The sequence below is a fragment of the Arvicola amphibius genome, chromosome 10 (genome assembly GCF_903992535.2).
Source record: "Arvicola amphibius chromosome 10, mArvAmp1.2, whole genome shotgun sequence".
Taxonomy (NCBI): Eukaryota; Metazoa; Chordata; class Mammalia; order Rodentia; family Cricetidae; genus Arvicola; species Arvicola amphibius.
In genome coordinates, this window is record NC_052056.1 from 73,479,668 (window position 1) to 73,603,801 (window position 124,134).

The following is a 124,134-nucleotide window of genomic DNA, read 5'->3' on the forward strand; positions in this document are numbered from 1 at the left end:
AGAGCAGAATGTTTAAATTAGGCCTCTGTGTAGTTTTATGTATGCTGCCCTCTGTTGGTATGTTCTCAATGCTATCTAATCCTGGAAAATTGGTCTATATAATTATTGCTAATACAAGAATCTTACATATCTGGTGGTTCCCTTTGACACTTCAATGATGATGTTTGAACTGTTGGTAACAATTTTGATCACTTATGTTTTGAGGACCAAGGCCCTGTATTCATGTATAGGGCTCCATCTTTCTTAGATATGTCATTTACATATTTGTGAGTGCTTATGGCTTTCTTTGTCCTCTGAGCAGTGAAGGGGCAAGTACTATAAATGTAATTATTTAACATATCTAAGGAAGAGGGTCCTAGCTTCTCTTTCATTGTGGACGGTACGCTGGTTATCTTTTGCTCTATGTCTGGTATCCACTAATGAGTGAGTACATACTATATTTGTCTTTCTGGGTCTAGTGGGAGATCACTGACTCTAGACTGACAACTGAGGAACTGCTTAGGAACAAACTAGGGCCCCTGAATACATGTAACCATGGTGTGGCTTGGGCAGTATACTGGGCCCCTGATGGTGGGCCCAGGATCTAACTCTAATGCATGAACTGACTTTGTGGAGCCCAATTTCTATAGAGAGACACCTTGCTCAGGCTAGGCATGGTAGGGAGGGCCTTGGTCCCGCCTCAACAAGGTGATGGAACAGACTTAGTTGACTTCCCTTACCCTCTCTGAGGAGCAGATGGGAAGGGTAGGGGAAGGGAAAAGTGGGAGGAGAGTAGGGAAGGGGAACTTGGATTGGTATATATAAATAAATAAGTAAAAATATTTTTAAAAGGTAATGATTTTAAGCTATTTTCTTGATTTTTCACAAAATATTTATGTCACGAATACCTTAAGTTTGATAAAGAACAAACATTTCTGTTGTAATTTGGTTTCCTAAGACAAATTTCCTAGGCATTGAATGATAGAAACAAGACTATTTAACAAAAAAAAAAAAACTTGGACGACATTACAAAAAAAAGTAGTTCCTGCCACTTTTGCAATAAAAATCTGTGATGGATGGTTAATATCAAATTGACAGAATATGGAACCACCAAGAAGTAAGGTTCTAGGCACAGCTGTGAGTGACTAGTTTAGGTTAGCTTTTGCCCATGGCTGTGAGGTACTATCATGGTTAGGTTAATAGAAGTGGTAATATCCACCCCAAATTCTTAGCATCCACACCCTGGGCATGGGCCCTGGACTCCTAACAATTGAAGAAGTTACCTGAGTACAAACATTCATCTTCTTCTTTACTCAATGGGATCAGCTTCCTCAAGATCCCACCATGATGTCTCTGACATGACGGACTATCCTGAGACTATGCACCAAGTGCATCATTCTCTAGTTATTTTTACTTAATCAAAGAACTATGACAACAGTCTTTTAAAATGGTCACCAAGAGAGCCTATTAAAGGGGACTGAGTAAAGAATGCCAATAATGCTGAGACTGCCTTGAGTTGGAATTGTCAGCTATGACACATTGCAAACGACGGCTCTCCATAATGATGGAGCCCCCCTTTTGTAGATAGTTGGTCTTGTGTTGTCTTTCAAGGTACCTCTGTGATTCTCTACAAACTTGCTCGTGGGAGATAAACTCTAACAACTGAGACTTTAGAAAAACTGAAGTGAGCAGAAGACTGAAAGCAATGAGTTATCCTGCTTCTGGGACCACTCCCTCTCTCACACAAGGAAAGCTGGGCCATTACGCTGTGTCAACGGGAACAAATGATGACAGGACCCAACTGACACACATGTAAGTGACTCTGACTTGAGCTGCCAGGTGAGGCCATACTGTCAAACATTGCATCCTCCAAAGACCCAGTGTGAGTCAAGAACACATTTGAGACTGTAAAATCAAACTTTGGAGTGAAATCTATTATAAAATAAATAAATGTGCTATACAATATAAAATATAATAAATGTAAGATATGAAAAACTATAATATAATATGGTAAGATTGGAAAGACAGAAGATATGTTTTGTAATAATATTTTTCTAGAATATGGAAACAGGAAGGGTGCATTCAAATGAAACAAACTAGAACCTCAAAGGTGCTCACACAAGGCTCGAGTCAAATTGCTAGCCTAAAAGCAACACCTCAGATTCCTGTCTTGGTTCATAGTGGCTGTGTTCAATCTCTTGTTGAAGAATTCTCTTATTTCCCAACAAAATCAGAAAGCTGAAACAAAATTTGTTAAATTCTGTAAGTGGTTTTGGATAAAGGTTTTCAGTAGAATAATGGAGAAAATTAGGAAAGAGAAGCCAGACATAGTTCTGTGGATTCTGGTCTCCAGTTTCTGAGAAAATTATAGGCAGGAAAACTAGCTTGCCAAGTCCAGATATAGCTTCAGGCATCATCCTCCAGTAGTTGGTTATGTAGGACACTGTGATGCTTCATGGTATTTGGTCAGGAGGGTGTTCTGTACTCACTGCTGGATGAAACATAAATATGCCATCTTTATATAAACATTCTTAAATCATTTAGACTTAAAGTCAATAATGCTATTGTAGAAATAACTGCACGGTAATAATACAGCTCCTAGAAAGTGGAGCACGGCTTTGTCCTCCAGAGGCCTCAGTGTTAAGTCATTTTTTTAAATAATCCTAAGAAAGAAAGAAAAAAGAAGGAGGGAGGGAAGGAAGGGAGGAAGGAAGGAAGGGAGGGAGGGAGGGAGGAAGGAAGGAAGGAAGGAAGGAAGGGAAAAGGAAGGGAGGAAGAGAGAGAAGGAGTGAAGGAAGGAGGGAGGGAAGGAAGGGAGGAAGGAAGGGAGGGAGGGAGGGAGGGAGGGAGGGAGAGGAATGGAAGAAGAGAGGAAGGAAGCAAGAAAAAGCATGCAATCAAACATTTCTTATACTCCAGGTATCCTGTTTGTCTGACGGACTAGCGAGAAGAAAGAAAAAGAATAGGCAGTGTGCTGAGCTCCTCATACGGGCCTTACCTGGAGCACACTTTGTATACATGCATAGTTTCCCTTTACAGTGTTATCTGGCGTAATTCCCCTACAGTGTCATAACAGGATGTGTACTCTTGCTCTTTTGCTGGCATTGGCAACTTTGTAAAATTAGGGAACTGATGGCATTCTTCCTTTCCTTTCATGACAGTATAAACCTTCTCTTACCTAGCTCTTGTAAACCAGGCTGGCCTCAAACTCACAAAGATCCGCCTGCCTCTGCCTCCTGACTGTGCACCACCACCACCCAGGAGAAAATGTTTCTTATGACACCAGTAAGGCTTGCTGGAGTTCAGCCTTCACCAGGATGAAGAAGGCATCTTAAGATCAACGGACAGACAAGTAAATTAGAGATTTAAAACTGTCTTTAGGAATACAGTAATGTCTGTGTCCTTACTAATAACAAGCGCCTTGTCCAACCAGGACAATGCTGTGAGGCCTATGCTTCAATGTCAGGAACGGAAGAGGATCATGGGAGATTGAAGGAATTATCAGGAGGCACCAGTAAATAACACATATTTTATTCACTCTGACCTAAATCTGCTACATGAACTGTTTCTGTAACATGAGTGCCAGGCTTGTTGGGGTTTCTGTCCTGCCCGGTCCCCCAGACATTTAGTCCCAGAGAAAATCACACAGAGAGTCTACATTAGGTTTTAAACTGATTGGCCCATTAGCTCAGGCTATTTATTAGCTCTTGTAGCTTATATTAACCCATTATTCTTATCTATGTTAGCCACATGGCTCAGTATCTTTTTCAGCAGGGCAGGTTGCATCCTGCTTCTTTGGTGGATTTGGGCAGGACTCCGAAAGAGCTTCCTTCTTCCCAGAATACTCCTGTTCTCATTGCCCCACTCTACTTCCTGTCTGGTTTTCCCACCTATACTTCCTGCCTGGCCAATCAGTGTTTATTTAAAACATGATTGACAGAATACAGACAATTCTCCGGGGGCCGGGTGGTGGGACACAGCCCCGCTGCTTCACACTACAGATTGGCGCCCAACGTGGGGCTAAATCCACTTAAAAACCTTGCCCGCTTGGGATCGAAAAAAAAGTACTCTGAGACCATGCCAATGGCTCACTGCTCCCTGCCTACACCTGGGCAGATGGCGAAATCAGGCTTAGGCGAGCGGGACAACATTTGCGGATTCCTGCCGCCATAGAGAGAGAGATGTTTTCAGACTACACGGTGCTCTGCGCTTCAGATTCGGCTGTGACTTGGATTAAGAGAGTTTCTGTGCTGCACGCTCAGTATCAAAATTAAACTGCTGAGTGCAGCTCCAATGTGGACTGCTGTACACCTGGAACTTTGTACAGCTCAGGGGCACCAAATGACTGAGACAAGAGCGGATCTGGCTCTGCTCCGCCATGCTGAACTGTGCTGACCTCAGGCAAAAACTATCAAAATTACCATAATAACAGCGCAGTTAAGGTTTAGACTTGGCTGTAAACAGGCAGTACCATATTACCCCTGGCACAACTTAAGATTTTAAAAAATGGTTAACCTTTTAAGAGTGCTCCTGGATATTAAAAAATTACAGATTCACAACAGGACAGATTCAGACATAAAAGACTTTTAAATGAGTCACAATGTTGGATGACTGTACGTAGGCTTGAGAGAGAAAAAAAATAAATATATAAAAAATAAAGTTAATGCCTTAAAAAAGGGGTAAAGTCTTTAAAGAGACAAAATAAAGTAAAGTGATAGAGTGAAAATAAGCCACGTAAAAATGAAAAATTCACAGAGAGTCTGGATTATGTATTTTGTTGTGTTTTCTTTGATTTTTTTGACTGTAAAGGAGCTAAGTACAGAGAGACATTTCATTATATGGGCTGCCAGGCTAGACCAGAATGGACATCTTAACGGTATGACTTCAGGATTTGGATCTAAGAACATGATGCTTTGGAAAAGAGTTTCTTCTTTTGTTTTCACAGAGGACGAGACTCTGTGGATTGCTTCTATCCCAATATGGTATGATAGACCACGCCCTCCTAAAAGGTTGCTGTGAACATCTTCAAAAAATTACTTCACTCAACTGCCAACTGAGAGGAACCTAACACACAGGTTATACCATAAAAGACCTAAATAACAACGCCCCCACTCAGCAAAAAACAGTTTGGAGAAAAATAACTGCGCCCACATTCCCAAATATTGTTTATAAATGTTCTTTTACATTTAAAGGGGGATATGATATAGATATGAATAATTTGCATTGGTATGGATTTTAAGGTCAATTTGTCATATGTATATGTATTTCTGATTTTGATTAAGCTATTGTGATTGTAGTTCATTTTAAAAAATATAATGTATAATTAGAAAATATAGGTTGTTAATGGATAATCATCGATTAATAGTCAAGCTTGTAGTCATGTTAGTCATTTTCTAGATGTACATAGATATATTTCAGATAGGCATTCTTCATATCTTTCAAAGACTGCAGAATATGGCATTTAATGTTTTAATAACTTAGGGTTTTTCATGACAATGAGACACGTCTGCTCCTGGCAGCACCAATCTACTTCGAGAGGAAGATGGACATCGAAGAGGCTACTTATGGAGTTTGTTAGCCATTTGGGCAAGAAACTGCTCTTGCCTGGACTGTTGCATAGACTGGACACAAAAAACCCGCAGAGAAAGGACTGCTAAACTTGCCTAAAGGTGAGATGGTCTTCCGGGGTTCCTGATTCATAAAAGAGTCTTCGAGACATTCTGCAGGACACAGCAGAAAGTGACTAAACTGTCTTTAAAATTTTCTGCTTCATAAAAATGTCTGCTGGATACTTATGGGCCTGTAGGCTAAAGATAGATGCCCCAACAGTACAGAGGAACTTTGGGTGACTGTCCAGGCAGCGAGTTGTCTCTGTCATTTCTAGAGTTTTATAAGTTACTTATTTCTTGTTTACTTAGGTAACATTATATCCTTCTGGAGTCTTTGATGGAGTTAAAAAATAAATAGATAGTTATAGCTTTCCTTAGTTATGATAAAAGATAAAATAGATTTAAATATTGTAACTGTAATACTTGCTTGATAACTGTTTTGTTATATGTAATTTTGCTATGTTAAAGTTAAAGCCTTTCTTTTTTGTTTAAACAGAAAAAGGGGAAATGATGGAGGAGAGTTATCTGTCTATGTTTCTTTCATTGGTTAATTAATAAAAAAAAACTGCCTTGGCCCTTTAAGAACAGAAAATTAGGTAGGTGGAGTAGACAGAACAGAATTGTGGGAACAAGGAAGTAGAGTTAGGGAGAGACGCTTCAGGCAGTCGCGTGGTGAGTCTCCATGCTGCTCCTCTCCGAGATGGACGCAGGTTAAGATCTCTCCTGGTAAGCCACAACTCGTGGTGCTACCCAGATTACTAAATATGGGTTAAAGAAAGATGTGAGAATTAACTAATAAGAGGCTGAAACTATGGGCCAGGCAGTGTTTTAAAAGAATACAGTTTCCGTGTAATTATTTCGGGTGTAAAGCTAGCCGGGGGCCGGGTGGTGGGACACAGCCCCGCCGCTTCACACTACACACACACACATGCACACACACACAGAGGGGGAGAAAGGGAGAGATAGAGAGAAAGAGAAGGAGAGAAAGTGGCAGGTCCAGGCTTCTGACCTCAGGGTCCTATTTATACCTAACTACACAAAAGTGATACTTTGACAAAATTAGTTATATAGCCTCACACACCAATCACTGTTTACTCTGGAGTTCCCCTGGCATCCAGTGTCTGTCATTTTGTGGTGATTCATATAGGTCCTTGAATTTCAGGTGTCAGCCATATCCTAGCTGACTCACACTGCATAGCCATATCAATGCTTTGTTGTCTAAACAAAGATATCTAGTGGACTTTGAATAAAAATAGCCCCATAGGCCCATGGGGAGGGACGCTATGAGGAGATGTGGTCCCTACTCCACACCTTGTGGTACTGATGGAGGAAGCGTGTCACTGGGAATGGGTTTTGAGGTATCAGATGCTCAAGCCAAGCCCAGTTTCATGTGCTTTTCCTGCTGCTTGTTCATCCAGATGTAGAACTCTCAGTTTGTCTAGCACCACATCTGGCTGCATAGAACCATGCTTCCTGCTATGACAATGGAGTAAACCTCTGAAACTATAAGCCAGTCTCTGTTAAATGTTTTCCTTTATGGAGTTGCCGTGGTTGTGGTGTCTCTTCCCAGCAAAAGAAACCCTAACTAAGACAACGGCATACCTTTTTAGAATATTTATAGTCAGTGCAGTGCTGCAGGTGGCTCTCTGTGAGTTGAAGAGCAGCCTAGTCTACATAGTGAGCTTCAGGGCAACAAAAGCTATACAGTTAGTTCCTGACTTTAAAAAGGTGTATATATGTAGTGTGTGTGTGTATGTGTGCGTGTGTGTGTGTGTGTGTGTGTGTTTCTGAGTGTACCTATTACACCACATGTGTGCAGGAGTCCACAGAGGTCAGAAGAGAGCACCAGATCTCTTGGAGGTAGAAAAAGTTGTGAGTTGCCTTGTAGGTACTGGAAACTGAACTCAGTGTCTCTGCAAGAGCAGCAGGTGCTCTTTACTGCTGAGGCATCTCTCTAGTCTATGGCATACCTTTTAACTGACACAAAAATGTATACACACACTTGGCAAAGACTGTTTTTGAGGCAGAATCTTAATATGTAGCCCTGGCTGACCTGGCATGCACTCTGTAGACCAGATTGACCTCAGATTCACAGAGATCAGCCTGCATCTCACTCCTGAGTGCTGGGATTAAAGGCGTGTGCCACCACACCTGACTGTTTTAATATTTATTTATTTGTATTTTGTTATGTGTATGTGCCAGGATGTATGCATATACACCATGTGCAGAAAGGAGCCCTCAGAAGTCAAAGGAGGGCATCTGGTCCCCTAGAACTGGAGTCCCAGGGGCTTGTGAGATGTCACATGGATGCTGGGAACTAAACTTGGGTATTCTGCAAGAGCAGCAACTGTTTCTAACTAAAGAACCACCTCTTCATCCCCTTTAAAGAGAGTTTTAAATGTCTGCTGAGCAGACCCTTCTATTGTGCTTGTGGGAGTTTATGCTCTGCTGAGCTCACAAAATGAAACTGTATTTCAAGGTTTAAAAAGCTTGTGGCCAATTCTGACATCACAACTGGTGACTTATGACTGGAAGTGAATGGGGAGTGTCTACCTTGAGATTAACAAGTTCCTCGCTTTTCACAGGATGTGTTGAGAATTATCTAAATCTCATAAGGAGAAGCAATGTGACCTCTGGGGTGGCAGCTGTGGGCCATCTGAGGCAGCCACGTGGGTGGTTCCTGTTGTGTGGTAAGATGAGGCAATTTACTCTTTTGTGCCAATGAAGAGCACAGAATCATAGCCTGGGAAGACTCACAATGTACCTACCCCCAAAGGCCTCCTGATCCAAGGAGTGAGAATGCAGAGGGCAAAGTCTTACCACCAACCTGTGAGGATACAGTGCACCTGTCTCTACGGTGGTCTTTGTAATGCTGCTGATGACTGGACTTCCAAACACTGAGTGGAATGTTCCAGGGTGTGATGGCATAGGCTTTGAACTACAGGAGTTGGGAAGCCAAGACAGGCCGATCTCTACGAGTTTGAGGCCAAGCAGGGATACATAACAAGATCTTATTTCATGGCCTTTTCTGCTCTGTTAAAGCTTTAAATGCACTGTCTGAACCTGGAGCACTGGACAGGAACTAGGGCAAGGCAGGCAGGGGAGCAGTACTGGAAAATAGGAGCACATGTTAGTTATTACTGACATGTAACTGCAGGTGGAAAAATTCAAAGAGATGTGCTGTTTTAACTTGTCAGACAAGGCTCAGTTGAAAAAAACAAAACAGTTCATGAGATTGTCTGAGACATAATAAAGAAGGAGGCTTCTTTGGTACTGACCTGTTCTTTGTTACCTCCTGGGCCCCAAGTATTGCTGGCGTTGGGGAAAACATCCCAACCTCCCCATTCCTAGCACAACTCTCTGTTGTTCTATATGCTGTGCTCTCATGTTCACAGCCCTGTGCCCAAGATACCCATTGTGTTTACGGAGCTGAACAATTGTCTGGACGCTCAGGGGCAAGATGTTAATCCTATGTGAATAGGCAGCAGCTCCTATGGACTAATAACAGTGGGAATGATAGGGACACTGTATATTCTGTACTATTAGGGTTTGGGTGTCTTAGCATTTTTTACCACTGGAGAGCAGGCACGCATACTACGGCACACTTATGGAAGTCAGAAGACAGCTTCTGAGAATCCGTTTTCTCTTTCTAGCATGTGGGTCTCAGGGATCTGACTCAGGTCATTGGAACTGACACTCCCTAAGCCATCTCCCTGGCTCCATATTCTGTAAGAGTGCATTTTACTGACTTTTATAGAGAGGAACAGGAGTACTTTATAAGACCACACTTGGGATTGAGGAGATGATTCAGTGGGTAAGCGTGCAAGCTCTAAAAGCATGAGGCAGGGAGTTCAATCCCAAGCACCCATGTGGTGGACATGGCTGTGCACATCTGTAACCTCAGCATTGGTCAAAAGCCAGAAAGCAGGCAGGTCCTAAGAGCTCAGTGTGGAAGAGCCTTAACACATACACACTGCTATTTGCTCCAAGTTAACATTAACCTAGATATTCTCCAACTGGCACTGAGAAGGAATACAAGACTTGGTGGTGTGACCACTTCCCCCTATTGTACAGTGGGGGAGGGGGGAGGCTTTGATAATGGAGGAACACAATACCAAAGGGACAAGACTAAACTTTGAAGGCAGATTTTTGCCCTGTTTCCCAGATGGCGGATACTGAGTAAAACACACTGTAAACATATTTAATGTTCTTACTTAAAGTTTGATGGAGGAGTGTCTATGTGTTACTTTCATTAATAAAGAAACTGCCTTGGCAGAAAATTAGGTAGGCGGAGTAGACAGAACAGAATTGTGGGAGAAAGGAAGCAGAGTTGGGGAGACGCTTCAGGCAGTCGCCATAGTGAGTCGCTATGCTTCTCGTCTCCGAGATGGATGCAGGTTAAGATCTTTCCTGGTAAGCGATTCACCTCGTGGTACTACACGGATTACTAAATATGGGTTAATCAAGATGTAAGAGGCTGAAATTAATGGGCCAGACAGTATTTAAAAGAATTCAGCTTTTGTGTAATTATTTTGGGTAAAGCTAGCCAGGTGGCGGGACACAGCCCGCCGCTCCTTCTACAAAAGTTCTTGGATGGTCAGGATGGGATCTTTTCAAGTCCAGTGCTAGAGCATTGGGGAAGGCCATGTTTGCCACAGGTATCCCGGATGCTAGCGTCTCATGCTGCCCACACAAGCCTACATAGCCAGCCATGGCTTCTTTCCTAACTGTACACTGTAGGTATTCAGCACCCCTAGCTTGGCCTCTCCGCTGAGGTTTGATCTCTGCCTACAAGGCCATTTTCTCCCTGGGTGCCACTTGGCTATGCTGTCCCTGAAGGGAAGGGTTCCCTGGCTGCTGTCTCTCCTCCCTTACAGTCATTCTCTGACAGGAACCTCTGTGGCTTCTGTTGTGGTGTGGGTCATCTCGTCAGTGTCTGTTGAGGCACATTGACAGTTACAGTGGGCCCCATTGCAGTGCACCTCAGTACTGCTGGCCAAAGAAATGAGGTCACCTGAGGCAGAGGCCTCAGATCTACTCAAGTTCTTCATCTTTGGGGGCTGAAGAGATGGTTCAGTGTTTAAAAGCACTGAGTGCGCTTTCTGAGGACCTGGTTTGATTCCTAGCACCCACCTGGTGACTCACAGTTGTCTGTAACTCCAGTTCCAGACAACCTCTTGGCCTCCTCTGACACTACACACAAGTGGTACACACATGTGCAGGCAAAATGCTCGTACACATAAAACAAATAAAATTTCCATCTTTAAGCCGGGTGGTGGTGGTGCACGCCTTTAATCCTAGCACTTGGGAGGCAGAGGCAGGTGGATCTCTGTGAGTTTGAGACCAGCCTGGTCTACAAGAGCTAGTTCCAGGTCAGGCTCCAAAGCTACAGATAAACTCTGTCTCAAAAAACCGAAAAAAAAAAAAAAAAAGATTTACACTGTATTGCTGGTGGGAGGAATTCACATCACATGTATGGAGGTCAGAAGAGAATTTGTAAGACTTGGTTCTCTCCTTTCACCACACGGGGAACCTGGGGCTCAATTTCAAGCTACTAGGTTTGGCAGCAAGTGCCTTTACCATCCAAGTGCCATCTTGCCATTCCAGATTTCCCTGCCTTGCTTCTTAACCCTAGAAGTCAGCCCTTCCTCTCCACTCCTGTGCCAAGGCTCTAGAGCAGCCCCCACTCTCTCCAGCCCCAGACTATTTCTCCAGCTGGCACTGAAAATGTCACACTGCTCCATGTGACTAACAGAGTGCCAGAGACGCAAGTCATCCCTACTGTCACCTAGCCCTGCTCTGCTACCCTTCAACCCTTCTCTGACTCCTCCCCAGGATTAGCCTTCTTCCCTTGGACAGGTGAACCTAACCTCAGCCCTCCCCATTTATACCATCTGAGCTAACATTCCTCTCATCCAGCACACAAAATCTTGAGGGCACTCAACCCTAGCAAGAAGTAAGTTTGATGAACGAACAAGTAAAGGGGTCTGTGGAGGTAGCTTGGGGATACACAAAGTCCTGGGTTCAATCTCTAACACTGAAAACCATAATTTAAAAGATGTGTTGTGTGTGTGTGTGTGTGTGTGTGTGTGTGTTTTGACAGGGTCTTATGCAGCCTAGAGGGGCCTCGAACTTGCTTCTGATCCCTGTCTTCACCTTTCACGGGCTAATTATAGACAGGCACCCCTAATTCCCAGCTTTATCTTTTCTGTAAAACTATTTATTTTAAAATTTTAATTTAAAATGTTTTACAGGGCTGGAAAGATGGCTCTGTAGTTAAGAGCACTTGCCGTGGCAGAAGACCTGATTTAGTTCCCATCATCCACATGGTAGCTCATACCATCTGTAGGTTCAGTCTGGGGGATCAGACTCCCTCTTCTGGTCTCTGCACATGGTCTACATATATACATGTAGTCATACACATAAAATAAACACATATTTAAAATGTTTTATTGTATTTGATTGTTTATCTTGCCTTTGTATGTAGGAGCACACACCATAATTCACCCAGAGGTCACAGGACAATGTGGGGAAGTCAGTACTGCTTCCATAATGTGGATCCACAAGCTTGAACTCAAGACCCTGGGCTTGAGTTTACCTTGCCCTTACCCACTGGATCATCTCACAGGCCATGAAATGACCTAGAAGTTAGGTGCCCCAGCACTACACCTTCTTCCCCCCAACTCTCACCCAGATTGTAAACAATACTTTGCCTTCTGGAAGAAGGAAAGAAAAAAAGAAGGGAGGGTGGGAGGAAAGGAAAGAGGGAAGGAAGGAAGAAGAATGAAAGAAAGGAAGAAAGAAAGAAAGAAAGAAAGAAAGAAAGAAAGAAAGAAAGAAAGAAAGAAAGAGAAAAAGAAAAGAGAAAAAGGATTCCCTTTTCCCTGATGGGAAAGTATCTGGGATATATACAAAAGGTTCCTCCAGAAAAATGAATTTGTATGATTAAAGGGCCGTTCCTTCCCTGCTGTAAACAAACAAACAAAACAAACTCCTCCCCCCCCCCCAAAAAAACCCCACCCCATGCTCACCTGCCCCTGGTGTGTTGTGATTTCTTCCTTTTGACTTAAATAACCCTACCCTAGCCCTGCTGTGGTGGTGGTGGTGCATGCCTTTAATCCCAGCCGAAGCAGAGGCAGGGATCTCTATGAATTTGAGGTCACCCTGGTCTACAGAGCAAGTTCCAGGACAGCCAGAAACCCTGCCTAAATACAAACAAACAAACAAACAAACAACAAAAACAAAAAACCCTACCCTGCCCTTCTTCCATACCAAGAGTCTCTGAGGCTTTCTGAGTCTCAATAAGCCTGCTAGTCAAAGGACACACTATATCTTTAATTGGCTTGGTAAGAGAGGTGGTCTGCAGCTTTCTCACGTGGATTATTTCATAACTACTAACCTTCTGCCGGGCTGACTAACCCAGGGCCCAGCTCTCAGTCCCCAAAGTCAGTTTGCTCTGGGTGAGGATAGATAGATACTTGCGGGGTCCCCATGAATGCACCTTTGGCAAAAGGCTTTCCGAGCTCCAGGCTTAACTTTGGTCAATATGGGGCCATAGTCAGGCTTGAGCTGTTAAACTGGCAGTGGTATACCACTTCGGTAAAACTTCTAGCTAATGAACTTAGGGAGATGAGCTGACCAACTGACCGGGGCGTGGCGGTCCTCTGAGACCTTCCAAGTTCTGCCAGAACTTCCGTGTAACTAACCCAGCTTGTATGGTTGACTGCAGATCTGATCCACTGAAAAAGCTTTTCCAGGGCAGCTGGGTGTTGTCTCTGTTAAACTCATCTTCAGCCCGAAATACAGCACGAAAGCACAGCAAGGAAAGGAGTTTGGGGGTTTTAGAACCCAGGGAGAGGCTAATTGGAAGCTAATGGCAGCTCTTAACGAAATCTGGATTGGTTGTCACACACTTAAACCAGAACAGTATAAGGCAAATGGTGATTAACGGGCTGACTCAAATGTGTTTTTCGGGAAACATGGCCCAAGTCTTTCCTACAAAACCCTCCCTGTTGCCCTCCCCCCAATTCCACCCTAGGTGATTGCGGCGTCCCCTGGCACAGGTTAGCTCTGTTCCGCAACCCCAACAGAGTTCGCTGCACCTGCCACCTGCTCCCAGCTGCAGACAGCGTGACAGCAAGGAACTGCCTCCCTCTGCAAAACCCAGGTCTGATTTATGAGGTCACATTCGGGAATGTTACGGATTAACCACCCAAAGCCGCAGGCAGTTTAAGGCTGCCCGGAGGCCGTCCTTACCGGGCGCCCGGCTGCGCGGAGGCAGTGGGCGGGCGGGCGCGCGCAGCGCGGGCGTGTGGCCGAGCGGCATGGCGTGGCCCTGCATCAGTCGGCTGTGCTGCTTGGCCCGGCGCTGGAACCAGCTGGACCGCTCGGACGTAGCGGTGCCGCTGACTCTGCACGGCTACTCGGACCCCGGGAGCGAGGGGCCGGCCGCGGACTGCACCGCCTCGCGTGGGAGCCCGTCTGTCGCAGGCGCGCGGGAGCCCAGTCGCGCCGTGCCGCTCACCCAGTACCAGCGCGACTTCGGCGTGCGGACCGCGCGCGCGGGGACCCGGGATGAGCGCGTGCCCGGGTCGGGCGGCCGCAGGGGCCAGTCTTCGGCGACCCCCGCCCGGGCGGTCTACGTACTACCCGTCGGGGACGCGGACGCAGCTGCTGTAGCGACCACGTCTTATAGGTGCGTATCTGGCTGTGACAGGGAAACGCTTAGAATCTCGACCCGTGTGGTGGGAGGAAACTGAGTCCCAAAGTGGGGTGGAGGAAGGGATGACATGGTGCCTGGATACCTACCACAGGATCTAAAGCGTGGCAGGGGAGCCTCTTGGTCATCTCTTTGGTCTTCTGACACTGCCGACATGGCCTTGCCTTCTCAGCTGCTCCCTACCCTGGGATCCAAGGTGAATGGCACCTTAAAAGGGAGTCCCACCCCCATCCCCCACTCCACCCCTGTTGATCCTCCTTCCCTCTCAGATTGCTGCCCTTTAACTTGGGTGGGATGAGCGCAGAGGGCTGCACACAGGTCAACCCCACAGAGCCCAAGGCCAGTGCACACTCCACACAGGTCCTTTGCTCCCTTAGCAGCTGGGCTTTGGATAACTAAGGACTTCCTGCATCCTCTTTCTACTCATGCTCATAGAGGGAAAATTAGAAATGACAAAAATAATAGATACCGCCCTTAACACCCTTACGCCACCCCTCCCAAACAGATGGATCTTTTCGAATTCTTAATATACAAATGCATATACACTTGTTTTCTTCCATGGTGCCATTCTTACTGGCACTTTGTTCAAAAGTCTTTGATATATGTTGGTGTGTATGTGTGTGTGTGTGTGTGTGTGTGTGTGAGAGAGAGAGAGAGAGAGAGAGAGAGAGAGAGAGAGAGAGAGAGAGACTCTGTAGAGATGGAGGCAGAGACAAAGAGCAGATCAGAGGACAACTGTAAGATTCCAGGGATCCAACTTGGATATCAGGTTGTGCCTTCATCATCTGAGCCATCTCTGGCACACATTACTGTTTTTTTTTTTAACCAGGTATGATATTTGACCATAAAAAGATATTCTGAATGTTAATAACTGTGCTGTATATGTTAGCCTTTTCTTAGGTATGCTATATATTTCAATTTTTTTTACTCATTTGGTATCCCTAGTTTAGGACTAAACATTATAGTTACAGGTGTTTAAATACTTTAAGGAATTTTGATATTTACATTCTTTAAAAGTGGGCTGGAAACTTGGGACTAAAAAGTACATGGGGGCTGGAGAGGTCTCTCACTTATTAAGAGAGCACACTGCTCTTACAGAGGATGGGGGTTCAGTTCCAACACTCCAGCCAGGCATCCTGCAATGGCCTGTAACTCCAGCTTCAAGGAGTACCAACACCTAGGGCATCCACACTCACGGCACACACCCACACATAGATGCATGCACATACGCATACATAACAAATTTTACAACAGAATGCAAATGGCATGTGGGGAAGCACTAGTTATGGGACTGCCATAGGATGGGATCCAGTGAAGCTCTCCAAGTACAGATCCTAAATGTGTACATGCCAAAGAAGCAGAGCTAAGGACAGGCTCCCCATAAAGGCTGCGCTCTTTAAGGTACTTAATGCGCATGTGTGGTGCAGGGCAGGCCTCGTGCTCTCCGACTCAAGCTGAGCTGTTAGAAATTGGATGGCACCGCTAGAGGCAAAGCAGACAGGGCCTTATGCTGTCAGCCCTAGCTGGAGTCTCCGACTGCTGAATCCACAGAGGAGAGGTCTCACTGGCTCATGGTTCTTCCAGTGGTCCTGAGTATGCAGTACCTTGCAATGACTTGAAATTCTAGTGGTCAAACAATTGGTGGGGCTTGCAGAGAAAGAAAGGAAACCATCCTTTAATACCATTGAGAAGCTTGGAAATACTGGTGCAAGCCCCTCTTCGTGGGGAATATTCCAGGAAAGGATGGTTAGGAGAAGCTGTCTAATCCACATGGAGGGCATGTGAGGCCTGAATGTCTTGCAGGCCTCTAAGCTCTGTTGATGGCAAGGTGTTGTTCTCTTAGCATACATGGCTACACTCTCTGAGGCCTCTGTTACTGCTGTCCCTCTACAAATGAGGAATTGAGCTGGGATGCAAGACTGTGTGACTCTGAATGGCGTGGAAAGGCGTGAGACTCAGGCACCAATTCTGTAGGCCCCTCAGGCTCTCATTCTTTAACATGGTTTAGACAGCTGGTCTTGGGCCACCTCCTCGGAGCCAGTTTCTCAAAGCCCGCAGTGGAAAAGCACTGACAGATGGGGGCTGGCCTTACCAAATGTAAATTCTGTCTTTGGAACCCTTTCTTCCCCTGGAGTCGTGGAATAGCAAGATCCTGGCTACCAGTCCTCACTCCTTACAAAGCCCAGGAGCACTACTGGCTTTCCCTAGCACCAAATCATCTGGCCTCTGGGACTGCCAAAGGTAGTCTCTAAGACCAGGCTGGAGTAACCACATCCTATATTCCATCCTGTAAGATGTATTTCATTCAAGCAAATTGCTATAGGCACCCAGAAAACACATCCAGGAATCCTAAAAATACCAGAACAGGTCTGTGGTCACTCCTGACCATAAATGCCATGGACCCTCTAGGCCTCCATCTCTCCCTGCTAACAGGTCCTGTTTCACTTGGCTGTTGGTCTCCCTGGAAGGACTGATCTGCCTTGTTTTTCTGGCTAGATGGGCATAGAAGTCATATACAGGCAGCTTGGGGCTCTCAACCTTGCTAGTTCCTCCCAGAGTTTGGACCTTGCGTCCATAGCTTCTTCTAGGTTGGTCATGTCCAGGAAAGATGTGGGGAGGGGGAAAGACCTGCGTGTGGTGGCATATGCTTTTAAACCCAGGACTTGGGAGGCAGAAGCAGGTGGATCTCTGTGAGGTCAAGGCCAGCTCTGGCTGCATAGCAAGTTCTAGGCCAGCCATTGCTACGTATTGAAGCTTCGTTTTAAAAAAGAAACAAAAACAAAAATGTGGCTGATGCTTTAAGGAGCATAGTGCAGTTTGTATTTTTTTTCTTAATTTTGGTGTAAGCCATAGTGCATCTTTCTCCTCCATGAGTAGCTCAGTTCTGATGAGTCCCCTTCTGCCTCTGCTCTATTATGTCACAAGCACTCTGTGGAAGCACCTCCTGCCACCACCACAGGGACTGCTTTAGGTCTTCCTGCTTTGAGCCCCCTGCTGCCACCCCAGGGCAGCTGACAGGCTGCCTGGCACAGAACTCAGAGATAGTTGGGGACATTAGGGCATGCTCGGGGGAGGTCCTGCCTTCCCAGGAGAAAGAGAACAGCATATGCTCTTAGACAGCTGGTCTTTGGAGCCTTGATGCTTCAGAACCAAAACTTATCTGACAGGCTCTGGCTCAGCTCTTCCTTATACCCAAGACTCTTCAGTGTTGGCTTCCCTTGCCCATGCCATCTGCCTGCCCAGCGAGGCGAGGTTCTGATGCTGCCAAGAAAAGACTCCTTTGTTGACTTCAGAGCAATAGCTGGGCCAGCGTAGGGGGAGGACCTAGCACAGCCAGGCACTGGCCCTGGCTGGGTGAGCCCTATGACTATGGTCAGAGGGTGTGTGTGGGGAGGGGAGACTGCCTTCCTGAGTTTATCGTTTAGTAGAGACACTGACAAAATTAAGAGGTCTGGATGACTCCAGGACTAAAGGAATTGAGGCTCTTCAGTGAGAGGTATGGAGCTAGATTAGCCAGTCCTTTCCCTCCAGGGAAATGGCTCATGGGAGTTCACACTACAGGCCAGCCTGGAGGTTTTTGTTTGTTTAAGTTGTTACTGTAATTCTATTAAAAAGCACATTTTGAGATTTTTGTTTACTCTGAAAAATCATATATTTGTGTCTGTGCAAGTGTCTGTCTGGCCAGAAGAAGTGCGACAGGTCACCTGGAGCTTCAGTGCCTGGTGGTTGTGAGACTCCCGATGTGGGTGCTGGGCACTGAGCTACCATCCTTTGCCAGAGGAGCATGTACATAACTACGTCATTCATCCAGCCCCATGATTTACCTTCATTTTTTACATTTGTTGTGTGTGTGTATATATACATAAGTGGAAGTCAGAAGACCTGTGGGAGACAGTTCTTTACTTCCACCATGTGGGTCCTGGGAATTGAACTCAGGTCGTCAGATATGGTTGAGCCTTTTCCTCCAATTTGTAAGCGGATGTACCTTTATTGGGCCGGGCACTGTCTAAGATGGCATTTCTTTTGTAACTAAGTGGGCATGAAGGAGGTGATAGCCTTTACTGGTTCTGGGCCCCCTCAATGGCCTGGCATCCAGGACAGGCTCAGGTCTCAGGAGGGCTTTGAGAACTAGGGCTTGTCTATCTCTAAGAGGTGTGTGTGTGTGTGTGTGTGTGTGTGTGTGTGTGTGTGTCAAATACTGCCTGATGTTCACCTGCATGACAATTTTCTGCCACTGCTTTCCCCAGCCTACATGGCTGAGGTTTCTTGGTGGAACATTCAGAATGGTAGGGCAGGCTAGCCCCGAGCTACCTTACTGAGTTGGTCCATCTGCCTGGAGCACCTGGAGGAAAAGGCTCAACCACAAGCATGGTTCTGCTTGTGTAGGAGGATAAAGGATCATTAGGAACTGAAGCAGGCCCAGGAATGATCAGGGCTTGGTCTTTCAAGAAGCTGGGGCCCAGGGAATGACTAATCCTGTGCAAGGTTATTGTAGGAATTGTCTGTTGCAGGCAGGAATTCCAAGCTTGGACTGGAGTGAAGCCCTCAAGATCCACAAAGGCCAGATCGTCCAGAGTCATCACAACACACAGCTCTGGATGGGACCCCAACCCTGGGGCCAAGTTCCAGGTCAGCCTGAGGGCGGCACTTCTGGGTCAGGAGACAGATCCTGGTAGCATCAAATGGCATGGTGGTTAAGGACAACAGTGCCCAAACAACTGTTCCTAGCCACAAAGGCTACCTAGGTGGCTTCTCTGGCACTCTCTCGTGAGTGCCAGACTTCATTCAATTCCTGAGTTCAATTCCCAGGACCCACTCTGCCCTCTCTGGTGAGCAGCGTCTGTCTGCCTCCTAAACCCCAGCATGTCCCCTGACGAATAGGGCTAGAGACTTTCAAGGGTGGAATTGTAGCTCAGTGGTAGACTGCGTGCTTAGCACCCACAAAGCCCTGAGTTCCTGCCTTAGCACAGCCCTGCTCCCTGCAAAAATACTAAAACCTAAGTGTCTTAGGCATAGCTCTGTGGTACAGGCCATGCCACATGTGAGGCTTGGGGTCCCTTGCTGTGACTGCAGGACTAGTTAGAATCTTCTCTCCAGCTAAAGGTCAAAGGGAGCTCATGTGACCCACCACAGTAGTGACAGCTCACTTGGCTAACTTCCACCGCCAGCTCCTTCAAGGGGCAAGGAATTCTTTTCTCAGAGCCAGGGGTTGAGCGAGTGGAGTTAAGAGTCCACTGATGTGGCCATGCTTTTATTTTAGGTTCCAGAAGTGAGAAAATTCACACCCAACCCCTCAGCCATCTTTCAGACATCGGCTCCCCGGACTCTCAATGTGTGACCAGTGGAAACCATGGCTGCTGGGAAAGCTGCGGACCTCCAGACCTCCCAGAAGGGGAACTGGCTTGGTCCTGTGCTGGCTGGAGCAGCACGGCTACCGGCTCTGCCTGTGGTGTGGAGTGGAGGCAGACGGCACACCTGCGGAACACCACCAGCTGCACGGGGCCTCTTCCTGCCTCCTCCTCAAGCAGTGGGGGGAAGGAGACTTGATCTTTTAAATTGCCATTTGGCACCTTTCAGTTTTTAAATATGAGGATCAATTCGACTGTGACCTGAACTGCTCCAGACTGGAAAGTATGCATATAACAAGTCCTTGGTAGACCAGTTACCAACTTTGGGTGGTTTTCCCAAGATGCATGTTAATTTATTTGACAGCCTATGGTAGTCCCAGGCAGTTTTCTCATCTCTTTCTACAGTGTCCCACATGCTTACATTAAGAAATCTTAGCCAGGCAGTGGTGGCACATATCTTTAATCCCAGTGGAGACAGAGGTAGGAGATCTCTGTGATCTTGAGGCCAGCCTGGTCTAGAGAGTGAATCCCAGGACAGTCAGGGCTATACAGAGAAAACTTGTCTCAAAACACATACACACACATGGGGAAAAAAAAAAAAACAACCTTTGGTTATCAGGAGTGATGCCTTTAATCCCAGCACTCTAGAGGCAGAGGTAAGAGGACCTCTATGAGCTCAATGCCAGCCTGGTCTACATAGCAAGTTCTGGGAGGGTCGGGGCTACATAGAGGGGCTGTGTTTCAAAAGAACAACAAAATCTTAAGCTCTTAAAAAAATACATATAACCACCTGCGCGAGTCTCATGGTGGTAATATATACCCAAGTAGAAATTTCATTCATATATATATATATATATATCACAAATACACACAGAGATAGAAATATATCTGTATATATATGGAATACACACTGGTGAAATACATCCAGGGAGGAGATCATCCACATGTTTTCCCTTTTCAGATGTAATTTCTTTATAGCCAAGATGATCATGTTTCCAGGATGAGTGAAATGTTAAAAGCATGAATGGCATTCACCCCATATTCCTAGAGGCTGAGCCCAGTCCTACTAATTTCAGCTGTCTCCCCTCAACTCAAGGACTAGAAGGGACTATCATGCACATCTGTGAGGAGCCGGGAGCATACCTGGAGAGTATCCCCTACAGGCACCTTGACCCTCCTGCCTGCTGATTCCTCAACTCTGGTTAGGTACTCACTACCCCATTGTGGGTACATCTCCTTTTGTCTTTGGAAAACTCATCTTCATAGGTTTCAGCCAGAATGGCTGTGTGGAACAAGCAGTCTCCTTTGTACAACCATCTCTCAAACACTAGAAAAAGACGATGTCTCAAAGGCTTGGCAGTGTTTGGTAAGAACTGTAAGGGTTCGCTTCAAAGCCAAGGCAGAGGCAGCAGCTCAGGCCTCCCACACAGCATCCCCTGCCTCCCTCTTGCCAGCCCAGGAAATGCTACTGAGTCATTCTGAAGGGAAAGTTGAAACCATATGCATATACCAAGGGTCCCATTACTCTAGATTTGTCAGTTTGCATGCTCAGTCTATCTGAGAGGGAAGAGATTGCCTGCTGGGTAGCTAAATGTAGGCAATGAGCAGATTAACAATTTACAAAAATGTGCTGGGCTTAAGTTATAAACTCAAGTATATTTTCCCCAATCATCTGGTCTCTCAATAACGACTTTAACATAGCGTGACTATGCTAATATCCTTGACAATTAGAAACTCAAAGCCCTTCTTTTGAGGGCTGTATTTGGCTCGAGTTGCACGTGGTACATAGCTTCATCCCACTTCAGCTCTCCTGCACCCTTAAGTGGGAAAGGGGACCATCTGTGCTACTGCTGCTTCAGCACTAGCTGGGACAACGGGAGCTTCCATTTCTGCATCTGAAAGTGAGGTTGCTACTGCCTACACCTTGCCTGGCTTGCTAGAAATATCCAATTCTTAGCACAGTAAAGTCAGCCAAGCATAGGTCCTCAATTGTCCTTTCCTGCTTAACTCTCTTCCAGGTGCTTCTTGGTCCCAGCAAAGAGCCTCTGGCTGTACTCTGCCAGTGACCATATGCCATGCCCAGCAACCCTCCCCCGCTCCATGCATTCATTCTCTTGGTGTGAGATGCACAACCCTGCTGCATTTGGCAAGCATAAAACATACTTGTCCCTTTCTGGCACTGTAGCACTGCACTGGCCATGGAGTGAAGCTGATCTCTACTAGGTCACAGGTTGTTTAGAACCTCAGCAATGTGCCACATAGCTCTGCCCACCAGCCCTCATTTAAGGATGAAAGCCTACTCTTAAGAAGTCCCTCCTCATTCCAGATCGGAGTTAAGCCACAAAACTCCATGGGCAATTCAAGAAGCAACTAAGACCAGTACCAGTCATGTTCTCTTAGTCCTGAGTCCATCTCATACACACTATGTGCACAAAGACCAGCGAGATGCACTGGAGGATCAGCAGGGTTCATCTCTGAGGAGTGTGTTCCAGTATGTGTGAATACATATGTGTGTTTCACTCTGTGCAGGTATGTGTGTTCCAGTATATGAGGGTATGTCAGTGTTTCTGTATATGCAAGTACATATATGTGTGTGTGTTCCATAATGTAAGGATGCATGTGTGTTCCTGTATGTGCAATGTGCAGGGTGCACATGTAGAGAACAGGACACTGTAAGTATTTTTCGGGTTATCTTTCCCTTTTCTCATTGGTCTGGAGGTCACCAAGTAGGCTAGGCTGGCTCTATAGCAGGCCTCAAGGGATCTCCCTCTCTGTGTCTCTCCATTATTGGGATTCTAAGTGAGCACCACCATGCCTACCTTTTTAATGTGGGTTCTAGTGATTGAACTCAGGTACTGCACATACTTCATCAACTGAGCCACCTCTCCAGCCCTAATTTTTAAAAATACTTTATCATACCTGCTAAAATTACTATAAAATTTAATGATTTTTATATTCTGTAAGTTTTTGAAAAATAAAGAGCAGTTTAATCTGTTAATTTGAGCAAAGAGTGTTTAATATTAATTATCCCATAACCACAGTGACCAATTTGAAAACTGCCTCAATCAGCTGTCTGTACATTATGAGGCCAACTAAACCGAAAGTCCTCAAAGTTCTTTCACATGCTGAAGTCTTACCTCACTATGCTGTACGGGACAGAACTCCAAGACTCCAGGCTTCTGTTGGATGGTGTATGCCACTCACCTGAGGCCCAGGGAGGGGCTGTCAGCACCCACCCTGACCTATGCCCCAGCTAACCTTAGTATCCGGGGTTCTGCTTTTTCACTGGCTCTGTGAAGTAGCTTCCCAGCAAGCTACCTCTGTGGACTGTATTCCTCAGCCTCCTTGTAGAAATTCCCTTTAAAAGCCACAGATTTCAGAGCCTTTAGTTTTGTAGTGTCTTCACCTTTCCATAATTTTTTAGCAGCCACAATACCAGATGACAATAAAAGGACCGTGACAGGAGTAGCTTTCAGACCTCAGCACAGACCAACTTTAACTCAGCAGATAAACCAGTTTATTTGACTGTCTCTGCTTTTTTTTTTTTTGTGAGATTGAACCCATTTATGAATCTTCCTTAAATTGCTTGTATGAAATAATCATGTCCATGGTCACCAAGCAAAGTGTCTTCTGTTTTATATGTGACCTAAATGTATCTGTGATCCTTTTATATTACATGGTTGCAGAACTTTTTTGAAGGAAGGAGATAGTAATTTAAATTCACAAAGATCCATACCATGGCCACATCCCAATGAGCCCTCCAAGTATGGCGCTTCCTGCTCAGAAAACACATCACAAATACTAAAAGTTTTATTGTAGACAAAATGATACACAATTATGTTACACATTACAATAGAAAAACACTTGAAACATTAACATACACAGAGACTCAAATCATCTAACATTTCTTTAGCAAAAAGCAAATTCTTTAGGTTTTCATCACAACAAATGAATCTGCTCTCATCTGAATAACCTACCACGTAGGTCTCCGTCCACTTCTAAAGAAATCTGTGTGTGGGCCTATCAATCTGCTGGGTGGTCTCCAGACAAAATTCTTAAGGCTTATATACCAACTATTCCGTTAAGCCATGCTCGTCCTATTCCTGATGGAAAGATCCCTTCTGTACCTGTAGCTCTCAGTCATATTTATCCAGCTACCTTCCCGTGGTTTCCTGACTCACACACCAATCTATGGGACCTGGGAGAACAGATTTTCTGTTCCTTACCTAAGTGTCTTTGACTTTGACTCAGACCTTTCAAGTTTGCTTTGAGCATAGTAAGAGAATGTTTCCAACTGAAATTTAGATCTTTCCTTTGCCTTCACAAGAGTGAATAGGACTGGAGAGGCCCTAGTGTCTGCAGACTCTATACTGATATACCAACCTCCAATCTGCCCCTCATAGAGCGACTCTGCTCCTAAGTACTGGCACACTGGGTTAAAGCAGTTCTCGCCCACGGTAAGGCACTCACAGGTGTTTCAACCCTTTTCATCTTGATAAGACTCTTTGGCAGAGAAGGACAGGACCCTAGGTCCACAAAGGGGACAATCCCAGGAAGGCTTGCCTTGAGGCTGCCTCCCCAGCCCCTAGACACGAGGCAGCAGGAAAAGCTTCTGCAGCCATCATGGATATGAGGACCCAGTGCTCATATTACCACAGGCCAAGTGCCAGACTCTGAAGATGATGCTTACACCAACAGTGATAGTTTCCTGGGCTTCACGAGCACAGGCTTGATGCCTTCTGATCTCTGCTGGGATTCTCAACACTGCTTGACTCTGGCTGTCATAGAAGCACTGGCGTCGGGGTCCATGAGAAAGTCTCAGTCTGCAGCGCCCTGGTCTCTGACTTTCCACATTGCATGTTACACTGGCCAAGAGTGCAGCCCTTCCACACTGCAGCCAAGGTAGAAGAAGGTGCGGCCTCGCTGTTCTTCTTCAGAGTACCCTACACCAGCGTCAGATTTATCTCCGCCTTCTGGAAAGCGGGCCCCATGTGAACCCAAGCACACCCCAAAGAGGGAGCACCTTGTGTACATGCCTTGTCTCACTCTAAGGCCCCTCCAGAGCCTGTACGGAGTAAAGAAATACAAGCTGACAAAGTTGTGTCCATTCAGCTTCCCTCCAGAATTGGGAAACAACTCAGTCTTCAAAGGGCTGCACCTGGGACTCAATGCCCTTGTGATACACGCAGTTACACAGAAGGAATGGTGTGGTAGCCGTGGCACTCTAACGCACAGAAAACCACCTTTCCCCAAACACAAGCATCACCACAGTCTTCACACTTCAGACACAGCTTCCCATCCTGCTTTTCGGGGACCATCTTCACTGTATTCACTGATCCTCGTTCAGTCTCCCCATGTGTTTGTTTGTGAGAAAATCCAGAAAAGGAATGTTGCAAATGGCCTGGTGAATATTACTCACTGTGATTTCTTTGGGAACCCTAGTCCAAAAGACCCAAAAGTATAATTAGGTATAATGTGTCAAATGCATTCAATAATCATTTAGTCAGTTAATTCACTAAAAGGAACATTCTCATAGAAGGATGTGATGACAAAGGCCATGTAATGACTCAGGGCCATTCTCTCTCCCACATTTTATGAATTCTTCTCCTTTCTGATTAAAGATATAACTCCAATTACAGTCCTACCCAGGGTTCAAATCTTATTCCCGGTTACAGGAACAACAACCTCATGTTGGCTCAATGATTAGCCAACAGAGAAAAGAGACAGCAGAAGAAAATGTTCCTAAGTCTTCTTCTAAGCAGACTCATTTGCTTCCAAACAGCATGAAAATACGGGCTATCTCTCTTATCTTAGAAGATGGGAGGTGAGTCCTGGCCAGCCAAGTGTGAGGTTACAGGCTCTCATTCAAACTAGCGAGGGTGCCACATCTCCAGTCAGGAACATGGAGAAAAAGCATGGCTCCTCCTAATTCACAAGCAAGGCAACAGAGAGCAGGCCTGAAATTGTTATCCCTACTTCTTAAAAAAAAAAAAAAAAAATCAAGACCTCTATGTCATCTACGTATGTCTGACCTAATATCCTCAGGTACTGCAATACAGTGTCAGGATTTTATGACAGCCTTCAGTGGAACAGGAAGGAAAAGAGGACGTGGACTATTGCTCTTTTAAGGCCAGGGAACTAACTCTGCATTCCACTCAGAGATGAATGTATCAGAAAAGAAGTGGCAGTGAGCTCAAGGGTCCCCAGCTAGTGAGATGAGTCTAAATGTGGGACCTGTGATCTGGGACACTGGAGACGACTCCCTTTCGGAGCTTGGCTTCCCAGTTTCTGAGAGGAATAATGTGTCTGCAATGACAAAAAACTTAGGTAATATTTATCAAACTCGACCCTAGAGTCTGCCGTTGAGAGGTTCTTGTCTCTAATGGGAGAACCTGGTGCCTTCTCTACCCTGTGACACAACAGACCTGGGTGTCTATGAAGTAACTAACGGCTGGGAGGGCACAGCAAGGCTTTCCACAGAGGCTCTCTCAGAACCACAGAATGGACTCTCAGTTTGGTTCTGATGTGGGAGGGTCTTCTGTTTTAATAAAGAAACTGCCTTGGCCAGCCCTTAGGTGGGTGGAGTAGACAGAACAGGAAGAAGTGAGGTAGATGGCTCAGTCAGATGCCACACCTTTCGTAAGTGAGATAAATTGCCATGCCTCGCCTCTCTGGGGAAGATGCCACGCCTCTCCTAAGTGAGACAGAGACTGCCATGCCTCTCCTCAGGGAGACAGATGCTATGAAGCCAGTCACCAGGTCAGATGTGCTGAATCTTTCCCGGTAAGACACCATTCGTGGTGTTATACAGATTATTAGATATGGGTTAGTCAAGATGTGAGTAAGAGGCTGAAAATAATGGGCCAGGCAGTGTTTAAAAGAATACAATTTGTGTGTTGTTATTTCGGGGCATAAGCTAGTCAGGCGGTCGAGAGCTGGGTGGCAGGAACACAGCCCATCGCAGCTCAACACTACATGGTTATGATGTCCGAAGCACAGCTACTCTATCTCCTCCTATATTTAACACTGAGCATCTTCAAGAGTAACTAAATTGCAAAGCCTGTGCTATCAGCCATGTGACAGTACCTGTTGGGAGATGCCGTCTGGTATCCAACTGCCAGTGCCTGTCTCAGGATGTCACTTACCAGCTGCTCCGTGGCCTACAACAGAAGACTGGTATTGACAAAATAGTCACCTGCTTGCTAGTCTTTTACCAAAACCTTTGAAATAACTGTTAACTAAATATTACAAAGGTCTCAGAAAAAACTGAATTTTTGTTTAGAGGCCATGATGTAGAGAAATTATAAATTGGATGAGGTGGTTTTCATTAACCAGACATGGTTTTCTAAGGAAAAAAAAGCATTGAGTGAGGGCTGCTACTGAAGCTTCCTTTTGGAGGGGATGCAGAATGGAGAACTGCTGAGGTGAGGACCAGGCAGGCGAAGGAGCGGCTGCTTTTCTAACCCTTTGCCCATGGACAGGACAGTTCTGGCTGCTTCTCTGTTGTCTGACAGGAAAAACCCAGGGCTCTGGTTTTTTTCCCCTCTCTAAAACAGTAAGAGTACAGATACTTCTCATACTAGGATACTTCTTAGTCATTTAAAAAAAATATTTTATCTATTTTGTGTATATAGTGCTTTATCTGCATATACAACTTTATGCCAGAAGAGGGCATCAGATCCCATTATAGATGGTTATGAGCAATCCCATGTGCTTGCTGGGAATTGAACTCAGGATCTCTGGAAGAGCAGCCAGTCCTCTTAACTTCTGAGCCATCTCTCCAGTCGCTGGAATACTTCTTAATGAGAACACAAAATAGCACTAAAAAGGCACTGACATCTGTTGGAGCTCGGGGACTAAAGGGAAGACCACCTGCCTGGCATGCACGAGGCCTGGGGTCTACCCTCAACACAACAACAAACCTCAGCTCTTAGAGGACATGACTTCATTTACTTAACAGAAAAGAAACTTAAAGCCTAAATATGGCAAGGGATTTAAAAGCTGTCCTCTCTGCTCCCCTTGGGCCTAGAATCTAAGCAGGTCAGCCTCGGTCACAGTTCGAGTCCCTCTGCTGCCAGCAGGCACCCACCTTCAAGATCATGTCCTCTACCACTGACGCGTACATGTTCCTGTGCAGTGCCACGGGCTGCAGGGTGATCCCAATCTGCAAGAGCAGAAGAAAGTCATGTGTTCCACCAACATTAGACCTCTTCCCAAGTGAGCAGGAGAAGGGCTCTCTAATCAGTCGGGATAACACGGAATCATGTTTTCACCCCAAACCTCTTATCGTGAAACAACATGACTGGAGTTTCTGAAGAATTCAAAATGGTGCAAGCAATAATTAAAAGCTGCTAGGTGCCATGGGTTGTGAGTTCTCTCTCAGGTAACAAGGGAAGTTGATGTGGGAGGGTCTTTTGTTTTGTGTTGATTTCATTGGTTAATAAAGAAACTGCCTTGGCCATTTGATAGGCCAGCCCTTAGGTGGGTGGAGTAGACAGAACAGAATGCTAGGAGGAAGAGGGAAGTGAGGCAATCGCCATGCCTCTCCTCTCTGGGTCAGACGCCATGGAGCCAGCCACCAGGTCAGACATGCTTAATCTTTCCCGGTAAGCCACCATCTCGAGGTGTTACACAGATTATTAGAAATGGGTTAATCAAGATGTGAGAGCTAGTCAATAAGAGGCTAGAGCTAATGGGCCAGGCAGTGTTTAAATGAATACAATTTGTGTGTTGTTATTTCAGGTATAAAGCTAGCTGTGCGGGAGCTGGGTGGTGGGACACAGCCCGCCGCTCCTTCTACAGGAAGTGTGCTCTGCAACTGCAGCAAGCTGAGAGGAGACTTCCCCCAAGTAGGAACTGTAATACAATATACCTTATGAAGGAGAAACGCTTCTCCTGAGGCAGAGGAGCAAAGAACCCAGGACAAAGCCTGTGTCTAGCCCTCGGCTTTGCAGCCATGTTCAACACGCAACCTTTCCCCATGCACTTACAGCTCTTGCAGAACGCTCCGATATGAGAAACTGGGAGTACACCTAGGTTATGGGCAGGAGCCAATCACAATCACCCTGGCAGACTGGTGTTTGAGCTCATCTGATGGGGTGTCTGGACTCTGAACCTGGCCCATGATTGGACAGCTCCACAGCCTTAGCATCCTACCTTCTGTGTAATGTCACCAACAAATCCCGAGCCTGGAGTTGGCGGTAGGTAGAATCTCATTTCTTCCTGCTTTTCTTCCTGCTCCTTTTTAATGGTCGTCTTCAATGGCTCTGAGAGGCTGAGGACATCCACTTCTTCCTCGTTCTCAGGCTCCCTTTTCTGAAACTGCTGTAGATCCTCCAGCTTCCGGCAGAGATCATCAGCAGTAGAGAAGGACGACAGGCACTCTAAAGAAGAGGAAGCAGTCTGGGCTCCACTCTCTGAGGAAGGCAGAGTCTGCTGGCAGCTAATCTTGTCCAGTTCTATAGCTCTCTCATGAGAACCAGAGCATCATGAAGTAGACATGGAGACAGGCATCATATTCTAAATGTACTCTATCTGCCAGTAAGGCCAAAGACAGTACATAATTTACCCCACTGAAAAGGAGGCCACTGCCCCACTTCCTGAATCAATACATTAATTTTCTTCATTTATTAAAATCTGGAAAACGTAGAAATGTACAGTGAAGAACATAAAGTCATTCCTATCCAGGCTGGGGATGTGGTTCGGTTGGTTAGAGTGCTGGCCTGGCATGCAGGAGGTCTTGGGATTAGGAAGTCCCAAGTCTGCTTACCAGTACTGCACTGAGTGTGGTGGCACATGCTATAAATCCAGGGCTTGGGGAGGTAGAGGCAGGAGTATCAGAAGTACACATTCATCTTAGCTACACAGTGAGTTCAGGGCCAGCCTGGACTATCTGAGAATTCTGGCTTAAAAATCATCCCTGTCTCACCGCTCTGAGGGAAGTACTGTTGGCAGGGTAATGTGGACAGCCTTCAATAGGCTGTGTACCAGAAGTATCAGGACAATAAAGTCAGGTACACACTCCTTTACGACAGAGGATGTGAGGTCCAGGCCAGGTACAGGTGGGCTTTTATGAGCAGCACAATGGTGGTAGCTCAGCAGCTCCTGGCTCCCTGTTTTACTGACTGCAAGTGTTGGTGATGGGCTATGAATTGGGGTTATCATGTGGTCTCTGGTCACCAAGGCCACAGATCTAGAAGCTGACAGGCTCTCTCAGCACAGATACTACATGCCATAGCAAATGAGACAAACGACCACTGGGCACCAGGCTCCCAGGAAGTTTTCTGCAGAGAGTAAAACTTATCTAGATGGGGTAGGGACTTACCCACTTGTCCCCAGTTGGAATAGGGGACTTGGCTGAACTTACTCTTTAAGGTACAGTCAGATGCTGCTCTGATCCTAATGTTATCCATCAGCAGTTGTCTGTTCCTTTACTATATATACTGTTTATATACATGTGTATTACAGAACATATACAGCATATATATGTATATATATGGTTATAAACTGTAGCAGTATATATATATATACTGTTTCTTTACTATATATACTGTTTCTTTACTATATATACTGTTTATATACATGTGTATTACAGAACATATACACCATATATATGTATATATATGGGTATAAACTGTAGCAGTATATATACTGTTTCTTTACTATATATATATACTGTTTATATACATGTGTATATTACATAACATATATACCACACACATACATATATGGTTACAAATTGTAGTGGTATATATACTGTTTCTTTACTATATATTCTCTTTATATACATGTGTATTACATAACATATACACCATATAGGTATATATACTGTTACAAACTGTAGCAGTATATATACTGTATCTTTCCTACAACACTGTTGATTGTTCTCACGTGCCTTCAACAGCCCCACTGGGGTTCAAAAACACCCAAGATACTGGCCTTTCTTCATGGGAAAAGGCAGACTTGCCTTTTGGGGGTTCCCTAAGGTCACAAAGAAAGGGAAGTCACTTCTATCTGAGAGAGACTGTAAGTTAGGAATCTTAAAGTAAGGTTGAGGAGGAGACTCAAGGGAGCAGGGCATGCCTGCCAGATGGCATGAAGTAAACATTCCTGGCTGGAAATGCTTGAAACACTTGGGTATAAACATTTCTGAAGGGCCATGTTGTCTTGGGGTGTCATGGTAAGAAAAACAGTCTTGCCATCTAAAGCAGCTTCCCTGTGCCCGTAACTGAAGGGAGGCAAGCACACTTAACACCGAAGCAGCCTACTGAGGCCTACCTGGCTCACTGTCGATTTGGGTCAGCACATCTTCAATGGAGTCCCCATCATGGCGCAGGCTCTCGGGGTCTGGTGGGGTGTAACCGTGGCAGCGGCACCAGTGAGCAATGTGCTTGGTTTTCAGGGGTGTCAGGTGGTGGAATCTTGGATTCTTCTCCAGTATTTCTTGTAACACTTTTCGTACTGTCATTGCTCTTTGCCACTTAAAAAGGTTTTGAAACAAAATTAAATTATTAAATTTTAAAATCAATTTCTATGCACTAAAATAAACCAAGCAATTAAAAAGTCAGATTCTATCACTCTATAGCAACAAAAGAAGAACATACAAAAGAGCTTCTCTGCGGACCAGTAAGATGCTCGGGAAAGATGCCAAGTCAGATGAGCCCAACTTGGTCCCCAGACCCCGAACGGCAGAAGGTAACTGACTCCACCTGTCCTCTAGCCTTCACCAGTGCGCAGTGGCATGTATGTGTATGCAAACACACAATGAAACTTAAATGTAATACAAAGAATCTCCACTGGTCTTAATGTTTAAAAAATAAAATAGAAGCTCCTAGGTTTCTATTTACAACTTTTTATTGGGTCAAGACCTAACTTTTCATTCTCTCCAGACCAACCACAATGACGCTACTTTCTACTGCTGCCTAGCAACACCGCATACACTGTCCCCTTTCTTTCCTCACGATTTAACTGTCTGGCAACACTGTTGAAAGTACTCCATAAAAATCTGGATTTATTATTATTTTGAAATTTACAAGTTTAAAAAATTTGATTTTATGTGCACGTGTGTGCCACTTGTATGCCTAAAGTCTGAAGAGTCTAGAGAAGGGACACCAATCTCTTGGAAATGGGGTTACAGACCTCTGTGAGCTGCCATGATGATGCTGGGAAACAAACCCAAGTCCTCTGTGAGAGCAGCCATCTTGTTGCTGAACCATCTCCCCAACCCCCCCCCCCCCCCCACACACACACACATTTTTCAAGGAAAGCATGAGATACTTCCTCTGGTACAGGAGAGCAGGCCTTTTCAAAGGTATCTGAGATCCAGAGAATGACATCTGTGATTTAAGGTACACCAAGTACCTTAAAGAAATACATTGCAAATTTGCCTTATTTTTCCTTACAGGTAGAGCACATGCAGATGTTGACCCTGCTTTGCTGCCTGGCCTTCAGTGGTGGGCTGAAAATCCAGGCGGCAAACAGTCTCACCTCAGCAGCTCTCCTTTTCCCAATGTTCCAGCTGTAATACTGCTCCACGGACTTGGCAGAAAAACAGCTGGCATCTTCACCTAGAAGGAAGATTGGAGATTGTTGTGGAATATTAGTTGAAGATGATTACATTTGTTTATGCTATGGAACATCTGTTTAATGATGCAAAGATGTGTTACATTCTTTTATGTTGCATTTGTTTAACTCCATGAAGCTGTGTTACTCTGCCTGCCTGACAAGTGAGGCATCTGCTTAGCATGCACAGGGCTCTTGATATCGTTGCCAACACAGCCTGCACCCAAGTCTAACCAGATGTGACCAAGATCCTGTGACTCCCAGACCCCTGCAAGTGGCTAAGTCACAATCACTGCAACATTTCAAGTACTTTACAGTTTAGCAAAATGTACGTGTGGTTGAGAACAACTGTCTTACCTTTTGTAGTAATTAACGGAATCTTCTTGACTACTGCTGTCAAGAGCTGCTGGATAGTCTCCAAATGGTCTACCCTGAGAAGTGTAAACTGGCATTAAATTGTATAGGCTTGTTGAACACACACACACACACACACACACACACACACACACATACACACCAACCGTTCCCTCTGCTAATAAAAAGCCTCTTTTCCTTTTTTTGTTTTTAAAGACAGGTTCTCATGTAGCCCTGGCTGGCCTCAAATTTACAGATGATCTTGAATATCTGATCTTCCTATCTCTGCACCCCAACCCCGCCCAATGTTAGAATTATGGGTGTGAACCACCATATAAGGTTCTAGATCTTCTTTATAAAACATTTTCTTAAAAAAGAAATGTTAAGAACAAACAGAGGGCTGGAGAGATGGCTCAGCGGTTAAGAGCATTGCCTGCTCTTCCAAAGGTCCTGAGTTCAATTCCCAGCAACCACAAGGTGGCTCACAACCATCTGCAATAAGGTCTGGTGCCCTCTTTGGGGCTGGAGAGATGGCTCAGTGGTTAAGAGCATTGCCTGCTCTTCCAAAGGTCCTGAGTTCAATTCCCAGCAACCACATGGTGGCTCACAACCATCTGTAATGAGGTCTGGTGCCCTCTTCTGGCCTGCAGACATACACACAGACAGAGTATTGTATACATAATAAATAAATAAATAATAAAAAAAAGAACAAACAGATTTTGACAAATTATACAACTATCTCAGACATTTTATCTACATTTGAAAATTAGCAGTAAGTCTCTTTGCAAGGTAACTGCTACTACACAAATGCCTCTCTTCGGGTTACTGACTGATGCCTCCATCTGTCATGTTAAGAGACACAAGGTTTCTATTGTCCCTAGAAGCGCCTAGGAACTCAAAGGGAGGTTCCTAATTTGGAAATGAGAAATCTAATGAAGAAGGATTTTTAGAGGAAGCAAGATGTGCATAGCTATGCAGAGGCAGCTGCGAAGCACAGGCAGGGTTTGTGAATACCCAAAAACAAAATGCATACATGGGGGTGATTACATTTGGGTATGCTATCCACGTTCAACAGAGGCTGTACATCAGCAAGCTCAAGTGAGTCCTGGGGCTTCCATGATTACTGGTCAAGTGCTACCCCTAAGCTATACCACTGGCTAAAATAAAGTCTTTGGAGGCTGGAAAGATGGCTCAGTGGTTAATTAAGGGCACTGACTGTTTTTCCTAAGGACCCACGTCCAATTCCCAGCACTGACAGGGTGGTTCACAACTTCTGAAACTCTAGTCCCAGGGGATCTGACACTTTCTTCTGGCCTCCTTAGATACCAGGTACCCAAGAAGTGTATAGACATACAACCACACAGAATACCCATACACATAAAAAATAAACTCTTCAGCCCTGAAAGACAATGCCCTACCCCCAGAGGCCTAACTCACTATGTCCACACACACTCAGCTATCACAATGATTTTGAAAAAGCATCACAGAGACACCAAAAGCAGAGCCTCCTTAGTAGAAACTAGAACACTTACTTGATGACGTAGGTGCCCAGTTCAGAGCTCTCTTCAGTTTTCACTGCTGTCTGGCCCTCCTGGGAGAGGCAGCTTGGCCCAGAGGTTTCTGGTTCAGTCTTCACTACAGGAAGATCAACAAAAAGAACTGCCAGGAGCTAACTGTGCCAGCAAAACAACTGTACTCAACTGAGGGCATTGCCAGCTAAGGTGTGTGGACAGAACAAGAGACCCAGATGGCTCCTGTTCTTAGTCTCAGCACACAGACAACTGTATGCTTAGGTCTCAGGGTAGCCAATTATATACCACACCACACTGCTCTATACCTCTCTCAGCTCCACCCCAGAACTGCATTCTGGTGTCATCTTCCAGCCAAGCTTACCGACCTGAGGTCTTATCCTAATATTCAGAGACACAAGATGGAAGGCGAAAGGCAAATCTGTTGTGCATGGCAATTTTCAAGTTAATTTTATCTGGCTTTCCATACCACAGGCCGAGTATCCTCAATCTGAACTGAAGTACTTCAACAATCAGTTTCCCAAATGCCAACATGCTGCTGCACAGGTAGAACTGCTCATGTACACAAAATTATTTCTATTATACTGTTTTGGGTATTTTGAGACAGGGTCTTATCAGCCAGGTTGGCCTTGAGTTTCCTCTGTGGGCCAGCTGGCCTGAAACTCACAGAACACCTCCCAAGTACTGGAATTACAGATGTGAGCCACTACACCTGGCTATCATGCATACAAAATTAGTTAAAAAATATGAATTTATCTTCAGGTTACATGTCTAAGGTGCACATAAAGCATAAATTCTTTATATTTGAGTTTCATTCCCAAAATATTTTATTACATACATACTTATTTACATGCATATGTTTATATATTTATGTAAATACTGAAAAATTCAAAACACTTCTGTCCCGACAGGAGACAAACTGTATTAACTCTACTGACATAAACATTAATATCTCAGGAGATACGCCTTTCCTTAGAGTTTTCTTTAATCAAAAAACTATGCTCACATGGTTCTTGTGTCTGCACAGCTTCCCTGCCTTTACTCTCTCAGACAGCCTTTATTTAAGTGCACAGGTGCGTGTCTGTGTGGTACGTGCACTTGAGTGCAGGTGCCTGAGGCGATCAGAAGAGGGCACTGGTTCCCGGCAGCTGTAGTTATGGGGGGAGGGGCTATGAGCCACCCATAGTGAGTGCTAGGAACCAAACTCAGGTTCTCTGCAAGAGTAGTGGTTGCTTTTAACAGCTGCGTTATCTCTCTAGGCTGAGTCTGTCTTGTACATTGGCACTAAAAGCACTTATTGCTGTTTTCCTGCTCAGTACTGTCCAGTCTTACACAATAGCGTCGTCTCTCCCAGTTTTCACTGACACGTAACTGGTATTCAGTAAGCATTATCTGATAAATGTTTCCTCGTCATACACGCGCGTTTCTTTCACCCCAGTCACTCTGTGCCCTGCCTGTCTCTATCGGGTCCTCGTTGACAAGAGTCAGCACCACTGTAGTTATTACGAACATGGGTCTTCCATGTTTCTTGACAGACATTTACAATCTTTCCCACAAGTGGATCCCTAGAACCCAAGATGAACATTGCTTGGTTTGTCAAAAACTGATCGCTGGTTTCCAAAGTGCTCACTGTGGCTAACACAGGTTCCCACTACTTTAGGTCCCCAGTAGCCTTTGTATTGTGAAAACTTGAATTCTTGGTCATTCTCTTTTGTTGCTAGGATTTTAATCTGTATTTCCTTCGTAACTAATAATCTGAGTAACTCTAGGGCTTTGCACTACTGGACATCCTCTTTCGTTGTTTTTCACACTGACTGTGATTGGTCTATGGCTGGACTTTTTGCTCTTTTAATATTTTCTGGAGTAAGGTTACCATAATAAAGTCTAACATTTTTCATTTTTCTGACATCTTGTGTCTCACATTTTCTTCCATTAAAAAAAGTGTTTCTAAACCTTTCACATTCGGGTTTATATTCTACCTCAAGTTAGCTGTTACCTTTAATGTAAGGCAGAAGCTTTCCTGCTTTCAGACACGATGGACCCACTTCTCATGCCAGTCAAAAAAAAGACCACCCCTCCCCAGCTGACAGCATCATGGCTGTTCTTTCCTGTTCCATGAGTCTTTCTTTCTAATCCTCGACTATTTCAAAGGCCAAAACTCCTTAGTATTCATATCTACTACCCTAAATTTTCCTGGTTTTTGTTCAAGATTGCTCTGCTACTGAAAAACCTGATTAATAAATTACCTCATTACTGTTTCACTAAAAGTCAAGGCCAGCGTCCAGAATGCTGAGGTTGGGGTCGGGGTTTAGCGCTTACCTAGCATGTGCGTGGCCCTGGGCTGGTCCTCTGCTGGGGGGGGGGGGGGCAGGGGAGACAGAATGCTGAGGTCATAGGGATACACCACCACACCTGACTTTGGCTATTGTATTTTAGGTGTTTGGACTCTGAACTATGATATACTTTTTCATTCATCTCCTCTTAATTTCTCTTACAAATGTTTAGGGCTGTTGCACAAACCTAACACGGACTTTTACTCTTGACTCCTTTTATTTGTGTGTGTGCACGTATGTACGCCAGGACTGTGAGGGTGTGATGCCGGCAGAGGGCACCAGACTTAGAGCCCCAGAGCTGTGAAGTAGGGATACCGGTGCTGGGATCTAAACTTAGGTTCTCTGCAAGAACAGTAAGAGTTCTCGACTGCTGAGCTAGGGCCACGTCTGCCCGTTATTCTAAGCTTGTCTAGTATGTGTGTGGGCATACACTTATCATGGCACACAGGGAGGTCAGAGGACAACTCATGAAAACTAGTTCTCTCTTTCCACCGTGTGGACTCTGGGGCCCAAACTCAGGTCCCTCAGCCTTGGGGGAAAGTACTACACCAAACAATGGCCCCAAACCATTGTTTTTGTCCCATCTTTCCTGGTCCTCATTAGCTGATATTTGATATGTATGAACTCCCCCTCCTCCTTTTAGGTTTATTGAAAGGGTCTTATCTTATTATATAGCTCAGGCTAGTCTTGAACTTGCCACAGACTTCATGCTTCAGCCTTCTGAATGTTGGTATTACCAAAGTAAGCTATAATACCTCATATAAAATGTTTCCTTTAATTCTATTTTTTAAGATTTATTTCTTATATATGAACATTCTGTCTGAATGCATGTACATATGCCATGTATGTGCATGGTGCCCTCAGAAGAGGGCTGCAGATCACCTAAAATAGGAATTAGAAATAGTTGGGTGCTACCATGTTAAGTACTTTGAATTGAACTCAGGTCCCATCTACAACAACAGGTGCTCTTAACTGCTGAGCCATAGCTTCAGGTCTTGCCTTTAATTTTTTAATTACTGAGGTTACTATGTAGAAATTATAGAAATTAAAATGATCTCTTGATGTATACTAACTCATATTGAGTGACGTTGGCAATGCCACAGTTAATAGTGCATGGTTCCTCAATCCCTAGCCATTCTGAGACTTCCAGAAACAGGAAGAGGCCCTAAGAAAAAGTTCAGACACCCTAGTTCTATAGGTTTAAGAATAGTGTCTTGGCTTGAAAGGTGATGGCATACACCTTTAATCCCAGCACTCGGGAGGCAGAGGCAGGTGGATCTCTATAACTAAGGCCAACCTGGTCTACAGAGTGAGTTCCAGAATAGTCAGGGCTGTTCCACAGAGAAACCTTGTCTTGAACCCCACCCCCAAAAGAAAAGTCCTTTGAATTACACATGCATGTGTATCACTCGCATGTACCCGCAGAGATCAGCAGAGGGCACTGGATCCCCTGGTCCTGGAGTTTATGGAGGTAGCTGTTAAAGTGCCATGTAGGTGCTGAGACTTGAACCTAAGGCCTCTGCAAGGACAGCATGTTCTCTTACTACTGAACCATCGCTCCAACTTCACAGATCTGTCATTTGAATAATTAGAGAAATACATAACCACACCTTTTAGAATCTTTTTATTTTTGAATGAAGGTATCATGCACCCCAGGCTGGCCTTAAACTTGCTAAATAGCTGAGGAGGACCCTGAACCCCTGACTTTGTTTATTGTTTATGCGTTCATTCACTTGTATCTTATTGTATGGATACTTTGCCTGTTCGTTTACTTATTTGGATTTTATGTGCATGAATATTTTGCTTGTGAGTAGTCTCTGTAGTCATGTGTAAGTTCCTGAAGAGGCCAGAAGGAGGCACTGGATCCTCTGAAACTGGAGTTTCAGGCAGGTGAGCTGCCACGTGGGTGTTGGGAACTGAACCTGGGTCCTCTGGAAGAAAAATCATTCTTATGCATTGAGCCATCTCTCTGGCCCCATGGTTTTCCTGCTTCTACCTCATAAATGTTGGGATTACAGGTGTGTGCCACCACACTTGATAACCAATCAAAACATTTTCAGGTTAGGGGAACTGTTGTACAACAGAAATGAAATGTGTTCTTTAAGATTTATTGCTAACTGGAAGACACCAAATGCTCTCAAAGAAGAAAACAAAAATTACAATATATACCTTCAACGTAAAACCACTGCTAGGTGGTTTACACAAACAATACGAACAAACCTAAAAAGCAATGAACAAAATCAAGCACAAACAATGTGTATGCTTTCATTTTCTCAATCTCAAAATTAGAAATCATATATGGTGACAGAAGTTACAATATTGGTTGACTACAGAGGCTGGAAACTGGAAAGGGTTAAAAAAAAAAAAAAGGGGCCGGGCGGTGGTGGCGCACGCCTTTAATCCCAGCACTTGGGAGGCTGAGACAGGTGGATCTTTGTGAGTTCGAGGCCTGCCTGGTCTACAAGAGCTAGTTCCATGACAGGCTCCAAAGCTACAGAGAAAAACCCTGTCTCAAAAAAAAAAAAAAAAAAAAAAGAAAGAAAGAAAGAAAAAAAAAAGTCCACAGAAATTTTCATATCTTGGATGGTACATCAAATGGTATGTTTATTATCTCTATATCTCACTGCATGTTTTACTTTGCTTAAAATCAAAATAGAGGGCTGGTAAGGTGGCTCAGTGGGCAAAGGCGCTTGCTGGTAGAAGCACAGAAATGACCCCTACAAGCTGTCCTATAGTATGTGTATGCCAGTATGCACACATACAATTAATGTAATAAAAAACAAAACCAAAAGATGCTCTGCCCTAGTCCGAGATTAAATGAATCAGCCTGGTACACAGTGGTACCAACGCTTTCACAGCTGTATTGTGCTCAAGGGTAGACAAATGCTTCCCTATGCAGGATAATCCATAAACACTGGAGGCTTTAAACGGTCTCCACAGGAACCAAACTCAGACCAATAAAGATTTACTAACAAAACCATAACTAGGTTCCTGTCAGTTATACTCTTCTTTGAAGGAACATTTAGCAAATTACAAATTCACCTCCCAAGACAATGGTCCAGAATGCCTGAAAGGCAGTCTGGCACAAATTTCAACTTCACTGTTTGCTGTATTTGAGAAGTGTATACATCTCCAAACCCAATCTCTAGGATGTGACAGCTATGCTGAAGGACTGACATAAGAATTAGTGTCAGAATTACATACAGTAGCAGGAGGTACTGGGACCTGAGCATATGGAGTCTGTCACTGCTGGAGTTGCTACAGACAAAGGTTTGCTCTGATGCACTGTACTCCACCCTCCAGTCATCTATTCTTCCTGCAAGGAATGTTCTGCTGGTACCGTCTGCTCCCCACTAAAGCTCCTTCCTTACAACTATGTTGCCCCAAACTGGTCAATTTCCATAAATAAGCCCTTCAAGTCTTGTCTCTGCTGTTTCCTTAATCCATACCCCTTGACCGCCATACAGATGAAGGGCTCTCTATTCTTTAAAAAAAAAAAAAAAGTCTGGTTTATAAATGTCCATGAAAGTCTGTCCCCAGTAGGGTGGTGGTGGTGGTACACGCCTTTAGTCCCAGCACTCGACAGACAGAAGCAGGCCTAGCTCTGTGAGTCTGAGGACAGCCTGGCCTACAGAGTGAGTTCCATAGTAGTCTGGGTGATACAGAGAAACCTGTCTCAAAAACCCAATTGACCAAACAAACAAAATAACAAAGCCCCACAAAGTCCTGTCCCCAGGAGCCCTGACCGGACGTTCTGAACTGTAGTACGTTAGTAATCGCTTTCCAGACCACTTGTCTTGCTTGCACTTACCAAGCAGTTTGCTACTTATGCAGCTTGTCTCAACCCAGTTAAAACTGGAGGGCAAAATGATGCCTGATACCCCTCAATGTCTAGTTCCCTTAGTCTATGACATTAAGTATTTATTTGTCATATATCTGTCAATTTAAAACATTCAGATACAGGAAGTCCTGCATGAAATTTTAGGACAAAGACTCTGTGAAGTACTGCATACCTTTTGCAGTAGCTACTGGAGCAGAGCTAGGGGCAGCTGGACTTGGGACCCCAACAGGCAGGACGGTAGGCAGTCTGCTGGTGGAGAATGACTGAACCACTGAGGCAGAAAGGGAGGAGACAGAACAGTGACAGAAGTTAGTATTTATTCCTCAACAATCTTACACATTTGTAATTATTCCAGCCACACTCATTCCACCTTCTATCCCTTTACGTCCCCTTTACCAGCTCCTCTTTCTTCCAACAAGCCCCTCCCACTATGGTCTTTTTGTTTTGAGACTTACTCAGTTTAACCAGGAAGCTCTGCACACAGACATTGGTATGGCGCTATCTACTGGAGCATCGGCAACTTGCCAGTGGTTGAACCACTGAAGACACAACTTCCCCTCTCTCTGTAGCCACCAGTGCAGGGGCTGGGCTTGTGAGGCACTCTCCCATCCATGACTGAGCATCAACAGAGCCAGTCCTGTCTAGGCAACCACAGTGGCTGCAAGTTCCTGAGTGCAATGGCCACGGTGTGTCAGAAGGCAGTGTCATGGCCCTACTCCCCAACCTGGGGCTCTTACATTCTTTCTACTCGATCTTCCTTGAGAGACAATTCATTTTATTTGCTGGTGGCAGGGTAACTGAGCTACATTCTCCACTATGATCATGGGAGCATGTCAGGAAACTAAGAAAATAAAAACCAAATAAACTCAACTCTCACACATGCTCCAAGTGTTCCTTTTTTACTTATCTTTAGAAATTGGTAGCTAGGGCCAGCAAGATGGCTCAGGTGATGCCTGGCGGTGGTGGCGCACGCCTTTAATCCCAGCACTCGGGAGGCAGAGGCAGGTGGATCTCTGTGAGTTCGAGACCAGCCTGGTCTACAAGAGCTAGCTCCAGGATAGGCTCTAAAGCTGCAGAGAAACCCTGTCTCGAAAAACCAAAAAAAAAAAAAAAAAAAAAAAGATGGCTCAGGTGATGTGGGATGCCCCTCTGTATGCTGTGAATGTTTTATTACTATTGGTTAATAAAGAAACTACTATGGCCTACAGCAGGGCAGAATATAGCAAGGTGGGAAATCCAAGCAGAGATAGAAGAGGTAAGAAGGTGGAGTCATGGAGATTCCAGGACCTTACTGGTAAGTCACACCTTCATGACAATGTACAGATTAATAGAAACGAGTTAATATAAGATGTTAAGAGCTGGGTAGGAATATGCCTAAGGCATTGGGCAAGCAGTGTTGTAATTAATATAGTTTCTGTGTGATTATTTGGGTCCGGTGGCTGGGAAACAAAGGCTCAATCTCTGTCTACACTCAGGGGGCATAGACGGTTGCCACCAGGTATCATAATAGCGCGCGCACACACAACACTATAAATTAAAAGCTAAGAGGCATCAGCACCTGGCAGAAGAGTCCCCAAGTTGGAGCTGTGTGAGGACAAGGGTGGTACGCACCTTTATTCACGGGCATCAGGACAGTCTGCACGCCACCGGAGGTGTTGATGCTTAGTGGCTTGAGTTGACTGGGGATTGTCAGGACAGCCTGCTGGGGATTGGACTGACCAGAATGAATCTTCAACAATCCTACAGTAGTTGGGAAGACAAAGCCGAGTAAAGGTCAGACACTTTCTTCAAGCTCATGCCCTCTCTGCCACTCTTAGTTTCTCCCACAAGGAAGTTCCTAGGACAATCACCCTTTAAAAATAAAAAGTTGGGTACAGAAGGCAATGGATAATGGAGATTTTACAATGAAACTTTGATATAATAATTTTTCAAGTATCCTTGCCCTAAAATAAATTTAAAAAAAAAATGAAAGATAGGGCAGAAAATTCTGCAAACACATAAAATAGAACAGAGGAAATTCTGCAAATCTAACAGAAAGGTGCAGAGCGAGGCAAAGGGCCACTCTACAAACAGCAACCACTGCTGAGACATGTCTTTTGGAGGAAACAATGACCTGGTCGCTTTGCAGTTTTCAAATTCCTATTTTCATCAAAATATTGTATAATAAGCAGCTGAAAAGCAAAAAGAGGACAAAGTTTCTGACCAAATACTCCAACGCTGTCCTCATCCAGTGCCTGCTGTCATTGCTTGCAACCCTCTTTGATTAATTACCGCAATAATTTGTTTTTCATTATTTCAGCGTTTATATAAATAGAGAGAATGTGTGCACTGCAGGCCTGGCTTCCTTAACCTTCTTGGGCCAAAGCTAGGGAGAAAAGTCTGTTTTTGAATCAGGACTCAGAGTGTAGGAAAAAAGAAAAGGAAGTGCCTCTAAAGGCTTGTCTCAGTAATGGGAATGGTGGCACACGCCTTTAATCCCACCTATAAGCAAACAGAGGCAAGAGGATTTCTTTTGAGTTTGGGCCAACCTGGTCTATATAACGAGTTCCAAGACAGCCAGGACTACACAGTAAGGGCACCGGCTGCCAAGCCTGATGACCTGAGAAGCAACTTCTTCAAGTTGCCCACTCACTCTCTCACCCCCTCACACTAAATGTAGCTATTTGGAAAATATTTCTGGGTTATTTAATATTTAATTGAAAATATGAATACTTTCCATACACATTGTGGCCTAGTGAAAGAAAGAGAAGGGACATCATGGTACTTACCTGACACTGTGGCTTTCCCAGGGATGGAGCTTGGTGTGGTCACCAGGGATGCTGCACTGACAGAGGGAGCTGTGCCCTTGCAAGTGCCCACGGTGGCCTGGCTTACACACACTTGTGGCTGCCCAGGAGTTTTGATTATAGAACCGACAGAGGATGACACAGGGGCCGATGCTTCAGGCTATTCAGTCACGGAGACAAAAGAGGAATGAGTAGAATCAGGAAGAGAGCAGTGTAACCTACACAGTGCAGTGGCTCACATATAGTACGCTAACAAGTAGCAACTCTCAGTTATCATTATTATTTTAAAAACGCCTGCTTACATATGCAGGCCTGTGTACCACAGCGCTCATGTGAAGGTACGAGAGGGCAACTTGTAGGGGTCAGTTGTCTCCTCCCACCACATGGGTCCTGAGAATTAAATTCAGGTTGCCAGCAGACACCTTTATAAGTTAAACCACCTCCTAGCCCATTTTTTTTTAAATAGTTCCTTTGAATTTTTTTTAAGATTACTTTTATTTATTTGTTTGTGTGTACATGTGTGTTATGTTTGTTCAGGTGCCTGCCTGCAGAATCCAAGAGAGGGCATCAGATCCCCTAGAGCTAGAGTTACAGGAGGCTGTGAGCCACCTTACACAAGTGATAGAAACTGAACTCAGGTCACCTGGAAGAGCAGCAAGTGTTCTCAACTGCTGAGCCATCTCTTCAAGCCTTAAGATGATGATTTCTCGGGGCTGGGGATGTAGGTCACTAGGTAGAACACTTTTACCTATTGTGCATAAAACCCTGGTTTTGATTGCTCCCATGGCACAAATTGGGTGTGGCAGATACCTGTAATTTCACTCACAGGTAAAGAGGATGGTTTCTCTGTTTAGTAGTTCCTGTATCTTTACATTTCACAGACCAGGAAAATTATTTTTTTCAGTTATTAAAGAAAAAAAGTCCACTTTTTTAAATAAGATCTACTTTTTTAAATTAAAAAATTATTATTAGTGTGTGTGTGTGTGTGTGTGTGTGTGTCTGCACAAATGTGTGTGGGTGAGTCTGAACATGTGGAGAACATTACCTCGGGATCCAACTCAGGCTTCTAGTCCTGCTAACCCACACGCTTCACCTGCTGAGCCATCTAGCCAGCCTTATGTAACTTTATGAAAGGCCATTCAATACCAAAAGAGAGGATATGTTTTCAGAATGTATAAATGGAATAAAGTGAACTTTATTAAAACAACTGCGAGGAAAGGTAACAGTACCACGAAGACTTGAAAGGGACATCACTGCAGAAAGCTTCGACCAGAACAACTGTACGCTGCAGGACCCCCAAGAGTCACAGCAGACAAAATACTTGGATCAGAGCTCATGCAGAAAGAAAGCAGCATGGGTGAAAATGCCATACAAGGGCTGCAAGGCACAGCAGCACAACCGTGATCAGGCACAAGAGGCGGTCACAGGCTTGAGAAATAGATAGTTGAAAGGGAAAACAAATTTCTCCAACAAATGATGTTAGGTCAGCTAGGTATTTATACAGACGGAACGAAGCTTGGTTCTAAAATCTGACACCACAAACTAGAGTCAACTCAAGATGGACCAAATTAAAAGAGAAGGACCATAGATTAGCCACAGCTTCTTAGACATGGCATCAAATAAGCAATGAAAGCAAATCAAATAAATAGAACTTCATCCAAATAAGTGCTGTCTGTGGTTCAGAGGCTGCTACCAAGAGAAGGAGGGCTGCTGAGATGGCTGGGTGGGTAAAGGTGCTTGCCACACAAGTCTGCTGACTTGAGTTCAATTCCAAGAACCCAAAGTGGGAGTAGAGAATCAATCCGTATACAGTAGAATGCACTCATCCACACATTACACATAAAGGATTTAGAAAGTGTGGCTCTTCTAATTAGCTGGCAGGAACAAGAAATGGCACATCTACTTTGTCAGTTCCTTAAAATATTAGGAGGCACTATAAGAGCCAGCTATTCTACTCCTACCTCTGCAAATAAGAAAAATGAAATGCGTACATACATGTTTCTAGAAGCATTCCTAACAGTAAAAAAGTAGGAAACACAGATGTTCCATTAAGTGGTAGACAAAAACAACAAAAACCAACTAGATATCCATAAATCTAAGTATTATTCATATACAGAAAAATAGAAGATTGATAAATGTTAGAGTATAGATAAACCTTGAAAATGTTATGTGAATGCCTGTAACTCCATGAGGCAGAGGCAAGGGCCAGCCTGAGCTACATAGAAAGACTGGCAAAACAAGACAAAAAAAAAAAAAACACTAAATAGAACTAAGAAGACATAAAAGGCCACGTGTATAGCTGCATATATAAAATTATAAAATTCTCCAAACAGGAAAATCCATTTAGAAAGATTTGAGCAGTCAAGATGGCTCATGAGTAACAGTTCGATTTTAATGCCAAGATCCCACAGTGAAGGGAGAGAACAGACTCCTTCAAGTTGCTTCTGATCCCTAACATCTTCCCCATCCCCCAACCCTTACCCATAAACACACACCTAAAGTAAAAACAAAAACACAGAAAAGAAGCTTGGTGTTTTGCATAGGGCTGGAGGGAAAGGGGATAAAGTAAGAGATAGCTTTAGGGGACAATGAAAATGTTGTGGAACTAGCTGATGAGAGGAGTTAGCCAGCCCTGTAAATAGAATAAAAACCACTGAACTACATTTTGGAACAGTACATTTCATGCTATGTGAATTCTATACTTCAATTTTTAAAAGGACCAGCACCTCAGGGGTTCTAAAAGGCCCCACTGTTGTGCCCTGCGATGTCCTGTTTGCCCATTCTCATTTTCACAGCAGGCTCTCACCTGATGTGCAGCTCCATTGGCTGAGAAGGTCACAGCAGGGGAGGGAGCAGCTGTGATCACCCCTCCTGACACGCGCAGCATCGTGGTCCCAGGCTTGGCAAGTTGTGAAGCTGCCGGCACAGACTTCAGGGTGTTGTCGGGTAACTTCACCAGGGAGGCCTGCCCAGCAGTAGCTGCCTGCAGCAATCAAAACACCAAGTGACAAAGCTGCACAACTTGTTCCTCATCCGCATTTGAAACATATTTAAGCAAGTCGTGCCAATCAGGACTGTGGGACGCAGGAATCTTTCCAACAAACTGAATTCTACAACCACTGAGGTAAACAAATGCATTTGCAAACCACCATTTGTAATCTGTATCTTCAAAGCTATCAGGCCCTGATTTCAAAATAACTGAGTTAAAGTTTCCTTAAATTTCTGTGGTCTATGTGTGTGTGTTTGCGCATCTTTGTGAGCATGTGCACATGCTTGCGCACATGAAAAGGTTGCAGGAGGACTTCAGGTGCTCTGCTCTATTAGTCTTTGCTTATTTCCTAGAGACAGTGTCTCTCACTGAACCTAGGCTAGTGGCCAGTACCCGTGATTCTCTGCCCCTTGAAGCACTGGGGTTGTTGGCATGGCTGCACTCAATGTAAGAAAAAAATTTAATTACTATTATTTTGGGTGGGGGCAGTTGTGTACACGCCAGTTGGTTCTTTCTTTCCATCTTTCCATGGGCTATGAGGACTGAACAGGTTGCTACACTAAGTGACTCTACCTCTTTTTACATGGATACCGGGAATCTGAACTCGGGTCTTCCTCCTAGAGTGCTCTTACCTGCCTTTCCAGCCCCACATGGAGGCTTCAAACAGGAAAAATTAAACCTGGGTAGGGCAAGATTCATTCAGGTAGTACTCTGGGACAGATACAGAGTCAGCATTTATATTTATCTTATTTATAATTTCACGTAAGTTAACGGTGCTCCATGACAGATACAGGGCCAACACTTATCTGTTTGTTTATTTATTTGGCTGCCTGTCCAACTATTCATCTATCCATCCACCCACCCATCCATTTATTTATTTGACTGTCCGTCCGTCCGTCCGTCCGTCCATCCATTTATTTATTTATTTGGGGGGGGGGCAGGGTCTCTCTATGTAGCACTGGCTGGCTTTAAACTCATGAAGATCTGCCTGCCTTTCCTTTCCAAGTGCTGCGATTAAACATGTCATCATGCCCAGTCCAACAATACCTCTGTGTCTACAAATTTCACTCTTTGAATTCCTTAAAACAAGAATATGAAGGCCACTGACTCAATCACGTATTGTGTGACTAAGCATCCGGCACCTTAACTTCTTATTGAAAAGGTACAATAAAAATACTACTATATGCCACTCAAACCAGCCTTTTTTTTTTTTTTTTTTTTTTTTTTTTTAGAAAGTGGTTAATTATATATGGTTAGTCAGTCTTAAATCCTCTTGCCTCAATCTCCCACATGTCAGCACTACAGAAATGCAACAGCACACCTAGCTCACTCAACTCTTAAGTAAGTACTATTACTATTACCTTTAGGTTTGGTGCTAAGGATCGAACCCAGTTCTCAGGAATGCTAGGAAGCTTCTACCATCGAGCCACACATAATCTCAGCACCTCAAACTCTCTATAGTAAGATTTATCAAAATGATTACCTAAATTCTGAGACATCTTTAACAAGTTCCCCCTCAAGCTAGGCCTTTAATCCCAGCACTCGGGAGGCAGAAGCACTCCTGCTTCTGTGAGTTCAAGGTTAGCCTAGTATACACAGAGAGAACTTGTCTCAAAAAAGAAAGTTTCCTCTTCTATAATTCTAAGTTTCCTTTATTTTATTATTTTTATTTATGTATCTGAATGTTCCTCATGTCATATGCAGCAGATGTGTACCATGTGCCTGTGGTGCCCACAGAAGCCAGAAGAGGACACTGGATCCCTGAACTGGGATTAGAGACAGTTGTAATCTGTCCTGTGCATGCTGGAAACAAAACCCAGGTCCTCTGGAAGAATAACCAAAGCTCTTAACTGTTGAACCATCTCTCCAGACCCTTTAAGTGTCCTTTATATTGCTATTGGTTTTTGCACCTTACACATTTTTGCCATCACACAGTGTGATGAATAAATATTTATGCTATTCAATTTTCATTGCAGATCTTTGCTTTGATCCCCCCAAAATTTATGTTTCATAATCTTGAAAAACCTGATTGTCAACAAGATTTAGAGTTACCATGGAAACAATCCTCTGAGAAGGTTTATGACGGATTTAAGTGATGGGAACTGAGGTGAGATAACCTACTCTAAATGTGGTTGATACCATCCCTTCGTCTAGAGTCCCAGGCTGCTTCCTGACTGGGGAGGCAACATGCCCAGCTGCCTCCTTTCTGGCTGCCATGACTTCCTACCAAGGTGAACTGTAATCTAGTACTGTGAACTACAATAAACCCTTTCTCCCTCCTTTCCTCCCTGAGGTTGTGTCTGTCAGCCAGTTTGTCACAGAAATAAAAGTACACAAATTAAGAATTGTGAACTAGGGCTGGAGAGATGGATCAGCGGTTAAGAGCAATGCCTGCTCTTCCAAAGGTCCTGAGTTCAATTCCCAGCAACCACATGGTGGCTCACAACCATCTGTAATGGGGTCTGGTGCCCTCTTCTGGCCTGCAGGCATACACACAGACAGAACATAGTATACATAATAAATAAATAAATATTTTAAAAAAGAATTGTGAACTAAACACATCCCACCATAGTTTTCCATCCTTCCCAGTATCAAAATTGTAACAATGATAGAAAAAAGTTGGGCAGTGGTGGTGTACACCTTTAATCCCAGCACTCAGGAGGCAGAGGTAAGTAGATGAGTTTGAGGCCAAGCTGGTCTACAGAGTGAGTTCCAGGACAGGCTCCAAAGCTACACAGAGAAACCCTGTCTCAACACCCCCAACCCCCCAAAAAGACAGAAAATAAAAATAAACACCATCAACTGACTGTGTTCAAAAGCTCCTCAATGAACAGGTAATGATGTATGACAACCAAACAAAAACAAACCCCTAAAACTTCAAGAAGAAACAACCTAAACTGCCGAGCAATTAAATAAGTTAGAAAAATAGTTGAGCAATTCAGACAGATAACTATTACTGATCAATATCTATCTCCTGAAAAACGCTAAACAAAGTCTATTAAATGAAGCCCTGCAAATATACTGATAACGGATAAAACATGAAAACGATGCGTGGCTTGCTCCAGAATGACACAAATGGTAAAAAGTAATGTGACAAACTTAAAAAGCTGAAAATCTTATTGGCATAAAGGACAGAAAATGTGTCTATGTGACAAAACAAAACCAAAACCAAGGACCCAGTACCCATGTCCTGAGACAGGAGCCTCTAGGCAGCTCTACACGTCTCTGCTCCTGTGATTTACATCTTCTCATGGAAGATTACAATGTCCCGACCCAGTCAAAATCCTGCGACTGTTTCTTTGGTTTATATAAAAGAACGGTGTGGAAAATGCGTCCCCACTTCTAATCTGCCACAGCATTGACTACGTGGTGTGACGGATGAAGTCATATAGTTTATGAACTGGGGTCTCTCACATGAAATCCCTTCCACAGAAATTTTATTTATTTTTTTTTTTTTTTGGTTTTTCGAGACAGGGTTTCTCTGTGGCTTTGGAGCCTGTCCTGGAACTAGCTCTTGTAGACCAGGCTGGTCTCGAACTCACAGAGATCCGCCTGCCTCTGCCTCCCGAGTGCTGGGATTAAAGGCGTGCGCCACCACCGCCCGGCTTTCCACAGAAATTTTAAAGCTAAGTGTCGAGGAATCTGTGTCTTCTATGGAAGCAGATGTCCATCCTCTCTTAAAGTGTGACCTGTGTAGCTGGCTGTGGTCCTCCTTTGGACTCTACAACTGAATTTACATTCTATCACTTGCACCAGGTTGTACCATTCCCATATCTCAACAACCCTTGGTCTTATTTTTCCTCATTCTAATTATATGTTCCTAAACCTGAGGTTTATACTCATTTTTCTCAACTGTTTCATTTAGTTTCTTACATAACCTTAGCTTCATTGGGATTTCCTACAGTTTGTATAAAGAAAAACAGATAACGGCATAATCGCCATGCATTAGGTGTGTTAAGTATGTATGCACTTACCTGTGTAAACAAAGTGGTTTTCTGTCCAGAGATGACTTTCAATGTCTGTTGTCCCTGTGCAGAGGATGAGCTCACTCCCAGTGTTCCTTGAACAACTGATGCAGTAGTCAATTGTTTTCCAGGTGTCTGGGGTGATGGTTGGCCAACTAAGAATGTACCCTAAGTTGGGGGAAAGAATTCATAGAAATACAATTAATTTGATCACTTTTGACTACAGTCTGTAATGACTCAGCTGCCTTCTACAACTCTGAAGTACCCGAAGTGAAAGCCAATTGAGTGTCACCAGGAAGCCTATCCTATGCACTGCAGTTGCAGGATAGGTTTAAAAATGCAACTGAATTCATTCCCATCCTTCTCAAGGAGAATGTCTAGACCAAATTTGACTACATCTTTGGAGGATAAACACTTCAGCGACAAGGAAAAAAGAAGAGACGGAGCTTCTCCTTATTAAATCCAAGCCAAACACCACAGCCTGATGCTGCCTCTGGTTTTCCCAAGAGCCAAATTTCAATTGTACATTAATACTATTTATTAATTCATGGATGAATGGAGGCAATTAGCATAGCATAAGTTTTCTCTGGGGAAGAAAGATGTGGATTCAAATGCAAACTCTACCATTAGCTTAGCAGGAAGGTCTTTTTTTTAAAGATTTATTTATTTATTATGTATACAACATTCCTTCCATTTATGCTTGCATGCCAGAAGACGGCACTAGATCGCATTATAGATGGCTGTGAGCCACCATGTGGTTGCTGGGAATTGAACTCAGGACCTCTGGAAGGGCAGTCAGTGCTCTTAACCTCTGAGCCATCTCTCCAGCCCACAGGAAGGTCTTACACCAATTATTTAAATATTTCTGAATCTATCTTTTCACCTCTCAAAACAAAACAAGCTCAAAATACAGATTTATAACGTGGCTAAAATGTTAGTATTGACCCCTGATCCTAGAATGGTAAAGGGAAATCAACAGTAATTAAAGGCATTTATCAGGTAATTTAATAATTTACAAGATCAGGTAAACTTCCCAGACCTGGGGAGTTTGCTTGAGGATGTAGGATGTGTAAGTCAGGTGCTGGGACACCCCTCCTGGGCCAGTGGTGCTTGGGGATCCTCCTGCTCCGCTGCCACCGCCACCTCCACTGCCTCCCCCTCCTGCACCACCACCGCTGCTGCCACTGCCACCAGCAGCAGTCGAGCCAGACTGGAGGTCTGCAAGCACAATGAGTGACAGGAACATCACAGAAAGTAGCTCGACAGAAGAAACAGTTGAGAAGATGCTTTGTTCACACTACCATTCCTCTATATCTGCTTATCCTATGATGAGCGAGGAAAACTCCCCCAAAGTTTAAAGACAAGACTGAATCTACTTACACCTTGAACACTTGTAGTCTGGAAATCTTAAATTCAAAAACTTCTGGAGACTTAAGTTAACTTTCAAAGTTCTGGATTATGGAGCACATTAGATTTCAGATTTTTTCTGGATTACAGATGATTGATTACTCAATAAATCTCTTTAAATATTCCAAAAACTGCACACTCTGGTCCCAAGCATTCTAGACAGAGGACATTTAACTTGTACTGTATCTTAACTCTGACTCCAATGACCAATGTCCTTCATAGCATTTTGACTTAATGCTGTAAGACAAGCCTCTGATGCTAACGTTTAAGAGGTAAGTGGTTTTAAATCAAATTATCTGTCTTTGACTCTAAGTTCCCAATTCTTTTTCAGATCTCACTCCAAAGCTGATGGACTTTTCGCTTCCTTCCATGTTGGTGAGTAACAGATAAGATCTCCCTGGACTGTAAGCATATGTTCACTCTTCCCCAGCTTGATTACAGACAAACCTTTCACCCTTTCAGTAGTCTGTGACCCCAAGGACACTGTAAACCAGAGGTTCCCTGCTTCAGCTGTGGAGTACTGAGGCTGGCCTTTCCTTATGCAGACACTGTACTACTTGGGGGCAAGGCTTACCAGACTTAAGCGGTAAAGGCCCACTACAGAAATGGCAAGTGGCTCACACAGTGCACTGAGTCATTCTTTTCTCCCATCTAAGGGCCTGACAAGATGGTGCACATTTGAGATGATTTGTCAACAGACTAGGGAGCCTGGCTACTGTAACATTACACTTCAACTCAGAGGAAAATATGTACTTTTTCAACACCACACACACTGCCATTGTCAAAGCAATGTTTTACGAAACTAAATAAACTACCTGGTTTCCTTGGAGCTTTAGACACACACTTAGATTGAACCCAGAATTCTCATTTCGCCTCCAAACCTAACAATACAACTAAAAACTAGCCACGGACACAAATGGCTCCTACCCTTGCACATCTGCTTTAGAAAACAACCCAGCCACTGCAAGCAAATGAACCCTTCCCCAGTTCTTCGCTAACACAGCCTGGGTAGCCAGGCCTCTCCACAACCCATCTGATCCAAACAACCCAACTAACACTGTCACTGCCTAACACTGTGATTATTTAGACCCACTTTCTAGTTAAAATATGTGTATATTTAAAATTCACGTGGGCAAGTCTTCCATTACACCATCAAGCAGAATTACAGAAATGTTTCCTGGCTTAGTTAAGAACTGCCCCTCAGCTGGACGAGATGAACCCATGCAGAGATCCAGGGACCAAGTGATGGAAAGACGGACTAACTGGCATTGTTGGTAGCTCGCAGGATGGCTCCTTGAGGAATTAGCAGCAGCTTCCCTTTTCCTGAGGGGTTCTTGCTGTTTGTGGTAAGGTACAGTTTAGTGCCTGGAGGCAAATTTGCCAAGTTGGCCAAATTAGTGGCTGGTAGCTGCAATGTTGCCATTACTAAAACGATAAGGAAGCAAGGAGGAAAAAAACAAGAAGATAAGATCAACTATGGATAATACTCTAAAATTAAAACACAGAACAATTAAAATACATATTTTAAAAACACTAACAAAGAGTAAATTTAGTTCATTTTCTAAATGCCTTAAACTAAAAATAATTTACATACTAAAAAAGACTTCTACAAGTTAATGCTGTATATAAACAAGCTGAGCCTACATCGTAATTTTGCATGCCAATGAGCCTATCTCCCCAGTCCTGACGATTTCTTCTAATCTATCTTTTGCCTCCTCCCCTGCTTTGTAAAGAGACTCACTACAGAGACCAGGCTAGATTCGAACTCATGCTTTTCCCACACACCAAGGTTGTAAGTATGAACCACCAAGTCAGACTCATACACTTGCCAATTTTTTTTTTTTTTTGAAGATTCATTATAGGGGCTGGAGAAGTGCAATGGCAGTTAAGAGCACCAACTGTTCTTCCCAGGTTTGGTTCTCAGCACCCACACAGTGGCTCACAATCATCTCTAGCTTCTGGTCTAAAGGATTTGTCTCCCTCTTCTGGCTCCTGAGGGCACTTCATGCACACAGTTTACAGACATTTATGTAAGCAAAACACTCATAAATACACATAAAATAAAAATAATTCCCCAGTTTCTTTCTTTTTTTAAACTGAGAACAACAATTTTCCCAGAGAGACTTGGGAGAGTAGATGACACCTTCTACTGTCACTACGGTACTGTGCATGCTTCCTATGGGAAGAGCAAAAGGAACCAGCAGAGAGCAGCTACCACCAACTCCAGCAGGAACAAACCCAAACTTCAGTCAGAGAAGAATTTGTAGACAACATTTAACAAATACTTACTGAAGCTAACTAATTGCTAAGCACTGTGGCCACACAAGGAAAACAAAGTTTCTTTACTGACTGTACAAAGCTTTCAAGTATCAGATTTACACATAAAATAAAAATAAATAAACCTCAAAAACAAAATATCTTGGGCATTTTGTGTTCATGCTCTCAGAAGCATTGAGGGCGATAGCTTATTCATGTTGTTCACACTTCTGCTTGGTAGAGTGTTCAATAGTTACACATTTCAAATGTAGCTGAAGCACACCTCAAAGTGGACAAGAATGGCTGAAAATGACTTCAGACCTGCATCATACAATCTTTGATTTTTATTTCACTCAAACAGACATCTACAGTACATAAAATAAAACTTAAACTACTTATAGATCTCTATATAAAATAGTCCATGCTAGCCAGGTGTAGTGGCTAACCAGCACTTTCCTAATGGTCTGGATTCGATTCTCCTCACCCACACAGTAGATCTCTATGAGTTTAAGGCCAGCATAATCTACAGAGCGGGTTCCAGGACAGTTAAGGCTACCCAGAGAAACCCTGTCTCAACCCCATCCACCCCCCCCCCCACAAAAATCCATGAAAAGAAACCAACAATACAGTTTTCTAGTCAGAACCTAACAGCAAATCGAATCATAGTTAATTCCATATAGCGAGGCAATTAATTCCCATCATTACCTGAGCCCTGGGAGCCACTCTTCGGTGGTCCAGCAGCTGTGACCTGAGTCTTGGTTAATGTCTGTACTGGCTGAGCAACAATGGTCCCTCCACCTCCACTCACGATTGCTTTGGCAACTCCTTGGGTGACAACTTGCTTTGGACCAACTGCCTTGGTGACAGAAGAACTGGCCTTGGCGACAAGGATTTGGCCACTACTGATTGCCACAGCCTGCTTCACTGTGGAAGGTAAGGTAGAGCCAACAGGCACGCCAACAACCTGTTCAAGACAAAAGACAATTATTATTTTGCACAGCCCTGGTGAGTTCTCTGGAGTCAAAGCAGGCACTCTGCTCCAGTAAAAACAAAGCATTAGCAGGGGTTGGGGTTGGGTGGTATCACACAAAAATCTAACTGTCCCAAACAAAGGTGCCAGGACACACAAGAAAAGTATCTTGTATTGTTTGAGTATTGCCATAAAACAAAAGTTTACTGACAGTCCCAAATTTTCCACTATAATAGGAAAGCATTATACATACACAAACCTAGAAAAGATAAATACAAAACCCAATTCTCAAAAATACTCCTTCCTAATGCAGCCGGGCAGTGATGGCACACACCTTCAATCCCAGCACTCAGGGAGGCAGAGGCAGGTGGATCTATCTCCCTGAGTTCAAGGCCAGCCCAATCTACAGAGTGAGTTCCAGGACAGCCAGAGATACACAGGGAAACTGTCTTGAAAAACCAAAAAGAAAAAAAAAAATCCTAATGCTTTTATTTCCAATACCTTTCAATGTTATCTGTAATTAAAACTGGGATCACACTACACAGTTTTATAACATTAATAAATAACAGAAGCGTTTTCCAGTGTTATATTTCAAACCATCTTCAGCTGACCAGGTATAGCACAGGAATACACAAACAATCTATATAAGCATCTTGTGCTGCTGGAAAGGCAGGGGCTTCAAACTTCACATTATGAAAACTGGAAACCCCACCCACCCAGACTATTCTGTAGTCGGCCCATCTGGTGACCCTTTCTTCCCTCACCATGTACAGCTTTCCACCCGATACTGGGGAAAAGAACCTGCTTATTTACTGCCCCTTGTCTTTCCCTCCTTGAGGACAAACACAGAAGAAAGAAGAGAGAGAGAGAGAGAGAGAGAGAGAGAGAGAGAGAGAGAGAGAGAGAGAGAGAGAGAGAGAGAGAGAGAGAGAGAAATGTTTTAAACAAAAATACTGAATTGAAAAAAATTACTCTGGGTTCCACGTATTCCAGGTCAGCCTCAAACTTGCTATATAGTTGAGGGTGAGCCAGAAATTCTGGAAACCCTGTGTGCTGGAATTACAGGGCTGTGCCACCAAGTCCAATGTATCTGATTCTGGGTACTGAACTCAGGGTTTTGTGTGTGGTGGTGAGCATGCTGCCACTTGAGCTACATCTCCAGCCCTACTTTAAAAATAATCCAGAACCCAAGAAAATCAAATTGTAACTGTTTCTAAAAGTAAGGTAATTTATTTTTAATTAAAAAAAGTTTAGGCAGCTTGTTCTAAGAGAATAAGCAGGAAAATGTCAAATTAGAAGAGATAATTAGGGCTACTGAGAGGATCCAGGGGGTAAAGGGCTTAACTCATAATCCCGACAACCCAAGTTTGACCCCTGGAGCCCATACAGTTGGAAGCAGAGAGGCAATTTCATAGTTGCTCTCTAGATACACATGCACGCTCTGCCACAAATGTGCCAATAAACACAAAGAATAATAACTTAAGAAGGAAACAATATTAACTGAGTCACAAGAAATGTAAGCCACCTGCCTTTATTTAACTTATTGTATGTGGAGGTCAGGAGGCTGGAAGACAACTGTGGGGGTTAGCTCTCCCACATGGGGGTCAGCTCTCCCACATGGGGGTCCTATCAGGCTTGGGGTCTAACATCTTTACCTGAGTATCACAATGCCCTCTACTTTCTAAGGCAAAATAGAATAGTAGGCATCACTTTTTTGATGTGGGATTCCCCTCTGTATGCTATGAATACATTTTATTACCATTGGTTAATAAAGAAACTGTTTCAGCCAATGGCTTAGCAGAGTAAAACCAGTTCGGAAATCAGAACAGAGATAGAGTAGGCAGAGACAAGAAGACATTCTGTAGCTGCACAAGGACACAGACACCTGGAACTTAGCTGGTAAGTCACAGCATTGTGGCAATACGCAGATTAAAAGAAATGGGTTAATTTTAGATATAAGAGCTCGCTAGGAAAATGCCTGGACTATTGGTCAAACAGTGCTGTATAACATAGTTTCTGTGTGATTACTCAGGTCTTGACAGTCTGCCTACAGGCTGTGTGTGCTGCCGCTCATCTACACCTCCATCACTTGGGAGGCGGAAGCAGAAATTAGGAGATGGAGGTCAATCTGGGCTACATGAGACCCTAACTTCAAAAGCAACGGCTGGACAGATGGCCCCTGTTGAGTGTGCTTTTACTCGTCCAGAGGACCTGAGTTCAGTTTCCAGCACCCACATTGGGCAGCTCACATCCTTGTAACTCCAGCTTAAGGAGCTGTGACTCCTTCTTCAAGTCTCTGTTATGGTTTAAAATAAAAATGCTGCAGGTCCCCGAGGGGCACAGCAGCAGAATCGCTGCAGGAAATGCTGCAGGTACGCGAGTAGTGGCAGCAGGCAGCAGGCAGCAGGCAGCAGGCATGAGACCATGGTGGGCCATGAAGGCAGCCGGGTCCCAAGCAAGGAGCTGTGCGGGGTGGGCAAAAGACAGAGACGGATTGGCATGCCTTACAGTGTGAGATTGGATATTTATTTAGTGGGTGATGGAGGAGAAAGGGAGGGAAGGAAAGAAGGGAGAAGAGCAGAGAGAGAGAGAAGGGGGGAGATCCATACTGGAAGCATAAGATCTGCCTACCTCGGCAGTGGAGGGAGGGATGGGCAGGGCTTGTTTCTTAAAGGGACAGGACAGACCGTTACAGTCTCCAAGCACAGGCAAGCATATGGTACACAGACACACAGGCAGGCAAAACATCCAGACACATAAAACAAAATAAAGATTTTCAAAAAGCATGGATGGAATTATTTCTAGAAAGAACAAAACAGACTTCATCTGGAGGAGAAAAAGACCACACTAAAGTAAATATGCATATGCTAATATAGGAGAACATATTTGATTATTTTATATGATATATATAGTTAGATAGTGACTAATTATTTTCAATATTTTCGTAAATATTTGAATATTAAAAAGTCAGAGGTGCTGGGAAATCAGCTCAGAGGCTAAGAACAAGTACTGTTCACTCAGAGGACCCACGTTCAATTTACTGTACCTATGCAGCTCATAACTGCCAGTGACACCAGGTCCAGGGGCATTCAAGGCCTCTGGCCTCCACTGGCACCTGTACTCACTTGGACATACCTCCACACACACACACAAACACACACACACACACACACACACACACACAAAATTAATAAAATAAGAGTGGTGAGCAGGGTGTCAGGATGGCTGAGCAGTGTAAAGCACCAGACTAAAGTATTAGGGAACAAACACTAAAAAATTGCCAGTGGTGGGTGGCACACTCCTTTAATCCTAGCACTTGGGAGGCAGATTTGTGAGTTCAAACCCAGCCTGGTCTACAGAGTGATGTCCAGGACAGCCAGGGATACACAGAAAAGCCCTGTCACAAAAAACTTAAAAAATAAAGTATCAAGGGAGGGGAGCTAGAACACAGTGTTATAAAGGATTAAATGGGAATAATGGAACAAAGGGTTAATTTGGGATGGAGGATGTGAGGGTGGAGTAGAGAAGAAACTATGGGAAAGGATAACTAACACTAAAGGCCTTCCCCATCAATGGGGGCACAAAATCTCAAACAGACACCTCATACTAGCTAATAAAAAAACCCCAGTAGCAGGAATGAATTGCCTTTTTAAGTTGTTGAGCAACTTTGGGGCTTCACTCCCAAAGCTAGCTAGACAACACAAACTGGACTCAATGGTGGGAAATGACACCCTACTCCAAGTTGGGTGATATGGTGGTTAGCATGAGAATGGCACTCACAGGTTCCTATATTTGACCACATGGTTTTCAGTTGGTAAAAGTGGTAAGGATTAGGAGGTGTGGACTTTGAGGTTTCAAAAGCCAGCTCTATTCCTAGTTAGCATTCTCTGCCTTATACTTATGATCACATGTACGCTCTCAGCTACTACTCCATACTCAAATCTGCTTGCCTACTGCCATGCTCCCTACCATGGTCATGTTATCTTATCACAGAAATAAAAAATAACAAACAGATGGGTAACAAAGAGAATGTGAATATATTATATAAGAAAAATCATCCACCACGACCAAGTAGGCTTCATCCCAGAGATGCAGGGATGGTTCAACATATGAAAATCTGTCAATGTAATTTGTCATATAAACAAATTGAAAGGAAAAAAAAAAAACCACATGATTATCTCATTAGATGCTGAAAAAGCCTTCAACAAAATACAACACCCCTTCATGATAAAGGTCTTGGAGACAGCAGGGATACAAGGAATATACCTAAACATAATAAAGGCAATATACAGCAAGCCAACAGCCAACATCAAACTAAATGGAGAGAAACTCCCAGTGATTCCACTGAAATCAGGAACAAGACAAGGTTGTCCCCTCTCTCCATATCTATTCAATATACTTCCATATTCTATTCAATATAGGTCCTAGCTAGAGCAATAAGACAACGGAAAGGAGATCAAGGGGATACAAATTGGAAAAGAAATCAAACTCTCACTATTTGCTGATGATATGATAGTTTACATAAGTAACCCCAAAAACTTTACCAAGGAACTTCTACAACTCATAAATACCTTCAGTAATTGTAGCAGTTCAGATGCAGGCTGCATGCATCGTTATCCGGGCACACACTTGGCTGGGAGCTGAAGGTTGGACATGCTCAATAGATGCTCAAAGCTACAGCCCCTTACGCTCAATATGTATGTATGCGTGCCACATACAAGATTCATATTAGATACTGTTTACTGGTCTCACTCTTGCTAATTCTTATTTAGTCCTGAAAGACAGGAGTTATTGTTCCTGGCATATCACATAACCTGGCTGGATTATAGAACAATGAGCCCCTAAATTTGAGAATTCCAACAAAAAATTCTCAACACTCATGTCTGGTTATATCTTACTGCATCTGTCCTATTAAGCCTGCTGAGTCCTCAACTCTTTTATTTAAGGGTAGTACCTCTTCCTATCATTAAAAACAAATCCCTGGTGACAGATAAATCAATTTCTACTGTTCTAAAGTTATATGGAGTAAAGCTAACCCTTTTGGACCCTCCTGTTTGGGTAGCTTTGAGGGAAGCATTTCAGCAGTCACGTGTGCAGAAAGCTCCTCATCTTGAGTCTGATGCATGTATAAACTACTCAGACAGGGATGTCTTCGCCCATGCTCTCCCGAGTCTCTGAAGTTCTTCCCCTTGCTTTTCTTTCTCAGGCAACTTTAAGTATTATTCATAGCATCCTTACACAAACCCACCCACTTTCCCAGAGTAGACTGGCTGGATGCAGAAAGGCGGTTAGAAACAGAGACTAACCTACTGCAGATCTTCTGGGCACCATTGGCAATGTGTTAAAAGCCTACACTGAGGCCAGTTGGGCTCAATCAGAAAAGGCAACTTTCACCAAGTCTGGTGACCTGACTTTGATCCCTGGGTCCAAATGACAGAAGGAGAGAAATGAAGCCTACAAATTGTCCTCTGATTTCTACAAGCATGTTGTGGCATTCTCCTACCCCACATAAATAAATGCAAAATAAACAAATGAATACAACCTTTTTTTAAAATTGGTAAAACCATATATTTCCTTGGGCCAGTGAGAATGTTGATTGGGTAAAGGCACTTGTTACCAAACCTGATCATCTGAGTTTGATCCCTGGGACCCACAAGATGGGGAGAACTAACTCCCTCCATCAAGGAGTCCTCTGTCTCACATCTGTGTCCCTATACACATGGATAAATGTAAAACAAGGACAGGAAAAAAACCCCTTTCCCCTATATATAACATAATATATTTTAAATAGTGAGTAAGAAGCTAGAGAGATGTCTCAGTGGCTAAAAGCACAGGGCTTGATTCCCCCCCCCCCCATATGGGCTCATAGCTGTCTGCAACTCCAGTCTCAGAGGAATTTGTACCCTCATCTGGTCTCTGAGGCACTGCATGCACATGGTGCACAGAACACACTTAGGCAAAAGACATGTACACATAAAACAAACAAACAAACAAATAAATAAACAAGAGGTTTTAAAAATAGCATGTGTAAGACAGCCTGAATAGAAGCTAAGGCACAAAACCCTGTCTCGAAAAACCAAAAAAAAAAAAAAAAGAAGAAGAAGCTAAGGCACAGAGGCCATCCGAGCAACTCCAGAGGCAAAGGCAGAAGGACTGCAGGCCAGTCTGGGTTACAAGGTTGACCTAACCTCAAAATACAAAATTAAAAGAAGCTGAGTTCAGTTGTAGAATACTTGTCTAACACACGTGAGGCCCCAGGTTCTACCTCTGTTGTTGGCAAGCACAGAACAATAGTTATAAACAACAAATGATTCACTGAAGGAGGGGCAGAGCTTACCTGAGGCCAAAGCAATGCTGCAGCATTTTCTAGCTGCCCAGGGCATCTGAGGCAGCAGGCAGCTTATGAAAAACTAATTCCCAGGCCCTTGGGGGAAATTGTGACGCAGTAAATTTGGGACAGATAAGGAATTGCTATGTTTTAAATTAGAAGATGAGCTGTCTGCTGAGATAAGTTTTGGAAACATTACAGATTCTTAGATTTAAAAACAACCTGTAACACTGAATTTTCATCTTTATCCCCAGAGAGACCTACTTATCTAAACTAACCCAATTTATGTAATACCATCTTCCATTTTAGTGTATTCTTCTCAAAACAATTCACTCTCCTAGACAGTCTGGGCTTTGAAGCTGAAATATAAACACCCACAAAACTTTCCCAATAGTTTCAGGAACATACCCGCCAAAACACGGGGATAAGATAACTACATGTTCCAAAAGCAAGCTTAGTTTAGAGAAGACAGCTTATAAATCTCACCAGTCCTGGCATGGTGCATTTAGAGCCAAAGACACAAGTTTCAAGCCTCCTGTCACTCCCTAGCTATATGCTGTATGTTCATATATTCTCCAGGAAGGTTTGGAACCCCTCAAACTCATGGTTTTCACAACATAAAATAGGAATGAAAAATACCTGCTTGAACGTGTTGAGAACTACAAGAAACGTATAAATATGAGCATGGCATAAAAGCAGGCGATATATTTAATATGTGACTGACATGGTAGAATATGGAGTGTGTACTACTTCAAAGTTCCCTATATGCTTATTCTCTGGTACTTCTAAGTTATTAATAAAATGAACCAAATGGCACACACTTGCAATTCTAGGATTTGGGATACTGGGATACTAGCGTTGCCTTGAATCTAAGGTCATCTCAAAACAAAACCAATCACACAGCCTGGACAAATGAACAGGTCAAAACAATGCACCCACTTAGTCTGAAATCAAGTAGAAAGCCGACAGGGCCTGCTATTTTTATGTTGGAGAGAGGCTTCAATATCCCTATGCTCCTTAGACTATTCCTGGGGCTTCTGTTTAAACACGCCCACTCTTGTCAGGGACAGACAGTACAGGGCACATGTTACTGAGTCTTTTCTGCATGGGCTAACATCCACAGGTTTGTATGGGCTCAGCAACTCGTTCACCCTAAGTCAACTATTCAGATAAATAACCTACATTTGTACCTTGACACCCCACCCCACTCCCAAAAACATACAAACCTTGGAGGGTGGGATCTTTGGTGACTGAGTCGTCCCTTCTCCAGCACTTATGACCTGTTTTTGAGGGGATACAGCTATCATGTGACCCCCTTTCACAGTCACATACTGGGGGAACGGTGACTGGTTGGCAGCTCCTGTGGTGGACACATGAGGGGCTTCCCCAGGCTCCTGTTTGATGATCACCTTGAAACAAACAATAACACCGAATAAGTACCCGATGGGAGAGTAGGAGGAAGAACCTACTGTTAACATTTGAATTCAATCTCTCTGCAATGATATTAATAATGAAGCTTGGTATTACAGGATGGCTTCATGAGAAAGGAAAAATATTGTTTTAATAGTCTTTAAGAGGTAGTAAAGGGGCCAAATAGGCTCTCAACTTGATTCTGTCACTTGTCACATGGCTGGAAAGCAGTAGAGAGGAACAATCCAGTCTGTGACCTCTGAACCCACGTTTCACTGTACTCCCAGGACGTGGACCGCACTAACTAAGTGGAGGCATACCTCAGAACTAAGGCCTATTTTAAAACAGTGGAAAATGACCACAGGCCCCAGGGGCAACACTGTGGCACACACTCACCTTTGTGAAAGCTCCAAGCCCTCCAGTCACAGCTTTGGGGCTTTGCACTTTAGGGTGACTACCGATCGGGCAAAGAGGTGGCATAGATGCAAATAAAGAGTCCTCCTGCTGTGTGTAAAACCATTTATTACACAATGGGCCAAAACAAATTATTTCAGATATTCCAGCCACCACACCCAATATAACACAAAAACAAAAGAAAACAAAAACCCATAATGCTTATGGACCTTCCAAGTTTCTATACAGTCACTGTAATTCCCTTCCCAAAGCAAATAAAGAGGGAGGTATACATTCCCACCTGAGCTCCTGTTAACACCTCAGCACTCAGGAGGCTGGCAAAGGAGGACTGCTAGTTCACGTCTAGCCTGGACTACATAGTGAGACCCTGCCTCAAAATACAAAAATAAGGAAACCAAATGCTAAGAAAAGTTTTAACTCATCTATGTCCTGATGAATGTTAGAGTTCTATTTAAATTTTCAGTGATTAACTTTATTGTTTTACGACAGGGTGTCATGTAGCCAAGGCTGGTCTCACTATCTATTCAAAGACGAACTTGAACTTCTGATCCTGGTGCCTCTACTTCCTGAGTCTGTGATTACATGTGTACACCATCACACTTGGTTTTATGTGGCACTGGGGATTAAATCCAAGGCCTTATGCAAATTAGCTAAGTATTCTACCAGTGTTGTATAGCAGTTTCTTGAAGAATAAAACATTCCATCTCCCAAGGAAGCTCTGTTAAATACAAGGTAAACAACTCAAAATAGCTTCTGAAGTCCCTGAAACTGAGCAGATTCACTAGGGTCCTTCCTCTAAGAATAAGTAAAAAAGACTGTGGAAATTCCCTCTCAGATAAGGGAAACTGCAAAGACTTTGAGACCAGACAAGCCTGAAGAAGCAGAAACCAGCCCAGCTGTTGACAGTGTGTGTGTGTGTGTGTGTGTGTGTGTGTGTGTGTGTGTGTACACGCGCGCAGTGTCCACAGAGGCTAGAAGCGGGTACTGGAACCCTTGAAGCTGGAGTAACAGAGAGTTGTGGGCTGCCAAGTAGGTGCAGGTCCTCTGCCAGAACAGTAAGCACTCTGAATGGCTGAGTCATTTCTTCACCCTCTAAAGAAGTATTTTTAATACAACTGTCCCCTTCACAAAATAAGTAAGGCCACCTCTTTCCCCACACTGAGCTTTCAAATTGATACTGGGTGATCACTTGATAGACATACTGAGAACTGTCTTCTACCCCAGGAAGAAACTAAGTGAGGAAATAATCTTCAAGATACATTGTCATCGGGTGGTACGCCTTCTGAGTCTGCACAGAGCAGGGAGAGCTTACCTTGACTGTAGATGTTAAGAAACTACTTCCATGAATTTTAGGAACAGGGGACCCTGTTCCTTGGGAAACCTGAGAGGCCACTGGGAGCTTGCTTGTAGGACTTCCTGATATGCAAAACAGATTTAACAATTATGTACCAATAAAATAAAGTTTACAAATATATTTTAAAGTCATTTTCTACCACCCTTCCTTGCTTTCAATTACTAAGGGTTAAAAATTCAGAACTCTAAAAGTCTAAACACACGAGCATACATACACGCAGGCAGGCAGGCAGGCAGGCAGGCAGGCAGGCAGGCAGGCACGCGCGCGCGCACACACACACACACACACACACTTCACCCCTACCCCAGCCTGGAAAACAGTGAGAAGCTCCTAAGGACAAAATGAAGAAGCGGTGACATGTACACTACATACTCTGCTCCCTGTACAAGAAGCGACAGTATGACACAAGGGTGTAGGTCACTTAACAAATGAGCCAACATGCACACATTCAGTGAATGCCAGCTTCTGATGCACCTGTCTCCAAATGCTACCCCATGACAAGTTATCCCACAATGCACAATTATCAACAGTAAATATTAACTGAAGCTCTAAAATGATATTCAGCAACTTATTTCACCTACCAAATTTGCCTCTTCAGAGTTGTGGCTGATTATTAAAACTAATATGTAGCCCCAAAATGCTCAGCATACCCAAATATGCTGAAAGCAGTACTTCTCAAATCAGTTCTACACGTAAACAACTCTAAAACTGCTAAGTTTCAAAACAAAACACCTAATTGAAAAAGCCCACTATATATAGTAATGTGTTAATTCTAATATATGGGGTAGAGAAACCATCCCCATTACCTTAATTTCATTCATTTTATTTTATTTCTCTTTTCACTATTTCCCTTGATAGGGGAAGATTACACTTTGAGAGCATGTGTATAAACATGGATTAAATGGAAGAAATGGATACAAAGTTAGTAAAAGAATATTTAAAAACCAAAACCAGAAACCCTGACAGGCCCCAGGCAGCTGCGCCAGACTACAGGGCAGTGTGGTGGCTGTAGAAAAGGCTTCTAATTGAACTAAACTTTGAACTTTCATACACAAGAGAATCTTCCTCAGAGAAACAGTATGGCTTCCTTTTCATACACATTTACTTATGGATGGAGGGTTGGTTCATGGTAGGATTTTATCATTAGTAAAAGATCAAACCTTTAGACTGCATGAATATTGCTTATACATACCAGCACTTGGAGCGGAGGCTCCAATAACCTGTGCAGGCTTATCCACAATAACATGAGGGTTATTTATACCAGAGCTGGTACTACCTTGCTTCACATGAACTGGAGTGGAAGTTGGGGTGCGAGGCAATGGTGATGGACTTGGAGTTGATATTGGAGAACCTTTGTTAATTGAGGAAAGGAGAGAAACAAAGTACACATATAACTTAAGTAGGAGGGCATCAAAGGTAACAAGTCAGACAAGAGAACAGGAATTTCGGGTACTGAGCCAGGCTCAGTCAGTGTAGCTGGGTTCAGGTCCTGCTATCGTGCACTTGGAATCAGCCCAGGAACAGCAAATTGAGCAGCTAATTAGAAACAGATTTTGGGGCTGGAGAGATGGCTCACAAGTTAAGAGCACTTGGTGCTCTTCTAGAGGAAGTGCGTTCACTTCCCAGTACCCGTATGGCAGCTCACAATTGTCTGTAGCTTCAGTTCCAGGGCATCAAAAGCCCTCTTCTGGCCTCTACTAGCACTGTTTACATGTGGTTCACAGACATGCATGCAGGCGAAACACGTCTACACATAAAAACTTAGAAGGAAAGAAAAAGAGAAATAGATTCTCAGACCAGGTGTGGTGGCACAGGCCTTGATGACAACACTCAGGAGGCAGAGGCAGACAGATCTTTTAATTTAAATCTAGCTTGCTCTACACATTGAGTTCCAGGCTAGTCAGAAACACATGAGACTGTCTCAAAGAGAGAGAGACAGAGAGAGAGACAGAGAGAGACAGAGAGACAAAGAAACAGACATATTCTTTGGGCCCATCTTTAATGCCTACAGAAAATAAACCCACATTTCAACAAGACCCTCTGGCATGCACATGAAAGTCTAAAAAGCAGGCCAGGCAGGCCAGGGCCCATGCTGTTAATCCCAGCACTCAGGAATCACAAGGATTGCTGTGAGTTGGAGGAAAAGAAATCTCGAAAGCATTCTCCCTTGTGTCACTCACTGACTGCAAGCCAGTCCAGACTGGTTTGCTCTACTGGGTTCTTTCAGTCTTCCACTGTCTGCTGGATGAGTCGGAATCTGCCCGTCTTTTTTCTCTCATTTCCTGAACAGAAAGCATCATGTGGGGGAAGGAATGAGGATTCTTTATAGAAACCTTCAAGTTTTTGTTTGTTTTGGGAAAGGAATGAAGAATTCTTTATAGAAACCTTCAAGTTTTTGTTTATTTGTTTGTTTATTTTATGAGACAGAGTTTCTCTTTGTAGCCCTAACTGTTCTGGAACTCAGAGAGATCTGCCTACTTCTGCCTCCCAAGTGCTAGAATTAAAGGTGTGCATCCCCACAGCTGGCATAAATCTTCAAGTTTTATAGGGGATTAAGTCACTGACTCCAACTGACCCATAGAACAAACAATACCAAGCAAGATTCAGATATTTTGTTCAGGCATTTATGGTGGATACTCATTTTATGATATTATTTTCAACTAATATTTGTTTTTGGTAAATGATCATAACATGCACACAAACAACAAACATAGAAACACACATCCAATACTGGTTCAGAGACATGAAAAATACATAATTTAAGATTTCAGTTAGTCACTAGCTTAGGCTGCAAAATTTCAACAATATGTCTACTTAAACAAGACCTGAAAAAGATAAACAGTTTATATGCCAACACAGGTGGGAAGAACTGCACAGGGCCTCCCCCTAGATGAAGAGCTACAGGCAATTAAAGACTGTCAAGAGATGGAGAACTGGTTTTCCCCAGAGATGAACACTTAAATTGCTCTCTAATCTCAAGTGGTCAGCCCGAAACATATACATACAAACAACACTAAACAGACTCAAGAGGTTACACTTACATATTTATTTACACACACATGCACACGACAATAATTAAAAAAATAGAAGATCATGAGTTTGAAAGGGGGGCATGGATACATGAGAAGGTTTGGAGGGATGAGAAAGAAGACATAATGTAAATGTATTTATATTTTAAAAAAAATCTGAAAAGCAATGTTTTATACTAACAATGTGGAACTGCTGTATTTTAGTATAATAAATCTCTTAATACCATAGGCTGATATTCATAATATTGAATATTCAAAGACACTAAAATTGGTAAGTGAATAGCTAGATAGAAGAATTTTGTGTTTTGATTTGGAATATATTTTGAATAGGAAAATGTGATGCTTACTAACCAGAGACAGAAATCTCTATCAAGACTACATCATAGAACCCAAAGATTAGTTCCAAATTTTACTCATGTACTGCTAAACATCCTTAATCACCTACCTCATCAAAGCTGTCACCTGTAAATTTCTGTAAACCTCAAACCAATGTATACAACCTACTCCACCCCTGAAGCAGGAAAACTTCAAAATTCTTAGTAGCAGATAAAATTATAGGTTTGTTAGCCTCTGTTGATTGTAAAGATTCATATTATATTTAGTTATTTAGCTTAGCAGTCTGCGTACAGCAGCAAATATTCCCATTTTCCTTTTTATAATTATACAGAGGGGCTGAACAGATAGATGGCTCAGAGATTAAAAGCACTGGCTGTTCTTGGAGAAGACCCAGATTCTGTTCTCAGTACATATATGGTGTTTCACAATGACCTGCAACCCCAATTCCAAGGCATAAATGCCTTCTCTGGGCCTCCATTGGCACACATATGGTGCACACAAACATGCAGCCACAACACTCATACACATAAAATAAAAGTACACAGAAATATATGTTCCCCTACTTAGATGTTTTCAACTGCCCCTTCCTGTCTTTCCTGAAGTACAGCCAACATAAGTATGTTCCCATTACTTTAGTTAGTATAAATGTTAAATTGTCACTAGACAAAGGCCCTCAGCAAAAAGGAAGTCTCAGAATGACTGTTCATAAGATGAACCATTTTCTAGCATGGTCAGAGAAAATAAATGACAATTCAATTCTACACCAAATCAACCCTTAAAACGAAGCCAAATGCTTCTGTTTTTCTACTACTTGTTATTCTGGTTTCTACAGACTCTGCAAACTCAATTCCAATCTTAATCCCACTAGCAGAGCACACATTTACCAGGAAATAACTAGAATACCTTGGGCCTCGTTTCTTCCGCCTACTCAGAAATTCTTTCCATACATATAATGTATGAGCTGTGCTTTTCTTTGTGACAGCTTTGCCAACAAACAGGATTAACCTTTCCTTCGATATACATGACTGTGTAGAAGCACCTCTCTGAGCTGCGAATGGTGGCTCTCACCTGTAACCTCAGCATTTGCAAGGCTGAGCCAGGAGGACTACTCTGAGTTCAAGGCCAGCCTGTACTATATAGTTAGTTCCAGGCCAGTCTGGGACCCTACCGTAAAATTCCCAAAACAACAACAAAAATATGCTAACACCCAGCCAATGTCACCCACTTTGCATACCTGAGACGATCTTACAGCTCATGGTGATGGGCTGAAAGGACTTTCCAGGTGACTCAGGATTGGGTGCCTGGTTTTGGGGCACGATTTTGCAGCTTGATGCAATTGGTTGGAAGGCAGAATTGCCATGTGAACAAAAGGTAACTTTCTGTGCTGTTGTCACCTTGGTGGGTGTTCTTTCCAATGAAGACGGTAAAGAATAAAATGTATTGTGTCTCTCAGCTTCTGGGTTGTCTGGGAATCCTGTTTGAAATGGAATGAAAAATGATGAAATCAACTACTCTGGAACCTTCCACCTGTGGGAAGAGAACAGAACTGTTATTACATTTGTCAGTGTTAGTTCAAAACCCATCTAGATCAACTGCTGGTATAAAATAAATACGGATTATTCCCTTACAAATTTTTGGTAGAAAAATAAATCCTCGTGTTAGACTCCCACTTAGGTAAAACATTTATCTTAGGGGTGTGATAGCTGGTCTTTTTTGACAATCCATCTACATCTGAAGTCACTAAGACACATTTATAAGAATTTCCAGGTAAGTTTAACTGAGAAGACCCATTCTGAATGTGAGTGGTAGCATTCCCAGGTCAGTGACAAGCAACTAATACAAATAATTAGTTCCAGGAATATCGTGTACCAGGAGTGCAGTCATCGTTGTGATGAACCTGAACATGTAGTTCTCAGGCCTCTGGGACTAGCATTTAAAAGAGATGTGAAGCCGGGCGATGGTGGCGCACTCGGGAGGCAGAGGCAGACGGATCTCTGTGAGTTCGAGACCAGCCTGGTCTACAAGAGCTAGTTCCAGGACAGGCTCCAAAGCCACGGAGAAACCCTGTCTCGAAAAACAAAAAAAAAAAAAAAAAAAAAAGAGAGATGTGAAAGCACTTGGGTCCGTGGCTAGAAAACCTCTGGCAAGCAGAGTTTAAAGGGCCATTCTGGTAGACTATGGAGAACCAGAATGATGGCAGACACAAAGACTGTTCACAGAGCTTCAGAGGGGACTAAAGACTGTTGAGAACTGGATTAGATGACATTTGTATTATACTGCAGTAAGGAAACACACACACCAAAGCTAAAACAAACTACCATCAACAAAAAATCCTGGCTGCTTGCTGTCCCTGCCCTGGTAATAAGTGAGGTTGAACTTAAACTCAAGAGACTAAGCTGTCTGGTGGAGGAAACTGTAAGGCAGCACAACATTCAGACTGTTCCATCCATAGCCATCATTCACTGCTTGAACTAAGTTAAAGCTGTAAACAGGGCACACAGAACAGGAGCTCTCTGAGGCAGTGGCAATTACTAAAGAGGCTGACACCATGAAGGAGAGATGACAGGAATGCAGCCTTGAATATAGGAGTACACCCATGGAGAGCTGAAGAAACAAATTCACTGCAAACCTTAAGAGCTGAAAAGACAAAGCCTGCACGGATCCTGTTTAAGAACACAGGCTGATGAAGCTGTGGCCAAAGATGTCAGGCTACACACATGTAGGCAGTATCCACATGGCGCGGATTTTACAACCGTGCAAATGCCAAGAGGTAAAATGTCAGGAAACAGGACATAGGACAAGGATGAGACCCAAGGCTGCTGGAGCCCAGATGACAGACACGGAGCTGCAGGATTTGGTGTTTGCTTTGGTTCAGGCTTTCCTTGCTAGAGCTTTATTCCTTCCTTTTGGAATGAGAATGTTCACTTTGTACGAATGTATACTAGAAGTATACATAACTTCTTTTTTGATTATACAGGGTTCAGTTAAGAGACTGCCTTGAATTTTACAGGAGACTCAGAATTTGGCCTTTTGTGCAATGTTAGAACTGTTAAAACTTCAGAGATTTATGGGGTTTATAGAGTCAATGGTTAAGAGTATTTGCCACTTTTGCAAAAGACCAATGTTTGGTTCAACATCCACAGTGGGCAGCACACAATTCTTGGTAACTCCAGCACTAAGGGACCTGAAACTGTCTTCTAGCCTCAGGGTGTTCCTACACACATGTGGCAGGCACATATACACAGACATACACATAAATAATAATCCTAAAACGTACTTAGAGGATGCTTGCATTTTCATTTTGAGATGACTCTAAGTCTTTGAGGATCAGGGATATAAGGTATGGTTAAAAAAATACTATGTTGGAGCTGGAGAGGTGACTGAGCAGTTAAGAACACTCATTGCTCTTCACATTCAGGACCCAGCACTCACGTGCTGGTTCAAAATCACCTGTAATTTCAGTTCTGGGGGGATCTGATACTCTTCTGAACTCCGTGGGAACCAGATACAAATGTGGTGCACATACAAGCATATACTCATACACATGAAATAAAACAATCTAAAATCGATGCATTTGGGAGTCATGTTGACCAAGATTGAATTTCTGATGGTCGAGTCTCATTGCGAACTTGACTAGATTTGGAATCACTAGGACAAGTATTTCTGATATAGTCTTTGAGGGAGTTTTCAGGTGTGTGTGTGTGTGTGTGTGTGTGTGTGTGTGTGTGTACACAAACGTGGTCGATACACATGCCTTCTTTGGTTGTTTTCTACCTTATTTTTAGAGAAAGATGCTCACTAAACATGGAGCTCACCAATTTGGCTAGACTGGCTGGCCAGTGAGCTCAAAGAGCCTCCCTATCTCTGGACCCCGGTGCAGGATTACGGATGTACACCGCTGTATCTAATTTTTATATTGGATGGGCATCTGAATTCAGGTCCTCATTTTTGCATGGAAATAACTTTATCAACTGAGCCAGCTTTTCTACTCTCCTCAGAAAGGCTTAATTGAGCTCCCATCGCCCACCCCATATGCCAGTTACACAATCTCATAGCCTGTGGTTACGGGCTGAATAAAAAGGAAAAAGAGAAAGGCCTGGTATTTCTCACTTGTGTCTCCTGGTTGGCATACACCAAGCTGTTCCCATCCTTTCCTCTTGTGATAAACTGTATTCTCTGAGCTGTGAGCCAAAATAAACTCTACCTCTTGAAAGTCAAAGTTTGCTGGGTAGTTGGTCACAATAATGAGAACATAATTAATACAAAAATTTGTATTAGCTCGAGAACACATTAACCAAGAGCTACACAATACAAAAGAATACAAGCCCATTGTCTCATGTTTTATTATATGAATTTAAAAACCAGAGAAGAGAAAAAACTTGAAAAAAACAAAAAACATTCTTTTAATGTAATAATATCCATAGAGGATATACTGGAAATCTAAAGACAAATTAAGTTGAAATTTTATATAAAAACTAAAATACTATCACAATAAAATACCAGTATGCACATAAAATAAACATTTAAAATCAACTTAAATATATAGCATATATATTTACATATGCTTATATAAAAAATAAACAATACATTTAGTCTTATTAAATGATAAAAATGCCACAGTCAAAATACATTTGTTGATGGCGAATGTCAGTTTTTTACATAGGATTAAATATTTGTTATTGAAGTCTCTTATTTACATAATCAGAATCCGAGCCAGAATGTCTTCAGCAAAGAATAAAAATACAGGGACTGGAAAGATGGCTCAGCTGTTAAGAGCACTGGCTAGCCAGAGAACCTGGATTTGATTTCCAGCACCCACATGGTGACTTACAACCATCTGAAACTCTAGTTCTAGGGGATCTGATGCGCTCTTTTGGCTTCCATAAGAACTGGGTATGCGTGTGGTACACAGACATACATACAGTCAAAACATTCATATATATAAAGTAAAATGTTCAAAAGGAATTAAAATCCAATAATTTTTGTGGCCTTTTCACCTTTATAAAATATAAGAATTGGGGGAGGGTTGAAGGGAGAGGGGAGAGGCAGGGAGGGGAGCAGAGAAAAATGTAGAGCTCAATAAAAATCAATTAAAAAAATAAGAATTTATAAAAAACTTATTTCCAAGAATAGCAGAAGATTAGCTATTTTCTCACTAGAGCTGTCGCTAGAGGCAGCATGCCCATTTATGAAAACAATGTTTTCTACTGACTTCAAGCTGCTGAAAGCAGCAATCTGGTGTCATTCACATGAGAAACACACCCAGAGTGACTCCCTCAAGCAAGAGTACCGCATTACCTTCTCCCACAGGGGCAGCAGATGCCGGCTCAGGGGACCGTGCCACTGGGGAAGCTTTCACTGGGGCTGGAATGGTCAAAGATGGAGGGGCATCAGATATGTCTGACTCAGATGACTGAGGATAAATGTAGTCTTCGCCAAGAGAATGCCGATGAAGCTCAACATCCACTACCTACACAGTTGGGCAACAAGTAGGCTCATGAGTCCATTATCAGTGCTTACAGAGCTCGAGTTCCATTTCAGAAAACGGTGCCCTAAGAGATGAAACCACACTCAACAGGCGATTTCAACCTATAGATGAGATTTTCATCATCTGGTTCAACAGCTGGATGTCTCAGTTGAGTTCCTTCCTTCCCTTTACTGCTTCTAGCGCTCAACATTCTTCCCACCAGTACACGCCAAAGTCACCCTCTCAGGGAGACCTTTATCCACTTCAACTTAACGTAAGGCCCCGATCACCAGCCACTCTTCTACCCAGCACTTATCTGTAGCTGATACTGTCGTACACCTCTGTTTAGTGTTTACTGTCTGTGCTAGTTATTTTTGTCAATTTGACACAACCCAGGGTCATTTGTGAAGAGGAACCTCAATTCAGAAAATGCCTCCATCAGACTGGGCTGTGGAGCGTTTTCTTGATTAATAATGGATGTGAGAGGGCCCAGACCACTGTAATCAGTACCACCCTGGGCTGGGAGTTCTGAATTATGTAAGAAAACAGGCTGAGCACACCACAGAGAACAAGCCAATAAGCAGCATTCCTCCCCTGACTCTGCTTGAATTCCTGCCCTGATTCTCTTCAGTCATAGGCTACGACTTGGGAGCTGTAAGAAGTAAGTACTTTCCTCTCCAAAGCAGTTTGGTCATGGTCTTTGTTTAGCACAACAACAGAAAGCAAACTAGGTCACTGTCCTTATGCTCAAAAACATCAAGAGTAAAAATTACCTTACTCATCTCTTTTCTCCTAACATCTGGACCAGTGAAAGCATACAGGAAGGTACTTAATAGATATCTTCTGTTATCATAAAGTCTACTTCTCTGAACAGTGAAGATATAGCTAATTGATCAATTCCCAGCTCTCGTCATGTTAGTTAACTACTGTGTGTAAATTTAGTTCCAAGGGACCCAATACCCTCTCCTGGACTTTGTGGGCATTATACACATGTGGTGCAAATACATGAAGGCAAAACACTCACATGTATAAATAAAAATTTAAAGATCTTTAGTGGCTGGAAAGATGGCTCGGTGGCTTACAGCATACATTTACTCTTCTAGAAGACCTGAGTATGATTCCCAGGGCCTACTAACTTCAGCTCCAGGGGTTGAAATATTCTGGTCTCTTTGGGCACACTCACATATATGGCATACACTCAGAGATAAACATACATAAGATTAAAAGTAAATCTTAAATAAACAAAAGAGCACTTATTCTTGCAGAAGACCTGGGTTCAGCTCCTAGCAACTACATGGTGACTCACAACTATCCTTTACTCCAGCTCCAGGGGATTTGACACCCTCTTCTGACTTCCATGGCTACTAGGCACACATGGGGTGGACATATACATATGCAGGTAAAACACTCATACAAATAAAAATATAAAAATAAATCTTACAAAGGGGGAATGGCATCTACAACATGGATGGATACATATGTACTGTAAATCAGGCAGATTTCAGGAAGCCAAATGCTGATTCTAATCATGTGAAGGAGGCAAGCTCACAGAGATGAAACGGCAAGTAGTAGGGGGACTTAACAGGTATGGACTTAGAAGGTGAGGGAAGTTCAAGAGGTGCCAGATATCACCCTGAACATAATTTGTGTCACTGAGCTATATGCTAGATGTGGTTCAGATCCTAAACATTTTCTCATGTTTTAAAGCACAATTAGAAAAAAAGAAAATTAGGAAAAAAAAAAAGAAAACACAATGGTCGGGGTGGCAGTGAAAATCTAACTTAAAAAAGACCAATAATCATTTTTCCCTGTTAAATCAAAATAATAAGGATTCTGGGATGGTGGCAGATGCCTGTAATCCTAGCACTACAGAGGCTGAGGTAAGAAGTTTGGATTTGAGGTGAGCCTAGGCTACAGGGTGATACCCTATATTACACATGTAAGCTGAGCACAGTGTGTGTGAACGTCACAAACACACACACACACACACACACATACACACACACACACACACACACACCATATACCCCTTGTCCCCCCTTACAAGGCTGAGGGAAGGTACCTACCGTCTCCGCACCTAGGGTCTGTAAGCCAGTGTAGGTTCTATCCAGCTATTCAAAAGTAAAGGGGAAACGTTAGATTTCACTCTACTCATGAACCTGAGGATACAGGTTTACCTAACACCAGTTAGCTGATATTCTGGAGGAAATATGAGTAAAGCCAAATTTCCAGCCTTATATATAATCAGAAACCATAAAGAATGTTTCAATAAATCACACCACGTCAATTTTTAAGGTATTATGTGACACTGATGTAAATTTATAAGAAGTTGTGTGAAAATATTTCAACTGACAGGCTATAGAAATATACATGACTGCCGGGCAGTGGTGGCGCACACCTTTAATCCCAGCACTCGGGAGGCAGAGGCAGGCGGATCTCTGTGAGTTCGAGACCAGCCTGGTCTACAAGAGCTAGTTCCAAGACTGGCTCCAATGCTACAGAGAAGCCCTGTCTTGAAAAACCAAAGGGAAAAAAAAAAAGAAAAAGAAATGTACATGACTGAAAATTTAAGCATTAGAGCCAACATTAAATACTTGAAATACATTAGTACCAGAAAAGATTTATTTTAAGGCAAGGAACATAAACTGAGGGGATTATGTCACCAACAACAGTTTATTGTTACATTGAAATTCTTATTATTGTAGCATTTCAACTTATATCCCCACAATAGAAAAATATTTTAACACCTTATCAGTACAAACACTATATAGTAAGACTAAAAGGAAAAACACCAAGTTGGGAAAATAAAAAAAACCCAAAGATAAATAGGAATAAGTGAGGCTGGGTGGAGCAGTAAGCAGGGTATGGGTTTTAGGGTTTCTAAGAGACAGGAGTGCAAACCGGGAAGCTGTGTAGTAGCCCACATAGGCAAGGCAACTGCTCTGCCATATTTTGGTGCTCTGACACAATTAATGGTGGTGAGAGGCTGCAGGTGTGGCTTCAAAGGGACCGAGACACAGGTTTATCATTATGAGTTCCTAATGCCATGCACAGACAGGACAGCAGCATGGATGCCGGCTCTGGAGAGAGGAATCAGGACCCACGAGGTAGAAGTGACAGCTTTTTCTGCTATCTTCGTGGAGATGGGAGTGGCTTCACAGCACAGGCCTGTAACTGGGCTGATTTTAGGCAGAAGACAGGGATGTAAGGCCACCAACACCTGCTCTGATATAAACCACTTCTCCTGGCAGTCTGCTAGCTAGTCAGATGTCTCAGTAGGGTTCTGGGGCACCACAGAGAGGGAAGCAAGCACTCTACAGATTCTGTGGCCTATGCAGCAAGACTGGTCTGTCTGGATCCCGGCATCTTTAATATTTTTAATATTTTAATTATTAACATTTAAGGATGGGGCCAAGACTACAGGAAATCTTTAGGTTAAATCCATGTCTCTGTCCTCTAAAGGCAGAAATAAATCTCTCTATAACCTGTATTGTTACATATAAACTAAGAACCAATCTAGTCACTTTCTCATAGCAACTGACAAACGCTCTACTGAGGATAGGTCCATGAGCCAGTACCAGGTTCCCGGGTGCTGGGGTTCCAGGAAAGACCAGACTCGCCCTATTTCCTCAGTTGAGTCTGAGATCAGGCTAATACACAAAAAATAATAAAATCATGCTTCAAGGAAGTTACAGATCAGAGAAGGGTCTCTGTAGTATAAGACTGCATACTATTCTTGGAGAGGACCTAAATTTGATTTCCAGCATCCACGTTAGGCAGCTCCCAATCTCTTATAACTCCAGCTCCAGGGGCATCCAGCATCCTCCAGGGACACCTGCATGAATGTGCACCTCTGCTCATACATACACATTATTTTAAAAATTAAGTTTTTTTAAAACATACTTTACTATCATTTTAAAGTACTGGATGTAGTGAAACAAACTTTTTATGCTAGTACTCAGGAGGCAGAGGCAGGCAGAGCTATTCCTCCGAGTTATAGGTCAGCCTGATCTACATAGTGAGAACCTGCCTAAAACATGAACAAACAAAACAATCCAAAATTTGTGTCTCAAATAATCTTCCTCTGAGAACTGGAAAAAATGTAATAGGTAAGCACTATGTAAATTAGGGCTGGGTCCACTCCCAAATAATACATGCAATGACCGAAAGAAAGCAAAAACTAGGGCTGGAGAGATGGCTGCTCTTGGTTATGTTCCCTGTACCGACATGGTGGCTTACAACTCTCTAGAACTCCAGGTTCAAGGGATCTGATGCCCTCTTCTGGTCTCTGTGGACACCAGGCAAGCATGTGGTGCATATACAAACATGCAGACAAAACACTCATTTGTGCAAAATAAAAATATCTTAAAAAAGCAAAAGCTATTTTAGAGCTTTTCCCAAGAAATGGTAAGTGGCCCCTCCTGCTCTTTAATGCTGCTTTCCATTCTTCTCTAATGTCAAAGAAACATAAATAGAAACAGGCAGTGCTGTCTACCATCAACAGAAGTTAGGTTCCAGCATGTCCCAGAGCTATGAAAAAGAGAACTCTACCGAAGTATTCAACTTTATTTAGTTCACTTTTTGGAGTCACTGATGATAACCACAAAGGGAAAGTGACTTGGGGCAAGAAAAACTGTATTCATTAATTAATTTAATTAGTTTATTTAACTGGTTGGCTGTTTGGTTTTTCGAGACAGGGATGTCTGTGTAACAGTCCTGGCTATTCTGGAACTCGCTTGATAGGGCAGACTGGCCTACACAGAGATCTACCTGCCTCTGCCTCCCTAGTGTTACCACATCCAGCTGCCAAGAAGAACTTTAAAAATGATTTGTTTTCCAACTGTAATAGTAACATAAATTTTTTTTTGCAAAAAAAAGTTTAAAAACAGAAACAAAACACAAAACAAAAAGGAGCAGAAAAACTGGTCACAATTCATTCCAATTAATGTAACATTTTGTTTTTTTCTTTTAAATCTTTAAATATCATGGATGATCTTTTTTTATATGTGCTGCTAAGAATTTCTTGCACATGCTAGTCAAATGCTCTACCACTAAGCTACATCATAACTCTAAAAATGTACTTATTTTCAATTGGTGCTAGGGATGAAGCCTAGGGCTTGATTCTGCTCGGCCTTTTCTGCATGCAATTTTATGTTCTGCTTAACATGTACTATAAAGGTAGCTTTTCTCCTTGTAGAGAAAAAAATCAGTATGAATTATAATGGCTGTATAATAAACCACCTAGGTAGACCAGTGAAAGATACTCAATTCAAAACTATTGCAACCTTATTTATTATTGTCCAAACATGTTCACTCCTCTTAATCTTTATGTATTTTGTGTGATGCTTGTATTTGCAGTGTTAGGGATTGAACATCACAAAGTTTGTGCCTCACATAGAAAAACAAGTAGATTCAATGAGAAAGAGTACACTATCAGAGTCTCGAGTATCACACTAACAGTGTTTGATAAGGAACTGAAGTGCAGCGGTGGCGCACACCTTTAATCCCAGCATTCCAGAGGCAGGTGGATCTCTGAGTTCGAGGCCAGCCAGGTCTACGGAATGAGTTCCAAAAATATCCAGGGCTACATAGAGAACAGAGAAACTCTTGTCTCAAAAAACCAGAGAATCGGGAAGGAAGGTTTGAGGTCCTGTTTCCTCAGACTTAGTTCACCTTTCTGAAGAGTGATCCATGTGATGTGGAGTAACTGCCTCCCCAGCTCTGAGGAGAAAGTGCTGCAGCAGTAAGCACCACATACACAGGATTCCTGATTCCACCATCTGCCGTCACGGTCCTCACTGATTCCAGCGAGCAATGCTCTGCCACAATACCTTCAGATTGTGAATGATGTCAATCCGCTTGTTCTGGCTGTCCTTAAAGTGAACTTGCACTCTCACAGGAAACTCACCCCAGCCTCTTCTAGTCAGATGAAAAGGGGGCTCTCTAGGGAGAAGCAGAAATTCACACATTTACCTTATGTTTTACACTCTCTTTCTACAAGCGCGTTTCTAAGAGACAAAACAGAACTTCATGTCATCCCAAGAATCAATTAAGTTGAGTTGCTAATCACCATGTTGAGTTTCACGCACACACACAAAATAATAAATAGTAAAACTGTAATTCAAGTCTACATTACTAAATGATCACAGCTAAGAGGTGCAGACTGCATGATTCAAGGTCATCTTCTTAAGTGGAACCAGAGTGAAAATGGTCCACTACAGAGTCAGAATCCCTGCTTGACACCTGACAGGCACAGGAGGCGAGACGTACATCCCAAACCAAAATAAATCATAATCATATTTGAGCTCATGGAGGTCATTTAATAGGGGTTATCTGCTGAAAGAACTTCATAAAAAGAAAGCAAGTTGTAGCTGTGATCTCAGAGTGCGGGAGTGTATATCTGAATGCTAACTGGACTAAAGAAAATTCAGTCAACTGGGCAGTGGTAGCGCATGCCTTAATTCCAACACTGAGGAGGCAGAGGCAGGTGGATTTCTGTGACTTCAAGGCCAGCGTGATCTACCAGAGTGAGTTCAGGGCTGTTAAACAGAGACACTGTCCCTAAAAATCAAAAAAAGAAAATTCTTCAGTTCAGTTACAATATAATTTATGTATAAAGAATAAAAGGAAGTGGGTATGTGAAGGTTAATCCCATTCTTTGCTTTTGTGTATGTGTGAAATGTTCCATAATAAAAATAATTTAGGTATTCAGACTATATAGCTTAGGGTAACAGACAGGAGAAAGAATAGTTTAAAATTGAAAGTGTCTATGAATCTCTGAGTTAGAATTATTGTAACAGGTGCTGAGATTGGACAGGAAAAGGCATTCTCCCTGGGATATGCTTCTGGAAAACTGAGATAAGATTTCAGTAAGGGGGCTGGAGAGACAGCTCAGAGGTTAAGAGCACTGGCTGCTCTTCCAAAGGTCCTGAGTTCAATTCCTAGCAACCACATGGTGGCTAACAACCATCTGAAATGAGATCTGATGCCCTCTTCTGGCCTGCAGGCAGACACACAGACAGAATATTGTATACATAATAAATAAATAAAATATTTAAAAAAAAGAATTCAGTTAGGTCAGAGTCTCAGAACACAGCCTGAGAGGAGCCTAACATGAGAATTAACAAGTAGATCCAGAAACTAAGTGTCCAAGACAGGAACCATCCTGAATTTAAGAGCAGCATTAAAGGTAGAGAAAATGTCCCACCCTAAACAGTAAGGCCAGTTACTCTGAATCAGAGAAACTCCACTCTGTAGCAAGCTACTTCAGAGCTTCTCCATGTGCTAGGTGACAGCAAAACTAGCCGCCGTCCACCAGGCTTGGATGGTGTTTGCCCAAACCAGCAGAATCTTTAAGGGCAAAGATGGAGTACACACAGACAACTTTCCAAGTCTTACATTTATTCTCTTAGCCTTCAGTCACCTCTATGGATTTAATATTAGACACTACAGGTTTACAACCATTCTGTTAAAAACCACAAGCAGCGGCCAGTCTTTCAGTTACTTCTAGTGACACAGGATGCACTGTTTATTAAAGGCTTCAGCTGGACGTGGCTCACACCTGTAAATAAAGCACTGGAAAGGCTGAGGAAGAGGATGGGTTCAATGCCAGTAGGTCTGTCTGCTGCACTGAAGTTCTAAATATGGAATTACAAATAATAAATCATTCTTCTACATGGAAGACCTTCAAAAGAACTAAAATGTTTCTCCAAGGTCTTCCTAGAATGGACATTTCTGATTTCCACGGAGACAGTGGCAAATGTTCAGAGTATTTCCATAACACAAATGCTTTTCTAAACATTTTAGATCTATTAACTAAGCCAGTGTTTACAGCCTCACTAAGTACCATTTGGAGGCACAGTTCAACTGCATAACTAACTTGCAAGGCCACATAGCAGCAAGCAGTAAAAAACAGGATTCAAACTCAAGCCCTGGGCGCAGCTCTCACCACCATGCTAGCACAGGTGCTCACGGCAGATATCCTCATTACCCAGTCCTCCTCCAGTGCTGCGGTCAGGCTGGTGCCACACTAACCCACTTCAGTCTCACATGCACCAATGCTAGGGAGGCCACTTAACTCCTCCAAGGCAGGGACCACGTGTTCTGCTCTCCGCACCAAGTCCAGAATCCAGCGCACTTAGTGACTGGCTGATAAAGTTTACTATCACGGTTCTTAGAAAGTTGGTCAACATTAGTCATGACAAGTGAACCAAGTATGAAAAAGATGGTTTCTATAGAAGAAAATACCTGTATTCTTGATCAGATAATGTGCAACAATGAGGAGATTCAGTGATCATGAGAAATACATTTGCACTTTGATTTAAAAAAAAATTAAACCGAAGTTCCTTAATAGCTGTTATCAAATTACATCAAAGTAATATACATCAAGTTAACCCTGACACCAGGCACAAGCAAGCTTTGGAGTCCCATAGAGAACATACTAAGTCCAAGACACAGGCTAACTATTTTAACCCACTTTACACAATACCATATCAGGAATGGTATGTTAGGTCTCAGAAGAATATTTTAATAGGATACAGAAAAGCTGGAGTGTGCCAGGGACCATAGCCTAGTGACAGGGGACACAACACAGCTGCATGAAGGACAGCTAAGCTGGAGTGTGCCAGGGACCATAGCCTACTAGCAGGGAGCACAACATAGTTGCATAAATGACAACTGGCTGGAGTGTGCCAGGGACTATAATCTAGTGACAAGGAGTACAACACAGTCACACAAATGACATCTGGAGTAAGTGTATCCTGGAGGTCACAGGACCAGACTCGCGAGCCTCTCTCAAATACCTGAACTGCTAGAGAAGCACTATGATTACGTCCTATCCAAGGCACAAAAGAATTTACTTTCAGCAGTTAGAGTGCACACCTGCAATATCAGCATTGGCAGGTTGAGACAAGAGGACTAAATCACATGATAGGCCAATTTGGTATACACAGTAAGACTCTGTCTCAACCCTACCTCCTGAAAAAAAAACCTCACGAAACTAATTTAAAACTTTAGGGCAAGCAGAGTTACTTACCATGTAATAGCCCACCCCACAAACTCAGCAGCTCATTCTGCATCAAACACGAAATGAGTACTGACTAGTTCCAGGAACCATGTCAGACTTTGAGGATGTTCCTACTAGTAAGAGATCCTAAACAGCAAGGAGCTCAAGCCAAGGCCAAGTGGTCTTTAATCTCAGAGGCAGAAGCAGGTGGATATCTGAGTTCTACAATGAATCTATGTCTCAAAAAATAAAAAGCAGCAGCCTGAATTCAGGACTCAGATGTGGCTCTATGGGCACAGCGTTTGCTCAGCATGCATGAAACCCTGTGCTTGACCCCTAGCACCACACAGACCAGAAATGGCAGCACTGCCAGTAATCTCAACAGTTGGGAGAGAGAAGCAAAAGGATCATAAAACCCTACCGCCAAAAAAGAAAAAAAAATAAAGAAAGCTCAAATTCAAATAAGGGTGACATACATGTAAATCATTAGGTGTAATAATAAACTTGTATACTAGGACTGATCAGAGCAAATGGTTTCTCCAGCTATTTTATTTTCGAGACAGGGACTCTACATAGTTCTGGCTATCCTGCAACTTTCTCTGTAGACCAGGCTGGCCTCAAACTCAGAGATTCATCTGCCCCAGCCTTTCAAGCTGGACACACCTGAGTTCCCTCCTCAGGATCCATAGGGTGAAAATAGAGGATTTTCCCAATTGTAAACTCCAGAAGCATACAGCATTCAAAAGGCACAGTCCTGCAGATCTCTGTAAGTTCAAGGCCAGCCTGGTCTACAGAGAGAGTCCCAGGACAGCCAGAGCTACACAGAGAAACCCTGTCTCAAACAAAACAAAAGAGTTGCCATGGTCATGGTGTCTCTTCACAACAATAGAAACCCAAACTAGCATAACCCCTAAGAAAACAGAAACAGTTATCAAAAGTCTCTCAACCAAAAAAAAAAAAAAAAAAAGCCCAGGGTCAGACAGTTTTAATGCAGAATTCTACCAGAAAGAGAAGAGCTAATGCCATTACTCCTCAACCAATTCAACAAAATAAAAACAGAATGAACACTGCTAAATTCATTTTATGAGCCCAGTCACCCTGATACCTAAGGAACACAAAGAACCAACAAAGAAAGAGAATTACAGACCAATTTCCTGTATGAACATAGATACAAAAACATTCAATAAAATACTAGCAAACCGAATCCACATCATATCATCCACATGACCAAGTAGGCTTCATCCCAAAGATCCAGGGATGGTTCAACACAGGAAAAGAAAATCGGTCAATCTAATCCACCTATTAAAAAAAAAACTGAAAGAAAAAACCATATGATCATCTCATTAGATGCCAAAAAAGCTTTTGACAAAATCTAACACCCCTTCATGAAAAATCTTGGAGAGATTAGGGTTAAAATGAACATACCTAAACATAATAAAGATAATGTATAGCAAATCTATAGCCAACATAAAATTAAATGGAGAAAACTCAAACTAATTCCACTAAAATCAGGAACAAGACAAGGCTATCTATTCAATATAGTACTTCAAGTTCTAGCTAGAGCAGTAAGACAACTGAAGGAGATCAAGGGGTATAGAAATTGGAAAAGAAGTCAAAGTGTCATTATTATATGATAGTCTACATAAGTGATCCCAAAAATTCTACGAGGGAAGTCCTACAGCTGATAAGCACCTTCAGCAAACTGGCTGGATACAAAGTTAAGTCAAAAAAAAAAAAAATCAGTAGGTCTCCTATATACAAATGAAAAACAAGATGAGAAAAAAAAAATCAGAGAATCAACACCCTTCATAATAGCCAGAAATAATATAAAGTATGTTGGGGTAACTCTAGTCAAGCAAGTTAAAGACCTGTATGACAAACTCTTCGAGTCTCTGAAGAAGGAAATTGTAGAAGATACCAGAAGATGGAAAGATTGCCCAGGCTTATGAATCGGTAGGATTAACATGGTAAAAATTGCCATCCTACCAAAAGCAATCTACAGATTCAATGCAATTCCCATCAAAATTCCAACACAATTCTTCACAGAACTTGAAAGGACAATATTCAACCTTATACGGAAAAACAAAAAACCCAGGAGAGCAAAAACAACCCTGAACAATAATAGAACTTCCAAAGGAATCACTATCCCTGATTTCAAGCTATACTACAGAGTTGTAGTAATAAAAGCCACATGGCATTGGCATAAAAATAGACACGTTGTTCACTAGACTAAAACGAAGGCCCAGACATAAATCCACACTCAGCTCCCCGTAAATAGTAAGAGAGGCCACGCTCCAGTAGGCGGGCTAATACAAGCTGTAAAACTTTCTACAGCACCTCCCCTTTATCTTTAAGTAAGAGTTCTAAGCCTAATACAAAATCATATACAATAAGAACAAATATCCTATTCTAACTAGCTTAAGTCTTGTATAATAAATAACTTGGCCAAGTCATGAGAGGAAAGTAACTACACTTATTTAGTCTTCAACCCCATCAAAGATCCAAGAAGGGAAATAATATTGAGTAAACAGGAAGTGCAATCGAGAAACTTCCAAAATGTGCAACAAATGACAGAGACAACTGGCTACCTGGGCAATCACCCAAAGTCTCATTTGCAATGTTGAAGCACCCAACTTTGGCTAAGGCCTAAGGTAACTGACATACCATTTTCAAAGGCAAGAAACTTTTTTAAACTATCTTACCCTGTCTTGGCAGAATCTGACAGTTCTGTTTTATCCATTTACGGATACTGTGTATCTCTGTCAGTGGTGGAGGTATGGGCATTTCTTTGCCCAAAGTCCAGTTCTGCCAAGAAGAAAACAAGCTCCCAGTAGAGTATCTTTGGTGCTCAACATTCTCTAGGGAATAGATCAGTGTTGCAAGGAGCGATTGTGTCTCACTACCACAGAACTCTAAGTTAAATTAAATGCCATTTTCTGCAGCTCTTTGAAGAGGTTGAAGATTATCTGTCTATACAGAATATAATCTCTATCTAAAGAACCAGATTAGTCTAACTATAAATATGACATAGATAACTATTGATCTATAATTCTTAATATCTATATAACTTAAAGACTAAGATAATAAAAAACTGTGTGCAATAAATGAGAATAATGACCTCCAAATGTAAACAATGTATGTATCTTGATTAGAGGTAGAAATGTACACTGCAATTATGGTAAATGTATACACACACACACACATCGATACATAAGCAACGTCTTAAACAGAGGTAGAAGCATACACACAGCAATCCTTCCTGGACCTAATACCACAAAGAAAGTGGGGGTGGGGGGGAGACGGAGAGAGAGAGAGAGATGGAGAGGGAGAGAGACAGAGAGAGGGAAAGAAAGAGAGAGAGAGAGAGGGAGGAAGAGAGAATTTGTCACTTAAGTTCAACAGGGCCATGTTTTAGGAGTCAGGAATGAATACAATGTTCTGTAGCACACAGGGATTTCACTGGCAATAAACCACAAGACGATAGTAAAGGTTCTTAGGAGATATTAACATCATATAAACGTCCAAAATGCATCTAAATAAGTTCACATAACTACCTACAACTATTCCATCTCGGTGGAAAAAAAACTGTACTAGGTTAAGTCTACATACAGAAGAAATATCACTGGGATTACATCTGAGACAGTAAAATTATGAGGAACTTTAAACATTTCTGTAATGTTAAATTGATGTATTTAATTATCAGTAACATTTTATATGCACCAGCGCTTCAAGGCTACTAACACAGTACAGTGACAATGACGGGAGCTGACAGGTCCAGTTAGTGAAACCCTGCAGAGGAAACCACAGCTAAAGCTGCTTAATGACCAAGAGCAGGTACTGAGCACCTTATTAACAGTAGACCATTTCTAAGGCATGCTCACCTAACTTCCACAAGGTCGTTTGGTTTATAGCTCGGATGAAGAAAAAACCAAACTTTCTTGACAAAGTGATTAATACTGGGTTCTCTACGGGACCCTCGGACATACACCATCCACTTATGGGTTGACTGGTCATTTTCTTCCCGCTTATCTGGAGGTATGTACCTGGAGAAAAAAAAAAGACACAAATTTCTTCCTTCAAAGGTCTAATCATTTGTGCTTGTGAGATGATTCAGTGGATGAAGGCTTTTGCCACAAAATTCTGATGATCTGTCTGAATTTGATCCCAAGATTCCTTAAAAAGGTGTCCTGAGGCCAGGCGGTGGGGTGCACTCAGATCTCTATGAGTTCGAGGGCCAGTCTGGTCTACAGAGTGAGTTCCAGAACAGCCAGGGCTACACGAAGAAATCCTGTCTCGAAAAACCAAGTTTCCTGACTTCCATGTATATGCCATGGTGTACAAGTTCATAATACACAAACGATGCACATATAAATACAATAATGATTAATAATAATTTACAACAACCTCAAAACTAATAATTGGGGCTAGAATGACAGCTCAGTAATTAAGGTCACTGACGGCTCTTCCAGAAGATCCAAGTTTGATTCCCAGCACCCACAGAGTGGCTCACAGCTGTCTGTTCTGAGCCCTCTTCTGACCTCTGTGGGCATCAGGCACACATGCAGCACACATATATACATGAAAGCAAAACAAACATACACATTAAAAAAAAATCTTAACCACTATTACTAATGAGCTACTACTTAAAACAAGATTAAAACGCCAGCAGTAACAGTGTTCACACCTAGCCAGACTCAATCTTCACTTTTTCTAAACCCTCCGTAGCCCCCATGCCTACTTATTTCCCGTAATTTTCTGAGTATCAATCCCAAGTTAAAAGAGATCAATCACTTGTCTTTTTATTTTTTTTACTAAAAACAGCTGTAGCTGTCTGGCTGTCCTGGAACTCACTCTGTAGACCAGGCTGGTGTTGAACTCAGAGACCCACCCTCTGCCTCCCGAGTGCTGGGATCCAAAGACGTGCATCACCACTGCCCAGTCACGCTTGTTTTCATTTATCAAGTGGGCACATGACGATGAAATAAACTAGCATTTAGGGAGCTTCAGGCTTCCAGTCAGGTTTCAGGTAGGCAGTGTGGGATCCTCTGGTGCCTAATCACTGCAGGTAGCATCCACTGTTGTTTCCCTGAACACTCAAACCATCCACCCCTGGTATGACCATCGCACACGAAGCTTTTTCTCCTTGCTTTGCCTTTTCGCCACTGAATAGGACATCCTTAATGGCCATGGCCTCTGACTTGTTCATTTAGGCCTCTGATTATTTCTAGAGATGCAAGGGAGAAGATTCATCCCCTCATAGGTGCTCTGTCAGGTCTTGAAACTTTGCTCTTCCACGGGGAAGCACTAGTTTCCTAATTCCACGAGCCTTGTTGAGATTTTCACTGGAATATCTGCAGATCAGTTTTCATTTAGCGAGAGGTGGTATTTACAATAATGAGCCTCCTCATCTGTTACCTGACATACTGCTCTACTTCTTCTTAATAAAGTATAAAAATTCTTCTTCAAGTAATATGTCTTTTGTTTAATTTACTAACATATTCTGATTGCTGATTAACATTATTTTTAAATGCTTTCTTATCATATAAGAACAACTGTCATATAGGAACTGACTACTGTGTAATGATACCATATTGAAAAGCCCTGCTAAACTTTGATTCATCTTAAAAACAAATAATCAAAAATTTAGTTTTAGGGCCTGAAAGATGGTTTGGCAGGTAAAGCAGTTGTCATGTAAGCTTGATGACCTGAGTTCAATCCCAAGAGTCCATGTAACAGTGAAAGGAAAGAATGATTCCACAAGGTGTTCACACAAAGTTTTTAAAAAGGTTTCGCCAAAGTGGGCAGTGGTGGTGCACGCCTTTGATCCCAGCACTTCAGAGGCAGGCTAACCTCTGAGTTCAAGGCCAGCCTGATCTACAGAGTAAGTTCCAGGATAGCTAGGGCTACAAAGAGAACCCTGTCTGGAAAAACAAAAACAAACAACAACAAAAAGATGTTTCCCCAAACTTATACACTTGGCAAAAAATATTTACGCAATATCATATCAGAAATTTTTGCCAAGTACAATTTTACTCTAAATCAAAAACTGATAAACACATTTAGGTAAAGTCTTGTACCTTAGGAACATAATTTTTCTTTTGAAATAACCGGAAGGTTTGGGAAAACTGTTCCTGGAGTCCTCTCCCAACTGTGATACCAGGTTAAGTAAAAAGTATTTATGGCAAACAGGCTTTGGCAGAAGCTGCCATTTTCCTCGGTCTGTATGGCTGGCTTTGATCAGGCCAAGGGATGCTGAGCCTTCTCCATAAACATTCCCACCCAGAGACAGATGTGAGCGAGTGCACCCGTTCTTGTTCCTCATCAGCTTCTGGACAACTTCAGAGATCACAATGGGGTTGCTAAGTAGACTCTCGGGCTTCCTCAGTTTGAGTAAGGAGGGTCATGTTTTCTGTCTTGGGCTTGAAAACTAGCTAAACAACATGAACAAACTTACACCTTCAAATGCTCCCTCCAGAATACAGTTTTAGCACTAGGATCCACCACAGAGAATCCAAACATCCAGTTCGTTTTCACAGCTAGGTCAGGTCAATGAAGACTCAGAAATCTTTGGGAACACTGATACAATGACAGACAAGTCACTGTTATTGTCACTGCAGTAGTGACAGACTGAGAAGGACCTGGTAGTGATCTGAATGGACTGGATATTAAGCTCTATCACACTGCAGTCCTAACCTTTGAACACAAAGGAAAACTGTTCTGTAAAGTCTTCAGTGATACTAGAGGACAAAGACAAACAGATCACGGTGACACTATGGAAGGACTGCCAAGTGTAGACTCCTGTAGGATCAGACCCAGGCAGATTCTGAAAACCCAAGAAATACATATACGGTTAAAAGTTAAACTGAGGAGGGCTGCAAAGATGGCTCCGCAGTTAAGAGCACCCACTGCTCTTCCAGAGGACTCAGGTTCAATTCTCAGCACCCACATGCAGCTCAGACTATCTGCAACTCCAGTTTCAGGGGTTTGACAACCTCACAGAGACACACAAAGGCAAATAAATAAACAACGAACACTTTTTAAAAAAAGTTAAACTGAATGCTTTAAAATTTTAAAGATATATGCGCATACAAGAATATTTCACAACATTCAACTTCCATTTGTTGACCGAGTCAGTCATTCCCTCACAGGGAGCACATATGCCAGGGAGTGCTTGAGGAGGTCAGAGGATACTCAGGTCTGTTGACTTTTATGTGTGTTCCAGGGTGGAGTTCAGGTCATCAGTCCTGCTGGGCAAGTGCTTCTTCTACCCACTGAACCACCTTGTTAGCCCCCAAAGTATGGCCCTCTTTCATTTTTAAAGGATGTTTTCAAAGCTATGTACAAATTCCTGCACTGGAGAGGTTTAGGTGGGTAATCTTTGTGAGTTCCTGGTCAACCACAGCTACACAGTAAGGCCCTTTCTCAAAATAAAACAAAAATACATACACACTAAAATTTTCTAAATTTTAGAAATTTAGAGACACTGAAAATATCACTACGATTAAAACAAAAACTGACTTAAAAGTATTTATGCCAGGCTAAAGAGATGGCTTAGCAGTCAGGAGCACTGACTATTTTTCCAGAGGACCTGGGTTTGAATCCCAGCATCCATAAGTCTGTACACCCTCACACAGACATACAAGAAGGCAAAACACCAAGGCACATGAAGTAAAAATAAATAAACTATTTTTAAAGAAAGTATTTCTGTTAAAATAGTCATTAGCAGCTGGAAATGAGACCTTTTTGAATGATAAACATCAGTAACTTTATTATTTACAAGTCAAATCTCTTTGGCTCACCTTTCAGAGTCACTAAAATCTTAATATTGCTTTTGTTTGTTTGTTTGCTTGTTTAGTTCTGAGATGGGGTCTCACTATGTAGTCAAAGTTGTAACTCATAGAGAGCCTGAGTGTTGGAATTGGGGGAGGGGGAGCAAATCACAAAATGCCATCACACATAAATCATTGAATCTTTAAGTTTTATTATTTTTGTGTATGGTTGTTTTGACTTCATGTATGTCTGTGCATCACGTGTGCAGTACCTGCAGAAGAAAAAGTATGGGGTATTCCCCAGAACCAGAGTTACAAAGAGCCGTGAGGGGACTTGTGGGGGCTGGGCATTGAACCTGGGTCCTCTGGAAAAGTATCCGGTGTTTTTAATCATTGAGCTATCTCTTTAGCCCCCTAAATCATTCCATTTCACAAAAGAAATAAATGGGTTTTCAGAAAAAAAAATTGGTTTCAGTTTTGGTGGAGACAATGGCAGACAAATATGAAATGCTGAGATTATGGAAGTGGAGGAAAACGTGTAAAGCCAGAGTAGAAGGCAGCGATGAAACCTTAATGGCTCTCAGAGAGCAGTAGTGCACACCCTTCCGCCCAGCATTCCAGACCCAGACACAAGCAGATCTCTAGAGTTCTAGCCCAATGAGACCATCTCAAAAGGAAAACAAAATATCAAAGCAAAACAAACAAACACCTAAATAATACCTTTACAAATTTCACAAGAAAGTGTAAGAAGCAACTGGGCACGGTGGTGTGTGTTCAATTGAATATGAACTATACAGTAAGTTGAGGCCAGCTTGGCAAAACAGTGAGACATTGGCTAAAAAAAATAAATAAGCAGGGGATGAAAGATAGCTCACGGTTAAAGGCACAGGCTGCTTTTCTAGAGAACCCAGGTTGGTTCCCAGCACTCACGTGGAAGCTAACAATTCTCTGTGACTCCAGTCTTGGAGATCTGGTAACTTTTTCTGGCTTCTGCAGGCACCAGGCATTCATGTGGAACACATACACATAGGCAACTCATATGTAAAGTAAAAAGTAAGTAAAGCTATGTGTAAAATGTATACTACCCTGTTTCTTTAGTGACATTCAAAATTAAACACTTTACTGATCTCCAGGGATAGTCATGGATATGGTCCAAGACAGAGTATCACAAGATCAGGGAAACTGTAAAATGGAAACTTCTCATCCGGGCAGTGTTGGCACACACCTTTAATCCCAACACTCATGAGGCAGAGGCAGAGGCAGGTGGATCTCTGTGAGTTCGAGGCCAGCTTGTCTACAGAGCAAATTTCAGGACAGGTTCCAAAGCTACACAGAGAAACCCTTTCTTGGAAAACCAAAAAAAGGGGGGGGGACTTCTCAATTCTATTTCTGATTTTGCTAATTAAGGTGCAATATTACCCTAAGAATGCCTTTGGACCATCATCTACTTTTAAAATAAGAGCTTGGAAGAAAGAATCCCCAAGTCTTCCTCCCACTGTAACAGCACAATAAAGCAGCAGTGAAGGCAGAGCATCAGTGTTTAAGTGGCTGACAGGAGACATTTCATACGTACTCACTTGGACACGTTGCCCACTACTATAGTTTTCTTCACAAAAAGCCGAGAAGTCTCATCTCCTGTGAGGTCAGCATTCCGTAGTTCCCTTTTGTGGGAGCCACTAACACTAGAAGTGTCCTGAAAGACATGACAACCAACATTTGTATTCATGTAAACAACACTCAACAGGGCATTGTCCTAATGAAAGGCAAGAATGAAATAACTCAACGTTTTGTCATCTGTAGCCCAGCAGGCCTGGGGCCCACTATGTAGCTCTCCTCTGCTCTCCCAAGTGCTGGGAATATGGGCATCAGTCACACCTGGCAGTAGGGCTGTTTCAGATTTTTGTTAAATTTATGTTTTAGATTATCGAAGTCTGTGCTCACACGGATGTTTATTCACCATATGCGTGCCTGGTGCCCATGGAGTCCACAAGAGGGTGTAGGATCCCTGGTAACTAGCCATGTGGATCCTGGGAACCAAACTCAGGTCCTCTGGAATAGTCGGTACTCTAAAGCACTGAGCCATCTCTCCGGCCTATTTTTCTTTTTGTAAGAAGAAGAATTTAGTGAGTCTAGGGATTTAGCTCAGTTGGTAGAGTGCTTCCCTAGCTTCCAAAAAGCCTTAGGTTCTGTCTCTAGCACCATACAAATATGGTATGGTGCACATGCCTGTAATCTAAGCACTTAAAGAGGAAGAATACTGGTCAAACACAAGTAAATTCAAATGTTAGAAGTTCTGACTATGAGGCATCAAACTATGTGTTAATTTAGAAGAGGCCTCTTTTTTTTTCAATGATGGACAAATAAATTTATAATAAAAACATTTTTAAGAAAAATTAATCAACTATCGATGACAGACTATATGGGAAATGATTGCAAGTTCCCTCTACCACAGAAGCAGTGGCTATGAAATCAGTGGTCTAACTTGATAGTGACTCTACCCATAAATATTAATACCAAATAACCAGGTACAGAACAGCTTCAATCTGGGCAGTCACACTATCATAGCTGGGCACAGTGGCACACACCTGTGATTCCAGCAGTTGGAGGCAGAGGCAGGAGGATCACTACAAGTTCCAGATCAGCCTGGTCTACACAATCAGCACCTGGCCAGTCAGGGCCTCGTAGCAAATCCCTGTCAAGAAAAGAACTGTGTATTTTATATTTTGTATGTCAAAACTGCACCAGCTACCACTTAGACCTTCAGGAAGGTGCGGAACTCCAACCCTTAAGGGTTCTTTTCCATCTGTACAAATGACATCCAAGAGCTCTGCTGCACTCAGGAGCGCTCTTAAGTTAGAATGTCAAAATATACACACACAGGCCAGAACAGCAGGGGCTTAACTCCCAGCTGTGATAACCACATACTATCAGCTGGGTATAATGGTTCACACCTATAACCCAGCACTCACAAGGCCAAGGAAAGAGGGCAAAGCTAGCTTGAGACAAGCCTGGTTATGGCACAAGATGCCAAAAAAAAAAAAGGACTCAGTCTCTTAAGTCAGGCCTATACAGTGATTCAATCCTGTTAATATCACCACTTGGGAACGAAGGCAAGAGATGCCCCAGGTTTTAGGCCAGCCTGACCCAGGTCAGCTACAGACCAAGACCCTGTCTCAAAGGACCAAAGATTCAGTTCTCTGCTGTTTAAAATATTTATATATCAAACAACTCATTCCTAGAGTCCCCAGAAAATAGAAAATAGTGAGAATGCCCACACTTAGTAAACAGTGGGTCCTTTCTCCCCTGGAGCCCATCCTGCTCCCATCCAGCACTATACCCTTCCAGTATTCCGGCCAGATCTCTGCTCCACGGAGCTTGAGAGTCTTTCCTCCACATCCATGTTGCTGTTATTGTCTTTGTCAGACAGGAAATCATTGTGTTGAGATAGTGAGTCACTTTCAGAATGATTGGCAGATGGTGTTTCTGATCTCTGATTGGTAGGAGATGATGACCTAGAAGGTGATTCCAAAAATTTCTTGATAGCAGGGTGATTAAAAGCCATTGTATCAAATGTCTTTAATCCCTAGAAAAATGAAAGAAACAAACTTAATCAAATCCACCAAAACTGATGAAAAACTGAACTCCTGAAAACTTCAAGTTATGTTAAAGTCATCTTAATAATTCTTCAAAAATATCTCTGAATCTAACCTGGAGAGATGGCTTAGTCATTAAAGGCTACTAGGCTCACAACATTCCCCCCCCCCCAAAAAAAAAAACTCTCTACATCCATAAATTCTTATAACTAGCCTGCATCAAACAAAAACTAGAATGACAAATAATTATACAAAACTTCTAACACCAAAAGTCAGAAATGATCAGGTGTGGCGGCACATACCGGTGAGTGCATCACTTGGCGGCTGAGGCAGGAAAATCTGAAGTTCTGGACCACCCCAGGCTACATGACAAGAAACATCTGAAAGAGCAAAGTAAGGGCTTTAATGTAGCTCAGCTGATAGAGTCTAGCATGCACGAAGCCAGTAACACATAAATGCAGCATTGCAGAACATGCCTGTGATCCTGAAAGTCAAGCCAGTACCACATACATGCAGCATGGTAGAACATGCCTGTAATCCTAGCATCCAGAAGGTAGAAGCAAGAAGGTCAGGAGTTCAAGATATGTGCCACTATCCCCAGCAAGATTTAATTTAAAAAGTACAAGCCGAGCACCAGTGGCATGTGCCTTTAATCACAGCACCTGGAAGGCAGAAGCAGGCAGATTTCTGTGAGCTCAAGGCCAACCTGGTCAACAGAGCCCTGGTCTAACAGCCAGGGCTGTTACACAGAGAAAACCAAAAGAAAAAGACATAATAAATGAAGTTACTGACAGCTGCAAGCCAGCTGGGAACTGAACCCAACAGAAAGCAACTGAACCATGTCTCCAGTCCAGCCCTTAGTAAATCTTAATCAGAACATCAGGAGATAAAATCTGTACATTTCTAGACTATCATACACCAGATTCTAACTCCTAATGGTATATCAACAAAACACTAACCAGTTTTTCAAGCTAAGTAGCTATCACGGTGAGTCAATACTAAGCCATTTAATTAACGACAACAGAATTTATGCTTGAACTAGATAGTACAACTTGCACAAATTCCTATCCACCCAGAATCTGTGGTTTTATTCAGAAACAGCCTAAGGAGCTGTGGGTATTGCTGAATCGTAATTATCTATTATATGTGAGACCCTGGGGTCAATCAAACGCACAAGCACACACAGAGAATAGGAGGGTAAAAAAAAAAAAAAGAGGGTCACTGGAGATGTAAATCAATTTAAAATGAGGTCATAATAGACTGAAGTCAATCCCAAGCCAGGAATAAAATCCTTAAAGGAACTTTAGACACAGAAAACTCCAGGGAAGACACCTAAGGGATGTTTTGCTTGACAAACTCCCTTTTCCCCACAGGTTTTTTCTGTATAGCCCTGGCTGCCTGGAACTTGCTCTTTAGATCAGGTTGGCCTCAAAACCCAGAAACCCTCCTGCTCTGCCTCCTGAATGCTAGGATTAAAGGCATGTGCCACCACTGTTTGGTGTGGGAGGTCCTTCTGTCTGTGTGTGGCTTTTATTGGTTAATGAATAAAGAACTGTTTTACGCCTATGGCAGAAAAGGACAGAACTAGGCAGGGAAAGGCAGGCTTTATGCTGGGAGAAGGAAGGCGGAAGGAGAGACGCCATGGAGCAGCACGCAACCAGAGTCAGACATGTTGAAACTTTGCCAGTAAGCCACTGCCACGTGGCGATATACAGATTAATGGAGATGGGTTAAATTAATGTGCAAGAGTTAGACAATAAAAAGCTAGAGCTAATGGGCCAAGCAGTGATTTAATTAAAATAGTTTCTGTGTGATTATTTCAGGTCCAGCTGGCTAAGCAACCGGGAACTAACTAGTGGCCTCCTTGCAACAACTGTCTGTCTTATTTGGACATTTTTTTATCTTAGTGATATTTCCTTGTAGATTACGGTATCCAATGGGGGGGGGGGTTGTGTGTGTGTGTGTGTTTCACTGGCACTCTGGGCTTAATACACCATTGTGGGGGGGGAGGAATAAAAATGTTTTATACTTAGCACTGAAATGTTATGATATCTAGAACTTTTAAATGTTTTATAGAGAAAACAACAGAATTTTAAATTGATGAATCTACATGGTATGCAAACATATTAACTAACACTATAAAGTGGCATTTGTACCAGGTGATAGTGAAACACACCTTTCATACCAACACTCATCAATCAGAGGCAGGAGGATCTCTGAGTCTGAGGCCAGCAAGTTCCAAGACAGAGTTACACATAAAACCCTTGTCTTGAAAAACTAATAATAATAATAATAATAATAATAATAATAATAATAAGAAGAAGAAGAAGAAGAAGAAGAAGAAGAAGAAGAAGAAGAAGAAGATGGAGGAGGAGGAAGAAGGAGGAAGAAGGAGGAAGAAGAAGAGGAAGAGGAGGAGGAGGAAGAGGAGGAGGAGGGAGGAAGAGGGAAGAGGGGGAGGGGGAGGAGAAGGGGAAGGGGGAGGAGGAGGAGGAAGAGGAGGAGGAGGAGGAGGCGGCGGCGGCATTTGGAAAGCATGGTAAGGCAAACAAAGCAAGAGAGGAAGAACTAGGACGAGCTGCAGTGAGGTCTCCCTCCCAGATCTGAATAGCCTCGGATAACAGCACTAGCAGTCAGTAGGGAAAGGGCAGGATAACGGCTAACACAATACCTGATGATCTATGTTCCTCAGAAAGGCAGGCAGGCTTATTAAATTCTATTGGTCTATGCAACAAATGTCTCAATGGTAGGGAATCCACACTGGCTTGACTTCTCCCCAGAGAAGAAAAATGGAGGCTTAGAAAAGACTGGAATATGAATACTTACCTCAGAAACCTTCAGAAGACCGGCAGAAGCGTAGTAGTTTGCTACAATGCAGGCACGAAGCTTATCCATCATCCTTCTGGCCTCAATCAGTCGCTAAAGCAAGTGAGAGTTTAAATGTTGCTTAAATATGACAAATAATGACGACTTAAAATCCACAGAATAAACTCAAACAAGAACTCAGTTCTTGTATCATATCAACAAATAACTTTTACCTAACTAAACTGGCAAAGATAGCAGTTGAAGACGCAGTTCAGTGACTGAGAGCTAATGTGTATAAACAAATCCCTGGAGCCTATGCTTCTATCTCAGAGCACAATGGGGATGGGAGCAGTGGGCACGCTTCCCTGATCAGTAACCTCTTAAAAAAAATGACAAAGAAAACAAAGAAACAAAAAAATTGATACACATGGTATGTATGTGCTTACTTATCAATATATTCATTAACAATAAAATACTGAGAACAATATCAAAAATTATCTTAGGGTTGGAAGTTGGAATAGAATGTTTTATCTTTTCTACAATTTCATTTATTTATTTTGTTTTTATTTTCTTTTGCTTTTTGAGAAAAAGACTCGTGTATCCCAGGCTGGCTTCAAGCTCCCTATGTAACGGAGGATAACCTTAAACTTCGGGTCCTACTGTCTCCACCTCCCAAGTCCTATCCCTTAGCAGGGTAATTCTTTGCTTGTTTGTTTTGAGATAGGGTTTCAACTATGTAGTCTTGGCTGTCCTGGAACTCTCATGGAGCTCCAGTTGTCCTAGAACTCAAGAGTTCCATTTGCCTCTGCCTCTGGAGGCCATCATGCCCCGCACAGGAAATTTTTTGAAACCTCATCAAACCTATTCTTTTTCCTCCATGGATGTAGTGTTTTCAATTTCAGTTTTATACCTGGTCAATGACGTCGATCTCATGTTCTTTATTCTTCATTTCAAGAGCAAACTGCTCCTTAATAATAGTCTCAATTTTCTGCACAGCTGCATCTCGAGCTACATAAAGAACACAAAGCATACCCCATTAATCATTAGCTATCTTGATTTAAATCAGCAGTCAAAGAAACCCAAGGAACAGAAATTACTTTGGGTTCACGGAACAATATTCTTAGCAAACACACAAAAGTACACAGTTGTATAATCTATCCTTGACTGGTTCCAAGAGAAAAGTATGTTCTTTTTCATCTGCATGAAACTATATAGGATGGAGAAAAGGTAAGCTCGTTTTCTCTGTGGAGGCCCGAATAGGGTGTCAGACACTCCAGAGCTGGACTTATATGAAGTTGTGAGTTGCCCACTAAATGCTTGAAACAGACATCAGGTCCTCTGGAAGTGCAGTAAATGTTCTTAACTGCTGAGCCATCTCTCCAGCCTCCAAAATACACACAATTTTTGTGTCAGATTAAAAAAAGAGAGATAAACCATGTTAATATAATTGACAATTTGCTTTTCAACAGATTACATGATAATACTTCTGAACCTTAAATCTCCACTAGCAACCACGAGCAGGGTTAGACTTGATCAACGTTTTCCAAATTCCCATGATTCACGTATGACCCTTAAGACTGCTATTAGATCTAGTCTGAAAGTGTGTTTTCAAACGTCCATGAGCTCAAAGCTTGGTCCTCAGATGACTGTGCTATTGGAATGTCTTCTTAAGTCTAGGTGTAGCCTGGTTGGAGGAAGGAAGTCCATGCCTTGAAAGATACATCTTATCCTACACCCCTGTGGCTCACTCTTTCTCCTTCAGCTTCTGGACTGTTGCACAGTAAACAGCCTCCACTACTACAAGAATGATGTCATGATACCCTGCCTCACATCAGGCCCACAGCAATGAAGTCAGCCACCCTCGGACTGAAACCTCTCCTCCTTTGACATTTGACAGCTAATACACAAGTGAAACAATGAGCACAATTAATAGTTTAAAGTAATATCTTATCCTATTTAAGAAACAGTACCCATGAAATAACCTAATAAGGTCATTCTTATTTATATACACATGAAAATATGAAACTATTAAAAACCTCCATCTATGTAACACCTACAATCACCTCACACGATTATCCCATATAACAGACATCAAAAAACCTTTGATTTTATTTTTTAAAGACTTATTTTCTTTTTAATCATGTGTTATGTGTGTGAGTGCAGGTGCCCATGGAGGCCAAAGAGGGCATCAACTTCCCTGAGCTGGAGTTCTAGGCAACTTGACATGGATGCTGGGAACCAACCTTGAGTCCTCTGCAAGAGCTTAGAGTTGGAATGATGGATCAGCACTTAAGAGCACTGATTACTTTTGCAGAGGACCTGAGCTGGGTTGCTAGCACCCACCATGGCAGCTTACAATCTCCATCTCCTGTAACTCCTGTTTCAGGGGATCCAATACCCTCCTTTGCTCTATGCAGGAGATGCATGTGCATGGTGTATAGACATACATGAAGGCAAAATACCCATATACATAAAATTTACAAAAAAAAAAAAAGAAAAAGCCAGGGATGAGTGGAGTGATGGTATACACCTTTAATCCCAGCAACCAACACTGGGGAGGCAGAAGCAGATCTCTTAAATTCAAGGCCATCCTGTTCTAGAGAGTTCCAACAGGGCTACACAGAGAAACCCTGTCAATAATTAAATAAATAAACAAATAAATATTTTGAGGTCAGGTGTGATGGTTCATGCTTTTAATCCCTTCAATCGGGAGGCAGAGGCAGGTCAATCTGTGAGCCAGAGCTATATAATAGAGACCTTTTCTCAAAAAACCAAAAGGGGGAGAAATTTTTTTTTAAAATAGAGGTATGCATTTTTAACCACTGAGCCATCTTTCCAAATGCCAAAACTCTGATTTTAAGTTATATGTAACAACAGCTAAGACTCACAGCTTGCTTTCCCTCTAGACTACTTGATATGCTCCACATAGGATACTGCAGAGCACTTTGGCTTGTGTACAATGACAGATATTCATGTAGATTCTGTAAATCCTGTACATATGCAACATCAGCGAAGTTGAGTCTAAAAGCAACTCAATGTCTACCTGAACTCTCAATCGCTTTATGCCGCTTATTTGGAAGGGTCACAGACACATCCTCATAATCAGGGTCGGTTTCTTTAATCGTTCTCTTGATTCCAGACATGGTGACATTCAATTCTTCACTGTGAAGCAATAACAAACACATGAATAGTACTATGAAATACTGGCATGTATAAATGTTTATGCACACACGCAAAGGTAATCAATAAACACTACAAATACTGGTACTAATAAGCCTGTGCACACACAGGACGAATAGAACTGGTCTGAAAAGCTTGAATCCAGAAATGTTTCAACCTCAGGAATTTTAGATTTTCTGGTTAGGGATGCTCAACTCTTGATGTTTGTGTATACTTAGCCAACATTAAGTCTAACATTAAGTTTCCAGAAATATTATCAGCATGGCTGTTTGTTAAAAAGACCAGATTTCCCTTCTAAGAGAAAAATTCTTTAACAGTTGCACATTGCTATACTGCTCACATTTTCTTTCTTCCTTTTTTATTTTTGATTTTTTTCTTGTTTGTTTGTTTTATTGTTTTGAAACAGGGTCTCTCTATGTATCCCTAGCTGTCCTGAAGCCCAATGTAGACCAGGCTGACCTTGAACTCCAGGGAGCCTCTATCATCTGCCACTGTCTCCCAAGTACTGGGATTAAAAGCATACGCCACCATGACTGGCCCCGTTGACACTTTTCAAAAAGAGTCTAGCTTCTGTGTGTGTGTGGGTGTGTGTGGGAGAGAGAGAGAGAGAGAGAGAGAGAGAGAGAGAGAGAGAGAGAGAGAGAGAGGAGAGAGAGAGAGAGAGAGAGAGAGAGAGAGAGAGAGAGAGAGAGAGAGAGAGAGAGAAAATAAACCAGACTTTGATATAAGCATATTTCAAAGCATGAACAGTATAGTTCGGGGCTCATTCCAATAAGCAAACCCTACGTCTGGTACTTCTACAGTGCTTGCTACAGCAGTTACTCGATGAAATAATCCCTGATCTTTTAGTATTATCTATAATAAACACAACCGTGTACTTATGTTAAACTATTGAATAATTTTGCAGTATGGTAAATAAGCCAGCCTTACATATAAATGCTTGAATAAAACAATCCCACAAATCCTCTAATTTCACAATGTTTCATATATTAGCCATTAACTACACGTGCCTACTTAAAACTTAAAACTAAATTGATTAAAATTAAATAAAGTGGGGCTGGAGATGGCTCAGCAGTTAAGAGCACTGGCTGCTCTTCCGGGGGACCTAGGTTGGATTCCCAGCACTCACATGGCAGCTCACAACCAGTAATTACAGTTTCAAAGGATCTGACTCCCCCTTCTAATTTTCACAGAATCAGGCGTGCATGTGGTTCACAGACATACATGCAGGCGAAACACCCACCCATACACAACAAAATTAAATACAATCATGAATAAATAAAATAAAATAAAAAATTTAATTCCTTTTCTTTGGACCACAGTGCAGTTTTGACATTGCCTGTGCTCAACAGCCATTAGAAGTTAGACACTGCTGCACTGGGTAGCACAGACAGGGATGTTTCTATCACTGTATAACACCTGCCAGACACTGTTCCTCTTCTAAACTGTTTCGTAACATGAGCCAGCTTAAGAATAAAAACAATAACAGCAATAGAAATGTAACAGCAGCCACATAAAAATTTTTAAGATTTTTAGCAGCAACATATGAAGAGAAATAGGTAAAAAGTAGTTGATCTTATTTAACCTAGCATATCCAAAATACTGCCATCTCACTAATCTAACCAATATAAACAAGTCAGTATTGAGATTTTACATTACTGCACTTTTACCATGTCTTTACGTTTTGTACATGCACAGCACATCTTAATTTGCACTAGATGTTTCAAAGACTCGATTAATGGCCTGAGGCTAGTAGGCTCCCTTAGTGGGCAGTTTGAATCACGAATGAGCAGATAAAGAAAACAGGTGGTGGTGAGGTGGAGAAGGAGCTCAGTGACAGAGCAAGGCAAAGGGGGACAAGGGGTGCAGAACAAGTAGATGACTTAACACCGAAGACTGCTTCATGAGTCCCAAACTTGTGCTCTACCACTAAGATAAACTTACCCAAATACACATTAGCCATTTCTTGGGGTGCTTATTTCAAATGAAGGCAGGTGTGGTGGGATATATCCATATACCTAACACTAAGGAAGTGGATCATCGGATTAAGGACAGCCGGAGCAACATAGTAAGATTCTGAGTTGAAAAAGAAAAAAAGGGTGGGGTCCCGTAAAAACATTAATGATCTTAAGAATGTAACATCAGAATCCAGCCTCTGCTCAGATCTCACAGATACTGACTGGTACCTAACTGAGACACTGTTGCATCCCAGCTAACAGACTCACCTATGCCACATCTCACCTGGGAAGTGAGTTTACATCAGGAGGTCCCCACCTCTGTTCTCCACCCTGTTCTTTGCTTCCTGCCTGAGAATTAGAGAGCCTGCCATGTCTCAAAAAAACAAAACAACAAAATCCCAAAAACTTTGGAATGAAGCTTCCTACTGTCATTTTAAAGTGTATTTAAGTTTCAGCTAAACATATTAAGGAGTTAGCAATTATCCTGCAATTTTTGGAATAATTCAGATTCAAAAACAATAAATACTGTAGTAAATTACAGCTAAGGCTAGGCACATCTGCAGAGACATATTCCCTTACCTGAAAGTCTAACTGTGTGATTAAGCATAGTTATTACATTACATTTTGAATTTAAGGAAAGGACATTCAAGTAGGTTTTTGCTTTCTTTTGTTTTCGAACAAGGTCTCAGTATGTAGCCCTAGCTAGCCTGGGACTCTGAAATTTGCCTGCCTTAGCCACCTGAGTACCGGGATTAAAGGCACAAAACCCACAGTTCTTAGATGAGCCAGTTCAACTTGGAAACAAAGTGTTTCCTAATCCCAAACTTTCAATCAGTGGAAACTGGAACAAGCACTGAGATGGCGATGTAAATCTTTTATCCTCAGTTTGTCTGTGGGAGTGAATTTACTAAACCCAAATCAAATACAGAGAAATGAAATGCTGAGACTAAAATAAAACCATTTCTCTCATCTATACCTCCAACTTAATTTCTCCCACAATACCTCTGGAGAGTCAACCCTAGTGCCTCACATGGCAGGCTGTGTTAGCACACATCTCTGGCCTCCAACCTGGTTTTTAATCTCACTAAAACAACATCATCACAGAAAACAAATGCTGCAGATTTACACTTTAAAAACAAATATAAAAATAACTTTTCATGAACAATATAATGAAACAAATGTTACCCTTAAACCTATCCTGTTCATTCAAACAGCAGAAAACAAGTGAGTTTTGACAATGGTAATGTTTATTTAGGGGTCTATACTTTGGAAACATAAAAAGTGCCAGGAATCTGAGCATGCCTGCAGTCCTACACACAGAAGGCAGGATGACTGTTGCAAGTTCATGGACAGCTCCATCTGTAGTATGAGCTCTAGGCCATGAAGAGACACACAGCAAAACCTGTGTCAAAACCCAAAGCTAAACAAACTAAAATAAAATGTATTAATTACATAATACTGCCACGAAGGTTTACTTATTTATTTGTCGAGATAGGAACTCTCTATGTAGACCAGGCTGGTCTTAAATTCTTAGAGAGCTGCCTGTCTCCCAAGTGCTGGGATTAAAGGCATGTGCCACCACACCAAGCCCATTACTGGAATGTTGGGGAATATTATTTTAAGATATGTTACTTTTGTTTAAGCTGCATTTTATTAACTCTGTGAAGCTGTGTTACTGTACCTGTCTAAAACACCTGATGGTCCTAATAAAGAGATGAACGGCCAACAGCGAGGCAGAGCAAGGATAGGCGGGGCTAGCAGGCAGAGTATAAACAGAAGGAGAACCAAGGAAAAGGAGCAACAGAAGAAGCAGAGGACATCAGGGGCCAGCCACCCAGCTACACAGCGAGTTACAGAGAAAGAAAGTAAAGAGAGTAAAAGCCTAGAAGCAAAGAGTTGTCAAAATAACTTAAGAAAAGCTGGCAAAAAAAAAAAAAGCTAAGAATAAGCCTTTGTGTGTGATTTTTTTTTTTTTTTTTTTTTTTTGGAAGCTGGGTGGTAGGCACCCCTAAAAGTCAAAAGAGTAAAATATCTCACAACACTGGAAACTTTGTTTGTTTGTCTTGTTTTGTTTTTGTCTTTTGAGACAGGCTCTCTCTGTGTTACATCCCTGGCTGTCCTGGAACTCACTTTGTAGACTAGACTGGCCTCGAACTCACAGAGATCTACCTGCCTCTGCCTTCGGAGAGCTGGAATTAAAGGCGTACGCCACCACTGCTAGACTTGGAAACTCTTACTAAAAGGTCTCAGTTCTCGGATTCTCGATTTTTAGCAAAAAAGAAAAAGGAAAGGCGCATAGTTTTAAATGTTCTCATTTTGTGCAATATAATCTAAATAAACAGACCACTGCATAAAAAAAAGTCTCAGTTCTCATTTCAGGGAAGACCTAGAACCCATACAGAATCCGGCTATCTCATATGAAATGCAGCCAATTTTGAAGGCAAGAAGTAAAATCTGATACATTAAGGCTCTTGGGGAGATCTGCCATAGACTACAAGTATCTTGTCAATAATTTTATATTCGTTAGAACATGTGAATTTTGAAACTAATGAGATCTGCACACCCTCTGTTTGGCAGTGGGGATGTGGTGGGACACAGTACAAACTGCACCCCTTGCAGACAGGAGGTTCCTAAGATCCAGGCAGTGATTCAATGCTCCTTCGTCCTCCCTTCCAAATTCTTCAGGTCAGACAAAACTTTCTGCATTGTGAACAAGACAACCAGCATTCCTGTAGTAAGTATCAGAACAAGAAATCTATAACCCACTCCAGAAATCCGCACAGAATGCAAAACTGGTATACTTACTCAATAGTGACTCAAGCAACGAAGATGAATTTCAGTCTTTAAGGCAAGAGAAAGGAAGCTAACAAGGGCACACACTGAAGGATTCTATTTCTTAAATCCCTCAACAGACAGACGCATGGTCAGAGGAACAACTTCTGTTTTGTTTTGTTTTTCAAGACAGAGTTTCTCTGTTTAGCCCTGACTGTCCTGGAACTCACTCTGTGACTAGGTTGATCAGAGAAACTTGAAAGTAGCTGGTGGTGACTAACTAGGGAGAGAATAAAGGCTTTTTCAGGTGACCACGTCTTATGTATTAGAGTGTAAATTAAAAGAAAAGTCAGTCAATTGTACATTTAAGAATCTGTTTCACTGTATGTAAACTATACCTGTTAAGCATTATAAAAGATTTTTCTTATCATGTCACTACCTGTTGGCTGTGACATGACCTGCTAACTTCCATACCCTGACCCCTTTCTAGTCTTGATCTCAGATCCAGGTACATTACCCTTCTCTGTCCCTCAAATATTCTCGAATGTTCTGCACTTCTGTGTTTCTGGTTCCTTCTGCCTTAGAAGTTCATCCTCTGGGTTAGCATTCATCAGATCCAAGCTCAAACATACACTTCATCTGAGAAGGTCTTCCTTGAGTGCCTCACCCAACATTTCTTCTCCACACCCTTCCTACAAAGTGTCTGAAAATATTCACTAAACTGTTCAAAAGTAGCTAAAGACCAGCCAAGGTAGAAATTCCCAAAGCAAACATAACTACTAGCATTCACAGTTCCCTTTGTAACATTTGTAAATCTATATTATGTTCCATCTTAAACACACAACCAAACCTTGTACTGCAGGAGAACCTGGAGGAACAAGAATTTAATCCTAGTACTTCAAAGGCAGAGACAGACAGAGCTCTGTGAGTACAAGGTTAACCTGGTCTAAGCAGTACGTCAGGACAGCAAGGAATACACAGTGTGGCTGAGTCTTTAAAAGAAAAAAAAAATCAAAATACCAACAAAACTGAGAGGTATGCTCCCGCCCCCATGAGAAGTCCCTGTCCTAGCCTTTCTAAGAGCTGAGAGTACAGGCATGACTGACCACACCAACTACCCTTGGTGTTGGCATTTTTTACCACCATGTAACTAATAGTTCCCTCTCTTCACTCTTCTGACCAGAAGAATTGCACAGCCCTTGCCTAATGAAAGAGAATTCTATCTCTGCAGAATTAAAGTTCCCATGCCTGAACACACAATCCACCTTCCAATAGACTCAGATTTTACTTTGACCTTTCCAAATTACAACACTCTTCATCCTTCAAGAATCAAAGAAAAATCCAACTCACCCATGTTGTAAACCCCAACCTTAGAAACTCCTCTGTAGCTCAGGCAGACCTTGAGCTTACAATCCTCTTGTTTTAAACCACTGAAGTTACAGGTGTGGGCATTAGCCCAGTCAAAACCTGGGTGAATGCTTCCGCAACCCCAAGACAAGCGAAGCAAGTGTTTAAGGTTATACGTTGACTAGTGGCATACGACTCTAAGCCTAGCACTGGGAGGAATAGGGCAGGCTGAGTGTGAGGATCCTGAGTTCAAAGCCAGGCTGAGCTGCATATGCAGACCCCTCTCTCTTCCCTAGAGCCAGGCATGGTGACTCACAGCAGTAACCCCAGCACTGGGGAGGCGGAGAGAAAAAGGAAAATTGCCAAAAGTTTGTGGCCTGTTTTTCATACTCAGGGAACTCTAGGCTAGTCAGGGCTACAGAGTCTCAGCCTGCCCCTGACCTCCAACCCCTCAAAATTCATAAATACGAATTTATAAGCCTACACAAACTCACCACCACCAACAGACAGCAACTTTTGTCTCTTGTACTGCTGCAAAGGGAGCCCAGGCCCCTGCACAGCGCTTCACTGAACTCCACCTCCAGTGTTTCCCTTGCCACACAGACCAAAGGATATGAAAACAACCTATTAGACATTCTTGTTTTTCTGCGAGGGAAAAGTTCACTGACAACAGGAGTGGATTAAAGTCACAGTGGCCAATTTAAAGAAGAGGCAACCAAGAGTAAAGATAAAATCTAAAATCCACAGTTGAGGGCTGGAGAGCTGTTTTAGGGGTTAAGAGCACTTGCTCCTGCATAAGTCCCAGGATCGAGGAGTCCCAAAACCCACATGGTCACTCACACCACGCCTAAGTACAATTGCAAGGGGTCCTCTTCTGACCTCCATAGGCACCAGGAATTCCTGTAGTACACATACATACATACAAACAAAATGCTTATACACATAAAAAAAAAACTTCAAAAAAAAAAAAAAAGAATCAAGAAAAGAAAAATCCATGATGGCAGGCTAGAGAGATGGATCCGGGATTCGTGTATCATTTCCTGCAGAGCCATTAGGATCAGAAGTCAGATTTGGACCCCAGCAATCATAGAACCTAGGTGTACGACAAATGCCTCTAATTCTAGCTCTGAGGGATTTGATGCACAGGTGTGCACCTGCATGCATTTGCATTCACACAGACAATATAGAAAATAAATAGCTCTTTAAATGCATGGTTGAATGAGACTAGTCATTCCAAGTGTTTCTGAGACTATACCAAACAGAGGAAATGAAATATTCCCAAATGAGGGTAAGGTACAGCCTAGGTGGGCTGTATTCACAGAGCTATGATGTAAATCTTAGTTCTCCACACATGCACACACACCAGGCATGTTCATGACCTAGAGCTTCTCACATGCTATGTAACTGCTATACCACAGAGCTATATATCCCCCATCCCTCCTCCACCTGGACTTCGTACTTTATCCTGAGATGTGGTTTTGCTAAATTGCTCAGGCTGACCTTGAACTTACTCTGTAGCTTTGAGCTAGTGATTTTCTGCTTTTAAAAAAAAAAAAGTTTATTTACACCTGGACTCTTTTAAGCTTTTTTGGTTTTCTTAATGTGTATTGCATATGTAACTCATACCCATAGAAGACAAAAGAGGCCACTGGGTCCCTTCAACCTGGAGTTAAGGGTTGGTTGTGAGCAACCATGTGGGTACTGTTCTTAACCACTGAGGCATTTCTCCAGATTAAAAAGACGTATATTTATTTAAGTGTACACATATAAGCTGTGTGTATGCATATGCATTCAGGTGCCCTTGGAGGTCAGAAAGGGTATAGGATCCCTTGGAGCTGGAATTACAGAGTTGTGAGCAGCCTGACAAGAGTGCTGGGAACTGATCTTGGGACCTCCAGGAGCAGCAAGTGCTCGTAAATTGCTGAGATGATGTGCTAACTCTCAGCTCCCAGCCCTTCTGCTTTCATCACGCAAGTACCTGGGGTGACAGGCCTGTACCACCAAGTCTCGCTCTTGTTACAATCTATAATAAAAAGGTATTCTAGCTGGGCATGGTGACGTCACCTAATCCCATCACATGTGCAGAAGCACCAAGGGTTTCCGGCTACCCTTGGCTGTGTGAATTCAAGGCTCCTGTTCCAAGTAACTAAATTAATTTACCAACCCAAAATAGTGTACAGCAAACTACAGCATGCCAAACAATACACAGCAGGCAGCACTTAAAACTGTAGATTTACAGAGAAGCTTTGACATGCTATTCCCAAGTCAGTCGTGTTTTATAGCTAAGAAACATTTACCAATGAATCAGACAACAAAAAGTAAAAAATAAAAAGGCTGGAGTCATACGTCAGCGTTGTGACTGCCTAGCACACAAAAGGCCCTGGGTTTCATTTCCAAGCACTCAAAACAAGGTCTTCATGACAGAACGGAAATGTTGGAGAGATGGCTCAGTGCTCAAGGGCATTATTGGTTGCTCTTTCAAAGAACTCATCCAGGTCTGAATCCCAGGACCCATGGTGGCTCACAACAGTCTGGAACTCCAGTTCCAGAGGCTCTTACACCCTCTGTGGGCCTCTGTAGATGCCTCATGATTGTGGTGTACGATACATGTGGGTAAAACACTCATACACTTAAAATTAAAATTCTTAAACTGTTGAAAAAATGTTAAAATATGCCAGTAGCCAAAAAGAGCTAGAGATAAGCCTCAGGGAAGTGTGTGTGCAGACACATGTGGGTAAGTGGCACACACAGGGAGGTCAGAGAATCTAGCATGCGGGTTATGCACATGGAACTAGGACCACCTCACCAGTCCAAAAGAATCAACTCCTACTCTTGGTACTTAAAAAGCCCTCTTGGTTTCCAGAGAGGAAATTCAATTTTGTTTATTCTCTATTCTTTGATTAAAGTTTTAATTCTGAATTTTATACTGTCACATGTAACTGTTTTCTCAACATATTGACCTTGTAACAAATAAGTATTTCATTCGATTTCATTTATTTCATTCAAAATAAAGCTCAAGATTCCCCATCTCAATATACAACACAGTTATCTACCTATTAAGTCGCTCAAACCAGGAATTAAAGAAGCAATGCAAGGTATGTTGGGAAATGCCTATAATCTCAACTCTCAGGAGATGGGGACAGAAGGATCCGGAGTTCAAAGCCAACCTTGGCTATACATTGAGTTTCAAGCCTGCCTAAGCTAAATGAGACCCTATTTCAAAACAAAACCAAAATACCCAAAACAAACACACCCACTCTAAAAAGAAACAAATCAAAAAGCATCCTTCAACATGTGGTGCCTCCAAGTCCAGGCTGTCAGCAGCTGAAAAGACAAAGTTCAAGGCCAACGTGGGCTACACGAACACCACCCCGCTTTACCAATCCATTTCCAAGTCTTGCTAATTCTATCTCCAAAATATCTTCTTGTGTTTTCACTCCGTCCATTTCCACGGACTTAGTCCAGGCTCCCATGGGCGGCTGCATCCTTGCCTCCCCAGTTAGCACTGTTGACTTCTTCCATGTAGTGGTTGGATTACGTTACAAACTTCCAAAACCTTTACACAAGCTTCTGACAAAAAGTAAAAGTCAGTCAGGTGTGGTGGTGCATGCCTTTAATCCCAGCACTTGGGAGGCAGAGGCAAGTGAATCTCTGAGCTCAAGGCCAGCCTGGTTTACACAGCCAGTTCCCAAGAAGAGCCAGGGCTACATAGCGAAACCTTGTCTCAAAGAAAAAGTTTAACATTTAAGACATCCACCCCCTCACGTGTTCTGTTTCGGTCCTACCTTTGCAAAAGTCTACACAAACAAATATATACACCCATAGTAATTATTTGTGAACATTAAAACTTTTTTCCTGTCTTCATTTTTAATTTAAGATGAATACTTGTTACTTTTTAAGAGCAACGATACTGCTGAATATATGTAATTTTATGTTATAGTTTACATTAATGAGAAAATGGCATTTTAAAAGTGGGTTGTTTCAGTAATTAACAAGCGCGCCTAAATGAAAACACTAGCAATAACAAAACCAGTAAGATGTGAGTGAGCTGCAGGCAGGACATAGTATTTTCTGTTTAACATAAATACACGCATAATGGAGATGAGCTCTAAGCCTTATTGTCCTCTGCAATCTGGCTACAGCCCACCGAGCCGACTTTCTGGTCAAGTCCTCACTTTCCGAAGCTTCCTCCGGGACCTAGCACCGTCGCAAGCCCTTGGGCAGACTCCTCTCAACCTTCCCCAGCCCCGGCAGATTTCTCTGGGCAAATCCAAACTTGCCGAGGCCACCTCGTCTCAGGACCACCCGCAGGTCACCGCGCAGGCTCAGCTGCCGCGCCTGCAAGGAGCCCCGTCTGAGGCTGCGCGGCGGGAAGGACCCTCCCCACGCCGGACCTCTCACCCCGCGGACCAGGGCGCCCACCCGTCCGCGCCGCTGAGTTGTCCGCGCGACCGCGGTGGGGGAGGGGGTGCACGTGCCCGCGCTAGACAATGCCCCGCACGCGACGCGCGCCCACGCGGACACTCACCCTTCCTGTGCGTCCGGCTGCAGCGCGACCCCGCCGGGACCCGGAACCCACACGCGGAGGGAAGGAGCGAAGGGGCCGAGCTCGTGGAACCGGCGCGCGAGGCCCGGGACCCGCCCGCGCGGAAGCTCACGACACACCAGCCCGCCCGCCGTGCGGCTCCGCCCCGCACGTCAGCTCGGGGGTGGTGCGGCGCGGGCGCGCGCGGCGGGGGCGGGGCCGGGACCGGCGCGGCCGGGGTAGCTGGAGCTGCCCCTGAACTCTGACCCCGAGCTTCGGGCTGTGTCGCACCTTGAGGGAGATCGATCCCTCGTGAGCTCGTCGTCCGCTGTGTTCACACTGAACGTTTGAGAGAAGACTGGTTCACTCGTAGTCATGGCAATAGTAACTATGGTGACTGTACTGCTGAGCGTGCCATCTTGCGTCAACTCTGCTAAGTGATAGGGGTGTACATTGCAGTAGTAACCTGGCATGGTACTTGGAGTCTGGGGGCTGAGGCAGGAGCATCACAAGTACAAAGCCTGCCTAGCAACATCGTGACATTCAAAGTAAAAATTGCTTAAAGCAACACCATAAAAACAAAAAACAAAACCAAAAAGGAAGGAAGGAAAGACAGGAGGAAGGAATTAATCATTACAAACCCACTTTACTAGATGCAAAAGCTGGCTGGGATGCAGTGATTTCCCTTCCCCGGGCCCCAGATGTTGGGTAGGCTGAAATCTACAAGGAAAGAAAACCAATGAGGAAGGAAGTTTGGAAATGTTAAAAACAGGTAATTAGCCTGGGCTTTCCTTTTAAAATCGCTTGAGACCAGCCATCTTCTATACCACCCACTCAAGTCTTTGACTGTAGCCTCCAGGCTGTCCCAGTGTTAGGTATATTTCTTAAGACAAGCCTTTCCCGCCAACACAATTAATTCCAATCAGACCAAATTAGACCGAATTAAAAATGCCCATGTTTAATAAATGCAGTGCTACCCGGTGGCCGTGAGCTCGGCGAGGAAGGGGGAGGGGGGAAGACCACACGAAATCGAGAGACTGCACGTTCCCTTTCTGGGCTGCAGCCTAAATAGCCTGTGGGAGTGGTCACCACACTGAGACAGAGGCAGGTGGATCTCTTGAGTTCAAGGCCAGCCTGCTCTACTTAGTGTAAACCTGTGACTCTGTTGGAAAGGGATCCTGGCACTCAAGAGCCAAGGAATACTGAGTTTTACAACTTGGGTGAAAAAGTATTCTGGCAGTCGGGGGGGACAGGGAATACTGAATGTTACAGCTCAGGTGGGGGAATGTTCTGGCAGTCAGGAACCATGGAATACCACACTTCACAGTAAGCATGGCAGCTTACAGCCCTGCTCTTGGGAAAGGCTTCACCAGTATAACTGCTCAGCTCCAGCAAGAGAGGGCTTCTGTAGCAAAGTTGTTACAGTTCCCAGAGTTGAACAACTCCTCTCTGCTAGGGTAAAGTTTTCCCAGAGAAAGTATTACAGGCCCAATCCCCTCTGTCTCTGCTCTGGCAGAAGAAGGTCTCACTCAAACCTCGTTCAAGAGATTTATTGGGAGGGAAGAATCCAGGAGAGTGGCTGCCTCTACCAGGGTGGAAAAAGAGCAGCAGCAAACTGAACAGATGCAGGGCTTATATAGGGTTTCTTAGGGGTGAGTTTTCCCAGGGAGAAAAGGGGTTGGTTAGTTTTCCCTGCTCAGGGATTGGTTAGTTTAGTTGGTCAGGGGCAGAGATGGCTCTTATTTCAGGACCAAAGTGTGTTTCTTTCACTGGCCCTTTTTAGCTTTGGGCTCTAGTTCTGAGGCAAGGGCATATTTCTTTCACTGGCTCTGGTTCTAGAGACAAAATGTGTCTCTTTGGCACTGGTTTCAGAGTCAGGGTATATTTCTTTGGTTCTGGGTTCAGGACTAAAGCATTTCTTTCAATAGCTCAGGTCTTTGAACCTGAGTGTGTTTCTTTCACTGGCTTTGTTTTCAGAGCCAAGGTGGGTTTCTTTGGCTGGCCCTTTTACCCTACATATAGTAAGTTCCAGGACAGCCAAAGCTAAATAATGAGACCTGTCTTAAAAGAAAGAAAAAGTTCACTCATGACATATAGTATTGATTCAAAAACTCTGAACACCAGGCAGTGGTGGCACACGCCTTTAATCCCAGCACTTTAATCCCAAAGGCAGGTAGATCTCTCTGAGTTTAAAGCCAGCCTGGTCTACAAAGCGAGTTCCAGGACAGTGAGGACTGTTACACAGAGAAACCGTGTCTCTAAAAACAAACAAACAAAACAAAACAAAAACAAAAAATTGTGTGAACAATGAGAAAAGGCTAGAGACATTTTATCTTGCCCCTTGACTTGTGACTCTTAGGTTTATCAGAAGTAAAATTCAATTATTATCTCAAGAACATTTATTGCTTTTCTATTTTTCTGAAACTCTGTTCCATTAGTATGTCCTGAGGATATAGAAGTACACTAAGCAGAATTAGGCCTGAAAAATTTACACCCTAATAATTATTATTTTATCCTTTGAGAGAGAATCTTGCTTTGTAGCCACGTTGGCCTCGAGCTCACACTCATGCTGTCTAGCCCCCCTAAATGCTAGGGTTATTCGTACATGCGGCAGCCTCAGTTAGAATTATCATTTGACGGGGAATCTGGATCTAATCTAAATTTAGGTCGATAAGTGAAATGAAAATTCAGAGAATAGGAGTTTGGAAGATAAAAATTGAGTTCATGGGGCTAGGTGTATGTAACTCAGTACATGTGTGAGATCCTGGGTTCCATCCCTAGCACCTATGACATCAATTAATTCCATGAAATTGAAGGAGAATGGCTCCCAATGGTTCATATTGAAATGTTTGGTCACTAACTAGTTGGTGGAACTGTTTTGGAATGGATTAGGAGGTGTGGCCTTGTTTGGAGGAGGTGTGTCACTGGGTGTGGGCTTTGAGATTTGAAAAGTCCATGCCAGGCTCAGGCCCTTTCTCTCTGCTTTCAACTTTTGGATAAGATGTAAGCTCTCAGCTACTGCTCCAGTGTCATGCCTGCCCTGCTGTTTGCTTTGCTCCTCACCATGATGGTCACGGACTTACCTTCTGAAACTGTAAGCAAGTCCATAGTTTCCTTTTTAGCCGAGAACTGAACCCAGGGCCTTGCACTTGCTATGCAAGCACTCTCCCACTGAGCTAAATCCCCAACCCTGCAATCCATAAAAAAATGCATTCTTTCATAAGTTGCTTGGTCATGGTGTCTCTTCACAGCGACAGATCAGCGAGACATGGGGGAAAGGTTAAGATGAGGTCAGGAAGAGCATTTTGGAGGTAATTCACAATTCACACTTTGGTCAAACCCCAAGGCAAGCACATAGAAATATCTAAGTGCCCGGGAAGCTAGAAGCCCACTTCCTTTGGTCTAGTTGGAAAACTGCCTAGTATAGAAGTCACAACAGTGGCATTGGAAGAAGGGGTAGTCTGTGATGGAGCAAGCTGCTGCTCTCAATTGCTTGCGGATGGCATTCCAGAAACCCAGATTTTGGGTAGAATATGGTAGTGCATCCCTATAACCCCAGCACTTGGAAGGCAGAGGCAGTAGTATCAGGATTCAAGATAATCCAGATACATGGTGGTTTTAGGACTCAACTCTAGAATCCATATTTTTGTGAGGAGATCATTGCATAGCCCTTCTCCCGGTCATCTGGCTCCCTCATTCTTTGGTGATGCTACCTGAGCTGTAGAGGAGGTGTTGTAAATGTCTGCTTTGGACTCGGTGCTTAGTCGTCAGTTACTCTCAGCACCTTGAACAGCCACGATTCTGTACTGACCACCATTCACTGCGAGAAAAGTTTCTCTGATGAGGCCCGTGTCATCTGTCTGTGAGGATAAACATAAATACTTAGAAGGCAGTTTGGTGCCCTGTCAGCTCAGCGACACAACAGTCAGTTCCCCTTTAGTGCTTATATCTTCACCAACCATGGCTTTTTGACTGGCTTTACAGTTCCAGGCACGTTTCCTTCTGCCCATCCAAGAAGAGTTGGTACCCCTGCGATGGCAAACCTTGGTTGTCATCCTGACCACATCTGGAATCAACTAAAGCCCAAACAGCTGGCCACCCAGATAAGGGATTTTTTTTAAAACTGGATAATTTGAGATGGGAAGACCCGCCCTAAATCTGGGCTGTACCTGGTGGCAAACCACATAAAAGGACGCAGAAGGAAGCTTTTGTTTTTTTGCTACTTGCCTTTACTTTCACTGGCAAGTTCACTTGTCCTATTACTGAGGCAGTCCTTTGCTGGTATTTGAACCTACTTCTTTGAGAGATTCTAGTGTAGTCTGAGGACCCTCAGATCTTTAAGAATCCTCTGGAACTCCAGCACCAGATTGGATTGCTAAAATATCCATTCTGTGGACTGAACAACAACCATATTCTTGGCCTTTCTGTCAGGAGACAGCCATTGTTGAGATACCCAGACCACAGATTAAAAACCATTCTAATGATCTAATGAATCTCCCTCTCTGTCTCTGTCTCTCTTTCTCTCTCTCTCTCTCTCTCACACACACACACACACACACACACTCCTCAGTTCTGTTCCTTTATCAAACCCTGACTAACACATTCCATAACAGGTATGGCTCTATTGCACCATCAGGCACATCTTTCCTGGCACAGTCTATACTGTGATTCTCAAGGTTTGTAGAAGAGTACACTATGAAAACCTATGAGTTGGGAGGTTACATTCAACTCAGTTAAACCTTGATTTCTCTATCTCTAGTATCCAAAGTGTACAGTGTATTCAGCAATAGTGTCTTGTCATCTGGTTCTATCTAGTGGGAAACCAAAAAGAATGCAAGAGACTGTATTATTTTGGGTGTTTCTGTATGTCCCTAACAACATATAGGGAGGTATCTCATTTCTTGAATTTCTGTTTAATATACAACTGCTTCTAGGAGCAGCATTATCCCGCCACATCTCCCTTCTAGCTACTTTTGTAAACATGCACACTTGCACATGCACACTTCTTCTCTTTTTAAATTGACTTACAAAGTAGTAATCTTTTTATATATGTTGGTTAGCCCCCATGTCTGCCCCCTCATCTCCCCAGTCCCTCCACCCCTGTAGAACGAACAGCGGGGCTGTTTCCTGCCACCCGGCTAGCTTTACACCCGAAATAATTACACGGAAACTGTATTCTTTTAAACACTGCCTGGCCCATTATCTGTAGCCTCTTATTGGTTAATTCTCACATCTTCCTTTAACCCATATTTAGTAATCCGTGTAGCACCACGAGGTGTGGCTTACCAGGAGAGATCTTAACGTGCGTCCATCTCAGAGAGGAGAATCATGATGACTCACTATGGCGACTGCCTGAAGCGTCTCCCCACTCCTGCTACCCAGCATTCTGTTCTGTCTACTCCGCCTACCTAATTTTCTGTTCTCTTAAAGGGCCAAGGCAGTTTTCTTTATTAATTAACCAATGAAAGTGACATAGACAGATAACTCTCCTCCATCACACCCCAATCTCTACTTAATCCTCTCCACTTCCAGCTGATCGATGGTGGCTCACAACTTTAATCTCAGCACTCAGGAGGCAGAAGCAGGTTATGTGTTGAGGTCCTTAATCCGTTTGGAGTTGATTTTTTGCAGACTGAAAAACAAGATCTAGTTTCATTTTGTACATGTGGTTATCCAGTTTAGTACCATTCATTGAAGATGGTGTCTTCTCCAGTACATGCTTTTGCCTTTTGGTAAAGAACCAGGTAGCTGTAGTTGCATAGCCATTTATATGGGTCTTCTAGTCTATTTCATTAACCTAAGTACCTATTTTTATACCAGTACCATACTATTTTTATTACTATAGCTCTACCATATTACTTTAAATCAGTTATGATGATGCCTTCATATTGCCCAGTATTCCTTGGGATCTGAGGAGTCTTTTGTGCACCCATATAAATTTAAATTTTTTTCTATTTCTTTTAAGAAGGTCACTGGAATTTTTATTGGCATTGAGCTTGTTTTTGGTAGGATGGTGTGTTGGCTTTAAGTCTACTTGATGCAAGCTAGAGTCGTTTTAGAAGAGGGACCCTTAATTGAAAAGAGTGTTCCCACCGTATTGATCTGTGGGCAAGCCTCTCATACATTTTCTTAATGATTGATATGGGAGGGCCCAGACCACTGTGCCACTCCTGGACAGGTGGTTCTGTTGGGTGATCTAAGAGGCAGGCTGGGGAAGTAGAAAAAGACAAGATCTCTCGAGTAAATTGGGAGCATTGGGACCTTGGCAGAGGGTTGAAGGGGAGGGGAGAGGCAGGGAGGGAAGCAGAGAAAAATGTAGAGCTCAATAAAAATCGAAGAAGAGTAAGAGAAAAGAGGAGGAGGAGCAGCAGCAGCAGCTTCTTGGCCTCTGCATTAGTTCTTACCTCTAGGTACCTGCCCTGTCATTTATTTATTTTTAAGAGAAGGTCTCTTAATTTAGTTCGGGCAGTTTTGGAACTCATTATGTAGGCCAGGCTGGCCCCCTGACTCATAAAGATCCTCTGTTTCTGCCACTACAGTGTTGAAATTAAAGGCCTACACCACCATGATTGGCTCAGGTACCTGCCTTCAGTTCCTGCTCTGACTTCTCTCAGTGATGAACTATGATGTGGTATAAGCTAAAATAAACCCTTTCTTCCCCAATTTCCTTTCGGTCATTGTGTTTTATCACAGCAATAAAACCCTAAGATAGATGACCATTTCCACAATATCAATTTTTCTGATATATAGCATATTAGGGCTTTATGCCCTGTGCCCTTCCCATCAATCACTAATTAAGAAAGAAAATGCCTTACAGGATTGTCTGCTTACAGTCTGATCTTTTGCAGTTATTTTGTTTTGTTTTGTTTTTCGAGACAGGGTTTCTCTGTAGCTTTGGAGCCTGTCCTAGAACTAGCTCTTGTAGACCAGGCTGGTCTCGAACTCACAGAGATCTGCCTGCCTCTGCCTCCCGAGTGCTGGGATTAAAGGCGTGCTCCACCACTGCCCGGCCTTGCAGTCATTTTCTCAATTGAGGTTCTCTCCTCAGATGACTAAAGCTTGTGTTGGGTTGACATAAAACTAGCCAGCACCGGAAAGTACTTATTTGCTTGTCTAAGACATGCTATTGCAATTTAACTCTGGCTAGCATGGAACTCTCTATGTAAACCGAGCTTGTCTTGAACTTACAGACACTGGCCTGCCTCTGCCTCTGGAGTGCTAAAATTTAAAAGTGTGCATCACCATGCCTGGCATCTACTGATTTTTGTATGCTAATTTTGTAGCCTGCCACTTCATTGGAAGCGTTTGTCAGTCCCAAGAATATTCTGGTAGCATGTTTTATGTATAGAATCTTATTACTTGCCAAATCCACAAATACCTGGATTTTTTATTTCTCCCTCCCTTCCTCCCTCCCTCCCTCCCTTCCTCCCTTCCTCCCTCTCCTTCCCTCCTCCTCCTTCTTTTGTTGTGCTAGCTAGGATTTCAAGTACTATACTGAAAAGGAATGAAGAGAGTGGATAGCCTTGTCTTGTTCCTGATTTTCATAGAAACGTTTCAAGTTTTTCTCACTTACCATGATGTTGTCTATAGACTTGTAAGTTGCCTTTATTATGGTTCATGCATCCTTAGTCTTCTCATGAAGGGATGCTGATTATGTCATAAGCCTTTCTGCATCTATTTATATGATCTATCCTTGTTTTCATTTTTATTTGATTGTGGAAACTTCAAAAACATTTTTATTGTTTGTGTCCTGGTCCCATTGGTTGTAATATCTTTGCTATTTCTTTTACCCTAAGGTCTTGTTTATCTTTGGGGATGAGGTATATTTCTTGGAGGTAGAAAAAAGAGAGATCCTGTTTTATGATCCAATATTCTAGTCTTATGTCTTCATTGGGAAACTGAGTCCCTGGATATAAAGAGTTATTACTGAATTATTGTCCTGTAATTTTTGGTGATTTTGTAGTGCTTGGTGTTTTCTTAGTCTTCATTTACTTCACAAATATCTTAGCATCTTTATTTTTCTCACTCATGATTTGGATGTTTATCATCTCTTCCATTTCAAGTACCCCTCCAGTATTCTATTTAGAGTCGACTTTTTGAATATAAATTGCTTTAAGTTGCTTTTAACATGCAAAATTTTCCTCCATTATGACAATAGTTTGGATGTGTATAGCAGTCGGAGTTTGGTAGTGTGATCTTTCAGAACTTGGAATGGACTTTTCCATACCTTCCATGCCCTTCTGGCCTAAGGTTTCCATAGAAAACTCAGATGTTAGTCTGATAGGCCAACCTTTATATGTGAGTTGGCCTTCTTTTGCAACTTTGAATATAGTTTTCTGAATATTTAGTTTTAAGTATAATATAACATAGGAATTTATTTTCTGGTCCAGTCTAGTTGGTGTTTTGTCCATCTCCTTTAATGGACATCTCTTTCCTTAGATTTGGGGAGTTTTAAGACTCCAACTGAAAATATTTTCTATACCTGTAGTATGGAATTCTCTTTTGTTTACTCCCATAATTTATAGATTGGATTTTAAATTTATTATTGTTATTATTATTGATATTTTCAAAATGTCCCACAGATCTTGTATACTCCACTGTTTGTTTTGTGGGGGTTATTTTGGGGGAGCAGGATTTCTCTGTGTAGACTTGGCTGTCCCGGAACTTACTTTGTAGAACAGAATGGCGCCAAACTCGCAGAGATCTGCTTACCTCTGTCTCCTGAGTGCTGTTGGGATTAAAGGTAGGAGCCAGTGTTGTCCTGCACTATTTTTAGGTGCATGTATGTGTATAGGTGTGTGCATATGTGAGTACAGGTACCCATAGAGTTCAAAGTCTAGGAGAGGGCATTGGATCCCTTGTAGCTGGAGTTATAGATGGTTGTGAATTATCCAACATGGGTGCTGGGAATTGAACTCAGGTCCTCTGGAAGAGTAGCAAACCCTCTTAACTGCTGATTCTCTTCAACTCATTTTCTAAAGATGGCTTTAACTGAATGACTTAATTTCTGTACTTTGTCCTCAGGTCTTGATAGTTTGTCCTCCAAATAATGCATTCTGTTGGTGAGAGGTTCCATTGAGTTTTTATTTGGCTTATTGAATTGTTCTTTGTTTTTTTTCCAGTCATATTTCAGTTTAGTTTAATTCAGTATTTCTTTTTGTTGAACTTTATTTTCATGTTGAATTTATCTTCTTTTTTAATTTAGTTATTTGTGTTTTCTTAGAATTTGTTAATATCTTTGAATTTGTTCACACATTTACTCTTTGAGATCTCTAAATATACTTAAAGTGGTTTTTTTTAAAATTTTTTGTCTGAAATTTCATTTAATTCAATCTCACTGGTGCCTATTAGTAAGGGATAGGTAATTTTGGTAATTCTGTCTTAGTTTTTCGTGTTACTATATATATATATATATATATATATATATATATATATATATATTATGTATGCAATATTCTGTCTTCATGTACGCCTGAAGGCCAGAAGAGGGCACCAGACTTCATTACATATGGTTGTGAGCCACCATGTGGTTGCTGGGAATTGAACTCAGGACCTCTGGAAGAGCAGGCAATGCTCTTAACCACTGAGCCATCTCTCCAGCCCTACTATTTTTTTTTACATTGGAATTTGTCCAACTGTCTGCTGGTTAAGACAACACCTGAGTTGACTATTTATTTCAAATTTTGGTATTCCTTGTTTTTCATGGATTTTGTTTCTGCTGTCATGGTCTTTCCTCCAGTGTGTGTGTGTGTGTGTGTGTGTGTGTGTGTGTCCCTGTCCTCTTATTTTATAACCAGAGTAGTGGAGTCTGTGGGGGTGTGAGAGTTTAGGGCCATGGAAGTGTAGGTATTCAGTAGTGCTGGGGGTACTCCAGTACAGGGTATGGAGGTGTGGGTGGTCAGGAGTGCTGGTGGTTTGGAGTGCAGGAGTGGTGTTAGGAGCAACAGTTCCATGTATCCTTTGATTTCAGGTGTGAGGATGCTGGGGAATCCTATGACCTATCATTTAAGGAGCTAGAGGAGTTCAGAGCCAGGTGCACATTCCCAGATAATAAACATGGGTCAAGAACTTGTCACTTCCCTAGTCAGGCAGCATGTGCAGATGCAGGAGTGAGGAGTGCTGGTGGCAACAGAGTACGGTGGTGCTGAGCTCCTCTGGCTTCATCAGCGAGGTGAACTTGGGCAGAAGTTATGCCCATGGTGGAGAGTCCAGACACCTCTCTCCACTTTGCCTGGGCAGGTTTGTATGAGGGTGATAAAAGCACACAGCAGGGTGGAATTCCAAGGACCTCTAACCTGTCTGGGTCAGGATCTTGTTGGCAGGAAAAGTAAGAAAAGAAAAAGTAGAAACCTCCTACATATCCAGGCTGGGTATTTGTGAAGCAGGAAAGTGTGTGTGTGTGTGTGTGTGTGGAGAGAGAGAGAGAGAGAGAGAGAGAGAGAGAGAGAGAGAGAGAGAGAGAGAGAGAGAGAGAGAGAGAGAGAGAGAGAGAGAACTTGTTGATTTTAAAAAGGCACCCCTTACACATACAGCATCTTGAGAGATGCTGGAGAGCTGGCTCGGTGGTGAAGAGCACTTGTTGCTCTTGCAGAAGATCTTAGTTCACTTACAGCACCACAGAGTTGCACATAACCATCCACAATTCCAGTTTCAGGGGATTCAACATACTCACCTAGTGTCTATGAACACCAGGCACACATGTGGCACATAGACATACATGCAGGTCAAAAGGCTCGTATACATAAATGAAAAAAAAACCTATCCAAAGGCAGTGACAAACTAGGGTGAGACTGGGGATGAAAAACAACCTGGAGGCAGGAACTGAAGCAGAAGTCATGGAGGAAAACTGATTGCTTGGCATCCTCCTCCATGGCTTGCATAGTCTGCTTTCCTATACAACCCAGGACCACCAGCCCAGGAGTCACACCAACGTTTGTGGGACAGGCCCATCCACCATCACTTGGGCCAGGGCTGTCCCTTCCCAGAGACAATGACCCCTGTGCAGATGACTGCTACCACCACCCTCTTTGGGGACTTAAGATTCTCAGTAGCTCCTTAGAAATATTTTGCCTACATGTATGTCTGCACACCACCTGTATACCTGCTGCCTTCAGAAGTCTGAAGAGGGCATCAGATCCCTTGAAACTGGAGTTAAAAGCAGTTGTTAGCTACTAGGAGTGTGTTGAGAATTGAACCTGGGCACTCTGCAAAAGCAGCCAGTGCTCTTAACCATGGAGCCATCTCTCCAGCCTCTAACCTGCTTTTATAGCACTGTTTATAGGTGTTTGACACATCTAAAAAACTAACTGTTCTGTCTAGATCCATATATGCCAGACTTGGGGGTATATCTCAATGAATAGATTGCTTTCCTAACAGGCACAAGATCCTGGGTTCAATGCCTAGCACACTGCACAGAACTGCGTATGGTAGCTTATGCTAGAATCACAGCACATGGGAGTTGGAGGCAGAAAGCATTCAATCATCTTTAGTTACATAAAACCCTGTCTCAAAAAAGGTAAAGATCAAATGCCTTCTTCTAGAAATTTCTGTTGTTTGATTATTTTTAACAGATGTATGTGTGCATGTGTATGCATATGCATGTGCGTGTGTGTGTACAACTGTAGGAATCTGTTCTTTCCTTCTACCATGTAGGGCCTAGGGATTGAATTCATATTGTAAAGCTTGGTAGTTTTACTCACTGTACTGTCTAATCAGCCTCATCTTTTCCCTTTAAAACTATTTTATTTGATATTTTATAGGCATGGGAGTTTTTTGCCTGAATGTCTACACTACTGGTGTGCCTGGAGGCCAAAAGAGGGCACTGGTTCCCCTGGAACTGGAGTTACAGATGGTTTAAACTGCCATGTAAGTGCTGGGAATTGAACCCAGGTCGTCTGGAAAAGCTGTCAGTGTGCTTACCAGCTGAGCCATCTCTAGCCCCAGTCTCATTTTGTCTGTCTACCTCCCTACTCTCTTTCCATCATCCTTACCAGTTCAGGTCTTTATTATCTCTTATGTGGGAGAGTTCCTAAGTGGGGCCGGGGCCTAAGGGCAAAGCTCCTCATTGAAATGCAATTGAAAACAACTCTCATAAGGAACTGATCAAAAGATAACAGGTTTCTGGACTTGATGAAAATGCCAAATATCCGTTACATAATCAGACGGTCACTCCTGGCTGAGGGGAGGATAGGGAATTCAGTGAACTTTATAGGAAAAGAGAAGGGGTTGGGGAGCTGGTCAGTTCTTATGACCGTGTGTGAACTAGAGTCAATGGAAAAGAGGACCCTCAACTGAGGACCTGGCCCGTGGGCATGTCTGTGGGGCATTTTCTGGATTGCAGATTGATGCGGGAGGATCAGTACACTGTGGGCAGTGCCATCCTTGGGTAGAGGCTTCTAGACTGTATAAAAGCGTAGCTAGCTGAGCAAGCCAGTAAGCAGCATTCCTTTCTGGATGTGCTTCAGTTACTGCCTTCTGGTTCCGGCCGTCATTTGCTCAATGACTGATTATAGCCTATGAGCTGAAATAAACCCTTTCCTCCCCAAGTTGCTTCTGGCTAGTGTTTTATCACGGTTACAGGGAAGCAAGGCAGTTGGGAATGGATGTTAACCTTGCCGTAACTAAAAGAAAAGAAAAAGCCGAACAGGGAGAAGGAACAAGCAAAGGGCAGAGACGGGGCTTCTTACCCTATATTGACATATAAATCTTTTATAAAACTACAGATGTCATCATCTCAAAAGATGATCATAAGATCTCTCTTCTAATCTCCCAAAAGACTTCAACTTAGACAGAAGCAACTGCCTTGTACCAGTTAAAAGCAGAGAAGCAGAAGAGGGTATATTCTATTTCCTCTTCATTTCACTGAGAAAACAGGCGATTTTAAGAAAAAGATTTAATTTTTATGTGTACAGATGTTTTGCCTTGCACACCTTCTCCCGATGCAGTCCTGGTGGCCCTGGAGGCCAGAAGAGGCCCTGTATCCCAGCTGCACTGTAGTTACGGGAGTTGTGAACTGCCACGTGGTGCTGAGAATCTAATTTGGGTCTTCTGCAAGAGTAGTCAGTGCTCTTAACCTTTGAGCTGTCTCTCCAATCTCAATTAAAAATGTTGTGAGAAGGCCTTCTGGAGTTGGGGAGAAACAGAAAGAGGCAAAAATACCCAGGGCCAAAAAGCCTCTTTGGGGCCAAATTGGCATGCATGCTCTCCTGACCCCAGTGTGTGAGACTCTTCTCTCACACACTTCACAAACACCAACTCCAAATGGATTCAGGACCTGAACATAAAACCCGAAACTTTGAAACTGTTAACGGAAAAAAATAGGAAATGAGCTTCAAGACAAAGGCACAGAACGGAACTTTCCAGATAGAACCCTAGTCACGCAGGAAATAAAATAAAATAAAAATAAAACCCAAATCAACAAATGGAACCCATGAAATGACTGAGCTTTGGTACTGTTTCTGATGAGACCGCTGACAAGATGGGACAAAATATTTGCCAGATTACATCTGACAGAAGATCAGTGCCAATAATATACAAAACAAAAAAACACCCTAAATAATAGAATCTGGTTCAAAAATGGGCTAAGGAACTCAGCAGTAACCAAAACAAGACATACAAATGAGAATAAATATTGAAACCACCCTTCCGCATGCTTAGTCACCAGAAAGTGCACAATCAGACTCCTTCGCTGTCCCATGTAATTTCCGTGAGAATGGATTTTAGAAGGAACAGAGATAAATGCAGGTGAGGATGGGGAAGGGGAACTTTCTTTCCTCACTGATGGGAATGGAAATTGGTACAGACACTAAGGAAATGAATGTGGAATTTTCTTTAAAAACTAAAATACAAAAATCACACTAGATGTCCTAATCAAGATGCCCTAGAAGAGAAGCAGAAAAAGCAAATATTCCTCACATTCTCTGAACCTTCAGGGCCAGAACAGGCCACATTTGGAGTTCAAAAATCTGAGGGAATTCTCACCAAAGCTCATGCAACCTTCCTCACAAGCCAGAACCCCATCAGACACTGGAGCTGCACAGACCATCGCTCCCACTCACCGCTTCCCTACACAGCTCCATGTGGAGCCTGCTAAAAGCAGAAGGATCTGAGAACTTTACCTTTTAACTCTGAGCCGCTGTGCCAGCAATCCACTCCATGAGTACGCTGTTCATCTCTTATTCTCCACTAGTTAATCTCC

General features: G+C 42.8%; 2 protein-coding genes across 5 annotated transcripts; one reads left to right on the forward strand and one right to left on the reverse strand.

The window, feature by feature from the left end:
- The first annotated feature begins 13,912 nt into the window (after positions 1-13,912).
- Map6d1 (MAP6 domain containing 1) lies at positions 13,913-19,679 on the forward strand. The gene is made up of 3 exons (XM_038344341.1): positions 13,913-14,283; positions 18,819-18,936; positions 19,568-19,679. Exons 1-3 carry the CDS (start codon positions 13,913-13,915, stop codon positions 19,643-19,645), a joined length of 567 nt encoding a protein of 188 aa, XP_038200269.1. The 3' UTR covers positions 19,646-19,679.
- Positions 19,680-23,447: 3,768 nt separating this feature from the next.
- On the reverse strand, positions 23,448-110,074 carry Yeats2 (YEATS domain containing 2). Of its 4 annotated transcripts, none has more exons than XM_038345096.1 (31): positions 109,941-110,074; positions 99,199-99,317; positions 97,066-97,163; positions 96,177-96,269; positions 93,095-93,340; positions 91,335-91,450; positions 85,870-86,031; positions 78,816-78,927; positions 75,051-75,095; positions 72,816-72,987; positions 68,752-68,991; positions 65,345-65,503; positions 64,111-64,214; positions 62,781-62,885; positions 62,201-62,383; positions 54,382-54,640; positions 52,684-52,845; positions 51,053-51,231; positions 50,023-50,181; positions 45,866-46,042; positions 43,042-43,219; positions 41,885-42,013; positions 40,446-40,544; positions 34,103-34,205; positions 32,574-32,647; positions 32,142-32,221; positions 30,933-31,134; positions 28,812-29,038; positions 27,745-27,819; positions 26,742-26,815; positions 23,448-25,093 (listed from the first exon to the last, which is right to left on the reverse strand). In XM_038345096.1, exons 2-31 carry the CDS (start codon positions 99,296-99,298, stop codon positions 24,985-24,987), a joined length of 4,221 nt encoding a protein of 1,406 aa, XP_038201024.1. In that variant the 5' UTR covers positions 99,299-99,317; positions 109,941-110,074; the 3' UTR covers positions 23,448-24,984. The 4 variants fall into 4 exon arrangements, with proteins under 4 accessions (XP_038201024.1, XP_038201023.1, XP_038201025.1 ...); XM_038345095.1 differs by having other exon boundaries at positions 62,781-62,888; XM_038345097.1 differs by lacking the exon at positions 99,199-99,317 and having other exon boundaries at positions 62,781-62,888.
- Positions 110,075-124,134: the final 14,060 nt, after the last annotated feature.

What these genes read in the sequence shown, in the direction of transcription:
- Map6d1 (XM_038344341.1), top strand. Translation starts at nt 13,913, where the DNA reads ATGGCGTGGCCCTGCATCAGTCGGCTGTGCTGCTTGGCCCGGCGCTGG. An exon ending in GTAGCGACCACGTCTTATAG is followed by an intron (nt 14,284 to 18,818) that starts GTGCGTATCTGG and finishes TGTCTGTTGCAG; the next exon opens with GCAGGAATTCCAAGCTTGGA. An exon ending in ACCCTGGGGCCAAGTTCCAG is followed by an intron (nt 18,937 to 19,567) that starts GTCAGCCTGAGG and finishes CTTTTATTTTAG; the next exon opens with GTTCCAGAAGTGAGAAAATT.
- Yeats2 (XM_038345095.1), bottom strand. Translation starts at nt 99,298, where the DNA reads ATGTCTGGAATCAAGAGAACGATTAAAGAAACCGACCCTGATTATGAG. An exon ending in GTAGTGGGCAACGTGTCCAA is followed by an intron (nt 86,032 to 91,334) that starts GTGAGTACGTAT and finishes TTTTTTCTCCAG; the next exon opens with GTACATACCTCCAGATAAGC. An exon ending in TCCTCAAGCAAACTCCCCAG is followed by an intron (nt 50,182 to 51,052) that starts GTCTGGGAAGTT and finishes CCCCCAACTTAG; the next exon opens with GGTACATTCTTAGTTGGCCA.